Consider the following 131,803-nt stretch of genomic DNA (forward strand, 5'->3'; position numbering starts at 1 on the left):
ACTTGTTCTGCTACTGTTTGTGAGTGTGTGTGTATGTGTGTGTGTGTGTGTGTGTGTGTGTGTGTGTGTGTGTGTGAGGACACGAGGACACAGCGCTTCACTTTGACCAGCTGAGTTTATTTACAGAAACACGATGCAGATGTACAGAATTACTCCAAAACTACAGCACGTCCTCTTACAAAAGAACAGGTTAGAAACACACACTCGCCCTTACACACACACACACACACACACACACACACACACAGAGCACAGTCATCCATACACACGCACACACACACACACACACTCATATGCCTGCGCCCACACACACACACACACACACACACACACAGGTCACCTTCAGCACGGTACACACTGGGCATGCAGCAGTAGAGTCCAGTTACTACAGTACAACATCCATGGCAGTAGAGAAGCACGAGGCCGCCGCTAGGCCCCGCCCACACCTGTACCTGCACCTGCATACACCTGACACGTGTCCCAGCATGCACCGCTTCCACCACGCCGGGGCAGGGCTTCTCAACATGAGGCCTGGGGACCACCGGGGGTCCTCAGCGACATGAGGAACAGTTCACATGCTGGCGAGAGGCGTCCGAAATAAATCTAAATAAAGTTTTCTTGTCTAAAAAAATTATTTAAAAAAATTATTAAAAAAAAAACAAAAAAAAAAAACAAAAAAAAAAACATTAAAGTAACTTTTATTTTGCTAAATTTCATGGGCCTTTTCTTGTAAATGGGGGGTGATGAATTTCAGAAAATAGCATAAAAAAAGACAACATTAATTTGAAATAAGCCACAAAAAGAATTTTAACAAGTTTAAAAACTTGTTAAAAAGCAAAAAATTAATTAATTAAATAAATAAATAAATAAAAACTCAAACAAGTGGCACAGAAACTATAAAATTATTAGTGATATTGTTAATATTCAAACATGTGATACATCAGTGATGCTGCGTCTGATTCCTGATGTTTTAAGAAATGTTGGGAAAACGTTGGGCAGATTTTGTGTCGGCAGTTCTACCAGTTTCATTTCCGTTCAAGCGGCGTGTGACATCATCAAGGTGCGCGGTTTGCGGTGGAACAGGTGCGGCGGCGGCGGCGGTGCAGGTGAGGTGAGCTGGAACTGAGCCACGGCCTGCACGTCCTGCAGGGAAACAGGAAGTTCACCTCAGGCTCCTGCAGGTGAGTCAGCAGCGCATCACCAGGCAGCCTCGTCAGCTAACACTCACATTAGCTTTATTAGCTTCATTAGCTTTAGCATTGTCATGAATGTCAGCAGAGCTTTAATCATGGTCTAAATGCTAACAGCTAGCTCTGTTCCAGGGTGTTAGCAGGCTAGCAGCTAGCGCGCTAACGCCCTGCCTGGGTCTGGTCCTCAGGCAGAGCTGCAGACTGGCCTGGGGTCGGGGGTCGGGGTCTGGGTCGGGGCTCCAGTCTCAGGGTTTGGGTTAAAAGCAGTTTAACAGCAGGCGAGGCGTTAGCGCCCTCTGCTGACACGGCGTTAACAGTGCTAGGCTAACAGCAGGCTAGCGGTTAGCATGCTACGGCCTTGGAACAGAGCTGCATCTGACAGGAAGAACTGTGAGAGCCTCTTTCAAAATGATCCAGTTTAAAGTGTTGAATATTTTATTTTGGAGGAACATATGAGCCGTCGGCAGCTTCAGCCACAGAAAACCCGCTTCAGTCCAACCCTCGTTAGCTCGCTAGCACTGTTAGCATTCCTCCCTGAAACCAATGGGTAGCACCAGCCACAAGCTAGCTTGCAGAGGTGGATGGGGAGCTAGCGCTGCACTACAGCTGTCTGAAGGTTTTCCATGCAAAACAGATGGAAAGCCAAACTGTTCAAATCAAAATTTAAATAAAGTCAAATATATATAACTAAAAATGAATTTAGCTACTTTGGTTTTGGTACATTTTGCTGCTAATGCTTGTTGAGTACATTTTGATTGCAGGAGTTGAACCTTTTTGTCTTTTGTTTTATGACTTCCTCTCCTGGAGGATCGGGGTTCTGTTTACAGCACTGCTAGCCTGTTGTCGGCCTGTTAGCTGGTGGAGAGCGATGACCACAGGTTTCAGTGAGGAATGCTAACAGGTGACGTTCCGGGAGGCTGCGGTTCCTTCGTGGTTCCCTGCAGGACTGTGAGGAAAAGCTCTGGTGGAGAACGTCTTGTTGGCGGCGAGGCTGCAAAGCAGAGATTTCCAACCGGCGCCTTTGAGTCTCTGAGTCCTCGGCATCACGGGAGCGAGGAGTCAAACGGCCGGAGAGCAAATCTCTCCGTGCCGGAAGAGCCCAACACTTTGGGGTCTTCACGGAAAAATTCCCAAATGTCACAAAATTCTGATTTCCTCGGCTCCTCCCGGCCGGAGACTAAACCGAGCAGCTGGTGGGTTGGAAAGCGCTGCCTTGGACTCAAGTCAAGAGAGAAATACTAAACATCTGTTAAAAAGACAGGAACTACATCATAGCATTTGATCATAGGAGGAACGTGAATTCTACTTTAGGATGAGGAGTTCTGTTTCAAGCATAACATCAAAAATTGTTCCAAGTGCTAAAAATGACATCTCAAATATTCCCAGGGAGTCAGCCTGCACCCTGGTGGTCAAATATCTCAACAACTACAAGTTTCAAGTGTGAAAAGGTCAAAGGGGAAGAGTTGCCTTATAAAACACTGACTAGTCTACATAGAAAACAGCCATCCATCCTGCCGGCGCCGCTCGGCGTCCCGGCGTCTGGCGTCCGGCATCCGACATCCAGCCCGGAGGAACGGCCCCTCAACACAGCAGGTGCACGGCGGCAATGTGAGAACCATTTAGACTCAACTGACCCGGAGGAAAAGGTAGAATGAGCAGAAAATTTGAAGTTTGAGTCGACACGGTGACGACGTGTTCGTTCCACTTTTTGTTTATTTATTTTTCGGTCAGTTGAGTCTAAACGGTCCTCAGCCCGGTCCCTCACTGTCGCGTGGCGCGGCTTCAACGAGGCGTCGGCGTTTACCTGAGCCTGCCTGCTGATTGGCCGGGTGTCGGACAGATGTAAACTCGCAAACGTGATGTTTGATTCATTTGGTTGACACTTTGGTCCAGACAGATTGCAGTCAGGACTTCAGCGTCTCGCTTTTGGCTTCTGTGGGAATTGAACCTGCAGCCTTTCTGTCACCAGACGCCCATACTAACCGCTCACCCACAAGCAGAACCAGGGGCCATATTACAGAAACTTCCTATCTTGCAAATCCCACCTTGGTAACCATGGTGATTAGGACTTGATTCGTCACATCAAGTCCACAATTTTGGCACAAAAAAAGATTTTAAAACAAAATATGGCATCTCTACTAAGTCTTTAACGCCGAGTCTGGAAACATCGCACTGCCGAGACGCCCCTTTTTTGGTTTCAGTGGCCGGGTCGAAGGTTTGATCTGTCGTTGCTGGATGCAGAAAGAAAACAAACTGACCAATCAGATGATGCTTTGGGTGGCACGTCCACAGAGCTCTTCTATGTCCTTGAAATCACACACACACACACACACACACACACACACACCCAGAGGATTCACTCTTCCCTCTTCATTGAAACCGTCCAACGAGAAGCTAAATGTTGTTGGTGGAAAAAAATTGCTGCATAATCTGCAAATATTGTAAACTTGTTGGGTGCGAGCAGCTGCTCAGTCACTGTTCCTGTCCCAAATTCAGAGAAGAAAAACATCTTGGACAAGCATCTTAACTTCCCAAAATCTTGAAAAAAAAAAAAAAAAAAAAAACACCCTCTCCTGAGCCGTCCTGAACGTCTAACCTCTTTTCCACCAGGTGGTGTTCGCTAATATCTTTAATCCGCTTGCACACCAAAATGTCAACAGGCCGAACTTATTCTGCCCAAGGCTTCAGGCTGAGCCGGAGTCGCCTTGTTCAAGATTTGTAAACAGCACGTGCTGCTTGTAGTGTCGGTTGCTAGGTAACAGATACAGAGGTTGCTAAGCGATGCTGGGTCAGGGTGTAGGGTTTTCTAACCTGAGAGAAGACAGGACTCTGAAAGTTAAAGCCTCTGCACTCCAAGTCTGTATTTCCCGTATGCACTTTTTTAATCCAATAAAAATCGTTTTGCACAGAAACGTCACACGTTGAGTCTGATGTGTTTTATTTTTCAGTTCGCTGTGAAATTAACAACACGACACGTGTTGTGTTGACGTGACGAGTGGCCTCAGCGCCTCGGCCCTGCACGCCGTCTTCACGCCGTGCTGACGCCGCTCCATCAGGTGACTGAGCTCGTTGAGGAAAAACAGGAAATCCAAGCTGCTCTGAAAACTGAGACGAGGGACAGAGGTGTCGCAGTCGGAGCGTAAACGTGATCGACGCAACGTGAGGTCGTATTTATCTTTAAGTGCGCAGCAATTTCAATTTCGGACAAACAGTATGGACTTGGTGTGCAGAGGTCTTTACTTTGGATTTGCTTCTGGAATGCCGGATTGGGAAAAGTCCTGTCTTCAACTAATTGTCCGTGATCAGTGAAGATCTGAGATGAAGTTTCTGGAAGACGCCCCCTGGTGTGAGTTTGTTCAGCCGATTCCAAAATCCAGTGAGGTTCAGATTCCTGAGTCAGCCTGAGCTAATCTCTAATCTGCTAATCCAAACTGCCGTGACATATTATGCCCCCCCTCCCCCCAACCCAACCCCCGATGCCAAACAACTGTTTCCTGAGCCGGGACGCCGGCGGTGCCGTGACGTCAAGTAAAAATAAAGGGCGGCGGCGTGAGCCTGTAGTGGCAGAGACATTCAGAGAGGCAGCAGCTGCTAAGGGAACGCACATCACACTCTATAAAGTTTAGCATAATAACAAAAATAAGATCAATAATAATAATAATGCGCAATGTGCTCTCTAGCTTGATAAATGCCAGTTTATACATGGTGAGTTACAGTTTGATTCACACGAGGCTAGCACTGGAAGTCTGATTGAACATTAAAAAGCTCTTCATATACAAACGCTATATAGATAATATGATTATCATAAGAATCTGATTTTACAAAGTTCTACATTCTCTCGACGGTAAAAAGCTTCTCGAAGCCCGTGAGACAGACACAAGCGGGTCAAAGTCCTAATATTAAGTCACGGCCACGGTGCCGTCGCCGCTTGTTAGCTCGCGGCTACCAGGACCCATTGCTCTCAATAAGAAATGCTAACAGCGCTAAACGAGTTGGTCTCCGGGTGAGTGAGCGAGCCGGAAGCTGAAAGGGCGACGGAGGCCGAGTCAGAAACACAAAACACAAAGTCAAGTCCTGCATGCATTAAACCAGAGAGGCCAAAATCACTCCATACAGATCAACTAAACACCATTCACAGAAGAGGAAGAAAGAGAAGAATACAGACCTCCAGATTAATAAATCAACATTTTCATGATGTTGCCATCACACTAAAACCTCATATCTCAAACGAAAAAAGTGTAAACTTCGCAGGAATTCACAGAGGAAAACCATCAGTGGCTGTTTCCAGATGTACAGCTGAGCGTTTCACTTCCTGTTTCTATAAGCAAGATGGAAAATTTAACGCAGGGGCCAAAATCTAAACGTAGCGTTCCTCGAAAATTACCAAGCTAATATTTTAGCCCTTTTTCCTATTTACTTATTTAATTCAATTGAAGTTAATTTAATTTAACTGAGTGAGGTTAGGGTTAGTGAGTGTGCTTTTAACTAAAATTTTGGAATAATAATAATAATTTGGAGTAATAATTTATAAGATAAGATTTTGGAATATTGCGCTAAATTTTCCATTTTTTTCCCTAGATTTAGCATTGATTGTACTGTCAGCAGAGTATTTTTGCACACAGAGATATGAGGTTTCACACCGCGAGGGAACACAGGAAGCCGTCATGGCGGATACTGAGCCAGAATCATAATTATAATAATGAGAAGAAGAAGAAGAAGAAGAGGAAGAAGGAGAAGAACAGGATTATTAGTTTAGCGGGGTTGAGTGGCGTGTCCTGAGGCTCTTGGACGCGGCTGCGCTTTATTGCGAGTCATGTACAGCCAATCAGATCGCACTGGGTCAGCTGGCGCCGCCCTGCGCCATTTTGCGTCCCCAGACGGCTGAAGGAGAGCGCAGACTGAGGAGGACCGGGCCGGCAGAGTTAGACCGATATATTGGCTGTATCGCTCACTGAAATCACTTTTACTAAAAATCAGAGCCCGGTCGCAGTTTTTGTCCTTGAGATTTGACTCAAGGTGCATTTTGTTGTGCTTCAGGGTGCTGCGAGAAACACCTCAAATGATTTCCTGAGGAAGAAGGTAAAACACTCGCAAATCGTGGAGCTGACGGGAAGAAACAGTCAGGGGGAGTTTTTTATTCTGCTGCATTGAGCACGACCACGCCCGCTCCAGAGACCCTGTGGCTGCCACGCTAACCCTAACCCCTAGTTTACCCTAAGCCCTAACCCCTGATCCTAAACCCTAATCCTAAAGCCCAAACCCCTAATCCTAAACCCTAACCCTAACCCTAATCCCAAACCCTAAGCCCTAAACCCTAACCCCTGATCCTAAACCCTAACCCTAAACCCTAACCCCTGATCCTAAACCCTAACCCTAACCCTAACCCTAAACCCTGACCCCAAACCCTAAGCCCTAAACCCTAACCCCTGATCCTAAACCCTAACCCTAATCCTAAACCCTAAACCCTAAACCCAAGCCCTAACTCCTAATCCTAAACCTTAAACCCTAAGCCCTAACTCCTAACCGTGAGCCCTAAAACCCAACCCTGGGTAAACTAACAACCGGTTTATTGAATATCTGACACCTGAACAAATTTAACTGATTTCTTTCAAAAACTTGAGGAGAAATCAGTAAATTACCAAAAGGAAAGGAAAGGAAAAGAAAGGAAAGGAAAAAAACCTAAAAATAATAATAATAATAATAATAATAACTACATTAATAACTATGACAATGATTTGCCTAATTTTGAAAAAAATATATAAAATATCAGCAAAAGATTTAAGAGAAAATTAGCAAAAAAAAAAAAATCAGAAAATTAGAAAAAAAATGAAAATAAGTTAACATAATAAATGAAAAAAAAGACAAATAACAGTATAGCTATGATTATTAAAATAATATATTTGAAATCAGATTAACATCAGATTTGTTCTGATGAAGCGCTAAATGTTGTTTTGGTGGGAAACAGCCAGCTGATGGTTTGTTACCCCAGCAGCCACAGGGGGGCAGACGTGGTCGGTTCGAGGAAACGCTGAGCGAGCAGCCGGGCGGTCAGACTGACCCAAGAGGCTCTGCAGAGCGTCCCGTCGCACTCTGCCCTCAGCCTGATGCCTGTCTCACTTTCAGATTTGGCAGGAAGAAAACTCAGATTTGGAAATGAAACTGAAGATATTCAATATTGAAAACCTTTATCAGTCGTTTTGCTGAGAAAGATCAGACGGACTGAGAGAGGAGGGAAACTTTAAAATGTGCTCAGCCAATCAGGGTTCTTACAGGGTTGTTAATGGAAGATCTCAGCTGTAAAGGAGCTGCTGTCCAGGCCTGAGGAAGCAGAGCGACGCAACCAGAGGACAGCGCCGCCTCTGCATCGCCAGCACGTCGTAATTTATTTTATTTTTTGAAATAAGGTTCATCCTCGCTGCCGGGTGAAAACTTCGTCTCCTAAACGCTTTCAGGAAACCTTGAAAATCTGCTCTTGTGGGTTTGGGGATTTAAAAGTATTTCAAAAAGGTCGCAGAAATTAAAACACAGAAGTCACCAAAACTGGAGATACGAGGTTTTCATTCATCAGCAGTGATCTATTATAAATATTCTATATATGTTTCATATGTTAGTACTCTGAGGTGTGCAGCTCTATTATGATATTGCAACACAGACATGAAAGCCTATTGGCCAATCGCAAGGGGGGGCGTGGCTGAAGCAAAGTCCAAACAAGCAGAAAAAGGAAGCTGATTGGTTGGTTGGTTGATTGATTGATTGGTTACGCAGTCAACAATCGGACGCTTTGGAGCGAGGCGTTTGGCCCCACCCCCTTCCAACACCGTGTCAAACTAACAATTTCCGATTGGTAGTCGGTCGGTCGGCCGGCTGTCAATCAATCAGTTGTCAAGGAGATGGCCGCTCAGTCGAAGGCCCGCCCACTCTGCAGTTAGCTAGCTGGAGGGTGGGGGTGAGGGGGTGAGAGAGAGAGAGAGAGAGACACGTCGTCTGTCAAACTGATCATTTACTTTCCCAACATGCAGTTAACAACAACAACAACAACAACAACAACAACAAGTCATTTCATCTGGACGGAGAAAAAGGTGTAAAGTTTCTGTAGGAAACTTTCCTCCTTCATGTTTTTGACAGACCGCCTTCACACACACAGGGGGGCGGAGCCTAACTAAACACTAAAATCAGGACAAATCAACCAGCCACAATCACATCAGGGGGGCGTGGCCATCTCAGTCCTATCACATCTCATGCACATGTACATGCGCTGCCACCGTGCACGCTCGCCCCCCCCTCCCTCTACCATCAGTTAGCTTAGCTTAGCATAGCTACTGCTCGCCACTTCCTGTTTCCACACTGCAGTGACATCACACACACACCTGGGACAGGTGGGAGGAGCTTGGAGGAGGGGCTGAGTCTCGGGTGGGAGGAGCTTGGAGGAGGGGCTGAGTCTCAGGTGGGAGGAGCTAAAAAGTTTCCTACAGAAGCTTTGAAGTCAGACTTCCTGCAGCGTGGCCAGCCTTACTTGCTCAGCGTGGAGGCGGAGCCCGAGCGGTGAAAGTGGACGATCTGCCACTTCCCGTCGCGGCGGTGCCACACCCGGGTCTCCTCCGACTGGGCGGTGCGGGGCGTCCCGTTGGCGTCGATGTACTGCGTCACTCTGATGTAAGCGATGCAGGCGGCCTCTTCCCCCACCAGGTGGATGTGAGGATTCAGGATGGTGGTGTGGACCGGTTTACTGTTCTTAGACCACACTGAGAGAGAGAGAGAGGGGGAGAGAGAGGGGGGGGGGGGGGATGTCTTGATTTGAGGTTCTGTGGCATTTCGGCTCCAGAAGATGGAGAAGTTTCTGCTGCAGACGTTGGAGGGAAACACTTTCAGAAACACAGCTGAACAAACAGTGGCATATTAAAGGAGAACTTCACCCATAATGCATCATGTTTATGTCCAGTGCTCAGTATGCTGCCTTCAGAGGGTTTTACCCACAGTCCTTCATTTTTAAATTCCTGTATTGATGTAGAGGAAATATGCAGATGTTGGTATCTTATGAAGCTGGTGGTTGACAGGGCGGCTAAATATCACACCAAAGTTCAGCTAAATTTCGGTCAGGGGCTGAAACACGTTTAGCTGGCGAGGCGAACCTCAGTGTGGTGAAACAGCTGCCACGCCTCATTTTTCTGTGTTTGTTTGGTAAAATGTTGTGAGATGGGTTTAGCACTGCTGTTCCACAGCGCAACTTAAAGGAATATTACAACATTTAGTAAGGTTGCTAGGCTGCTCTAGGTGGTTGCTAGGTGGTTGCTGTGGTGTTCTGTGGTGTTCTAGGTGGTTGCTGTGGTGTTCTAGGTGGTTGCTAGGTGGTTGCTGTGGTGTTCTAGGTGGTTGCTGTGGTGTTCTAGGTGGTTGCTAGGTGGTTGCTGTGGTGTTCTGTGGTGTTCTAGGTGGTTGCTGTGGTGTTCTAGGTGGTTGCTAGGTGGTTGCTGTGGTGTTCTAGGTGGTTGCTAGGTGGTTGCTGTGGTGTTCTAGGTGGTTGCTAGGTGGTTGCTGTGGTGTTCTAGGTGGTTGCTGTGGTGTTCTAGGTGGTTGCTAGGTGGTTGCTGTGGTGTTCTAGGTGGTTGCTAGGTGGTTGCTGTGGTGTTCTAGGTGGTTGCTGTGGTGTTCTAGGTGGTTGCTAGGTGGTTGCTGTGGTGTTCTAGGTGGTTGCTAGGTGGTTGCTGTGGACTTCTGGACCACTGTCCTACTCTCTACGAGCCGGCAGTGAAGCTGTGGCTTTTGGCTGCAGTGTTGGTTAGAGTGGCAGCAGTGCTGCTGTAAACATGTGAAGGAAAATAAAGGGAATGTGAATCATTTGCAGTTCCTCTTACAGTTTTCAAAGTAGAAGCGGTGGAAGTCAAGGCCTTCGACCAGATTCCCCAACGCCTCGGGCTCGAACGCCGTCACCGCAGGGTCACACATTTTACTGAGAAACACACAAAAGTGTTTTTTTTATTGAGAGTTTTCTGAAAGAACAAGAAATGTTTTAGTGAGAGAACAGACTGGTAAAGACAAGAATCCAGATTTTCTAAAACCGTTGGCTGCCATCAGGTTACAGTGTTTGGAGTCAGCAGCGTATAGAGCCACTGCAGGGAAAGGAGTTATCAAGCTGGAGGAGGAGGGGGGGCAATATTCTGAGAAAAAACTTCCAAGATTAAAGTGGTAAATTTACAAGAGATAACTCTCTAAATTCTTAACTCTCTAAATTCTCAAACAGGTAAAACTGTTTGTCCTCCTCCTGTGGGATCCAGTCTGAAGGAAATCCTGCTGGTCTGAGTCCAGAACCCCAACCTCCTCCTCAGCATCTGGACTCTGAAGAGACGTTGCTGTGACTTGGGCCGATTCAGAAGAAAACAATCTGCTGATTCTGGGCTCAGATCAGCAGGATCTCCTTGTTCCTGAATCCCATGTCAGAGTAGAATCTGCTGAGGGGATCAGCTGCAGGCCTGAGACACGGCCAGCAGGGGGCAGCACAGGTGGAGCCGCCGACACAGAGAGGAGAAGGAAAACTAGTTTTCTTAATTTGTTTTTCTCATAACCCCTCCCAGTATGCCGTCATATTTATCAGCTGACTGACTGATGTTCTGAAAAAAAAAAAAAAAAAAAAAGATGCAAAACCTTGACAGCCTGGAGAGGAGGATAACACCCAGCATGTGTGTGTGTGTGTGTGTGTGTGTGTGTGTGTGTGTGTGTGCATCATACGTGTAGCTCTCGAAGTCTCCGTTGCTGATGGCCTCGATCAGCTGCTCCGTCACCTTGATGATGTCCTGTTTCCTCACTGAGACGGAGAGCAGGGATTAGAGCAGCCGCGCTTTCAACACCGCTCAGTGAAACTTTATTAACACGTTCGACAAGTTTCACCGACGGGAAGTGACGACAAACAGCTGGCGCCCCGGGATGCTCCTCCCACATGGACCACACGGACCACATTAGTCAGACTAGTCAAATTAATCAGATGAATGGGATGAGCCAGATGAATCAGATTAACTGAATTAACCAAAGGAACCAGATTAACCAGATACACCTGATGAGTCAGATTAATCAGATTAATCAGATTAAATCAGATCACAAAATCTTAAATCAGCCCTTCAGGATGAAATGAAGCAAACTGGGCTCAGTGTTTTTGTTGATTTGTGATGGATTACTGATAATCTGTATCGGCCCTGAGAAATCAATGTTGGTTGATCCTGAGGCCAGGGGGTTTGTCATTGGTCACTGTGTGTGTGTGTGTGTGTGTGTGTGTGTGTGTGTGTGTGTGTGCGTGCGTGCGTGCGTGCGTGCGTGCGTGCGTGCGTGCGTGCGTGCGTGCGTGCGTGCGTGCGTGCGTGCGTGCGTGCGTGCGTGCGTGTGTGTGTGTGCTCACCCCTGGTGTCCTCGTCCTCGATGGTGGTGTTGGTGCTCTCAGATGACTCCTACAACAGGAAGGACACCATGAACGCCACACAACAACCACAGCTGAGGCCTTCAGGGCCCTGCGGCGCAGCGGGAAATCCTGAAACGTCACAACTGGCGGCATGTCAGCGTGAGACACAATGTCGGCCAATCACAGCCTCAGTTGGTGTAGCTGCACAGTTTCAATCTTTCGGACTGAATGCGTTGGATTTCAGAGCCTGGATGATACATAACATGAAGTATGACGTGTACATCCTGATGTACATGGAGTGTACATCAGTGTAATGTACATGGAGTGTCATGTAAATAATGTGAAGTGCAGCACTCTGAGCAGGAGGCAGGCGCTCGGCTCCGTCAGCTGCTTTACAGCTTGGTCACATGACCTGTCCTCACCTGCACCATCTACTATCTGTATTTTTCATTTTTCATATTTATTATTTTCATCAGTATATCTTACATTTCTTACATTTCAACACTTAAACATCTCATATTCTCAGGCTACTTTATTGTATATACTTAGCCCTTATTGTCTTTAGTGTATATATTTCGCATATTTAGTCTCTATTGTATATACTTTTAATTTTAATTTTTTTATTTTAATTTTTTGTTTTTATTGATGATGCTGCTGTAACATGTGAATTTCCCAGTCTGGGATCAATAAAGTATACCTATCTATCTATCTATCTATCTATTAACCTTAACTTCATTTCAGTCCAGGATTACCTGTGTGGTCCGCCATGTTTTGCCTGGAGCCTTTTCATGTCCATAAATAATATAATCTGTATGATGTAATAATGTAATAATGATGTATATGACCTGTATATAATACAGTGTATGATCTGGAGATAACTAGATTTGGGCTAGCTGGCCACTCATTGTCTGATGACATCAGAGGGGGCGGGGCTATGAATCTGTGTGTGTGTCATAGCAGGCCAAGCAGCAGGAAGTCCTTGGCCCGAAGGGGGCGTGGCAGGGGGCGGGGCCTACCACAAAAAGTCACATGACTTCCCAAAGGATTAGAGTAACACCACAGGACTTTGACACAAGCTTTGTCCCGGACTGAGGAACAACATATTGACAGTTCATGTTGACCACGCCCACTTCACCACAGGCCACGCCCACTTCATTTTTTTTTTTCAGTTTCTCCATGAAGGGGGTCATGTGGGGTGTCATCTGACTCGGCGTGTAGCTGCTAACATGTTAGTCAATGCATGGCCACACCCACTTATTCTGATGCCACGCCCACTTCCTGTCTATCCCAGATCTCTGGAGCAGAGGTATTAGCTCCACTGACTGTGTTTCTGTTCATCTCACACCATGTTTACATCCAGCGGCCTCGTGTGCTGCTGGTCACAGACAACATGCTCACCTGTGATAACAACTGATGATGATGATGATGATGATGATGATGATGGTCTTACCTTGACTCCGTCTGCCTTCTTGTTGCCGCCGCTCTTTCCTCCTGAACGAGGGACGAGCAGGAAGAGGGAGAGAAGCAGCAGAGTCAGAAAGAAAGGAACGAACGCCCAGAAGAGCAGCGAAGGCATCGCACTGACAGCCTGCCTGTCTGTCTCTCTGCCTGCCTGTCTGTGTCTCTGCCTGCCTGTCTGTCTGTCTGTCTGTTTGCCTGTCTGTCTCTCTGCCTGCCTGTCTGTGTCTCTGCCTGTCTGTCTCTGTCTGTCTGTCTGTCTGTCTTTAGCTCAGTGTTGACAGGATTTTCAAAAATGTGCTAAAACAAGGGAAGAACAAAAGTGAGAAGAGTTCCCGTGGAGGAGAAGAGAGAGAGAGAGAGAAATCCACAAAACACCAAAGAAGGAAAAACAAATAAATCCTTCAGTCCGACTCTGCTGTCGCTCTTCCTTCCTTTCTCTCTTTCTTTCTCTCTCAAACTTTTCCACATACAACTCTCTCTCCCTCTCTCTCCCTCTCCCTTTCTCTCTGTCTCTCTCTCTGTCTATCACGCCTGGTAAATCAACAGGAGAGAGAGAGAGAGAGAGAGAGAGAGAGAGAGAGAGGGAATTCCCAGCATGACATATCGGTCAGAAAGCGGGCGAGCGAGGCAGACACTTGCAGAGTGTGTGTGTGTGTGTGAGAGAGAGAGAGAGAGAGAGAGAGAGGAGGCCAAATTTAGGACCAACTTGAGATAGTTGTGGGGCAGATGGAGTCGACACATTCCTCTGGCACTCCCTGTGTGGGCCAGTGTCTCTCCACCTCTCTCTCTCCCTCTCTCTCTCTCTCTCTCTCTCTCCCTCTCTCTCTCCACCTCTCTCTCTCTCCCTCTCTCTCTACACCTCTCCCTCTCTCTCTCTCTCTCTCTCTCTCTCTCCCTCTCTTTGCTTTCACTTTCCTCTGTTTGATCTCCAGCAGATTCACACCATCCGAGCCTCCGTGGCGTCAAAAAAACATCAAAACACACCAAAATAAATCAAAACTCATCTGAGCACCTCTGACTTCAGTGGAACAACACAACAAACAAACACAAACAAACACAAACAAACAAACAAACACGTCATGTCAAAACCAAAGATTTCCATTTTTCTCTGTCGGTGGTTTCCCCAGCTATCAATAGACTGGTGTGTGTGTGTGTGTGTGTGTGTGTGTGTGTGTGTGTGTGTGTGTGTGTGTGTGTGTGGGATCAAATGCTGCAGCAGCTGACGCGAGAGGCCTTAACACCCCCCAACACACACACACACAGACACACACACACAAACACCTACACACACACACACACACACACACACACACACTCAGTGCAGATGACAGTGTTAACCTGTTAATTGTGTGTAAGCCGGCAGCTGATTGGTCGGTTCCTCTGTTATTCTCTGTTATTAGCTGGTCAAAGGTCAGAGCGGGACAGTGTGTGTGTGAGTGTGTGTGTGTGTGTGTGTGTGTGTGTGTGTGTGTGTGTGAGTGTGTGTGTGTCTGGAATGGCAGCTCACACACTCTGACGCTACATCGAGTGCCTCACTTAAAAAAAAAAAAAAAAAAAAAAAAAAACTCATGCATGCTCCCATAGAAATAGAACTGGGTAGAATAGGCACCATATAGGGAATTCTGGGAATTGTAGGCGGAGCAAAGTACCCCTGACCTCCCCGTGTGACCCCCTGACCCCCACAGTGTGACCCCCTGACCCCCACAGTGTGACCCCCTGACCCCCACAGTGTGACCCCTGACCCCCCCATGTGACCCCTGACCCCCCCACAGTGTGACCCCTGACCCCCAGCGCGAGGCGGGACAGGCAGTCCGAGTCTTACCGGAGAAATTTCTGGTTGCCAGCATGGTGGTCAAAATGGCTCCCTGAGAGAGAGTGAGACAGGGAGAGAGACAGACAGGAAGTGAGACGGACGTCACGCGTGTTGAGGGACAGTGTTTGACCTCTGTTTGACCCCAGCGATTTCCCAGCATACCTTGAGTTTCCGCCGGGCGTTGAACTTCTTCAGACATTCGACCGTCTCCTGTCTGTGCATACAGGAAGCCACGGTGGAGCGATGCTGAGAGACAGACAGACAGAGAGAGAGAGACAGGGTCAGCTCTCACAACAACAACAACAACAACAACAACACTAATAAGAATAATAATAAGGATAATAAGGAGAAGGCAGAACAGAGGGAGCAGGAGCAGGAGCCACTAACAGAAAACAGAAAATCATAAAAGACAAAGTTAAAAGGCTTTCCACACATCTGGAGGAGTTCAGGTGGGAAAGGTCAGAGGTCAGAGTTTGAGATTAGAGGTCAGAGGTCAGGCTGTCTTACAGAGATCCAGGGGTGTTTGAGCGCCTCGGCGGCGGTGATGCGTTTGGCGGGGTTGATGGTCAACATCTTGTTAATGAGATCTTTGGCTTCAGGAGTCACTGTGTCCCATTCTGGAGAGGGAAACTAGGAGAGGAGACAAGGAGAGGAGACGAGGAGAGGAGGAAAGGAGACGAGGATATGAGGAGAGGAGTTCCATGAATACTCCAAAAACCAAATCCTCAGGCCTTTTCTGCCTGGCAACATGTGCATGCAGTTATTCTGAGGACGCTTTGAAAGATCTGGAATCACAAAGTGACTTTTGAGATGAAAATATGTGATTTATTTCCCATGAGTCATCAGTGAATCAGGAGGTGTGAATCACTCCTTCACCGGACCGCCGCCGCTCGCCTGCAGCTGACGGCACATTCCACTGAACCTGCTGCTGGGAGGCAGAGCCTGCAGGTCCGTGTTGAGTCCAGCGGGGGCAGCACTGAGCCCCTGCCGCTCACACTGAGGCTCTGTGCTGCAGAACCACAGGAGAACCAATCATCCGCTTCCTAAATGTTCCACATTTCCTTCCTCTGAGCTCAGAGAAATGTGGATCTGAAGCAGCGGCTGCTCGTTTCCACCAACGCACAGGAAAAATGTATTAAAATTTAAAATATTAACAATATTAACAATATTTAGAAAATCTTTAAAAAAAAAAAAATGTGAGCTTTTGGACCAAAACAGAACTGTATCTAAATTGGAAAATTTTCAAGTTTTTTTTTTTTTTTTTAAAGGGAATATCACTCAAGTTTGAAGGGTAAAAACAGGCACATTATTCCTGAGGCAGATGGCCTGCTGGTGGCGCTAGAGGGAAGCTCATGGCGTCACTGAGGTTTCCACAGCATGACAGTTATAATCTTTAAAAAAAACCTCCTCGCATGTCAGGTGAGGCTCTATAGCAGGGAAACGTGTTCTGAAGAGTATTAATGTCATGTTCAGTGTCCAAAACACCTGAGACTGATGACTGTGAAATAATGATATATACATATATATATATATATATATATATATATATATATATATTATATATGTTATAGAGCTGAGACCGGCTGCAGTCATACTGAGCTCAGCCAAACACAGACGGTTATAAAATGTGTCCAAGACATTTAAAACCCATCGTCATGCTGATTTCATGTTTATGTCTCTGTTCAGTTAGAAAAAGTCATGAAATATGAAGCGTAAAATAAACATGTTCATCATGACGCCGCCCAGCTGAGCTCCATCCAGCTCGACGTGGACCAGCCAACATTAAATTTAGCTTAGCCGCTCAAACCATCATCAGCCAATCAGGTTGAGTCTTAAATTAGCGTGAGCCCGCCCACACAGGGAGGAGGGCGGGGCCTACGAAGCAGCAGCCAATCAGCTGCCAGCGGCTGATTAATACTGAACGGATGTCTCCAACAACAGCTACATCACCGTCGATCTGGAGACGACAGCTCGGCCGGGAGGAGTCACATGACCTCGTGTGGTTACGAGTCATGTGACCTCTGTTGTGTCATGAGACCTACATCATAAGCTCCAGCCTTTATCTGCTGGTAGAGTCGATGCTGATCTTCGTCCCAGAAGGGAGGATAGCCGACCAGCAGGATGTAGAGAATCACACCTGGAGAGCAGAGCACAACAAACGTTGTCACGGCAACGCAAACAGGCCACCGCCTCGACACGGCGCCGGCGGGGGCGTCACGGCTCACAGCCCACAGCTCGGTTCAATACGACACAGAGGTGTTTGAGTTTGGTGCGTTTATGATACAGCTAAAAGTTTGTTTGATTTTTAAAATACTGTTGGAGCTCCAGCTGTGTCTGCGCTCAGAGCAGCTGCTCCTCTGTCTGCCCTGTAGCTTCTGAGGCTCTGGCTGAACTGGGAACAGTGGGAACAGTGGGAACAGTGTACCGGGGCTCGGCCACACTCAGCAGGCTGTGGAAGCTCCACCACAGAGCCGCCTCTCGTATCCGCCACTGGAAATGTTTATACAGAGAATATTTAAAAAAAGAGGCAGTGACGGTATCATGTTGGTTTGTGACGTGCACCGAACCGACAGCCTCGCTCTGAACCGTTCACTATGAGTGTGTGAGCTGGTACACCCCTGGGAGTGGGGCACATGGCACGCCGGCACGCGTGTTCTCATGTCATTAAAGTGGAGCATGCAGAGCAGGAAGGTGCACAGTGTCTGCTCTCACCAAAATGCACTCAAATTTAAATAAAGTTAGGTTCATATTTTTCAAATCCCCTCATCGCTGAGTGCCAGACCTTTTGGCTTTTCCTGAAACAGCAGCCCTGCTGTTCATACTTTAATATCACAGCCCATCACCATAACACAGCAAAACACAATCAGCTAGAATAGAATAGAATAGAATAGAATCTGACCGCAGGCCCAGAGGTCGACTGCCTTGCCGTATGGATCCTTCCTTAAAACCTCTGGAGACAAATAACCTGGAGTCCCTGCAAAACCTGCTCACACACACACACACACACACACAGAGGGAAGTTGTAACTGACACGCTGCAGTTAGTTTGCAAGCTTTTTTAAAATGTAAATCTAATTTTAAGAGCACAATTTCATACAATAAAATTGGACAGAACAAAGGCCAATTTAAAAGAAAAATAAGTGCAAGGAAAACCCCCAAAACGTATCATGTGGCTCCCTAAAATAACACATCTACACAGTCTAAAAAGAAAAATAATTTTTTTTTCAACTAGAGTTACAAAACAGAGAGTAGCAACACAACATAATCTCAACAAGATGATGGCCGACAAAAAATAAATAACTAAACAAATGAAAATAAAATAAATCAGAAGCAGAGAGATAATGAAATCAGAGGAAGGATATGTTGCACAGACCGAACCACGCCTGCTGGTCTCCCTCCACCTCGATGGCCAGGCCGAAGTCGGCCAGCTTGACGGCGGCTCCTTTGGACTTGGAGGCCAGCAGCAGGTTCTCTGGCTGGGAGACACACACTCTGCATCAGCTGCTGTTTCCTTCATTAGCTTAAAGCAAAGCACCTCGTTAAACTAGTGTGTTAAACTAGCGTGTTAAACTAGCGTGTTAAACTAGTGTTTTAAACTAGCGTGTTAAAGCAGCCTGTTGGATTATCTTGTTGATTTAGCTTGTCCTTTGGCTCCAAGCCCGAGGCCGGGCTTCTCTGTCGGAAAGAAAGGAGGTTTGGCCTCTGAGTTTGGAGGTGAGTTTCTTCTCCGAGTGGAGCAGCTCGGAGGTTAAATGGAGCTGGAAGTCAACAGGCAGATCGGGCGGGGGGTCGTGTGGTCGTGGTCGCGGTCACGGTACCGGGTCGTCGAGGTGAAGAAGGCCGAGCCTCAGTGGTCTGACCTCCTCACCGCTCTGGCGCCTCAGGATGGAAACCAGGCTTTCTTTTGTCTTGTGTTGCAGATTTTGGCAAAAGACAGAATAATAAAACGCACTGGACTCTGCAGGGTTTCTGTGTGTAACGATTGTCATCAGATGACCGATTGGCTGAGGAGCTCAAAGTTTCAGCAGCTGAGGTGGTTCAGGCATCCAGTCAGGACGCCTCCTGGTCGCCCCCTGGTGGAGCTGTTCCCACATTCACTTTTACTGGCCATACGGAAACACACCAATTGACCTTTTATCTGGCTCCTGAATGGTTCCTGACTGACCAATCAGTGAATTTTCTCCTGCGTAGCCACTCCCCCCTGTCTGAGGAGTCGGACAATAGAGCCTCCGCCTCCATTCACTTCAATGGAATAAGCATGTTTTTCAGTTGCCTCGTAACGATATTTAATTCATTCAATGGTTATTTTAAACTTGGTCTTAGTGAAAAGGAACATCTCATGACTGGGTTCAATGTGTTTTTTCACTGGAAGAAAAATAGTTTAATCTTCACGGAGCTCCGAGCTGCACCACAGAGAAAACACAACAACAAACCTGTTCCAGAACCTCTTGGCTGTCGAAGGCCATTTCATTCACGTTCAGATGGTTAAAAGGTGTGCTCGGGGTGAACCTGGGTAAAACAGTCTTTAGACTGGAGTGACTGAAATCTCCTGCTGTGATGAAGATGCTCTCAGGATGTTTGTTGAGCTGCTTGCTGATAGCATCATGCAGTTTGTCCATAGCCAGCTTATCATCGGCACGGGGGTGAACGTAGACTGCTGTGATGAAGACTGCCGGAAACCTCTCTCGGTAGATAAAAACGTCTGCATCTGATCATTAAAAACTCCAAATCTGTGCAGCAGTGTCTCTCCAGAACACCAGCTGTTGTTTACACAGACAAACACAGCGCCCCCTCTGGTCTTACTGGAGTCGGATGTCCGATCTGCTCTCTATACGGTGCGGCCCGCTGGCTCCACGGCTCGGCCCGGGATCTTTTGGTGCAGCCGGGTTTCTGTTATCACCATAACAGTCATCCATGTGGTGGTTGGAGATCTATCTGACATTTGTGAGCCATTTTTCCAGAAGTGCTCACAGACAGACTCTACAGGTCAGTCTGTGTGTGGGAGGCAGCGAGCAGCACCTGCCATGCTGAGTTAGCTAACATGTTTATATCCAGTTTGGGGAAATAACACGTTTTACCCCGCCACTGTACTGTCCCAGAGATGTTCCTTTTTACTACGACCAAGGTTAAAATAAGAACTGACTCAATAAGTGTCAATATGAGGCAACAGAAAATCATGTTGTTTTCAATGGGAGTGGATGGAGAGGCGATTCTTCCAACCTAGTAACAGTGGCATGGGGGGCGGGGCTTAGATAAAGGATCAATTAGGAGAATGAATACAAGACGCAGTGCTGTTGCGTAGTGATACAGCAGCAGCTCAAGAAAAGAAAGTAGTTCCACCAGCGAGCCAGAGGGCTGGATAATGAATCCAAAACATTTTTTTTTTCAGCTAAAAATGGTCAAACCTGGGGGATCTGTTACACAGGGGTTTTCAAAGTGGGGTCCAGGGACCCCCAGGGGTCCTTGAGTATCTTACAGATTTTCCTCAGCAAAACGAGGACCAGTTCAAATGTTTGTGAAAGGCATTTCAACACAAGAAATCTGATCCAGCATCACTTGTCTGACCTTAAAATTGATCATTTTAATCATTAGAAATGTAGTTTAAAAGAGAGGCGGTACCTTCAGGTCTCGGTGGACGACGCCCATCTGGTGACAGTGAAGCACCGCCTCCAGAATCTGCTGGATACAGTGACTGCAGGGGAAAACAACATCAACAACAACACTGACAATAAATATATCTGTGAGCCGCAGCTGATGTGACCTGACGGCATATAGATCCACACGGAGCTAGACGGGAACGCCCACAAACGTCACATCCGGTTTTAGCCTGGGTGGAAAACAAAGCCTTAGCGACCATTGAAAACAACGAGCGGACAATAGTCAAGAGCTGCTGTGTGACGTTTTGCTCATCGAATATCGCAAAAAAACCCGAATTAAAGTTCATACGTTTGCGAAACATAAAAACAGAGCCTATTAGAAGGACAAAGTGGTTGCAAGCTATCCGCCTGATGCCAGCCGGCCGGTATCGCGGCTGGCCGGCCACCATATCGCGGCCGGCCGAACACCATATCTACCCACCCGGTCAGGTCGGTAGGAGTAGTAACATGGAAGGGGGCAAGCCAGTAATTTCGCCTAGGGCGGCAACATAGCCACTGAGTCTTAAGAAGAAAAAAACTGACTAAGAGGTGGTCGTTAGCAAACATCTGTATTAGTCAGCTCATGTGTCAAAACAACTAGCCTACCTGTAATTCACTCAAATGAGCTCCATAAACATGATTAATTCATTACTGGCTCTTGCTGTTTGGTATTAAGGTAAGTATAATTGAACATAGCTGTAGAAAATGTAATCGTGTCTCTTACCAGGCGACTCAATCAGGTAGTTGTAAATATCTCCGTACGCGACCGGGGGCAATTGGGTTGGATCGTCTGTCCAGTCCTTAATAACATAGGGACTACAATCAATTCCGATTTTGGCCAGCTTTGTCAGGTATCGTTCTTTGTCGGCTGGGAATAAAGAGTTAATGTAAGCCATTGATATTCATTTGAAAATCTATATTTTACTGGAAAATAGGATTAAAAAATCGCGCTAAATGAATAGGACTCAATGAGAGCAAACCAATGTTTTCCACCCAGGTGACTCCGCCCCCCAGCTATGACGCGCTGATGACACTACGCCGTGTGTATCTATAACAGTAAAGTCAGATGAGAAGCACCGATCAACTCTGTTAGCAAAGAGCAGGAAAAAAGCAACTTTTTAAGTAAAATTAAAAATGACAGAAATGAAAAAAAACATCTATGCAGATGATGTGCGTTAATGTGCTGCAGGTGTGCTCCTCCTACCTGGCGTCAGCTTCACTGTAATATTCTCTGGCTACAATGTCCTCAAACAGCTCTCCACCCGTCACCCTGAGACACACACACACACACACACACACAGGTTAACGTCATGGACACCACACAGAGACACACACACACACACACACACCCCGCGGAGCAGAACTCACAGGTCGAAGATGAGGTAATGGTGAGCCTCCTCGGAGATGCTGTCATGTAGCCTCACTGGCAGGGAGGAAGAGGAGGGAGGAGGAAGACGACAGCCAGCATGAGCCAAAACATCAGCGAGAAATTGAGAAAACACTTACAAGAGAATGACTTAGAAATTGGTTTAAAAAAAAAAAAAAAAAAAAAAAAAACATTATTCTAAAATTTAGAAAGAAAATTTTGAAAATTACCAAACAACTAGGGGAAAAAATCTAGAAAACTGTATTTATAATTATTACGGTATAATGTGCATTATTATTATTGTTATAATTATTGTAATTATTATATTATTATTATATTATTATTGTTATAGTTTTGATTTTTGGCAATTTTTCAGGTCATTATCTCATTTTTGTTGGTTTTTTTTTCTCTTTTAATTTTCAGGATTTTTTGCATCTCTTAATTTCTAGTAAAGTTGTTTTTTGTTTGTTTTTATTTTCAGGTTATTTTCTTGTTCTTGTTTGTTTGTTTGTTTGTTTGTTTGTTTGCTGTCAGGTCCTCTTGTTCATTCGGGGGTCTCTGCTTGTGAAGTTGCTGATGGTGTTTTTGTTGCCATGGTTTTGTTTGTGAGGCTGCGTCTCACAAATGTCACCCTGAAATTCACCAGAAATTAGTGAAGTGAAGAAGAGCACAAGAAAATCATGTGGGAATCAGCTTAAAAAGGAAGAAAGGAAGAAAGAAAGAAAGAAAGAAAGAAAGAGACAGAGAAAGAAAGAGAGTCAGGAAGGAGGACAGAGAGCCCTGAGCCCTGCAGTTTGCTCGGCATGTCCTGCAGCTTCCAGACAGTTTTCTGCATCAGGAGATGAGCCTGAAGCCGTTCCACGTGCTGCCCTGACCTCTGACCCCTGACCCCTGACCTCTGACCCCTGAGCTCCTCAGGGCCTGGAGCTGCTCCACACCAGCGGCTGGAGGAGCAGCTCCGGCCTCATCACCAACTGCATATATTGTATAATAATACATTATATGTAATGCTGGAAGAGAAACTGCCCACACACACACACACACACACTCCAAATCCCACTGCTGCAGTGTGTAGGAGGGCTTCAGCTCTGAGAGAGAAAAACCTGATTATTTTCTCCTGAGTGCTTTCACACAGGTGTGTGTGTGTGCGTCTATGTGTGTGTGTGTGTGTGTGTGTGTGTGTGTGTGAGTGTGTGTTAGTCTATGTGTGTGTGTGTGTGTATGTGTGTGCATCTATGTGTATGTGTGTGAATGTGCGTCTGTGTGTGTGTGCGTGTGTGTGTGTATTTGTGTATGTGTGTGTGTGTGTGTGTGTGTGTGTGTGTGTGTGTGTGTGTGTGTGTAATGGTGTGTGTTTGTGTGTGGGAGGAGATATGATTTTGATGCCTTCACCTAAGGACAGCGTTGCTTAGCAACACACACACACACACACACACACACACACTCACACACACACACACACACACACACACACACACACACACACACACACACATACACACACACACACACACACAGCATGTTACATAACACTCCAAAGTATCTGTTGAGCATCAGAGCCCACCTGCCCACACACACTGCGATTGGCTGCTGGATTGAACTGCTGACTGCTGGTTGGCTGGTTGGATCCATGTGAGATCATCTTTGAATGAGAAAGAGATGTCTGCTTGCCTATCTGTCTGTCTGTCTGTCTGTCTGTCTGTCTGTCTGTCTGTCTGCTTGCCTATCTGTCTGTCTGACTGTCTGTCTGCCTGTCTGTCTGTCTGTCTGTCTGTCTCTCTGTCTGTCTGTCTGTCTGCCTATCTGCCTATCTGTCTGTCTGTCTGTCTGTCTGCCTATCTGCCTGTCTGTCTGTCTGTCTGCCTGCCGGTCTGTCTGTCTGTCTGTCTGTCTGTCTGTCTGTCTGCTTGCCTATCTGTCTGTCTGTCTGTCTGTCTGTCTGTCTCTCTGTCTGCCTATCTGTCTGTCTGACTGTCTGTCTGTCTCTCTGTCTGCCTATCTGTCTGTCTGTCTGCCTGTCTGCCTGCCTGCCTGCCTGCCTGCCTGCCTGCCTGCCTGCCTGCCTGCCTGTCTGCCTGCCTGCCTGCCTGTCTGTCTGTCTGTTAGCATTCCTAATTGAAATAAATGGTAACTGCTAGCCACGAGCTAACTCAATCCATGTCCAGCTGTCTGAAAGCCTTGAACAGAGAAAAGTACTGTTCCTCTGCTGGTATGTGACTGCAGTAGAAGTAGAAGTACTGTTCCTCTGCTGGTATGTGACTGCAGTAGAAGTAGAAGTACTGTTCCTCTGCCGGTATGTGACTGCAGTAGAAGTAGAAGTACTGTTCCTCTGCCGGTATGTGACTGCAGTAGAAGTAGAAGTACTGTTCCTCTGCTGGTATGTGACTGCAGTAGAAGTAGAAGTGCAGTAAAAGCTGTCAGACCTGCTGGTGAACACGCCGACACACAAAAACAAACGGTGGACATGGAATGTGGAATTTTCCAGAAAGACGGAAAGAGCAGCTCCTCTGTTTTCCTCTGGAGGGGAAACATCACATCACAACGAGGAAGATGAAGATGAGGATGAAGATGAAGATGAGGATGAAGATGAAAATGAGGATGAGAATGAAGGTGAAGATGAGGATGAAGATGAAGATGAGGATGAAGATGAAGGTTAGGATGAGGATGAAGATGAAAATGAGGATGAGGATGAAGATACAAGGATACAAGGAAGTTTATTTGTCATTATACAACAGGTTGAATAATGAAATTAAAGTGTGGTTCCCTCTTGATTGATTAATTGATTGTATAGAAAATAAAATTATTAAACATGGAGGAGTGCAGATGGTGCATTCAGTAGTCTCGCCTGAGGGAAGAAGCTGCTCTGTAGTCTGGTTGTACGGCAGCGAATACTTCTGTATCTTTTTCCTGATGGCAGCAGGTGAACAGGCTGTGGCTGGGGTGGGTGTTGTCTTTTAGAAGAATGAAGATGAAGGTGAGGATGATGATGAAGATGAGGATGAGGATGAAGATGAGGATGAAGATAAAGATGAAGATGAGGATGAGAATAAAGATGAGGATGAAGATAAAGATGAGGATGAAGATGAGGATGAGGATGAAGATAAAGATGAGGATGAAGATGAGGATGAGGATGACGATAAAGATGAGGATGAAGATGAGGATGAAGATAAAGATGAAGATGAGGATGAAGATGAGGATGAAGATAAAGAGGAAGATGAGGATGAAGATGAAGGTGAGGATGAGGATGAAGATGAGGATGTGGATGAAGATGAGGATGAATATGAAGATGAGGATGAAGATGAAGGTGAAGGTGAGGATGAGGATGAAGATGAGGATGAAGATGAAGGTGAGGATGAGGATGAGAATAAAGATGAGGATGAAAATGTGGATGAAGGTGAGGATGAGAATAAAGATGAGGATGAGGATGAGGATGAAGATGAGGATGAAGATGAAGATGAGATATTAGATGTTAGATGATAGATATTATTGTTATTGTGTTTGAATTGTTGAGAAAAAGAAGTGCTGGGGCCTCTGGAACATAGACCAGTATGAGAAGCTCTGGGCCAGGCTAACGAGGCTAATGAGGCTAATGAGGCTAATGTGGCTAACAAAGCTAACGAGGCTAACGAGGCTAATGTGGCTAACAAGACTGACGAGGCTAACGAGACTGATGCGATTAACGAGACTAACGTGGCTAACAACGCTAACAAGGCTAATGAGACTAACAAAGCTAATGAGGCTAATGAGGCTAACAAAGCTAATGAGACTAATGTGGCTAACAAAGCTAACGAGGCTAACGTGACTAACAAAGATAATGTGGCTAACAAGGCTAACAGCGTCTGAATGAGTTCAAATCAAACTTGAAAAGTTCTTTTGATGCTGTGAAACACCGCCCACAGCATATCACATAGCATGGTGTGTGTGTGTGTGTGTGTGTGTGTGTGATACACCAGCAGGCTGAGCCGAGGGGTTAAAGTTTTACTGAGAAACCTGGAGGTCCAATAACTTCAGCACACACACACACACACACACACACACACACACACACACACACACACAGCTGTGTTTGAGTGTGTAGGAGGGAGCAGGAGCCTGAAGAGTGGAGGAGGAGACGGAGGAAAATCTCTGCTTTGTCTTTATTCCACCATCGCTCTTCTTCTCTCTCTCTCTCTCTCTCTCTCTCTCTCCCTCTCTCTCTCTCTCTCATTCCGTCTCCTTGGTAATAATATCTCGTTATGAATTAGTAATTGTGGTCTGGTTGCCGTTAGAAACGAGTTGCCAACAGTTCCATAATTTATCATCATCAATTTTTAATCAAATCTCATCGAGCTCCAAACGATGCCTGACCTCTGAGTGTGTGTGTGTGTGTGTGTGTGTGTATGTGTGTGTGTGTGTGTGTGTGTGTGTGTGTGTGTGTTTGATAGAAACAAAGATGGCAGCTGTGTTGATGTGTTGAAACAGGGAGGACACTGCAGTATTTACTGATCTGGCACATTAAAATGTCAGTATTCGTAGTACTATTAGCAGTAGCACAATTAGCAATAATACTGGTAGCAGTAATACTAATAGTAGTACTGTTAGCAGTAGTACTATCAACAGTAGTAGTATTAGCAGCAGTATGGTTAGCAGTAACAGCAGTAGCAGCAGTAGCAATAGTATTTCCAATAGCAATTTTTGCATCTAATGTTAGAAGTAGTACTATTTGCAGTAGTAGTGTTTGCAGTACCACTTCTTGTAGTATTAGTAGTATTTGTACTGGCAGTAGTATTTGCAGTAGTACTAATCTCTAGTATTAGTACTAGTAATATTTGCAGCAGTAGTATTCACGGTAGCAGTATTCTCAGTCGTAGTATTTGCAGTAGTAGTATTCTCAGAAGTAGTTTTAGTAGTAGTAATATTTGCAGTAGTAATATTCTCATTAGTAGTTTTAGTAGTAGTAATATTTGCAGTAGTAATATTCTCAGTCGTAGTATTCTCAGTAGTAGTATTTGCAGCAGCTGTATTCTCAGTAGTAGTATTTGCAGTAGTAGTATTCTCAGTAGTAGTATTTGCAGTACTCACCGATGTTGGGGTGTTTCAGGAGGCGACAGATTCGAGCCTCACGGTCCAACTTCTGGTGATCTGATAAACAACAACAACAACAACCAAGCATGATTATTGATCAGGGAGTTCATGGTATTGATTATTGATCAGGGAGTTCATGGTATTGATTATTGATCAGGGAGTTCATGGTATTGATTATTTCATCTTTAATCTGTGGCAGATTCATGGGAGGAACTGACATTTAATGACAGACAGAAACAGAACCAGGGTTCCTGGGTTAGGGTTAGTTCCCTAAAACAAAACTAAAACCTAAAACTGGGTGTGAAGAAACATTTCAGTTTAACAGAAAGAAAAATAAAATCTAGACTTTAGAAACAAACTAAAACTAACTGAAGTGATGTCGTGCTGTTACAGACTGAACTGAGTGTGTGTGCAGTGTGTTCAGTGCTGCTGGTCTGTGTGTGTGTGTGTGTGTGTGTGTGCGTGTGTGTGATGGTTACTGAGACTGGGGCGTGGACATGACTGGGAGTCTCTGCCTTCACAAAGTGAAGAGCTAATCTGACAAACAGCAGCCAGATTAGAATAAAACAGCTGACTCCCACTGACACTGACAGCAAGAGCAACTCAACTCCAACTGAACATTTTCACAGAACAACAACTCAACTGGGACCTGAGAACCCACTCTGCGACTCAACTGGACTGGAAAATAAAAGTAAAAAAAGAAAGAAAAATAGAAACGAATGAAGAATAAAAGATAATAATAACTCTGCCTGCTCAAATTTAGAGAAGTCAAGAACGCCAAAACATGAGTCAAAGAGGCTGCAGACATTTAAAAAAAAAAAGAAAAAAAGAAAGAAAAATCTATAGCTTTGAAATAGATGTTCAGCTGCAGGAAGTGACTCTACTGCTGCTGGCCGTGTCTCAGGCCTGCAGCTGATCCCCTCAGCAGATTCTACTCTGACATGGGATTCAGGAACAAGGAGATCCTGCTGATCTGAGCCCAGAATCAGCAGATTGTTTTCTTCTGAATCGGCCCAAGTCACAGCAACGTCTCTTCAGAGTCCAGATGCTGAGGAGGAGGTTGGGGTTCTGGACTCAGACCAGCAGGATTTCCTTCTTTATCATAAATTTACCACTCTAATATCAGAGTATCCATTTTTTTCTCAGAAATTTATAGCTTTAAATTATGCACACACACACACACACACACACACACACACACACACACACACACAAACACATACAGTGGCCCTGATTGGCTGTCATAGTCACACTGCACCTTTACTGCGTGGACAAAATCCTCCTCTTGCTGTATATGCTTCCTCTGGGTCTGTTCAGCTGCTCTCAGGACAAATCATATATGCAGATGATACTCAGATCTATTTCTCTGCCAAACCCAATAACCTGAATTGACCATCTGCCCTCCATGACTGCTGAGCTGCCACCAGAGACTCGATGTCCTTTTACTGTGTGACGCACTTGTTGTTACATGTGTTTGTATGAAAAGTGCTGTATGAATAAAGTCTGATTGACTGATTTATTAATTGATTGATAAGCACAATGCAGCGGGGGGGCCCTAGACAGGGCTTACTGGGGCCCCGGCTTAAGACATTGATTCTCTGTGGATGGAAACTGAGCAGAACTCGCTCAGCTGAGAAACCTGAAGCATCAGCAGCAGGGCCAGGCGAGGCGTCTCTGTCGGGTCTCAGAGACAGAAGCCTCAAAAAGCAATAATCCACAATATTTTTGTGTCAACAGCTCTGCTCCTCTGTGAAAGCCTCTCCATATTCTGCTTCAAACGCCCAGAGGAGAAACCCATTTGTCAGCGTTTCCTGGACAGGATGAACGGATGGAGGAAGGACCGCCACACTCCCTCCACAGGAAACCCCCAAGGAGACAGACATGAAGTCACAGAGCTGGACACACATTGACGGACAGGAGATGCCTGGGAAATGTGCAGGAACGACACAGTGACGAGGGGCAACTCCTGAACTCAGCTTCTAATCAACTTTAAATAGACTCAATGCTGTAAATTTTCTTTTGGAAATTTATACTAGGTACCATGTACGAAACAAATAAACTTGAACTTGAACTTGAACTCCAGATTCAGGGCACTGTGTGCAAAATACATCACAAGAACTGGTTACTCAAAATAAGACTGTAAGGAGAGAGAGAACCTCAGGAGCTGAAATCAAAGTTCTGTCAAATGAACTGTAAAAAAAATAAATAAATAAATAAAAAAAAGAGGCAAATGTGATTTTCCAGCTGGGCAGAATGTCAACAACAGCGGAAAAAAAAAAACTGTGATGTTATTAATGTCGTCCCGGCAGAGGGATGTACAGTCACTGAGATGAAATAAAATTGGTTCGATATTAAAATGGAAACCAGTAAACACACACACACACACACACACACACACACACACATACACACATACACACAGTGCTTTCTCTCTGTGTTGTGTTTTCAGGTGAATGAGGCTGCTCAGTCCTGTTTCTTTCAACTTCAGTTCACTTGAAAATTAGCAGCTTCTTGTCTTTTGAGGATTCATACAGTGTTGTCCTCACCCTTCTCTTTTTCTCCACTGGATCTCAGTGATGCTGACTTCACAGTAAGGCTGGCATGATGTGTTTATGTCCAAATTCAATACTATGTCAATGCTTGGGTGCGGATTCAATAGGTATTACTTTTCTACAGTTTTGCGATTTTTGTTGTTTGAATCCTCCTCTAGTTTGTGTCTGTAAAGTTTGATGAGGCTGTGATTCTCCTAGAGGTCACTATAGATCATTTTATATCGGGCTTCTTGTTTTCCTTCTACTGTCAGAGCAGAGGTCAAGGCTGCCTGGGCGCTGTCCAGTGCTGAAACCACCAATCAGGGCTGTGGCGCTGTCCAGTGCTGAAACCACTGATCAGGGCCGCTCGGTCGTGGCACTGTCTAGTGCTGAAACCACTGATCAGGGCCGCTCGGCCGTGACGCTGTCCAGTGCTGAAACCACTGATCAGGGCCGCTTGGTCGTGGTGCTGTCCGGTGCTGAAACCACTGATCAAGGCCGTTCGGTCGTGGCGCTGTCCAGTGCTGAAACCACTGATCAGGGTCGCTCGGCCGTGACGCTGTCCAGTGCTGAAACCACTGATCAGGACAGCTCAGCCGTGGCGCTGTCCAGTGCTGAAAACACTGATCAGGGCAGCTCAGTCGTGGCGCTGTCTAGTTCTGAAACCACTGATCAGGGCCGCTTGGTCGTGGTGCTGTCCGGTGCTGATTGTAGTGAGCCGCTTGACATTGGTTTTCCCCATTGGTCTGGGTCTCAATGTGAGGATGTGGTCAAATTGAATCTCACTTGCCTCTTTTTTTCAGATGTGCCAACACGGACGCATGTGATACAGCACGACATGTGGGGGATTCTCCGCCAATTAAACAACATGCGTAAAGAATAAATCCTTATAAACGTCTCCGGTTGCAAAAGCAGGTGAACTACATGTTGGAGAACGGCATTGCAGAGCCTAGCTCTAGTTCTTGGAGTTCACTGTGCCTTTTAGCTAATAAATCTGTTGGCTCAGACCGCTTTTGCACAGATTTTAGGAAAGTGAATGGGGCCACCAAGCCAGATTGTTATCCTCTTCCTCGCGTGGAGGATTGTATTGATAATGTTGGCAGTGAAAATTATGTAATGAAACTTGATTTGCTGAAGGGTTATTGGCAGGTGCTGTTAACTCCTCGGTCTTAGTCTAGATGAAGTTTTTTTTCTTTTTTTTTTTTTTTTCTTTTACAAATTTGTAGGGCTTACATTTTGATGTTTCTTATGTCTTTTTCTATTTCTTATACTTAAATTATTTTCTTGAAAATCTAAGCAGCTGCAGCTGACCCAGTTTCCCCTCGGTGATCAATAAACTATTTCTGATTCTAACAGGTAAAATCTAACAGGTAAATTTATGAAAAGACCAGCGACCGATAAATGAACACGTTCTGCAAAAAGAACTGGTTTGATAATGAATAATGATTGTGCGGCAGCCAGGAAACACAAGTTGTTCAGTGCCAAACAGAGCAGCAGGTCTGCAAACACATCACAGCTCCCGCCTGAGACAGAAAACATTCATCAGTCAGTTGAAGTGAAAACTGAAAACGCACTAGGTGATCAGACTGGCAGAGTGTTGCTGTTGTGTTGTGTGTGGCGGCTTGTGGTCAGCACCGGCCTCAGACCACACCTGGCACTCGGGTCCAACACCCTGCGGATCAGCTACCGGGCGAGCTCACAGCACCCGGGAGGATGCTGCTGATGAAGCAAATGAGAGGAAGAGGATGCTGTACGCAGGGTTAGGGTTAGATATGTCCCTAATACCTGGCAACATCTGCTGGTGTTTGCCATCTCAACTGGTGAAAGACCTTCAGATGTGTAAAATAAAGTGGATGTCGTACCATAAGACGAAATATGGTCTGGGATTTTGGAGATCATGATATCGTGATGTGGCAGAACAGTTTTCTGTTGTACCTATTCTGTATTTGCCTTCACCTGCCGAGGCATCAACTCCATGCCACCAAGGATCAAAAATCTCATTCTTACATTATTAACACCAAGGTATTTGGTCAAAAATATTGTGATAATCAGTTTTGTCAGCCTAAATCAACCTACATCTGCACAACAGCACAAGCAAGGAAAGTTAAAATGTCTGAACCCTTACACTGTAAAAAAAAAAAAAAAAAGTTTGTCAAAATTATAGAGAAAACCTCAAATAGCAACATGAAAAGACCATAAAATCCAAAATAGTGTATCACAGTGGTAGACACATTAAATGACCCTAAACCAAGAAATAGCACATCACTTTAATTTTTATGTGGAAAATTAACAGCAAAATACCATAATTTTAAGAGCATGCAATTACCCTAGTATTATTCTGTTTAAATTGGAGATTTTGCTCGTGTGCATTTAAATTTATAGTATAAAACCTTTTTCCATTCAGCAAAAACATACCTCAAACTGTAAATATATGCTGTAATATACTGTAAACAGGTTGATATTACAGCTGTTATTTTTTTTTCCACAGTGATATAAAATTCCACAATCTAAGAGCTTGAATCTGACCAAAAGATAATCAGCCATTTAATAACACTGTTCAGGCGTGAATCACTTTGAAGCACACTGGGAAAAATGACAGGATTACAGGAGAAAAAACTGTAGGATTGTTTGGTGTGTCATCTTCTAACTTTCTTTTTCCACCACAGCGCTCGCTGAACAAATGTCGCGTTTGGCTTCGCACCCGAACACACAGATCTGTACTGGCCGCCCAGCACACAGCCTGACGAACTGTCGCTTTTAAAAAAAAATGTTCGCCTTCACTTGGCACAAAGGACTCTTTAAATGAGCTCAGAGCGGCATTGTGGGAAAACCTGGAACATGACAGCCAATCTGCCCAAACTGCAGCAAAAAAAAAAAATAAATAAAAGAAAATAAGAAAAGAAAAACCAGAACGTTTTAAGCGGAGGAAGATGACAGGGCCGTCACCTGACCCCAGCACAGTTTACTGTCACATAGAAATATGTCATTTTTTCATTTATCAGTATTATTGTTATTCATTTTATCATTCTGATCAGTATTTTTAATGGCTATAATGCTCCTTCAGTCCGGGCTGTGCAGCTGCAGCAGGCGTCTCTCCTGTCAGACCAGCAAACAGCATGAAACTGAACTGAAATGAATGAAACAGATAGAGAGATGTAGACCAGGAGACACACACACACACACACACACACATACACTTTTTTTGTCAACTTTGCGGATGGTGTTGCTAAGCAACCAAAGGAAGTCTAAAAACCAGAATAGTGATCTGAAAAAAAAAATCAGCAGAAATGGAAAGAGAGAGAGAAAGATTTCCAGAATAGTCTTTCTCTTGGCTTTATTGTCTTGTATGTGTGTGTGTGTGTGTGTGTGTGTGTGTATGTGTGTGTGGTGTTGGAGGGGTGGGGGGTCAGTTTGATTTGTTAAATGCTGACCGCTGACCTGTGTCGCATGCTCAGGCTCCTCCCACCTGGCTGTGGCTCCGCCCACATGAGCAGATGGTTCTGTCACTTCTTGTCCAGAGCAGCGAGACAGAGGAACCGTCTGCACCTGAACGCCTCGCTGGCACACACGTCTCTTTATCTCGGCGTTTGTTTTGTCAAAACAAAAATTAAAAACTGTTCCTCTGGCTTGCGAAGATGCTTTCTAATATTTGTCCTCAGCTGGAAGGTGAGGACAGAGCAGAGGTTTGACAGCTGGTTAGGACGGCCGCACAGCGCACGTTCAAACTGAACTAATGAATGTCGATGAATGAATGTATTATTTATGTATTTATTTTGCTGCCTTTATGAAGCAGACCACGTAAAGTTACAGAGCGGGGTCGCCGAGCGACAAGGCTCATAGTGCGTAAAAGTGTCCAACGCTCTGCCGCCTCAGTAACTGCAGAGCTCCAAACCTCCTCTGGCATCAACATCAGCACAGAAACTGAGCCGGGAGCTTCATGGCCGAGCGGCTTCCAGCTCTGTGGGACCAGTTTGGGGAAGGAAGGCCCTTTCCTGTCCCAACATGACTGAGCCCCAGTGCACAGAGCAGCTCCATAAAGGCGTGGCCGGCTGAGTTTGGGGTGGAAGAAGTTGAGCGGCCCGCACAGAGCCCCGACCTCAACCCCATCCAACACCTTTGGGATCAACTAGAACGCAGACTGGGAGCCGGGCCCTCTGGTCCAACATCAGAGTCTGAGCTCACAAAGGCTCAAAACTCCCACAGACACTCCAACATCTGGCACAAACTCCCACAGACACTCCAACATCTGGCACAAACTCCCACAGACACAATCCAACATCTGGCACAAACTCCCACAGACACTCCAACATCTGGCAGAAAGCCTCCCAGAAGAGTGGAAGCTGTTCTGCTGCAAAGGGACCAACTCCATATTAAAGGCCCCATGCTGTCCACTTCTCCAGGGTTTTATTTGAACTGTTGATCTCCCTGCATGATGTATTTGTGGTTTTGAACCTGTGGTCTGATAAATATAGTTTCACAGCTCCTCTCTCTTGCTTTTCTCTCAGAGCTCTGGCAGCACGGTTCGTTTAGCCAATCAGAAGAGAGAATCAGCACCTCTCCACTGATTGGCTGACTGTATTCTGAGTGACATATGGTCGGGCCAATCACAAATGATAAAACAGTCGGCGCTGAAATGAGCCGAACAGACGAGCAAATTTGGACAAAACTCCTGCGGGACCATCAGCCGCCGGTCTGTCCCAAGTGTTTCTTTTGGAAAAGTGAGCAGGGAAACATGAGTCTGCTGGCATCGTCTGTGGGGCAGCAACGTTTCTTCAGCATGTGGCTCACCTGTTAGCTTGTCACCTGGGGAGCGAAGGCAGGCCGGCTAGTTTAAGTGGGCGGAGTTGCCTTAGTGTGACATCACAGAAAGAAGGAAGTGCTGTCTGCTCGTCTTAAACGGAGAGTTTGCATTTTCTCTGTTTATCACAGGTTTAATGCATGGGACAGTGTTTATGTGGCCCCGAGAGCTTCCCTATCACCAAAAAACAACGAAAACTGCATTTTTCATGCCATGGGGCCTTTAATGCCTCTGGACTTAGAATGGGAGGTCAGAGGAGCTCCTGCAGGTGGAACGTGGAGGTGGTCCAGGACTTAAATCCATGCAGTGTACCTAATTTTTCTTTTTTTTTTAATAAAGAAATTGAATTTACTACCTGTTAACTGTCATTATGCCACTGTTTACAATGTTGTCTGATAGCGTATTGTGTACCCATTCATACACTTAATCAATAAAAAATAACAATAAAAATCAAAATAAAATAAAATAAAATAAATGGATTGATCAGTTGTACTTTAGCCTCCAGGTTCAGAGAAACTCTTCATGTGTTTTCTTGGCACAGAAGACGATGAAGTCCAATCTCAAGATAATGGGACTAAAAAGAAGCCGTGAGCAGCGGCAGGCGGCGGCTCAGTCGAGCTGTTTGCTTTGCATGTTTGCTCGGTGTAAAACGCAGCGAGGAGGCCGCCAGGCTTCTGTTTGCAGACATTACACAGCACCGAGCCAAAAGAAGCAGCATCTGCACATCTGCAGCCCGATCCGTCCGATCTGCAGCAAACCTGCATCCCAACACGACTCACAGCGCTCCTCACATCTCCTGTCCTTTGACGGGAAAGGATTGGATTTTTTTCCTTGTTAGGAGAAGAACATTTGACCACTGAAGACCGAGGCTGGATTCATTTTGAAACCAGATTATATCCTGGTCTACCATGACAATCTTATTGTGGCAAACTTCAAAACTGGTTTCAAATGAAGAAAAGGATTTAATGTAAACCTCTTTTTAGATTAAATTTAATCCTGTTGCACCAAAACTCCAATTTAAACTAACTGATCTGATCTGATGGGCCCTTCACTTGAAATGACACAAAAATGAGCAAAAAAAATAGTAAAATGTTACAAGAACAATTTCAAGAAAAAAGATCAGGAAACTACTGCTGGACAAATTAGAAAAACAGATTGTCAGAAACACACACATACACACACTACAGTAAATTAGCAAAAAAATTATCGTGAAATTGGCAAAAATTAGTGTCCTTCTACTTTAAGATATTGTCCTTGTACTGTCACAATCTTCTCATTGCTGTGACTTGGGCCGATTCAGAAGAAAACAATCTGCTGATTCTGGGCTCAGATCAGCAGGATCTCCTTGTTCCTGAATCCCATGTCAGAGTAGAATCTGCTGAGGGGATCAGCTGCAGGCCTGAGACACGGCCAGCAGGGGGCAGCACAGGTGGAGAAGGAAAACTACTTTCCCCAGTTTTTTTCTTGTACATTTACGACTTTAATCTCCGAAATTCAGAGTTTTTTTCTCCCCCCTCCCCCGGCTCCGTCACTGCTTCCCTGCAGCAGCAGATCAGCTGACAACACAACAACAACAACACAACAACACAACAACACAACAACACAACAACAACAACACAACAACACAACAACAACATGGCCACAGTAGGATGAAAAAACATGTAAGCAACACAGTGAATGAAGAGAGAGAGAGAGAGAGAAAGAGAGAGAGAGAGAGAGCAGCGGTGGTCGAGCGAGCTACACAGTGAATGAAGAGATGAGAGAGAGAGAGCAGCGGTGGTCGAGCGAGCTACACAGTGAATGAAGAGATGAGAGAGAGAGAGAGAGAGAGAGAGAGAGAGAGAGAGAGCAGCGGTGGTCGAGCGAGCTACACAGTGAATGAAGAGATGAGAGAGAGAGAGAGAGAGAGAGAGCAGCGGTGGTCGAGCGAGCTACACAGTGAATGAAGAGATGAGAGAGAGAGAGCAGCGGTGGTCGAGCGAGCTACACAGTGAATGAGGAGATGAGAGAGAGAGAGCAGCGGTGGTCGAGCGAGCTACACAGTGAATGAAGAGAGAGGGAGAGAGAGAGAGAGCGCAGCAGTGGTCGAGCGAGCTGCACAGCGAATGAAGAGAGAGAGAGAGAGAGCAGCGGTGGTCGAGCGAGCTACACAGTGAATGAAGAGAGAGAGAGAGAGAGCAGCGGTGGTCGAGCGAGCTACACAGTGAATGATCTCTTCATTCACTGTGTAGCTCGCTCGACCAGAGAGAGAAAATTACAAGAAAACCAACTTTTCCAAGTTTTTTTTTCTCGTAAATTTGTGATTTTATAATCTCAGGATTTTCAGGTTTAATCTCATGAATTTATGACTTCAATCTCAGAGAATATCTAAGTTTAAATATTTTTTCTCAGAGAATTTTTTTTCTCACTTTGAGAAACTTTTTTTAGTGATATAAATTACTGCACCAGCCTGCTGCCACCCTGAGTCCCAGTGCTAATATTATTACTAGGAAGTGTTGATATTACACAACAACACAACAACACAACAACACAACAACACAACACAACAACACAACAACACAACACAACAACACAACACAACAACGCAACAACACAACACAACAGCACAACAACACAACACAACACAACAACACAACAACACAACAACACAATTGTTGGATTCTTTCAGGGGTTGACACGACCACAATAGGATGAAAAAAACGTGTGTGCTACACAGTGAATGGAGAGAGGGAGAGGTGCAGTATGTGAAGAGAGAGAGAGAGAGAGAGAGAGAGCAGCGGTGGTCGAGCGAGCTATACACTGAATGAAGAGAGAGAGTGCAGAAGTTACAAAAACAAATGTTTTGATAAGTTTCTGAATCATACAGTACGAACTGAGGTCCACACACACACACACACACACACACACACACACACACACACATACACACAAACACACTCACACACACACACACACACACACATAACCATGACTAAACATCGACAGCTTCAAAGCCAAACTCCTCACCTTCCTGTTTCCTCGCAGAAACAATAAAGTTGTTGTGGTTTGACATTTCAAACCACAACAACTCTCTCTCTCTCTCTCTCTCTCTCTCTCTCTCTCTCTCTCTCTCTCTCTCTGCTGCTGCATGGCCGGGATCCACCAGACCACAGCCTCGTTAAGCCTCGTTAAGCACTGCTAATCATTCCCCCAATCATGGTGTTAATGCTAATTAGGGCCTTCATTAGGTTTCTTAAGGACAACAACCCCCCCACCCTCCACACACACACACACACACACACACACGCACACACACACACACACACACACCGCTCTCCACCGCCCACAGACGTCCCAGCTGCCTTTCTTCCCTCATCAGCTGTTTGCTTTCCCCGTCCGCTGCATGTCGACCGTGACGGTAAAATCAGAGATCATCTATACAATGAGATCTTCCACCTGAGCAGAGTGTCAGCTCCGCCTGCAGGGGGCGCTGCAGAGGCTGAGCAGAGTGTCAGCTCTGTAGATGATAATCCTGCTCCTCCTGCAGGGGGCGCTGCAGAGGCTGAGCAGAGTGTCAGCTCTGTAGATGATAATCCTGCTCCTCCTGCAGGGGGCGCTGCAGAGGCTGGACACAACACTGACCTGCAGGCTGTTTAGTTCAGTGCTGCCCCCGCTGGACACAACACTGACCTGCAGGCTGTGTCTCTGGCTCACAGCAGCAGGTGGACGAGGTTCAGATTTGAATCTCTGTCGGTGAAATGATGTGAATGTGTTTCTTCTTGTCTTGTTTCTGAATCAGCAGCCAGACTGAGCAGCGTTCAGCACGTCACCACAGCACCGAGTCAAACTGTTCACCGTTTCTCTAAATGTCTCAGGGTACAACATCAAGGTCACGGTCACTAAAACAAAACTAAAAACTAAAACTAGGCATGAAAACATTTTAGTTTAACTGAGATAAAAATAAAAACTGGACTAAACTAAAACTAAGTGAAATGATGTTGTGCTCTTACAAAACTGAAGTCAAATAAAGTCAAATAAAAATATACAGAAAGTGTGTTCAGTGCTGCTGGTCAGTGTGTGTGTGTGTGTGTGTGTGTGTGTGTGTGATGGTTACTGAGACTGGGACGTGGACATGACTGGGAGTCTCTGCCTCCACAAAGTGAAGAGCTAATCTGACAAACAGCAGCCAGATTAGAATAAAACAGCTGACAGCAACAACAACTCAACAGAGAACAGAGAACCCAGTCTATTAAAGTTGTAAAATTATGGGAAAAAACCTTGCAAATTCTGAGTTTATTGTCACAAATTTATGAGAAAAAACCTCAGTCGGAGCAGAAGGAGCCTGCAGGCCTGATGCACAGCAGCAGACTCAACACGTGGAGAAGAAATCCAGTTTTTTCTCATAAATTTGTGAGATTATAATCTCATGAATTTGTGAGATTATAATCTCCTTCAGGTCCTCACCTCTGGCTGAGAGCTTCTTGGTGTTGATGATCTTGGCGGCGTACTCCTGACCCGACAGCACCTTGACGCAGCGGCGCACGATGGAAAACGCTCCCCTGGAAACACAGCAGTAGGAACCAATCAGCTTCTGCCAGGTGGAACCCACTGCCCCGCCCCCAACACACACCCACCCACCCACACACACACACACACTGGTTAGGAAGAGGAGGCTTCCTAACCAGCTTCCTCGTTTGGAGTAAAGTCATTCCTGTTTTTTTTTTCCTGAATTATAATCTCATAATAATAATCTCATAATGATCTTGATAATTCAGGGAAACAGCAGAGAATATTTTTTGGCAGGTTGGTGAATGCAGCAGACGCCAGAGCTCGTTCAGAGACGTGATGGCGCTCGGTTCAGCCACCAGAGGGCAGCGCGGCGCACTCTGTGTCGCTGGTGCTGCTGTATGATAACGCAGTAACATGACGTGGCCTACAGGGGGCGCCTGACTGCGTCAGAAGGCAGGCTGGGTGTGGGACGAGTCAAACACACGGAGTTCAAACCCTAACCTTAACCTTCACTTTGACAGAGCCAGGCTAACGACTCCCATAGACCTCAAGTCTTTATGCTAAGCTAACAGGAAATGCTACCCATAGGAGCTGAACCAGTGGACGTCCAGAGGTGGAGATGCTGTCCAACATCTGGTCTCAGTCTGGGGAAGTCGGGAGAAGATAAAGGGGATTTTGACCAAAATGTTGGAATATTCCTTGGATTATTCTTGCTTGTCTCTTTAAATTAGCGCTTTCAAAGTGTCAGCCTTTAGCACCGTTAGCTCTCTTGTCCTCAGACAGCAGCGCTCAGCGAGCAGGACATGAAGACACACGGAGATGCTGAGTTTACGGCTCAGTGTTTGCAACTTGAGCCAAATGTCGGTGAGTTTTGTTGGCGGAGACGCACAGGAAGCTGAGAGCCGACACGAGCTCATCATCCTCGTCTTCCTCCTCCTGCTGGAGAAACACTCGCCTGCTTCCCTGATTTGACGCTTCACTGCTTTGTGAAATATTACACTGCTCTAGAAGAATACTGCAGTAATAACAACAAAAAACACAGTCATTAGATCGAATTTTAACTCTCTCTCTCTCCCTCTCTCTCTCTCTCTCTCTCTCTCTCTCTCTCTCTCTCTCTCTCTCTTTTTCTCTCTCTGTCTCTTATGAAAGCTGTATTCTGCCACCCACCAATACATTATGTAAGGGACTCTTGGCGCTCTGTATGTGTGTGTGTGTGTGTGTGTATAAGTGTGTGTTTCTGTGTGTGTAGGCAGTGAGTGGGATGGGGTCAGAAAGGTGCTTCACTCATCCCTCTATTTCTATCTCTCTCTCTCTCCCTCTCTCTCTCTCTGTCTGTCAGTTCCATGAGGGATCAGAAACCTGTTGGTTTGGATACAGTAACAGGTAGAGCCTATAATATATAATCCATAATCTATAATGAGTCAGAGTTGTGATGTGAGCTGCTGCTGATGGATTTTTTTTAGATCCTGCAGTTTGAAGATGCTTTCATTTTTAACACAGCAGCAACAATATTTAAATCAATTTAAAACAAAAACAAAAATAACATTAATTATAACATGGCCAGTGCATTCCCAAATATTAATACTATTAAAAATAGATGTAAATGTTTAAATAATGACACAAATACATTTTTAAAAAAATATATAAACAGAAACAAAGACATACAAAAAAGATAAAATAATAAAACAACCACAAAAATTTAAATAATAAAAATCTGAAAAATCATTACATAAAAATAATAAAAAAAAAACACATTACTGAGTAAAATAATATAAAATAAAATGTCAACACAAAACTAAAAGGTCATAATATAATAAAAATTACTAGTAATTAATAATGATGTTGATGATAATAATCTGTTTCTATATGTAATATAAAATTTTGCAAAAAATTTAATTAGCAGTTAAATACAAAAATATAGTCATGAAATAAGCAAAAATATTAAAATAAAATAAATGAATCAACAGAAATGTTAAAACAGTCAATAAAATAATAAAAAAAATATTAAAACAAAACTAGAAGGTTGTAATATAATGATAAAATACTACAATATAATAATAATAATAATAATAATAATTGTGCTATTACTTTACAGAAAACTATGCAAAAAATAAAATTATAGAAACAACCAAATAATTACAAAAACACAGTCATAAGATAAGCAGAAAGATAGAATAATAAAATAAATAAATCAACAGAAAAATAAAAAATTCAAAAAATAACCAAATTGAGTAAAAGATCAACTAATAAAATATTAAAACCATAAAATATATTAACAAAATACAACTCAGTGAAGATAATATTAAAAACAACAACGACAATGATGATGATGATGATGGTGATGATGATGGTGATGATGGTGATGATGATGGTGATGATGATGATGCTGGTGTTGGACTTACTTGCCCAGCTCCTCATACAGCTGATACTCTTCGGTGAAACGAGTGCAGATGACCGTTGCCATGGTGACCCGGCGGGGCGAGGGTCAGGAGCCTTCCTGTCCGTCTTCCTCTGAGGATGATGAAGATGACCAGGAGGAAGGTGAGGACTTACCGTGTGTGTGTGTGTGTGTGTGTGTGTGTGTGTGTTGGTCTATGAGTGTGCACGGAGCAGAGGAGAGGAAGACAAGATGGAGGGAAAGTGGCTGGACAGAGGAAGAGGAGGAAGAGGAGGAAGAGGAAGAAGAGGAGGAAGAGAAGATGGAGGGACGAGAGAGCGGCTTCTCTCTCTCTCTGTCTTCATCTGACGGAGAGAGAGAGAGAGACAGACGCTTTCAGTCCCTCTGCCGCCCGCCCACTCCCCCCGCAGCCAATCACAGCACGCACACACACACACACGCACACACACACACACACACACACACACACATACACACACACACACAGTAACCATGGCGACTGCATCCTCTCTCTGAGCTGGAAAGTGAAGCTTCATATGATGCCAGCTCTCTCTCTCTCTCTCTCTCACACACACACACACACACACACACACACACACACACACACACACACAGAGTAAACACAGTGTTAAACAAGTACTCAGTTATTAAATACAACAGTACTACTGTTAAGGCTACCACAACTACTAGTACTACTACGAATATTGACAGTTCCTAGTAATAATATTAGTACTAGGACTCAGGGTGGCAGCAGGCTGGTGCAGTAATTTATATTTAAAAAAAAAGTTTCTCAAACTGAGAAAAAAAAATCTCTGAGAAAAAATATTTAAACTTAGATATTCTCTGAGATTGAAGTCATAAATTCATGAGATTAAACTTGAAAATCCTGAGATTATAAAATCCCAAATTTACGAGAAAAAAAACTTGAAAAGTTGTTGGAAAAGTTGTTTTTCTTGTAATTTTCTCTCTCTGGTCGAGCGACCACCGCTGCTCTCTCTCTCTCTCTCTCTTCATTCACTGTGTAGCTCGCTCGACCACCGCTGCGCTCTCTCTCTCTCTCTCTCCATTCACTGTGTAGCTCGCTCGACCACCGCTGCTCTCTCTCTCTCTCTCTTCATTCACTGTGTAGCTCGCTCGACCACCGCTGCTCTCTCTCTCTCTCTCTTCATTCACTGTGTAGCTCGCGCGACCACCGCTGCGCTCTCTCTCTCTCTCTCTCTCCATTCACTGTGTAGCTCGCTCGACCACTGCTGCGCTCTCTCTCTCTCTCTCCATTCACTGTGTAGCTCGCTCAACCACTGCTGCGCTCTCTCTCTCTCTCCATTCACTGTGCAGCTCGCTCAACCACTGCTGCGATCTCTCTCTCTCCATTCACTGTGTAGCTCGCTCAACCACTGCTGCGCTCTCTCTCTCTCTCCATTCACTGTGTAGCTCGCTCAACCACTGCTGCGCTCTCTCTCTCTCTTTCTCTCCATTCACTGTGTAGCTCGCTCGACCACTACTGCGCTCTCTCTCTCTCTCTCATCTCTTCATTCACTGTGTAGCTTGCTCGACCACCGCTGCGCTCTCTCTCTCTCTCCATTCACTGTGTAGCTCGCTCGACCACTACTGCACTCTCTCTCTCTCTCTCTCTCTTCATTCACTGTGCAGCTCGCTCGACCACTGCTGCGCTCTCTCTCTCTCCATTCACTGTGTAGCTCGCTCGACCACTACTGCGCTCTCTCTCTCTCTCTCTCTCCATTCACTGTGCAGCTTGCTCGACCACTGCTGCACTCTCGCTCTCTCTCCATTCACTGTGTAGCTCGCTCGACCACTACTGCGCTCTCTCTCTCTCTCCATTCACTGTGTAGCTCGCTCGACCACTGCTGCGCTCTCGCTCTCTCTCTCTCTCTTCATTCACTGTGTAGCTCGCTCGACCACTGCTGCGCTGCTCTCTCTCTCTCTCCATTCACTGTGTAGCTCGCTCGACCACTGCTGCGCTCTCTCTCTCTCTCTCTCTTCATTCACTGTGTAGCTCGCTCGACCACCGCTGCTCTCTCTCTTCATTCGCTGTGCAGCTCGCTCGACCACTGCTGCGCTCTCTCTCTCTCCATTCACTGTGTAGCTCGCTCGACCACTGCTGCGCTCTCTCTCTCTCTCTCTTCATTCACTGTGTAGCTCACTCGACCACTGCTGCGCTCTCTCTCTCTCTCTCTCTCTTCATTCACTGTGTAGCTCGCTCGACCACCGCTGCTCTCTCTCTCTCTCTCTTTCTCTCTCTCTCTCTCTCCATTCACTGTGTTGCTCACATGTTTTTTCATCCTACTGTGGCCATGTTGTTGTTGTGTTGTTGTGTTGTTGTTGTTGTGTTGTTGTGTTGTGTTGTGTTGTTGTGTTGTCAGCTGATCTGCTGCTGCAGGGAAGCAGTGACGGAGCCGGGGGAGGGGGGAGAAAAAAAACTCTGAATTTCGGAGATTAAAGTCGTAAATGTACAAGAAAAGAAACTGGGGAAACTAGTTTTTCTTTTCCACCCGTTCTGCCCCCTGCTGGCCGTGTCTCAGGCCTGCAGCTGATCCCGTCAGCAGATTCTACAACAACTAGTTTTAAATGTTTTTCTCATAAATGTTTTTTTTTTCTCCACAAATTTGACTTAAATCTCAGAATCTCAAAGTCTTTTTCTCATAACTGTGCGACTCCTAATCTGGGGGAACGGGGTTAAATAATCCCGTTGTAGTTGCAGAAGAGAGAGAGCAGGAGCAGCAGCAGCCAGAACTTCAGTCTGCCTTCAGCCCTGCAGTACCACTGGTACCACGACTGTGATTACTAATACATGCAGTAATACTCCTGCTACTGCTGTACTCTGATACTGAGGAGGTTTTTATATTTTATGGTTGCTGTGCAGTGACACTGAGCCCATCCTGCTCTCCTGTCTCACTCTCTGCCTGAGGGACAGACGAGCCTGTCTCTCTCTCTCTCTCTCCCTCTGTCTGTCTGTCTCTCTCTCTCTCTCTCTCCCTGTCTGTCTCTCTGTCTATTTTTAGCTGTATTTCTCAGCCCGGGGGATGAGGTACTTTCTCTGTTTCTTTCTTTCTGCCACTCATCTTTTCCGCTCGGCTTCTCCTCTTCCAGCCCGTCTATCAGCCTCTCCTTCTCTCTCTCTCTCTCTCTCTCCCTCTCTCTCCCCACGGACGAGCGAGGAGAGGAGCAGGTCTTTGATTCTGATTGGTCAGCACGTTCCGCTCCAAAGACGCGAAACACACTCTGACTGCACAACAGCCGAGGTAAAAGGAGAAAGAAAGAAAGAAAGAAAGAACAAAAAGGAGAAGGTGCTGTTTTCTGAGTGTGACTCCGCCCCCTGGTCGGTCACCTGCAGAGCGCTGCAGGTTCGCTCACCTGTCGGCTCTCACCTGGCCTCTCCTCAGGCTCCGCCCCCTGCACATGCAATAAAAACTCAACTAAAACCAAACATTCTGACATCATAAAAACTAAATCAGCGAACCCTCTGACAACAAACTGAACTGAAAACAAAAAATGAATGAAAAATACAAAACTGTGATACACACCAGTCAAGACCTTTAGTCTGTGTGTGTGTGTGTGTGTGTGTGTGTGTGTGTGTGTGTGTGTGTGAGAGAGAGAGAGAGAGAGAGACAGTAAAGACAGGGGAGAGTCACGTGACGGGCGTGGCGTGGCGTGGCGTGGCGTGGCGTGGTGGGCGTGGCGTGGCGTGGCGTGGCGTGGCTTGGCGTGGCGTGGCGTGATGGGCGTGGCATGGCGTGGCGTGGCGTGGCGTGACGGGCGTGGCGTGGCGTGGCGTGGCGTGGCGTGGCGTGGCGTGGTGGGCATGACATGGCGTGGCGTGGCGTGGCGTGGCGTGGTGTGGCGTGTGGCGTGGCGTGTGGCGTGGTGTGGTGGTTAATGTTGCAGGTGTGTTGCGTGGCGGGTGAGGCGCGTGGCGCGGCAGCTGTGATGTCATCGCCCTCTTCTGGTTTCTGAGCCGTTTCTTTTGCTACAAGAGAGGAAGTGCCGCCTGTTGCCATGGAAACAGACTCTCACAGGCTCCATATTAAAACGTTTCTCTTACATTTTCAAGTTTTTTTTTTTTTTTTTTTAGCTGTTTTTTGATTTCTGGATAATTTTCACACATTTTTTCTCCTTCATCGTTTTATTTATTTATTTATTTATTTTCCGATATAATTTTAATGAAATATTTGTTAACCCTAAACAAGGTTTGTGTTGGTGTTTCTAAGACTGGATCATGAGTGTGCAGGATCACTAAACGGCCTGGGTCCTGGTGAAGCAGCACTCGTGTGAGCAGCACGCAGACTCGAACACAAACTCAGTCCAGGAAAATGAAACTACATGAGGCTGACTGAACGCTCGCCGCCCAAACGCAGATCTGACTGAAATCTGCAAAGCTCAAAAGTTTTTGTCACCAAATCAAAGCCTGAATTTTCCTGTGGCGTCCCTCGGGGTCTGGGAGTCCTGACGTGGGATTTTCTGAACCCTCCAGGGCTCAAAGACGGTTCCATGTTGCACTAAATCTGTAAAACAAAGGCTACCAACATAAAAATCCCTGCAACAACTTATGACACATAACTGACCATGGGACTGGCTTCATACACTTCCATCATGATGCTGTAACACCTATACACACTGAATAATCAAACACAGTGTTTATTCCAGATTTATGACCAGAGTAACTCACGGAGCTGAGCTGCAGCTCAAATGAAGCGTCAGGGTCAAACTCTCACCTCCTCTGTTTGTTTTCTGCTGTTGACCCTTTTAAAAGGAAGCAGCATCACTAACATGTTCAAGTGTCACTGGGTTTCAATTTCAATTTTTTTTAAAACTGTCAGTTTTGTTTTATAATCCCATTAATTTACGCATTGACACAGTTGGCGATTTTTTCCCCAGCATTCCTTGCGGCTGCAACTGTGTTGCTTTTTGGATGATGGATTTATATTCCTCGTATTTATTTCAGATTATTGTCTGCTCCTCCGTCGTAAAGTATGCAGCTCAGGTGGATTTTTCCTTGTCTGCGATTGGTCGTCTGCAGCAAACTCCGCCCTTTTTATGTGAGCGCGCACAGATCTAGATTGGAAAAGCCCGGGTTCAGTCAGCGAGGTGAAGCTTTATGGGACTGAACATCAGGATTGTGGATGTCTGGTTAAGTGAAGCCACATAACTAAGAGAAACCCCGGGGATGTTAATCCAGCTGCAGGGGACAGGGGACAGGTGAGGCATTTCTGATGAAGCAGGAGGCGTCAGGTCGTCGCTGCCTGCACGCGCTCTGATGCAGGACCACTTCCTGTCCTGAGGACGCCGGCGGAGCCAGGCGGCGCTCACGGCGTCTCCTCACCGCAGAGCGAAATCAACTCAAAGAAACACTTCCACCACAGAACGCCAACTTTGGTTGCATTTCTCCTCTCAGCAGCTCAGTGTGGGAGGACAATGACTAATTATGAAGCGTTATGAAAATCAACCAGGAGATGGGGGTGGCATGTAATGTTAATTTTTAGATGCTTCCAGCCCAATCTGATATTTAGAGAGGCTGTTAACTAAAGTGACAACAAATTTCATCAGTGACTATAACTTTATCACCAGAGGAATTCTTTGCACTACATAATCCACGGCCATGCGAACACTGGCCCCAGAAATAATCTGCTGTGTCATGATAAATGGCGTCTTCCATCAGCAGCAGCGTCCGGGTCGTGTCCACACGAGGACGCAGAGATCTGAAAACGCCGTTTTTGTGAAAGACTGTGTTTCATCCACACTCATGTCTCGCAGACATCTTTGAGAAAGCCGTCCTTCCACAGGTGAAACGCTGCAGCGCGAGCTCAACAGGTTTTTCCTCACAAATCTGCGACTTCAATCTCAGAATTTTTTTCCTCATAAATTTGTGAGTTTTTTTCTCATAAATTTACCACACTAATCTCAGAAAATATCCGTTTTTTTCTCAGTAAATTATGACTTTAATCTCAGGTTTTCTTCTCTGAGTATCAGCCCGGGCTCGATTTCTCTCCCCTCCACTGGCCCTGACATCTGACTGCTGCCACTTTCCTGTTTTCAAGAACGACATTTATGGTTTATCTGGTTTATGGTTTATCATCTCTTTATACTGTGAATTTGGACATTGCCCACATCTATGCACATTGTATACATCAATGCACACTGGTTTTTTGTTTTTTTGCACATTGTTTTTTGCACATTGGGTACTTAGATCTTTAGATCTCAAGGGTCATCTTTTATTCTTTATTTTTTTATTTACTTAATCTTGTACTCTGTGGATACTGCTGAAAACTGTGAATTTCCTTCAGGATGAATAAAGTATCTATCTATCTATCTATCTATCTATCTATCTATCTATCTATCTATCTGTTGGTCGTGGATGCTTCCCACAGGAGTCCATGTAAAAACAGTGTGTGTGTGTGTGTGTGTGTGTGTGTGTGTGTGCACTGTGCTGAACTCACTGGTGTGTTCAAAATGAAGGGAGCATCATTAGCTTCATGCTGCACTTCACTACACAGTGTGTTTAACCAGGGCTCAGCAGGGTGAAGGTGAGGCTGGCGGCGGAGGCAGACACCTGGCTCAGGTGGCGCCGGCTCGGCTCAGCTGATGTGGACGGACGCCATAAAACCAACGTCTTATGCCAGGAGTTCATGTTCGCTACGAGGGGTCAAAGGTCACCTCCCCCCGAGCCCTGCTAACATTGCCGCCTTGCTGCAGGCGGGTGTTAGCTGTGTTCAGTGTTGCAAAGGGGTGGAAAGTTTCTGGTAAATTTCCCGGAAAGTTTCCAAAGATTCCCGCGGGAATTTTCACTCTGGAATATTGGAAATTTTCAGGAGATTTTTGCTTTCACTCTTTTTCCAATTTTTCCGAAAATTCCCGGGAATATTCGGCTCGGGAATTTTGGCAATTTTCGTTTTTTTTTTCTTGTTTTCCATTTGAATGAGGTTTTTAAAAATTTTCCATGGAAATTTATGCTTGGGAAATTTGGAAATTTTCATTTTTGTTGTTGTTAACTTAAGGTGAATGGGGCAAAAATAAACAATAATCAATAAAATAAATGTCAGCATCAATATCACCACTTTTTTTAGTTGCTGAGGGGGACAGACAGTGCTGTGGAAAAGTATTTGCCCCCTTCCTGATTTCTTATTTTTTTGCATATCTGTCACACTTAAATGTTTCAGATCATCAAACAAATTCTGATATTAGACAAAGATAACCCAATTAAATATAAAATACATTTTTTAAATGATGATTTCATTTATTAATGAAATCCCCCATTACATCTGGCATAAAACTGACACAGCATTTCATGAAAAGAACATCATACCAACAGTCAAACATGGCAGTGGTAGTGTGATGGTCTGGGGCTGCTTTGTTGCTTCAGGACCTGGATGACTTGCCATAATTGATGGAACCATGAATTCTGCTCTCTACCAGAAAATCCTGAAGGACAATGTCCGGCCATCAGTTCATGACCTCAAACTCAAGCGCACTTGGGTTAAAAAGCACCATCAAGTCCACCTCTGAATGGCTTAAAAAATAAACAAAATGAAAGTTTTGGAGTGGCCTAGTCAAAGTCCAGACTTTAATCCAGCTGCGATGCTGTGGCATGACCCTAAACAGGCCTTTCATGCTTGAAAACCCTCCAGTTTGGCTGAATTAAAACATTTCTGTAAAGAGGAGTGGGCCAAACTTCCTCCACAGCGATGGAAAAGACTCATTGCCAGTTATGAAAATTCCCGAAAATTCCCTGGAAATTCATTATAATGTAACATGTTTACATGCATATCTGCTTATAACAAACCAAAATGTTTATTATGTATACATGTATATGACCAGGTGAAAGCAGTGAATTTAAATTCCCGAAAATTCCCCGAAAATTCCTGTTTATTCCCATTTATTCCCTTTAATTTCCAAAAATTCCCATGGAAATTTTCCGACTTTGAAAATTCCGGGAATTTTGCAACACTAGCTGTGTTTTAACCGTCTTTCAAAAGGCTCGAGTCCAGGTGACGTCGCTCGTCTTGCTCGAGTCTGTTGAGTCTGCAGTGTTTCTGTGAGGGAGGGCGGTCGCACACCCGCGGCCACGACGCCAAACACCCGTCACACCCTGGAGACGCCAACGTCAAAACACAGGTTGAATTTGACAGATGTGCCTCTGTGCTGAGGCTGAAGGTGTGAGAGCCGTCCTGCAGCTTCTGCTCGCCTCCTTTTCCTCTCAAAAAACAAACAAACAAACAAATAAATGAGTAGTGATTTATTTTTGTTTTAAAATACAAACACTACATTCTGAAATACAAGCCATTTTTCTTTTTCATAGCCAGCGAGGGATAAAGGAATTTTTTTTAATGATTTGATTTTCATTTTCTATTTCTTAAAACAAGAAGTATAATCACTACAAACAAAAAAGGAAACTAAAAAAGGGTTAACTGTTTTAATTGGTGTCTGTGCAGCCTGCACACCTTTCACTGCAAGATCCCCCTTCATCATCATCATCACCATCCTCCTCCTCCTCCTCCTCCTCCTCCCTCATGCTGGTCCCGTCTGGAAAACAACACGTTAACATGATCTCCACATTTCAAACACACACCGGCTGATCCATGCTTATGACACAGTGCAGTGTGTGTGTGTGTGTGTGTGTGTGTCCTGGGATTTGTCAGTGTGGTGAGGTTTGTGTTGACTGAGATTACTTACAAGTAAATAAATAATGCTATTTATTATTTGTTATTATTTATGACTGGCTAAGTGGCCAGAATAAAAATGCCAAACTATAATGATGTAACACGGGACACAGACGTGTGTGTGTGTGTGTGTGTGTGTGTGTGTGTGATGGCCAGGCTGTAGGCTGCAGTGTTTGCCCGCTCTGACTCCACGGTGCGCTGGCGACTGTTTCTCAGCTCTAAATCTCCTCATCCGCTCTCAGGAAATGCCTTTTTTTGTTTCTCTTCTCTACTGATTTTATTTTTTGTTCTTCAAAATAGAAACTGAAAGTCAAGCCAATTTTAGAATTCCTCTCATCCCATTTGGACCATGAAATATACAAACGTATTGTATTTGTTTATTAGTTTAGAATACAGAGACAGTGCACGTTAATAAACATTTCTGTAAACATGCCAGTTTAGCCAAGTTGGCTAATTTTCAGCCGTAGTCTCTATTTCAAAAGTTTTGTATTTTACAAGGAAAATCAAATAACCACTTTTTTTTTTAACACGTTTCTGAAAGGAAAATAATGAGCAGAAGAAAAGGGCCCTTGTTGTTGTTGATGATGATGATGATGATGATGATGATGATGATGATGATGATGATGATGCCTCTGGTTTGGGTTGCAGCTCATTTTGGAATCAAAGTCTGTGTGTGTGTGTGTGTGTGTGTGTGTGTGTGTGTGTGTGTGGCAGAGCCGTCTACATGGACAGAACATGTTGCTGAGTCTCTCAGCAGGAGCAGACAGGTGGAGGTCCTGAACGCCTCACATGCAGCAGGTGCAGCTCTTCGTAAGCTCCGCCCCTCTGGAGCACAGGTGGAAATTTCAAACTCATGACAGTGGACAGAAGGCTGCTGCAGGTTCAAGTCCCCTAGAAGATAATGATTAATGTGTTCATCCATGTTGATGTGTCCTTGAGCAAGGAACTGCAGCCTCTCCCCGCTGCAGGGTGGGGCGCTGACCTCTGACCCCTCGGCTGCAGCAGGTGTGTGGGGATCTCCGGCACAGCCCATCGGGTCTGGGTCGGACAAAAAGATGCAAAGTTCACACAGAACGCAGAAGGAACCAAAGAGTCCTGAGACGACAAAGCAGCTCAAGACTGGGAGCTGGTGGTCTCCTCTGGTCCTGCGGGGTCCTGGTCCGGTCCTGCGGGGTCCTGGTCCGGTCCTGCGGGGTCCTGGTCCGGTCCTGCGGGGTCCTGGTCCAGTTCCAGCAGCTCTGGGCTGAGGTTTCGGGTCTCAGCGATGAGTCGCTTGACACCCACCATCCATTGGCTGACCTCGGTCACATGGTCCACCATCAGAGAGCGGTGGATCTCATCTGCTGAGTCCCAGTGACCAGACTGCAACTCTGGAGAGGGAGAGAGGGAGAGAGAGGGGGAGAGAGAGAGAGAGAGAGAGAGAAAGAGTGAGCTGGGACCACTTAACAATAATTATCAGTAACAGGTTTGTTGTCATTGACCCGGCTGATGTGAACTCTGCTAACATCAATCTGACTTCAACACAAACCCTGATAACTTTATTTGGACAAACAAGTCCGAGGCTCTGGCGCCTCCTGGTGTTCAAAACATGAACTACAGTCGACCATGTGACGGCTTGTCAGTACTGCAGTTATAATAAAATACTGCTAACTAAAGATAATTATCAGCTGCAGATGGTCCCAAGTGATCAGACAGGTCACCTCGGGTCAGGGTGCCCATGCGCCGTCTGACAGGCAGCGAGAGTCTTCCTGACCTCCAGCCGGCCTCCAGGACTCCAACCCTCTTCGCTATGTCGTCACACACCTGACCCTGCAGGCAGAGGTCAAAGGTCACCGGCTCAGTCACACCAGACAAAGCAGCACAAACAGTGTTTTGCATTATTACTATTATTTGTTTTTTTAAACATGGATAGATGATCAGCTGCACATGAAGATGTTGTGATCGTTAGAGCAAGGAAGTCGCTCTTGTGTCCCCCTAGTGGCATGTTGGAGTACTGCAGGGAGTATGTGAGATTTGTTTAAATATTAGTCATGCATAATTCCTAAAATAATCAGCTAATCCGTTTTCTTGTCATTCGTTTACTACTTCATGTTTTTTTTTTTTTTTAAATTAACTATTTTTAAAAATGAAAAGTTTCTGTTTGTTTTTTGTTGTTGTTTTTATTTTGTCATTTTCAGGTAAGTTTCTTGTAATTTTTTGTTTAAATTTTCAAGTCTCATGAAATCTGATGTTGATCCAGAATCAATGATTTGATGTTTAAATTGGTAATTTCAGAGTTTTTTGTCAATTTTTTTGCTAATGTTTTGAAAGAAAGCCAGTGAGTTCATGTGCAGTTTCCTGTTTGCCAGCTGGTCACTTACTGGGACGGCTTGCCGACAGGCTCCGAGTGCCCAGTTCAGCGCAGAGACCACGCCCTCTACATCAGGCTCACTCTCTGATTGGCTGCTGTCTGGCTCTCTCTGAGATGCAATCGGACCTGGTGGTGGAGGGGGCGTGGCCATACCGGGAGGGGGAGGTGCTAAAAGGAGACATTAGAGTACATCAAAATTGATCTGATTTGACTTTCAGATGTTAATATTAACATGAACAGCATAACCAACAACAACAATAAGTATTATTTGTATCATTGCTGTTATAATAACAATGATAATAATTGTTATTCATGTTGTTAATAATAATATTAATAATAAGAATTATTAGTTGTGGTAATAGCAGTAAAAGTATAAAAGTGAAAATAATTTTTTTAGCAGTTTCTGTGAGGCGATACTGGAAGAGCTAAAAACAAAATGGACTAAAGCTAAATGACATGATATAAAAACACATTCAAAATAAATTCTGTGGAACTGGTGGAACAATACATAAAATAAGATTTAAGAAAAACACCATAAAACTGCATTTAAACTGGTAAAAATCAAAGGCGACCTACGTAAAACTGAATCTATAAAAACACATTGTGGAAGCTTTATAATGCTCTCTTAGCATCAGTCCAGTCACTTCCCCCTGCGGGACGAGGCAAGGACGTCCCCTGTCCCCAGTGTGTATTGCCATGGTGACTGAGCTGCTGTTTGTTTACGACAGCGCTGCTGCATTGAGCGGATAATTCAAGGTGTCGGGGGTACGTAACCTGTTATTATACGCCGATGACCCTCACCTATACCTCACTAACCAGCAATCAGGTTTCTGCTCTTCAGATCCCTGCCTCCACGCCTCCCTTCAGAGGAGTGACCTCACACTGCAAATACTGGGGCTTTACGGTCCCTCGTTCCCTTCATCTATTATATACATTCAGTTTTTCTCCCTTAATTGCGAAAATGTGAGCAAGATATGGAGTGCTGGTGCACACTACCATTATCAACGGCTGGGCTTATTAGCTTGCTTAACATGAATATTTTGTAAATATTCATATTAATTGTAAATCTACTAAATGCAACTGTTCTTAATGATATTACTTGAAAAATTGATTAATTGACTTGGAATCCAAACACTCATGAGGAAACTTGGGAGTGAGACATGACAGCATTATTTTATCACTCATTCATACAGGTTTTTTTTAGCATACTGTTTTGTTTCATGGTTTTCCTTGTTATCATAATATCTCAATAAAACTGTCAACATGGCCGCCTTGCAAGAGTCAGAACCAGAAATCCTCTGTTTCCTTTAGTGTTGGAATCATCAGCTGTATGAAATATCATCTCCACCAGGTGGCAGTCTGGAGGGGATTGTGCATTTCATCATGTGTGTCTATCAGGTTGGTATCAGCACTGTATGATGAAGGACCTCTGCTGGTTGTGATGTTTCAAAACCTTTGAACAACCTGTTGTCTGCTGGTCTTTGGCCTCAGTCCGAGTGCTGGAAAACAAAACATTCTCCGGCGCTCGGACTTCAGCCAAAAAACGCCCCTTTTCCCACCCACCAGGAGAGGGTGACCACACAGAGGCACGGCCTGTGTAGGTAATGATGATGACAAATAATGTTGGCATTTCACTGTGAAACTGACAGATCACATGGCTGGAAGTGTTCCCGTCCAGATTTGCACACCAACACACGACAACACGCCACGTGGAGATCTGCACTCCACAAATCAGAGGGTTTCCGGGTGGTTCCCGTTGCCATGACAACAGCTGTGGAGTTTAACTGATGTCACAGCATTGGCAGAAGACTTTGTTTGAATAACTTTATTGAAACCTCCATGGTGACATTAGCAGCAGCTGCTGTTGGTGGATCTCTGTCACGCCGTCACAGCAACAACAAATTCAAACCATCTGCTGCCGATAAAGTTATTTCTTAACGATAAAAACAGGTTAACGTTAAAAGCTAATTAGATGTTAGGTTAATCCTAATGATCTGTGTTGTTGCTGAAGAATGTTGTGGCAAAGCCTCCAGCAACATCTGAGTTTAGTTATTAGAGGTCAGATCAGCTGCTGCTGCTGGACATTTACTGTTACAGTGTGAAGCTGCACAGGCCAAGGAGAACCAGAGAAGAACCTGAGGAGAACCTGAGTAGAGCCTGAGGAGAAGCTGAGGAGAACCTGAGTAGAGCCTGAGGAGAAGCTGAGGAGAGCCTGAGGAGAACCTGAGTAGAGCCTGAGGAGAAGCTGAGGAGAAGCTGAGGAGAACCTGAGTAGAGCCTGAGGAGAAGCTGAGGAGAAGCTAAGGGAGAGACGCTGCACACACTCCCCTCAGCATTATTAACCTCCCTGATTTACTTTATAGGCCTTCAGCAAGAACACATGCACTGCCACAGTTTACACTGGGAGCAGCACACTCACACACACACACACACACACACGGCAGCTGAGAAGCTACAGCAATATTACAGGAATATTACAGGGATATTACAGGCGACAGTGATAAAGTCATGGTAGAGTTTCTGCTCCCGACGTCAACAAACTCTTCTGCGGAGCCGCAACATCAGTTGAATGTTTACAGCCGTTGCCATGGCAACAGGAACCACCCGGGACATACTCTGATTGGCCGTGCACCAGAGTTCAGTGTGTGCGTCTGCAGCCTCCTCGTCTGGTCGGGCTCAGGAGGCTCTGCTGTGTGAGTCGGTTCTGAAGCACGCAGCGCCCTCTAGAGGCACGGCCGCCACCGCAAAACCAGCGTCACCATGGCAACCTCAGCTTAGAGACTTCATTCCACACACTGGCTGAATAACCTGCATGGTGTTCAGTCAGACCAGCTGTCAATCAGACCAGTTGTCATGGCGACGCTGGGGCTCCACTCTGTGATGCTGGTGTTTTTAACAGCGTTAAAAAAAATTATACTGGGCTTCTGCTGCTTCCTCACCTTGGCACCGAGGGGGTGGGGCAGGTCCACACGGAGGCGGAGCCAGAGGGCTGAAGGAGGGTGGGGCAGGGGGCGGAGCTCCTGGACCTGGGAACCAATAGATAACCTTTTCATTATCTTTTCTTTTCTTCATTAATTTCTTATTGCTTTTATCTTGAAGTTGCAGCATCACTTGATTAATTTATTTATTTATAGATTTTTTTTATTATTATTTATGTATGTGTATATCTATGTGTGTGTGTGTGTAAATAAATGACACTGCCTTCCTGCCTCTCATGTCTTGTACCATCCTGATCCTTCATCTTCCTTCTGTTTTCTTGCTGCTGTTCTGTCTTTTATTTTTCTGTCGTATCCTGATTCTTCCTTCATGTTGTTCTGCTCTTCTTTGTCTTTCTGTTGTTATTTTGCTCTCTGGTTCTTCTGCTCTGCTGTCTGTCAAACTTCTGTTTTTTAGGTTGCCTTATAAATAAAGATGATTATTATAAATGTTTGATCAGGTCAAAACGCCATTTGTTTTTACCACCTTGGAAAAAAATAAATAAAACGTCTGAAATAAGGACAAAGTATGGATTTATGTTTTTGGTGGCAGTTTTACCGGCTGCAGGAGGAGCCACCCTCTTGGTGAGGAGGTTCTTCCTCGGTCCGTGGGCCGTCTGGAGGCCGTACGAGAACTGAGGGGGGTCGTTCCAGCCTCGCTCCTGGTTACCTAGGTAACAGACAAACAGGAAGATCTTTACTTGACATCACAGAGCTGATAAGTCAATGTCATCGCACACTCAGCAAACATGCACACACACACACACACACACACACACACACACACACACACACACAGGTGTACTGATCTCACATGACCGATCCATCAGTTATCAGGCCTGGGTGATTCCGTAGTCCCATATTGATAATGTTTCAATAAATTATATCAGTTTTTTGATTGATATGACAGCCCATATGAAAACCTGCCAGACTCCGCCCCTCCGTCTGAAAGACAGCAAAACAAAAGCGAGTGGGCGGGGCCACGTTTCTGATAATATGGTTCCATTTTCCTTTTAGTGAGTTTGTGTTTAATTGAGTCTGACAGAGAGACAGCAAGTTGTAGTGTTTTGCTCTGACTGACCTGCCTTAAAGGAATATTTCACCGTTTTGGTTCAAAATGTACTTCATCTATCTATCTATCTATCTATCTATCTGTCTGTCTGTCTGAGTATAAATCTGTCCATCTATCTGTCCGCCTGTGAGCAGCTGACTCATCCTCCTCTCCGCACCTGAGTCACACCTGTTCAACCTGCAGTCCGTTTGATCGTCGTTACATTTCATGACAGGAACGGGCATCTTCACTCTCACCCGTCAGACAGAATTACAGCCGGAAAACGGGCATTTTGCGGTTCCTTTGCTCCGCAGGGAACACACACAGCTGGCAGGACATGACCTGGGACTTTTCTGACCTGACAGTGTCTCCTGGTCATTTCGGCTTACGGAGGGCCAGGCACAGAGCATTTCACTTCAGCAGAAGCTCTGTTTAAGGGTTTGGTTTGCGTCGCCCTCCGCCTGTGTTCTGGGTTAAGAAGACAGGGGAAATAACAGGAAACCGACTGTGAAGGTTTACATTTTACTGACATAATCGATTCCCGGTGAATCACTTTATGCCGAGTTTACCACACAACAAACGCCCCACATTTCGGTGTACACTGTGCGTCCTACTGCCGAGACAAGCGGAGCCTTAAACTGCCGGCTCTCTAGACGGACTTTGGTTCAGTGTGACGCCTCAACGGAGACCCACCGCGGCCAGCGAGCTAACAGCTCGCCTCACAGGGCAGAGCTTTACCTGGAGAGAAACTTTACCTGGTTTAATGAACATGTCCTCCATCTTGGCTCTGCTGTCTCCGTCCATAAACTGCGGCTGCAGGGACGGAACGGAACGGCCAAGCTAAAGCTACAGGCTAAACTCAGCTGTTTTTCCGGTACACGTGGCCCATGTGACGTATTTCCTGTTCTGAGCGAGTCTCAGTAGTAATCAGATAATAGATGCATTAGAGATATTATTCAAAGAGACATTGTTTCCAAACCTGCAGCTGAATTTTACTGAAATAGTATTTACAATGACTGGAAATAGACTGGAAAAACACTTGGATTGTGTCAAAGAAGTTTATTATTACCAATAAGGTACGAGAGGTTACTTTTAAATTGATCCACAGATGTTATCCGGTAAAGACCTATCTTGTAAAATACAAGAAAAATATTGATACTCTTTGCTCTTTTTGCAGCAACGCAGAGGAAGCAATATGTCATTTATTTTGAGATTGCACCTACCCGCATGTATTTTGGATTAATTTAAATTTCATAAAATACCAAAATTGACCCTTCATGTAAATTGAACTTTCAACATGTTTTATTTGGCCTTTCACAAATTGATAAAATAAATCCAGAAAAAAAAGATATATAATCAACCTTTTAATAATATTTGCCCACTTTCACATTCATTGCACTAAATTTGCACACCAACGTCCAAACATTATTGTTTTTAAAGCACTTTTTTCCAAGTATTTAGGGTAATTTGAAGAACATTATAAATTCTAAAGCGAGTAAAACAAGGAGACTATGTCAAGTATATAATCTTATTTAACTTATATAATTTCTATTTCTATACCTCGAGTTCTTTTATTTTATTTTAATTTCTTTTTATTTTACCCACATTTGTATCTATATATTGGAAATGTAAAATATTTTGTGAAGTGTGGCTATTTTTTTCATTCATTTTTCATTCATTCTTTGTTGTAATATTGTGTATATATATATATATATATATATATATATATATATGTTGTTCAATTGTTCAATTGTTCAAAAAAAAAAAAAAGTAGTAAACACATTATACAAAAAAAAAAGTAGTAAACACATTATGCAGCAAAATAACGAGCGAAGAAGAGTCGATTTCCAGAGCTAAGATGGCATTTTATGGCCATACAAAATTAAGAAATTAATTAATTAATATTATAATGTAATATAATAACCACTTTCAAATGGCACACCGCCTGCAGATGGCGCTGTTCAGTCGCTGTTGAGCTCATGCATGAGGTGAACAACATGGCTGATATGAAGTGAATGAATCCCGGCTTTTAATGATTTACAGTCTGATGAGTTGAACTCTGTTTGTTGCCTGTTTGTATAGTTTTTGTTGTTGTTGTTATTGTTGTTGTTGTTGTTGTTGTTGTTGTTGTTTTGTTTTCCCAAGGACTGAAAAGCCTCCAGGGGCTTGAAAAGAGTCCGGCAGCACATCAGTGGAAATAAGAAAATACACTGTCAGCATGTGTCAGAGCAGGAATTAAAAAACAACAACAAAAAAAACATAAAACAGCACAGCACAGTGACAACACACACACACACACACACACACACACACAGAAGAGTGAGGGAGTGTGAGGAGACGAGAGCCATGTGTGGAGTAATTATGAAAGTGATAATTACAGGCTAATGTGTCATGAAAAATCTTTTTAGGCAATTATGAGCAAATAAACCAACCTGGAGGCGGTTCAGTTGAAAAACACCGAGGACATAAAGGCTGAGCAGAATGTTTTCCACATACACAACTTAATATACAGCTAACAACAACAACAACTTGATTATAATGATAATCATGAATCAATAACAATAATAATGATAATAAAATAATTATACTGCTACTCCTACTACCTCTACTGCTGCTAACAGTGGTGATAATAATAACATCCAGGCTGCAGTCTGAGTAGTGCTGATTTTTTTACAGTGTAGAGGAGGAGGGGGGTGGGAGGGGGTCTACGTCACCAGGAGGAGGAGACGGAGGAGAGAGGGAGTGCATCACTGCCCTCTGTATAACAGGAGGAGAGAGACAGGGAGAGAGAGAGAGAGACAGACAGACAGAGAGAGAGACAGACAGAGAGAGAGACAGCCTGTAATCCTCAGTGTGGCATGGCCCCTGGTGGCTGCCGTAGTTTCTGGTGACAGAATGGGTTTGAAACCCTGTGACGTCCTCAGCTCTGCCGTCCGTCCCAAAGTCATGGCTACAAACCCAAGGTGGCCGTGTGTTTGCTGCCCCCCCTCCTCACCCCCCTGGCTCTGGGACGTCCCGCCTGAGGTTCCTCGCACAGCACAGGAATATGTATCTTCACACCATGACAGGAAGATTGACAAACGGCTGCGAGATGTTTTTTACTGCACCTTCATACAGACATGATTTCTCAGCTACAGGACCAATGCATTTCACCAGTGTGCCATAACCTCAAGAGCAATAAATAGATTTCTGTCTCAGCTGCTAAACACTTTGTATGTCTGTACTCCTGACAGCACGTGGAGCCCCAGTCGCTGCTAATAACTTCTACCATTTGTTATGATATTGTTTACATCTTGTTTTTATAACAAATATTTTAACTTTTTCATGTTTTATATATTTTACTTCTGTATTTGGCACCTAAAGTCGTCCTCTGGTGTAACTTTTTTTTTTTTTTTTCAGTTTGAGTTGGTTTGAGTTTCATGAAGCTTCTCCTCCCTCCTGATTCTCCTGCTTTCATCTGTCCTGTTTTTCTATGTGTGTCTTTATTTCTCTTCATTCAACCTCTTCCTCCTCTTCTTCCTCTTCTTCCTCCGCCAAGTCTTTGCCCTCTAACTCTGTCAACACCATTCAAAATGTTCAGTTTGTTCTGGAATAGATTAAAAAAAGAAAAACAATAAATAGACAAATTAAAGGAAACAGAAGGAAAGACATGCTGGCTTCTTAATGATTTAATTAAGATTAAATTTGTGGTTCTCAGTCTCAGTAATGTTCCTCCTCTGAAATCTTTCCCAGTCCAGTTCCTCCTGACCATTTTTTTTTTTATTATTATTTATAAATTTTTATATTTCTTTTTCTATTTCTAACAATTTAATTATTCTGTTGAGAGTCAAGCCCTCGGTGAGCAATAAAGTATTTCTGATTCTGATTCTGTATATTTATCTGTCTAACCTCAGATTTTTTTAACAGTGTAGAGCCGAGAGGGGGGGGAAACTACGTCAGCAGGAGGAGGAGACGGAGGAGAGGGAGGGAGTGTCGCTGCCTGCATCACTGCACTCTGTATAACAGGAGAGAGAGAGAGGGAGAGAGAGGAAGAGGAGGAGGAGGAGGAAAACAGCATCCATCCACCCCCGATGGACAGATAGAGGAGAGAGAGAGAGGAGAGAGAGAGAGAGAGAGGAGGGGGGGGGCAGAAACACCGGGAGAGAAAACGAAAAGAAAGTGTTGTTGTTGTTACTGTTCATCCACTGTGAAGGAGAGAGAGACAGAGAGAGAGAGAGAGAGAGAGAGAGAAGATGGAGGGATGAGAGACAGACGGAGATAGAGACAGCAGACGGACAGACGGAAGGAGGGAGGTCTATCCTCTGGCAGCTGGGCCTCTAGTTGGTGTGTGTGTGTGTGTGTGTGTGTGTGTGTGCTGGAGGAGAAACAGCTGATTGGAACACACACGTCGGAGGGTGGAGCCATGATGGGCAAGGATTACATGTTAGCCATCATCATTGTTAACTATGAAGGTGGGTAAAACACACACACACACACACACACACACACACACACACAGGTTCTGTGTCATGAAGGATTCTGAGAGAGAGAGAGAAGGACGAGCGGGTGACCTACTGACTGTCTGGAGGTCCAGTGGGGGCTGGGGGCTCCCGGGGGGCCGGCAGGGCCAACTCGAGTGTGAGCACCAGGCTAACACTGGCTTGCTGATGCTGCAGAGCTGGTGGTAAACACATCGTGGTGTGTGTATGAGTGTGTGTGTGTGTGTGTGTGTGTTGGGTGGGGGGTGTTCAGCGGTGGAACAGCCAGGGGCTGGTGTGTGACGGGATGATCCACACTCACCTTCAGCTGCCGCCTGCGACTGCAACACTCCGGCCTCCAGGCTCCACGGCTCCAACACGACATGTTCTCATGTTCAGTAACATGAGAATCAACCACATCACTGCTTTCAGTTAGTGCTCCCAAACTGAAGCTGAGCAACGACCAATCACAGGGGTCGACCCTTTACAACCGGCGACCAGCATGCAACATCACATCTGTTACAGTGTCACATCTGTTACAGCGTCACATCTGTTACAGCATCATATCTGTTACAGTGTCATATCTGTTACAGTGTCACATCTGTTAAAGCGTCACATCTGTTACAGCATCATATCTGTTACAGCGTCATATCTGTTACAGCGTCATATCTGTTACAGCGTCATATCTGTTACAGCGTCACATCTGTTACAATGTCACATCTGTTACAGCGTCACATCTGTTACAGCGTCATATCTGTTACAGCATCATATCTGTTACAGTGTCATATCTGTTACAATGTCACATCTGTTACAGCGTCATATCTGTTAGTGTCACACCTGTTAGTGTCACATCTGTTACAATGTCACATCTGTTACAGCATCACATATGTTACATCGTCACATCTGTTACAATGTCACATCTGTTACGTCACATCTGTTACAATGTCACATCTGTTACAGCATCACATATGTTACACCATCACATCTGTTACAGCATCACATATGTTACAGCATCATATCTGTTACAGTGTCACATCTGTTACAATGTCACATTTGTTAAAACGTTACATCTGTTAAAGTGTCACACCTGTTACGGTGTCACATCTGTTAAAGTGTCACACCTGTTACAGTGTTACATCTGTTAAAATGTCACACCTGTTACAGCGTCACACCTGTTACCGTGTCACATCTATTACAACGTCACATCTGTTACAGTGTCACATCTGTTAAAACGTCACATCTGTTAAAACGTTACATCTGTTAAAGTGTCACACCTGTTACAGCGTCACACCTGTTACAGCGTCACACCTGTCACAATGTTATTTTCTGTCCAGCTGTCAGAAAGCTGTGGCGTCGTTCTGTCCGTCCTGTAGCTCCTCGTTTCTTTTCCGGTTTGTTCGGCTCATCTTCTGTGACGCTTCCTGACGAGGAGTTTAATCGCTAACCTGGTGAAGGTTGTCTTCTGACGAATAATCCAAGTTATAGTTCGATTGGGAAACATGTTTGGTATTAGCAACATGGAGTGTGTTGTTTCACTTAGCTGTTGTTAGCTGTTAGCTAGCTAAATGGAAACAGAATCACCTGTAATCAGCTGTTGTAGTACAATCACACAGAGATGGCTCCTGTGATAGATATCATAGCAAATACCTACTCAGCTCTTGACCAATCAGATTGCTTGAACAGAAACATGTTGTATGTGTTTGTACGGGACACGGAATAACCTCACAATTACAGAGTGATTCAGTATTTACAGGACGTTTGGCAACCCTTAATTTGCTTTATATAAGCTCTGCGATTAGCATCTGAATGTCAGGCTCCATGTTCACGCAGCCAGGGGGTACCAGAAAACCAGAACAAGAAAGAACCCATGACTGTCTTACAGAGCTGCAGATCTGACTGGTTTACTGTGGTAACCCCCCACCCTCACCCCCACCCCCCCACCCCCCCACTTATGGCCATACTTTGGTTTCACTCTATTCGCTGATTCAGCATTTGCCCTGCCGAGGGTTATTAATTATTCAGCATGATCTTCCTCTCCTCTCCTATAGAACAGAACAGGATACTGTCTCTTTCTCTCTGTCTCTCTCTCTCTCTGTCTGTCTGTCTCTCTGTCTGTCTGTCTGTCTGTCTGTCTGTCTGTCTCTCTTGGCTTCACTGTAACCCTCTCAGGTATGGCCTGCCCAGTGTGGACAGGTGTGTTCAGTGTGTGTGTCAGAGTCTCAGGTGTGTGAGTGGAGTTGCAGGAGCCACAGCCTCACACAATCATCATCTAAAGACAAATCAAGCAGAAATCTGCTGAGTGTTTCTCAGGCAGCCGTGCACAGCAGCCCGACATTTTCTGATCAGAACGTTTGATCAAATAAAATGCCACAGCTGCAGTCGCCACGGCAACACAGACAAACAGCTGCCACCGACATCCACTGACATCCACCTGCAGCTCGTCTGTACGTGCACAGGACAGAAATACCATGACAAATATCAAATATCATGCATACATGGACTGTACATGTACTGTGTGTGTGTGTGTGTGTGTGTGTGTGTGTGTGTGTGTGTGTGTCTGTGTGTGTGTGTGTGTGTGTGTGTGTATCTGTCATCTGTCTCTGTCTGCCTCTCTCTCCCCACCTTCCTCCCAAGTTCACTCGGATGTTAAAGTCACCTTGTACTGCAGACACAAAACTGCACTGTAAGGGGAGAGAGAGAGAGACAGAGAGAGGGAGAGAGAGAGAGAGAGAGACAGAGAGAGAGAGAGAGAGAGAGAGAGACAGAGATAGAGAGAGACAGAGAGAGAGACAGAGAGAGAGAGAGAGAGACAAAGAGAGAGACCTAGACAGAGAGAGAGACAAAGAGAGAGTGACAGAGAGAGATAGAGCAAGAGAGAGAGAGAGAGAGAGAGAGAGAGAGAGAGAGAGAGAGAGAGAGAGACAGACAGACAGACAGACAGACAGACAGACAGATCCCTGCTGACCAATCAGCTCATTTGCTGCCTTGTCTGCCTGTCAGCTGATTGGACGTGGGCCGGTCACAGGTGTCCCGGCCGCTCACCTCTCCTGTGTGACCTTGCTCAGATGCCAGTGTGTGTGTGTGTGTGTGTGTGTGTGTGTGTGTGTGTGTGTGTGTGTGTGTGTGTGTGTGTGTGTGTGTGTGTGTGTGTGTGTGTGTGTGTGTGTGTGTGTGTGTGCAGATAACATCTGGACGGACCAGAACCTGCTGCTGGACCCGGACCTCCCCTCGGGCTGGAGGACCATCAAAGACTCCACAGGAACCTACTACTGGCACGTTCCCACCGGCGCCACCCAGTGGCAGCACCCGTGCCACAGCAGCCAGCCTGAGCCCCAGAGCCAGCAGGTAGGACCACACACCTGCAGCGCTCAGGCAGGTACAGCCAGACCCCCAACCCTGACCCGGTTCACACCCGTCACACAAGTGAAAGCCAGTCAGTTTTATTTGTACAGCCCAACATCACAAATTACAGCGACGCAGCGTCCTGTGCTGAGCGCCACACACAGGCCAGACGAGGAACAACTCCTCTCAAAAAAACAACAAAAAAGAAACTTTAACACAGAGAAAAAAAACAAGAGGAAACGTCACGGAGACAGAGCAGAAGTTACACTGAAACAGGACGGCAAAATTATAAGGGATTAATTAAATATAATGATATAACATGCAAGTTTTTTTAACCCCTTGCCTCCCATGAGCAAACAGGAGCAGACCTCCTCACACTGCCTGCCCCTCCCCTCAAAACAACAGAAATAGGATGAATCATGTTTACTTCACATTTACATTTCTGATCAGTGTTGACACAATCGGGCCACGCCTTGAGTTGAAATCAATCCTTACCTATCAACAAAATATACACAGGAAATAATCTGCAATTAAATGGTCCATGTCATGGCGTCTTTAAGCTGCACAGCTCTGAGGGAATCTGGCACTTTGTCTTCTTCTGTGGTGATTTCTCCAGGAGGATGCAGTACAGACCTCCAGTGGACAGACAGACAGACCAGCAGGCCCTGAGGACAGGTAACTCTCACACACACACATACACATACACACACACACACACACACACACACACACACACACATTGGTTTCATGGCTGCAGTGTGTTTTGTCTCCTCAGGTCCTCCTGGCATGAAGACTACCTGACGAACCACGACCCCGACTCCAAGGTAACTGAGGAGCATCGCTTGGACCTGAACAGTGTCTTCTGTTCATATATATATAAATACACTCCCCTCCAAAAGTATTGGAACAGTGAGGCCAATTCCTTTATTTTTGCTATAAACTGAAAATATTTGGGTTAGACATCAAAAGATGAATATGAGACAAGAGATCAACATTTCAGCTTTCATTTCCAGGTATTTACATCTGGATCTGATACACAACTTTGAAGATAGCACCTTTTGTTTGAACCCACCTGTTTTTCATGTGAGCAAAAGCATTGGAACATGTGACTGACAGGTGTGTTTGTTACCCAGGTGTGTCCTATTACATTGATCATTCAAACAACAAATAGCGCTGAATGTCTACGCTCAGTTTCAGATCTGGGTTTTGCCTGTGCAGACTGAATTTATAGTGAGAGGTATAACCAACATGAAAACCAGAGAGCTGTCCAAGGGTGACAAACAAGCAATTGTGAAGCTGAGAGAAGATGGAAAATCAATCAGAGCCATTGCACAAACATTGGCCATCGCCAGTACAACCATTTGGAATGTCCTGAAGAAGAAAGAAACCACTGGTGTACTAAGAAACAGACGTCGAACAGGTAGACCAAGGAAAAGAGCAGCAGCTGACGACAGAAACACTGGGAGCTGTAAAGAAAGACCCTAAAACAACTGTTAGTGAAAACAGCAACAACCTCCAGACAGCAGGAGTGAGGGTATCTCAATCTACTGTTCACTGAAGACTTCATGACCAAAAGTACAGAGAGTACACCAGAAGATGCAAGCCACTCGTTAGCAAGAAGAACAGGAAGGCCAGGCTGGAATTTGCCAAAAAGTACAGAGATGAGCCTCAAAAAAGTTTTATGGACTGATGAGACAAAGATTAACCTTTACCAAAGTGATGGAAAGGCTAAAGTTTGGAGAAAGAAAGGATCTGCTTATGATCCCAAACATGTAAGCTCATCTGTGAAACACAGTGGAGGTGATGTCATGGCTTGGGCTTGCATGGCTTCCTCTGGGACGGGCTCATTCATCTTCACTGATGATGCAACACATGATGGCAGCAGCAAAATGAACTCAGAAGTCTACAGAAACAGTTTGTCTGCCAATTTAAAGAAAGATGCAACCAAACTGATTGGGAGATCCTTCATCATGCAGCAAGATAATGACCCAAAACACACTGCCAAAACAACAAAGGAGTTCATCGAGGACAAGAAGTGGAAAGTTTTAGACTGGCCAAGTCAGTCTCCAGACTTAAACCCAATGGAGCATTTTACCTGCTAAAGAGGAGACTGAAGGGAGTAACCCCCCAAAACAAACAACAACTGAAAGAGGCTGTGGTGAAAGCCTGGAAAAGCACCACAAAAGAAGAATGCAAAACTTTGGAGACGTCAGTGGGTCACAGGCTCGATGCAGTTATTGTAAGCAAAGAACTGGCAACTAAGGGCTCTAGTTTCCCGGCGCAGCGCAGGGTGGCGCAGTGAGGCGAACCCCGTGCAGAGCTCGTTTCGAGCAGCGCAACCCGAGGGGCACACAGTTTGGTAGTTTTGCAGACCGAGGTGCGCTGAGATGGGAGTGACGGCGCAGCAGGGGGAGGGGTCAACAGATTCAGGTTGGCACAGTGACGGTTTCGTGCCAAAAGGCTTCGCACATCTGTTCAGTTTAGAGCAAAAATAAAGGAATTAGCCTCACTGTTTTAATACTTTTGGAGGGGACTGTATATCTATATCTATATCTATCTCTATATCTATATAGATAGATATAGAGATAGAGATAGATATAGATAGATAGATAGATAGATAGATAGATAGATAGATATACATACATACATATACATATATATTTATATCTATATCTATATCTCTACATACATATATCTATATCTATCTATCTATCTATCTATCTATATCTATATCTATATAGATATAGATATATATATATGGTTAGAGGGTTAGGGTAAGTGTCTAGGAAGTGAATATAAGTATGTAAAGTCCCAAGTGACCTAAGTCTGTGTGTGTGTGTGTGTGTGTGTGTGTGTGTGTGTGTGTGTGTGTGTGTGTGTGTGTGTGTGTGTCAGTGCTTCACGGTGCGCTCGCTGGGCTGGCTGCAGGTGGAGGAGGAGGAGCTCTCTCCCGGCCGCAGCAGTCTGGCCGTCAGCAACGTCATTCAGCAGCTGTCGCACTCCAGCAGCCCCGAGCAGAAAGACAGGCTGGGGGCCTGGGGGGAGGTGAGACACCTGCCTGTCTGTCCACCTGTCTGTCTTTCTTCCTGTCTGTCCAGGGGTTTCCCTGAAGGTGACCCCATGAGGCCCCGAACCCCCACAGGAAGTGAAAAAACGTTTTGCTTTGTGTTCAGTCTTGAGTTGTTCTGATGTTTATCGTGGACAAACAGATTCAGCTACACAGCGAAATAAAAAATAATCACTCACACGTCTTCTTGAGCTTTGAAAGCTGCTTCTTAATGTTGCTGTGTTGGCTCGTCGGGAGCAGGCGACTTTAGAACGGTGATTAAAGTTGAGCCAAACTCCCACAACTGCTGGCCAATCAGAAACCAGTATTCAGCAGGACCATGGTGTAAACGCATTTTAACAATTCCACGTTTGGTTGAGGGCCCCCTGGAGGACCCTCAAGGACCCCCAGGGGCCCCCAAACCCCAGTCTGACAACCCCTGGTCCAGTCTGTGTGCCTGTGTGTCTGCAGGGGCGGGAGATGATGCTGGTTCTGAAGAAAGACACTCTGACTCTATTGGACCCACTAGACCACACCCCCCTCCACTGTCAGCCAATCATCAACATCCGAGTGTGGGGGGTGGGCTGCAACAACGGCAGGTGAGCCAATCAGGGGGCAGCTCTCTGAACGTGTAGGTGGATCCATGTTTGTGTTGCATTCAGGTCACATGGGAATAACAGTGGCTTTCACACACACACACACACACACACACACACACACACACACACATACACACACGCGTGCGATGCGCCGCTTCATGTCTCTCTCTTGTTGTATGAAAACCTTGTAGCTGCTGAGCAGGTTCGGGTTCGGGTTCGGGTTCGGGTTCGGGTCTGCGGTGTCCTCAGACGGCGGGGAGAGCGCAGACTCCGCCCCTGGGTTGTGGTGCCCGATCTGCACTGAGCATGTGCAGCTGTCAACAGAGATGGGACACGAGCGGGACCTCTTACGCGTTAGCTACTTTCATCATCAACTCTGGAAAAAAAAAAAAAAAACGTTCGCCCTGCCTCCTTGGCTAAGCTAACTGCCAGCAGTGAGGTGTCATTTCCTAACATGCCGAAGGAATGAACACCACTGCCATCCTAGGAAAAAAAATTGGCACCTCCAATTGGCCCTGACCGCTCCCCGTCCAACAGGAAACAGGCCGGCATGGCGTCGCTCTTCATCCTCCTCCTCCTCCTCCTCAGCCTCGCCCGCGGCTCAAAGCTCCACCCCAGATTTGCTCTCGTTGTAGGAAGAGTTTTGTCCGCTCGCCGTTTCTCCTCGCCACGTTTCCTTTTTTTCCACATCCGTAAACTTCCTAGCTTCCTATTGGCTGTGGTGCGGTTGATCTGGCATGGCGCTGCGCTGTGATTGGCCCGGGAGCTACACACACACACACACACGCACACACACAGACACAGACACCAACACACACTGCTAGTGGCTCACAAGTCATGACAGAGGGGATCAGTATATATATATATATATGTATATATATATATATATATATATATATATATATATATTTATATACACACATATACACACATATACACACACATATATATATCTATATATATCTATCTATCTATCTATCTATATATATATATATATATATAGAGAGAGAGAGAGAGAGAGAGAGAGAGAGAGAGAGATATGTATATATATGTGTGTGTGTGTATATGTAAACCCTATATATATATATATAGAGAGAGAGAGAGAGAGAGAGAGAGAGAGAGAGAGAGAGATATGTATATATATATGTGTGTGTGTGTATATGTAAACCCAATATATATATATATATTTATATATATATATATACAGTACAGGCCAAAAGTTTGGACACACCTTCTCATTCAATGCGTTTTCTTTATTTTCATGACTATTTACATTGTAGATTCTCACTGAAGGCATCAAAACTATGAATGAACACATGTGGAGTTATGTACTTAACAAAAAAAGGTGAAATAACTGAAAACATGTTTTATATTCTAGTTTCTTCAAAATAGCCACCCTTTGCTCTGATTACTGCTTTGCACACTCATGGCATTCTCTCCATGAGCTTCATGAGGTAGTCACCTGAAATGGTTTTCCAACAGTCTTGAAGGAGTTCCCAGAGGTGTTTAGCACTTGTTGGCCCCTTTGCCTTCACTCTGCGGTCCAGCTCACCCCAAACCATCTGGATTGGGTTCAGGTCCGGTGACTGTGGAGGCCAGGTCATCTGCCGCAGCACTCCATCACTCTCCTTCTTGGTCAAATAGCCCTTACACAGCCTGGAGGTGTGTTTGGGCTCATTGTCCTGTTGAAAAATAAATGATGGTCCAACTAAACGCAAACCGGATGGGATGGCATGTCGCTGCAGGATGCTGTGGTAGCCATGCTGGTTCAGTGTGCCTTCAATTTTGAATAAATCCCCAACAGTGTCACCAACAAAACACCCCCACACCATCACACCTCCTCCTCCATGCTTCACAGTGGGAACCAGGCATGTGGAATCCATCCGTTCACCTTTTCTGTGTCTCACAAAGACACGGCGGTTGGAACCAAAGATCTCAAATTTGGACTCATCAGACCAAAGCACAGATTTCCACTGGTCTAATGTCCATTCCTTCTGTTTCTTGGCCCAAACAAATCTCTTCTTCTTGTTGCCTCTCCTTAGCAGTGGTTTCCTAGCAGCTATTTGACCATGAAGGCCTGATTGGCGCAGTCTCCTCTTAACAGTTGTTCTAGAGATGGGTCTGCTGCTAGAACTCTGTGTGGCATTTATCTGCTCTCTGATCTGAGCTGCTGTTAACTTGCCATTTCTGAGGCTGGTGACTCGGATGAACTTGTCCTCAGAAGCAGAGGTGACTCTTGGTCTTCCTTTCCTGGGTCGGTCCTCATGTGTGCCAGTTTCATTGTAGCGCTTGATGGTTTTTGCGACTCCACTTGGGGACACATTTAAAGTTTTTGCAATTTTCCGGACTGACTGACCTTCATTTCTTAAAGTAATGATGGCCACTCGTTTTTCTTTAGTTAGCTGATTGGTTCTTGCCATAATATGAATTTTAACAGTTGTCCAATAGGGCTGTCGGCTGTGTAGAAACCTGACTTCTGCACAACACAACTGATGGTCCCAACCCCATTGATAAAGCAAGAAATTCCACTAATTAACCTTGATAAGGCACACCTGTGAAGTGAAAACCATTTCAGGTGACTACCTCTTGAAGCTCATGGAGAGAATGCCAAGAGTGTGCAAAGCAGTAATCAGAGCAAAGGGTGGCTATTTTGAAGAAACTAGAATATAAAACATGTTTTCAGTTATTTCACCTTTTTTTGTTAAGTACATAACTCCACATGTGTTCATTCATAGTTTTGATTCCTTCAGTGAGAATCTACAATGTAAATAGTCATGAAAATAAAGAAAACACATTGAATGAGAAGGTGTGTCCAAACTTTTGGCCTGTACTGTACATATATATATATATATATATATATATATATATATATATATTTTTTTTTTTTTTTTTTTTTTTTTTTTTTTTTTTTTGAAAATCCTGCTCTTTCTGCCCTTAAATCTTTTTTAAAAGCTTTTTTGTTTAATCTTGGTGGTGCAGTCTGATGAAGCTTGGTGTCGCGCTGTGGGTCCAGCTGACCGGTGAAACTCTGGCTGAGCAACAAAAACATGAACAGCAGGTTGAAATCAGACTGCAGCTTTGATATGAATATAACCTGCAGCGTGAAACTGTTCTCTGTGTCTGTGGATTCAAGGCTTTGGGGTATTTTCTGTCCCTGGTAGCAGCGAGCGGATCTGCAGCTCCTCCCTCAGGATCTTAAACACCAAACCTCCTCAGACTGACCCGTAAGATTTTAAAAATTGCTTTAAAAAAGATTTAATGGATGAAGCACATGATGATGGAAACAGCCAACGAGTGAGACATCTCGCTTCCATCCCATCTCTGCTGACAGCCCCGCACGGCCTTCCAGGAAGCACAGGAACGCAATTTCATGATGAAAATCCAGGAAAAATAAAAGCTTAGTGTTTTAGTTTTTTTTGTTTCAGTCTCAGTTTGTTTGTTTGTTTGTTTGTTTGTTTGTTTGTTTGTGTAGTTTTTTGTCAGACTCCTGGAAGCCTGCGCTGCTCTCTGGGCGCCAGCGTGGCCAAAACAAATGAGATGTGAGGTTTTCATCCAGCAGCACACGCTCTGTCTGGCTCCCATGAAGCTTCATGTTTGCTGTTGCATGATGGGATTTCAAAAGCAACACTGCAAAAAAAATGTCCGCCTGAACAAGCCGCTCAGTCTCGTCTCCGGTGTCGCGCTCGTGATCCCAGCGGCTCACGGGCTTTGCTCCGCCTTGTTTCAACACATTTCTTCTTGTTCCCAGAAACATTCCTGAAAACAAGTGACACTGCACTGGAAACAAGAGGGATTATTTCAGATTATCTCATGCCGCTGGCAGATTATTTTCTTCATGTGGGTAAAAACATAAAAAAAATGTATGACTCAGTGTGACATTTAAATCTGAGCCTCATCCACCTGCTGCTGTGATCCAGACACACAGCCTGCAGGTGAGTGTTGTGTCCAGCGGGGGCAGCACTGAGCTAAACAGCCTGCAGGTCAGTGTTGTGTCCAGCGGGGGCAGCACTGAGCTAAACAGAGCAGAATCTGTGTGGGTCAGTGGGGCTCAATGCTCTAAACTGATCAGTCCATTTGATCCAGATATTGATCAGTAACTGGACTGTTCCTGTCCATATTTCTGCTGCAGACAGGATTATAAACTGAGATTATAATCCATGGCTGTAAAATGCTGTGAGTTTGAGCAGATTAGCACTGGCATTGAGGCTCTGTGCTGCTGACTGGCTGCAGAACCACAGGAGAACCAATCATCTGCTTCCTAAATGGTTCCACCCCCGCAGGTGGAGACACAGATTCTCAGAGGTGGAACATCTCACCGTATAGATGATCTCTGGTCTGAGACTGAACGACTTGTTGAAAAGGAGATTTTTTTTTTTATGTTGGATCTCACCTTTTGGTTGGTTTGTGTTGACTCTGCACTAACACTGTCACTCTCTCTGTTTCTGAAACGCCCCCTCCCCCACCACAGGGACAGGTAAAACACTCTTCCTTTACTCCTTCACAATAAGAGCCACGCAGACAGGCAGCCCAGTTCACACGTCTGACTGACTCAGCCCGGCGGCCATGTTTATGTGTCTTGTTGCCACTGCAAAGAGCTGTGGCCGCCTGTCACTTCCTGATCCGCACGCCCCGCCCGATCACTACTGAGCATGTGCAGCTGTCAGCAAAGATGGGACAGAAGCGAGACGTCTCACTCGTTCATGAACTTTGTAAAAATAACAATGTGTTTTAACACGGTGTCATTCATGAATCTATTTTAAACTGTTCTGGGTCAGTAAGACGATGTATTGGTGCCACTGTCAGCAGAAACAAAAAGTTTGAAAAATTTTATTTTAACTTATTGCTTACATCATGGTCATTTTTTATCATTTTTCAAATTTAAATTCCTTTATTAATCCCACAGGGGAAATTCTGTTGTTACTGCATTAAAGGCAAAGAAAATATCTAAAGGTAGGAGGAAACTCATTTTTAAAATCTGAGTTTTTTTTCTCATAGATTTGTGAGTTTTCTCTTAAAAATGTACCAGTTTAATCTCAGAAAATATCCAAGTTTTTTTTCTTGTAAATTTACAACTTTAATCTCAGAATTCCTGAATTTCTTTCTCACAAATTTGAGGCTTTATAATCTCTGAATTTTTGTGTTTTTTCTCATAACTTTTAATCTTTTTCTCACAAGTTTACGTCTTTAGTCTCAGAGGATATGAGTTTTTTTCTTATAAATTTACCATTAATCTCAGAAATTCAGTTTTTTTTCTTAGAATATTACCCCCCACCCCCACCCCCACCCCCGACGTGTTGTCACCGTAGCAACTAACCACAAACGCGGCGGCTGTGTGTGCGTGGCTCTGCTCACACCCCGACCACCGACAAATCACATCACACTTCTTTTAATTACCACTTTCATTTATTCCTTTAGTGAAAAATGTGTCTCTCAAAACTACATACTGCACCTTTAAATTTATTTATTGGCTCTAAGTGACTTTTAAATGGTTTTCATTATTAATTTCATGTAAAGTTCTTTGTTTTTTTTTGTTTTTTTTTTGTTTTTTTTTAAGTTGATTATTAATATGATTATTATTATTATTATTGTTGGTGGTGGTGGTGGTGGACAGATGGCCGAGAACTGATCTTTTTTTTTACAGGAACTGAATTAAATGGATCCATCAGTCCTACCAGAGGAAGCTTTTACACAGGAAACCTGAAAAACCAAAGCTCTTTAGTTGAAATGAACCGCTCACAAAGCCACTAGCAGCCAGTAATACATTTCAAGTTGCAGTGTGTAGTTTTGACAGATCCATTTTAAACTAAAGCAATGAAAAAAACAGTAAAAGAAAAAAAATATATATTATATTGTTCATGTTTAGTGGGCGGCAAAAACAAACAGCTGTTAAACCCACAGAATGAGACTGAAAAATACATAAGAAGAGGCTCTAATGCCCACCCTCTTCTGTGTGTATGTGTGTGTGTGTGTGTGTGTGTGTGTGTGTGTGTGTGTGTGCGTGCAGGGACTTTGCCTTTGTGGCGGGCGATAAGGACAGCTGTATGTTGAAGTGTCACGTGTTTCGGTGCGACGCCCCGGCCAAAGCCATCGCCACGGCGCTGCACGACATGTGCTCCAAGGTCAGTGTGTCACACACCGGCCTGTGATTGGACGGGGAGGGCGACCACATACACACTGCAGAATAAAGCTTGGATGCACATACATACTGCACCAGGAGCGGAACAAGTTAAGGCCGGGCCGGGGGGCAAGCCGCATGATCGTCCCCCCACCGCCGCCCTCCCGCCCTGAAAAAAAGAAAAGAAAAAGAAAAGAAAGCAATGGACACGCCAGAAAAACACTATAGCCTCCAGTTTCCTTATTCTGCTCGGCTACATCATAAATTAAAGCTTTAAGTTACGTTTCAATTCAGTTTTATTGTAAGTTCCATGCTTTACAACAAACACATGCCCGCAACTGCAGGGCTCGCAAGCATCAACTCCATTTTTCACACCAATTCAAAGCATTTTGGGTTCAGCACCACGGAGAGCGACAAGGACATTTTGGAAGCCACTTCAGCTTCAGAGCAGCTCTGTAGCTAACAAATCCATTTACAATGATATGATTATGATTACAGCTGTCACGGCAGCCCATCAGGTCACGAACAAGAACAAATTCAACTCCACGTAGGGTAGCAGGCCGACTCACCTCTATCACAAAGGGACTCGACTCTGCAAACTCATCTATGTGTTGTATGTCCAGTTTCCTCCGTGGCACGCTGTGATTATATAGGTCGATTAATTTCTCATATTAAATGTTCAACAGAGCATAAAGTTGGCTTAATCCCTTTGTGATTTAGGCTCCCCATGCAGGCTTACAGGTGATGACTCGTCATTATGATGCTTTAATTAATGGGCCCGCCCGCTGCCTGCTGCTCCACGTGCCAAGAGGCGGGGCCCGTAAAGGACGTTTAAATTCTAAATGAAATAACGGTCCGTGACGGCTGGCTCCTGGCGTCCCAGGCCCCGGTGCAGCCGCCTACCCAGCCCCCCGGGACGGCCCGCCTCTGGGCTGCAGCTAATGATTATTTTCATTTCAGACTTTTTTGATGGCTCGCTTAATGCAAGGCGATTCAGCTTCAAGGGGGCCACACACACCACTGTCAGTCATGCCTATAAATAACTGAGTATAGTTTTAATAAATATATTACTACATGGAATAAGCTTGTCACATCACTTCAGGCTGTGCTGTTCAATTCAAGATTTTTTCTCATAAATTCGTGAGTTTTATTTCTAGTAGATTCACAACTTAACTCTGAATATCTGAGTGTTTTTTTTTTCCTTCAGCCGAGCGAGGCGGCTGGTCCCGAGCAGACCAAGTGCAACAAGAGGGGAGAGCTCGAGCCCACCAGTCTGAACTGAGTCAGTGAGGAGGGACGGACAAAATGAACTCATCAGTGTGTGTGTGTGTGTGTGTGTGTGTGTGTGTGTGTGTGTGTGTGTGCAGATGATGTCAGAGAAGGCGCTGATGAGGCCGTCCCGCTCCCTGACCATGGAGAGCATCTCACCTGAAGATCTGCCCAGGCAAGGTAACCCGTCCCGAGGTCTCGTGTCCAACCAGAGTCCCCGGGCTCCCGGGGGGTGGGGTGGGGGGGGTTAGATAGTGGACGTGTAAAAAAAGGAAATGTAGTGAGGAGATCAGCATCCTAGGAAAGGAAAAGTGGCTGTTGGCGGTTAGCTTAGCCAGGGAGCAAAGGCCAGCGTTAGTGTTGTGTTTACAAACAACAACAGCCAATCAGCCGGCCGCCAGCCTCGTCCACCGGGCCGCTGCCTCTCTCAGAGGCTGCTGGGGTTTTTTGTGGTAATTTGTTTGTTTTATTTTGGGTTTTTTTGTCATAATTTTACAGCAGTTCTCTTGTAACTTAATCTTAACACGTTTAATTTAATTAGTTTCCTTGATGTGTCCTTGTTTCCTTGTTGTTTCCTTGCTGTGTCCTTGTTGTGTCCCTGTTGTGTCCTTTTTCCTTGCTGTGTCCTTGTTGTTTCCTTGCTGTGTCCTTGTTGTTTCCTTGCTGTGTCCTTGTTGTGTCCTTGTTTCCTTGTTGTGTCCTTGTTGTGTCCTTGCTGTGTCCTTGTTGTGTCCTTGTTGTTTCCTTGCTGTGTCCTTGTTGTGTCCCTGTTGTGTCCTTTTTCCTTGCTGTGTCCTTGTTGTTTCCTTGCTGTGTCCTTGTTGTTTCCTTGCTGTGTCCTTGTTGTGTCCTTGTTTCCTTGTTGTGTCCTTGTTGTGTCCTTGCTGTGTCCTTGTTGTGTCCTTGTTGTTTCCTTGCTGTGTCCATGTTGTGTCCTTGCTGTGTCCTTGTTGTGTCCTTGTTGTTTCCTTGCTGTGTCCATGTTGTGTCCTTGCTGTGTCATTGTTGTGTCCTTGTTATTCCCCGTCCTGCTCTTGTTGTCTGCTGCAGTGGAGTTCCTGGAGGCTGTGAGGCAGCAGGTGCAGAAGTTTGAGGTCCAGTACATCGGGAACCTGCCGGTGTCCAGAGCAATGGGTAAAGAAGAACGACCTGCACACACACACACACACACACACACACACACACACACACTGACATCAAGATGAGACCAAACTCTGACCTGTGTCTGTCTGCTCACTGACCACATGTTCGAGTTCACGGCATTTTATCATATTAAAAGCTCATGTCCAAATATCACATGCACTTGCATCCAGTCACTTGGAGGCTCTTTTGTTGTGAAACTGAGCCCACTGGTTACACTCCTGAGGCAGGAACAGAGATGGGCTGAAATATCAACAGGCAAAAACCCAGAAAGAAAAAAACAATATTCATCAGTTTAACACACATGACATGGGGCCAAGAAACATTTGGAGATGTGGAAGCACATCTCTGTGACTTAATATCATGTTGTTTCTGAGCTAGTAATTCTGCTGTGTTTCTGCCAGTTCTGAATGCACCTGATACAAAAATAATACAAATCAGAATAATGCATGGAATAAATAAAAATAAATAAAAGTGAAGCTGAAGCACTTAGTTTGTTGTGATGAATGGTATCTCGTGATGTAAAACATACTGACCATCTGTATGTGTGTGTGTGTGTGTGTGTGTGTGTGTGTGTGTGTGTGTGTGTGTGGTCGTGCTGTGCAGGTATGGAGGTGCTGAACAGAGCAATAGAGAGCATCATGAACGCCACAGACAGAGACGACTGGGAACCGACCGTCATTCATGTGTCAGACACCGTCCTGTCGCTGTGGAAAGGAGAGGTACTGCTGTTACACACAAATACAGTACTGTCAGTACTGTTATAGACAAAAAAACAATACTGTCAGTACTGTTATATATTACTGTCAGTACTGTTATAGACAAAAAAACAATACTGTCAGTACTGTCATATATTACTGTCAGTACTCTTATACACAAATATATTAGTGTCAACACTGTTATATATAGGCCTATAGATTTAGACAGATTGTTGTCAGCACTGCTATATTAGTGTCAACGCTTATATATCTCCATATCTATACATCTATCTATATATAAATACATACAGATGTATAATGATATTGATAGGCAAAGATATAGATATAGACATAGATATAACAGTGTTAGTACTGTTATATACATATATTCATATCTATACTGTATTAATAATATACATTTATATTCGTGTCAGCACTGTTATGCATTTATCATTACCATCAATACTGTTACATATTAGTGTCAATACTGTTATAGAAATGTTTGTATCAACAACAAAAATCTCAATAATTTGAATTGAGGAAAAACTAAAGGCAGGATTATGATCAATAGGAAACTGATAAAAATTCAAAATAGCAAAATAAAATAGTAACAAAAAGGGTGAGGTATGAAAAATAAAAACAGTAGATAAACAGATAATAAGTAAATGAAAGCAAGATAAAATAATAAAATAGTAATAAAGAAAGAGGAGAGGTATAGAAGAGAGTAAAACCAAAATCTACATCCATCCATCACTCTCTGTCTCCCTCAGGAAGGGGAGGAGCCTTTCTGGGAGTGTCAGGTTCGTTTCCTGACGTTTCTGGGCGTCGGCCATGACAGCCACACCTTCGCTGTGATCGTGGACGGCGGCACTCAGCGCTTCGAGTGTCACGTGTTCTGGTGCGAGCCGGACGCCGGCGTCATCTCCGAGGCTGTCCAGGCTGCATGCATGGTGAGGAGCAGCCTGTCCGTCCCTCCACGGCAACACATTTCCTGTCCAACATTGTTTTTTTTATATAAATAACAAATAAAATATAATGTAGAATAGAAAGAGAATAATAAAATAAAATAAAATAAATAATATTCTCTCTGTCAGGTTCAGTACCAAAAATGTCTGGTGGCTCAGACTCCTCCTTTGCGGACCAAATCGTGGCGCATGACCCCATCCAAGGTCAAACGGGCAAACTCCATGGATGGCTCCACCTTCCCCCCACTGCCCTCCTGTTACCAAGGCAACAGCACAACCACAGCACTGGCGAGGGTAACCAAGGGCAACAGCAGCAGCAGTGGCAGCAACAACAGCGTGAGGAAGGGGATGCTGGCATTCTTTGAAACTTTCCGCAACAAGCAGACTGCCACCTCCTAGTGACATTGGGCAGGGGGGAGGGGGAGGGTGGTGATGATGATGGTAATGGTGGTGGTCAGAGCCACTCGTATACAGAGTTAACCAGGGATGTGTTGTGGTCGTCTCCAGGAGGAAAATGTGTTCGCTGTGATTCAGAACAAAGTCCATCATACCAACGTGGCGATGCATCGAAGGTCTTAGGCGTTGTTCAGACTGCCCGCCCAAATCCATTTTTTATCATATCCAGATTGTATCCAGATTGATTTTAGACAATCTGGATAGCCAAAAAAAAAAAAAAAACATATGAAATGTGATTTTTGAAATCAGATCCGGACCTTATTTGGAGCCGCTTTGAAATGTGACTGAAGTCAGTCACATTTCAGGCACAGTCGGGCATCTCAGTCCGGACGCTCTGGACACGTCTTTGTTTTCATTACGAGTCAGTGAAAGCTTTCCCCTAATATAGCATTCCAGAGAAAATTGAAGTGTATCTTTAAAAAAATACCTTAATAGCTAACAGAAAATGTTTCTGAAAATCTTTCGTTCAAGATGTAAATTCAGGATTTTATGTTTTACATGTTGTGTCAGGAACAATTCAGGAATAATACTGTAAAATCGATCCAACTGAGGTGGAACCAAGGAGGGATTATTAACTCTTGATTTGCTGTTTCAGGAGTTACGTAAGAAACCCGTTAGAGCCAAGAACCATGGAACCTTTTACTTCAAAATGTCTTCATCCATCTAGAAAACCCCTCCATTTTCTCTAGGTCCATTTCAGAACAGAGCCTTTGTTTCTTAGTCTGGACCGGCACTCACTGACGCCGGCCGCCGGCAGCCAGTCATGCTGCTTGCCCCACCTACTGCTGCCACACCATTGGTGCTCCAGAGGCTGGTTTTCAAAACGTATCACCCAGGATATAACTAATCTGATTGAATTAAATCTGAAAACTGAGATTTGCAAAACAGATTACAAAGTTTCTGATCCTGAATATCTGGACTTTTGAAATCCAGTCCAACCTTTAACCAGATTAAATGTTGTGTTTAGGGTTTTTCCAGTTCACCCAGAGGCTGGACTCTTCAAGGAACAGGAAGCTGCTCACCGACAGATTTAATCCAGTCAGGAGTTTCAGAGAGAAACCAAAACTGAGATGCAGCTGCTGTCACTGTGTCCAGATGGACTTCATGAGGTGGAGAAAAAGTAGATCATTAATGACTTCTCTTTCATTACCAAGTCAGCTCTGATTGGTGGGGGGATTAAAAACGCCGTGACAGATTAGATAATCTGACAGGGTTTTGAGAAACTGATCATCCTGATCAGCTCCTCCCAAACTCCACATTGTTCCACCAAGAAACGACAACCAGAAACAAACAGGCGTCAGTAGAGATGAACAGCTGCTCTTCAGTCTCACATCCAATCAGCATCGTTTCCCAACCCTTACAGCAAAATGGACGAGTGCCACATCCAGATCGCAGCGGCTGCAGGTGTTGAAGGCGTGACAGTACACCGTTATAAACAAACTCATTCATGGCTGCCGACCTGCTGCTGAGCCCGTGACCCGCCGACATTTTGTCCTGTTTCTCTCTGAATGTGGAGACTCAAACCGTCACACCCCTGATGTGTGTTTTCAATAAGTAGTTCAATTTGCTGCCACAAGAGGGAGACAAATCACTCAGAGCTGGAAGTTTCTGTGCTGCAGCTTTAAAGGGATGGAAAAACCCAGCGTGACATTTATTTTCTAATTTAATTTTAATTCATCTTCATCATCCATCAAGTTATCCTTACTAACAACATGCCAGCCACTGTTTTCCTTGCTAACAACATGTAAGTCGACGTTTTTATCTGCTAACAACATGCTAGCTAATGTTTTCCTTGCTAACAACATGGTAGCTAATGTTTTGCTAGCTAACCTTGCTGTACAGCTCACCTGTTGAAAACATGAGCGTTGGAGTCTGGCGGTAGCAGAGCTGTTGTGACTCCATCGCTCATTAAAGCTCCATGTTCTGAGGTCCGTCTTTCCACCGGCGTGGAACTTTTGGCTCACAAATCAGAGCATTTCCGGGTGGCTCCCATTGCTACGGCAACAACTGTAGACATTCAATTGATAGTGTCACGGCGTCGCCAGAAGAGCTGGTTTACGTCAGAGAGAGAACTCTACCATGACTTTCACACTGTCGCCTGGAATATTCCTGTAATATTCCTATAGTTCCTCAGCTTTAGGAGGAGCTGAGTCTGATATGTTGCCGGAGGCTTTGCCAGAACGTTCTTCAACAACAACGCAGATCGTTAGAATTAACCGAGCTCCCATATTAACTTCTGATCATGCTTAAATAACTTTAACTTTCGTTCTTGCTGCGAGCTGCGTCACCGTGACAGCGTCATTGACCGACGTGGTGACATCAGTAAACTCCTCAGCTCACCTGGAAATGTACTGTTACTCTGATTTGCCATGAAACAAAAGGCCTCAAGGCCCATGCCGACTCTGCCCGTTGAGTTTCTATGGTGTGAACACCTCAATGATCCTCCCGAGGCAGAGGAGGGTCCATGCCGGACACTCAGCTCGGCCGCATTTGATTTGATTTTCAATTTAAAACACAAAAATTTACATTGAAATACGAGGCGTTTTTCTCTCCCATGGCCAACAAGGGATGAGCAAAGAAAAAAAAAAAGGCCTGTTTAATTGATGACTCTGCAGTGTGCACTTGTCTCCTGGAGAGGTGACCTTCATCCATACACACACACACAGACACACACACATACACACACACAGACACACACACACACACACACACACACACACACACACACACACAGACACACAGACACACACACACACACACACACAGGCAGCCAGGCAGGAGGTTATAGGTCACAGCTTGTGTCAGCTCTCAGTCCAGCTGTGTGTGTTGTGGCTCTGTAAGCTGAAATTATTTTCAGCGCAAAAATCTGCTCACATTTCCTGCAGAAAAACACTGTGAGCTCAGAGATCTCTGCTTTTGACAGACTGGGTTTCATCACGTCTGAAATCATATCCAGCACACCTCGCCCCATATAACAACAACAACAACAACAACAACAACAACAACAACGATAACAACAATTATGATTTATTTCTATAGCACCTTTCATCCAGGAAGTTTAGCTCAAAGTGCTTTAGAATAAAGTGGGGGAAAAAACAAGAGAATAAAACAGGAAATTTAAAACAAGTGCAAATACTGTAGGAACTCCTTTATTTTGGGAGTTAAAAAAGGCTTCGCTGACGATTCTCTGATTTATGTGACAGGTGGCGCTCTTGCCGCATAGACGACCACATCCAGTCTCTTTTTTTTGTTTGTTTTGTTTTTTTTGTTCTCTAGTGATTTTATTTTTTGTTTCTTCAAAATAGAAACTGAAAATCAAACTTTTTTTTTTTATTTTGCCCATCTCATTTGAACCATGAAATTCAAAAAAGCCTTGTATTTCAAAATGTCATTTTTGTATTTTAAAGTGAAAATCAAATAACCACTGTTTTTTTTTTCTTTTTTTTCTTTTTTTTTTTTTAAGACCCATTTCTGAAAGGAGGCGGGCTCAACTTGTTTTAAAATCAGGGAAATGAAGGAAAGTGCAGGGGCACAGACAACCCACCACCAGCAGGGGGCCACAGCATTAAAATGCTGTTTGTGGGTTCCTGTTTGGTCTGTGGCAGAACACTGGCGGCGCCCCCGCCTGGCCAGAGCCTCCTGGTGCTGAACGCTGGAAGAAAAAAACTCACCCTAACCATCACCACCGCAGACTCCCTGTCATCCAGCCACTGGCAGAAACTCTGCCGGTGTAACAGGCCAGATTAACCCTACGCCACACTATACCCGGGTATGGGTTGACCGGGCCCAAAGTACACTCCGGGGTAGCTTAGCCCAGTTTATACCAAACTATACCCCCCTGAGCCACATTATACCCCCCAGACTCAGACAGGGGGCTAAAGTGGGCTGGTCTGTTTTATACCTCGGGGTATATTCCGGGCTTGTCCAGTTTATACCCCAGGGATTTTAATTTGTCTGGATAATCATTATTTATTTATTTTTGAAATATGAAAATGAAACTAGACCTACATATGTTGTTCTGTTGAATCAACCTCAGTGCACCCAGTTTTTTCAAATGAATACTTTAGCTTAAAAACATCAGAAATTACGGCAGAACCTTTGTTCTATACCCTTGGGTATAGAACAAAGGTATAAACTGGACTATACCCCGGGTATAGTCTGGTCAGGGGGTTCACTTTGGGCTGTTACACCGGGTCTCCAAACGTCCAGACAGTAGAAATGACATGAATCAAACTGTTGATCGACACGTGTCAAGAATCAGTAATTTACCTGCTGCTGAAGTCTAAAGAAACAAACTGAATGGAGCAGCCTGAAGAGTCTCGCCTGCCTGTAATCTGCCCGGCGACAAGGCACCGAGCTGCTCCTATTGGCCAGCGCTCAGTAATGCTGACCACAGAGCGGTGGCTTTGCTTTAAACACTCCCTGAAAGGGCGTCTGGAGTATCACCTGATATTTGATCTGTTCCAAATGTTGTGGGCGGGACATAATGTGGAGGAGCTGTCACTCAAAAGTGCTTGAAGGTGTAAACCAATGGGATTTGAGGTTGGGATTATTCTGAAATCTGGGTGCGTAACGGTCCAGCATGAAGTCCCTCCTGAGACGCTCCAGACAGTCGAGGCATCTGGATATAAACATAGAGGAAAAAAACTCTTTGGTGTTTGCTGATTATTAGGTGCACATTGTGACATAGAAAACTAGCAAACCAGGCAAAAAAATCTATATAATTTCTTTAAAGTTAAAATTACTTTAAAGATGCTGCTATGACAAAAAAAAAAAAAAAAAAAAAAAAAATAGTGCGTCTCCAGCTGGGCGCAGGATGTAGCGTTAGCTTGCTAATGAATGTTTAACTGAAATCAGGATTATGGCACTTAACGAGCAGGATTAACATTATTTGGCATGCAAAAAAAAAAAAAAAAAAAAAAAAACTTGTCTTGTTAGATGAGCCGTCTCCTCCACATCCAGCAGCTGCAGCCTCGGCTTCCTGCACGACCCCGGCCTCCCCCGTGGTCGCCTCCTCCCCCCGGCTGTGGGTTTACCAGCAAACACCACGGCGGCTGCCAGCAGGAACATGGACGCTAATAAACCCGTTAGTGTGACTGAGACTAAAGCGGTTCTCTGGGGAACCTGGGGGACTTGAGCAGCAGCTAATAAGTGACAGACACCTGAACTCCCTGTGGATGATCCAACAGACGGAGCCAGCGCTGACGGGCCTGAACCTCCTCACTCCGCTGCCTTTCACTCACATTCTATTGCTGCTGTTCTAACCCATTGAAACTGAATGGGTAGAGCCAGGTCTCCGCTGCCAGGGTAACAGGTGTACATGTTCAGTGATGTTTTCGATTGATTTCGATGATTTCGATTGATTTCATGCGTTAACTTTACCTTGTCCCTTCCGCTGTTGCCATGGCAACTCTAGCCGGTCAGTTTCTATGTTCCAACCTGGACTCCCGCCGCAGACCCTCACCCTGACTTTAGTGGGATGGGGCAGGAAGTCAGGATCAGCCTGCAGGTGCATAGGTGAACTGTCAGGCAGGTGAAGCGGCTGCTGCATCACACCTGACATTTAAAACAAAAGGTGAAAGTGAGGCTCAGGTCCCAGGAAGAGACACACCTGCTCACATGAGGACTGACGGACTCCATCTTGTTTGGATGCTGAGGCTGAAAACTTGTCCCTTGGTGTTTTTCTAGCTGTGAAACGATGTGTCTCTGCTCCTATCTGTGTACGTTTGGAGAAAAGACTTCAGCACAAAAGAAAACGATGTCATGTACAAAGAAGCTAAATAAACTTTTTACTCTCGGTTATGGTGACTGCATCAACTTATAGCTCAAAGACTGGAGAATGGCTCTGGAAAATTAATAAATGGCTGAAATTATTTGTCCTTTTTCTGGTCATTATTTATCTAGCAAAGAGTAATGTGTACATGTTCAGTCAGGGTCCGTGCTGTGAGTCATCAGCTTTTGATTTCATAAAATATGTTTACATAGAAAGTGAGGTAATTATACCATTTTCTCCTGTCCAGGGTTTTGTTATTGTGTCTGTTTCCTGCTGGTGAAGAAAAAACAGAGCAGACGCCGTTCTGTCATCCTGTCTTTCTTACATTGTTAGTAGAAGAACCAACATTCAGTTTAAATGGAGGTTATAATTTGACTTAATGTGCTTCCTTGTCCTGCGCTGACTGACGTGTTCATGGTCGTACCTGTTCTCCCTCAGTCTCTCCTCTGGCTTTAGCAGGATGTGGAGCGATGCTTTCCTACGTTTTCACACAAGCATCTGTTTGCAGTCTCAGCAGGACACGACAGACTCAACATGCTGTGTGTGTCTCTGCCAAGAGACAGTCAGTTGTACCACATCTGCAGTACCACCAAATGGCCTCTGGGTGGCAGGAAAAAGACCAGCCCTGCGTTCCAGTACCCATACTACTATACTATTTAGTAGGGGAAAAAAGAATAGTATGTCCCAATACATAGTATGTCAGATGCAGTATTCCAAGAGTACCAGGATGTTCTACTACATCTGGTCAGATTTCGCAGTGTGCATGTCAGCATGCTGCTCTGGCCATTCTGACCCACAATCCTTTGCACAGTGGACGTTGCGTCGCACTGACTGAGTTGTGTGTGTACAAGCCACGCCCACATATGGACAAAACAAAACACACATCTCACAAAACTTGCTCAGAGACAGCAGCAGCGACAGGAAGACAGAAGATCAGAAATCAGACAGAGGACAGCGCAGTATGAAACAGCACCGCCATTTTGACAACAACATTCAAATGTGGCGCTACGGACGGAGGAGGAAGTGAGCGAGAGGGTCGGAGGTCAGGTAGGACGGATGTAGTGCATCCCAATAGTATGCATACACATGCATACTGCATACTACACTGCATACTTTGTAAGGGCAGCTGCAGTACATACTAAAAGTGAAAAGTAGAAGTATGTGATTTAGAACACGGGGCAGGTATTGTAATTTCAACCTGTGACAGGTGAGACCCTGAGAACATTACATGTGTAACCTGGTTGAATGAAAACAAAGGCCCGATGTGGACTCTCTGTTTAGGACCTCCCAGAAGCCTCGGGCTGCTATAACAGCTGTTAACAGCAGGATAATGACATGTTAATATTGTTGTTGTTGTTTTATCCTTTATTTACCAGCTGAAGACACATTGAGGTTCAGAATCTCTTTTTAAGTGTGATCTTTTTCCAAAGTTTAAAACAGATTTACATGAAAAACAGGAGCAGCTGATACAGAGTCCGCCTCTGGCTCCTTTATAAGGCTTTAAACTGACCACAGTTCAGTTTGTTTGGGAGCAGCTTGCAGGACCTCACACCTCACCTGCCCACCTGGGCTCATTGCTCAGCTAGTGCCAGTAAAAGTAAGCTTGAAATTGCAAAATAAATTTAATTGTTATCTGTTACATTAACTGAGAAAAAATGTAATTAAATTACAGTTACTAATCAAAATAAAATGCTGGTGATTGCAGGGGTTACATCTGAATGTATTTGTCTAGATAAAGAGCTGATATATAGAATCTAACATTCATGCTGCTGCTTTGTGACTTTTCTCGGTGCAGGAATGTTTCCTGACAGAGTGGGTATTCTAAGAAATAAACTTAGCATTTTCAAGATTAAAGTAATGAGTTTATGAGAAAAAAAATCAAATTCTGAGATTATAAAGTCACGTGCAAGAAAACTCAAATTCTGAGATCAAAGTGGTAAATTTATATGGGAAAAAAAAACAAATTCTGAGATTATAAAGTCAGACATTTATGAGGGAAAAAGAGGAAAATAGTTTTTCTTACACTCTTGGATCTATTAAGAAGGACACCCTGTTGATTTGAGCAGAAGATAACAATCTGGTGATTCTGGGCTAAAATCAGCAGGACCTCCTTGTTCCTAAATCCCATGTCAAAGTGATCAGCTGCAGGCCTGAGACACGGCCAGCAGGGGGCAGCACGTGAGGAGCCTCGGACACAGAGGAGGAGGAAAACTAGTTTTCTGAGTTTTTTTCCTCATATATTTGAAATTCCTAGTTAGAAATTCAGAGTTTTTCTCTGAGTTTTACCCCCCACCCCCCTCCTGTAGTGACCCGGACATGCATGCCACTGTCCGTGGTGGGACAGCGGAGTCTGAAATGATCCAGTGTCTCCTGCGCACTGGCCTGAGGGTGGGAGGGAGGGAGGGTGTGCACAAGTGTTGGGACGCGGCCCTCTGACCTCACCCTGTCCCGCGTGCCTCTGTCAGCTGGCTCCTCGAGCTGAACTAATCAACCGGCCAATCAATCAATCAGAGGGAAGCGGGGCGAAGTGACAGCAGCCGCTTTGGCTTCCGAGGCGATCCGTTCCTGTCGAGCTGAAGGTAAGTCCGTCCCGACAGCGGCGGTGAGTCCGGCTCGGAGGATAAACTCTGACATTACTGAGGCTGAATCTGAGTTAAAATCCCCTCCGCCTCGGCGGCATCACGCGCCGCGGAGAGCATGGATCAGGAGTTTAGTCGCACCGGGAGGCTCTTCTGCTAACTTCGGCTCCTCGGTGACGCACCACACATCTGAACATCTGTGAACATCTGTGACCATCACTTTAGCACAACTCAGTCTCTAACAGCTGGCTCCAGCGGATCATGAGTTTCCTCTGTGCAGAGCCGAGCGCAGCCCGGTGTGTGTGTGTGTGTGTGTGTGTGTGTGTGTGTGTGTGTGTGTGTGTGTGTGTGTGTGTGTGTGTGTGTGTGTGTGTGTCGCCGCTCGGTGGTCTTAGGTCGTGCGGTGCCTCTTCGCAACTTCTGCCGGTAAAAATCTAAAACTGTCCTGTTTTTGAACGGAGCCTGGCGAGCGGCTCCCTCCGTTACACAGCGACTCTCTGAGCGTCTCAGGCTGATTCACCAACTGCGCACTTGGCTCACATTCACATCTGTCAAGTTTTAATAACTCGGTCTCTTCAGTTATGTAACAACAACAACACCATTAATAATGATATCCAGTTATAGTCAGACAGGTGTGTTTGCATTCATGTGATCTGAACTGCTGAGCTGCTGTGTGTGCTGGACACTCACACACACACACACACACACACACACACACACACACACACTCGCAGGCATTTATGTAGGCTATGTATATTGCATAAAGGTTAAATTTTGTTCTTCATTTTTTGATAATGGCTATTTAGTTAGTTATTGTTTCTTCTTAGGGCAGAGAAGTGAATTTTAAATATTAATTTGTGAAGAAATAAAGGCAATTTTGTATGTGGGCAAGGTTTAAAGTGTGTGTGTGTGTGTGTGTGTGTGTGTGTGTGTGTGTGTGTGTGTGTGTGTGTATGTCTTCTCAGGGAAAATGTTCCTGTTAGGGGTTTTGTCTTTCATAATGATACACCATTGTTTCTAAGGGGAAAAAAGTTTATGTTTATATGCTGCTGGCTGACAATCTGCTGACACACACACACACACACACACACACACACACACAGTAAGTGTGGGAGGGTCCTCGGTTGCAGACACAGTCACCACATTATCTTCAGTTCATCTTGATTTAAAATGTGCAGACTCAGAGCTGTGTGTGTGTGTGTGTGTGTGTGTGTGTGTGTGTGTGTGTGTGTGTGTGACTGTTCCCTCTCACACTGTGACCACACATTAGACCGTTCTCTCTGTCTGATTTTGTGAAGAATTTTCAGATTTTCAGGGCTTTTTTTTTTTTTTTTTTTTTTTTTTTACTTTTTTCTGGTCCTTCTCTTGTTTTATTTTGTTTTTATTTCAATTTATTCATTTTACTCTTTTTTTTTGCAAATTTTCAGGTTTGTCTTCTAGATTTTTTTTTTTTTTTTTTTTTGGCTCATGTTCTGGTAATGTTTTATTTATTTTCTTATGGCCTTAAGACACAGAAACCCATCTGAAGACATGCACTCCTCTGACGTCCATCCACCATCACTGATCTGAGCTTTACTTTGAAATATATATATATATTTTTGCAATTTTGGGAGGCGGGGGTAAATTCTATTACTATTTCAAAAATTTTCTCTTGCATGTTTGTCAATCACTTTTTAATCGAATGCATTTGATCAGGTAATTTCCCTGTTAAAAAAAAAAAAAAAAAAAAGATTATTCTAACACTCTCTCCACTCTGATCTGATATTGTTCAAGTGCGACACAAACCAAAACTAACTTTCAGGCGAGGATCTGTGCAGCAAGTCCACCTCATCTTAAATAGTGGCATAATCCTAATCCAGACTGAGGTCAGGACGTCTGCTTGCGTCTGTTTCATCTTGTTTTGATTTGTTGATGACAGTATCCTGAGATTTCCTCGTCTTCCTTTGGTCAACAAAGGTTTGTTTTTGTTTGGTTTTATATGACGGCATGTCAGGGCCGTTGCAGGGCCACGGAGCCTAGATTGAAGTCATCAAATTACGAGAAAAAAAGAAATTCTGAGATTATAAAGTCACACATCTGCAAGAAAAAACTTCTGAGATTAAAGTCGTAAATTTACAAAAAAAAAAAAAAAAAAAAAATAGTGAAAACTAGTTTGTTCTTCTTCATCTCAGAAAAAGTTGCTGACTTTCTTTCCTTGGTGGTTTCGGTCATCAGAGTTAATGAGGCTGATGGTGATTGGTCGACGGCAGGCGTGACATCATCAGTCAGCAGCCGCAGGTCGAGCGGCTGTGTGGCCGAGCTGCTGACCTCAGAGCAGCTGAATGAGGGCCTTGTCCACACACACACAGCTCTGCCTGTGTGTGTGTGTGTGTGTGTGTGTGTGTGTGTGTGTCTGTGTGTGTCTGTGTGTGTGTGTGTGTGTGTGTGTGCTGAGCAGGACATTCCTCAGTGCTGTGCAGTTTGTTTGGCTGCAGTGTGAAAAGCTCAGGCTGTGTTCTCCACTTAAAGGAGAATTCCACTCTGTAATCTAATAATGCATGTCACTGGTTTGCTCGTCGTCATGGTAGTTTAAAGGGATAGTTCACCTATTTAGAAAAATGTAGAAAAAACGCATTTCTGAGTGGAGGGGAGCTTTGCATATAAATATTGGGGGGAAAAAAACCTGAGAATTATCTTAACTAATGTTATGTTAAAACTGTCAGATTGCTGTGATGGCAGATTAGGGCCATTATAGGGGGAAAAAAATACAGGGCCGGGGAAGGGGGTTAAAAACTTGGGTATTCTCTGAGATTTAAGTTATGAATTTAAAAGAAAAAACTCACAAATTGAAGAGGAAAAAAAGTCACATTCTGAGATTTTAAAGTCTCAATTTTGCACGAAAAAAGAAATTCTCAGAGATTAAAGTCGTACATTCACAGAAAAAAACTATCATTTTTAGCATTTTTCGACGTCATGCTGACGAGATTAGAACGTGGCGACAGAGAGGAACTATGATAAACCAGCACATCATCAGCATATCAGGTCAGCCGTTCTTCCACAGTTTCCATGATCAAACATCTGACATCTGGTTCATCTAATTCAGCCAATCAGCGAGCGCCTCTGCCGCCACATTACTTCCTGTTTACACTGAGATGAAAACTGCAGCGTCACCGCAAGATCTGGACCAAAGCAGCAGCTTTATTTCTCCTGCTCAGCCTTTTTATTTACCATTGGGACAGAGAACTAGGGCTCACCTTATGGGCCCTTTTAAGACTAGCAGAAATTCCGAAATTTTATTTTATTTTATTTTATTGGACTGAAGCTGCTGACAGATATTCCAATATGCCGATATCCAGCACCAAAATCTTGCCTCAAATTACAATACAGAAAGCTATTTCTTGGGTAAGATGAGAGTAAGTCTCTATACTTAAATGCTTGTAACAAAATGAAGGATACTGCAAATGCAAAATTAATGCAAGGTCAGGATTATGACTGTTTTTTACATTTTTTTTTTTTATTTAAAGAGCTAGAGAATAAACGTCTTTATATTGGACGGTGAAGACGTGGACCGACCTGAGATTTTGTGAAACTGAGAAATGTCTCACCTTACACTTTGAACATTAATGAATGGATCTACACACACACACACACACACACACACACACACACACACACACGACCTCTCAGCCTGCTCTGTCTTTCACATTTACACTTTATTCAGTCTTTTATTTATTCATTTACATATTCAGGAGGCAGCTGACTGCTGAGGAAATTCTGTTTCTCTTCCATCCGGACGGATCCTGAGCTCCTGATCCTCGTCCGTCTGTCCGTCTCCAGATGAACCCTGACCAGCCTCCTCCTCCTCCGTATGGCCTCCCGCCCCCTGCTGCTCCTGTGGGTCCCTCAGCCCCAGGCTTCCCAGGTACCCAGAAACACCTGGTCTGTCTGCAGGTCATCCAGAGTGTGATTCACACAGTGGATCATGTGGATCTGAAAGTGCAACCTCTATGCCTAGATGAGAGCTTATCTATGCTGCCTTCTCCCCATTGTTCTTTCTTTCTGACCTGAGCCACACACACACACACACACACACACACACACACTGACACACCAAGATACAGTGGAAGGAAAGTTAAAGAAAGGAGAACAACAATAAAACAACCCTGGATTCCTGTCTGTCTCTCTCACTCACTCAGCTTAACCCATTCGATGTGAATCTAACATTAACAGTTTGGTTAAGGTTAGATAAGTGGAACTGCAAACTGTTAGTTACTTCACCTTAACCACACCAGTGATTTGAAAAGGCATTAAGTCAACACTTATCTGTGTTGCGCTCAAGGGCAACTTCACCCAACATGAAGGGCTTTCAACCAGTGGTCTGCACCCCCTGGTGGTCTGTGGAGGTATTGTTGGTGCTTCACATTTACCTGTATTACATATGTAGAAAAGTCAGGTTTGCATCTGTGGGTGATCCGGGTTCAAGTCTGGCCTGGACCCGCTGCTGCATGTCATCCTGTCTCTCTCTCTGTCACAGTCACATGAAGCAGAAACAACCAGGGGAGCAAATCCGACTCCACCACTGGGGGGGTCAAGTCCTCAACTTCTCAAGAAAGGGGGGTACACCAATATTAACCAACGTACAATACAGAATGCACACACTGGTGTGTCGGGAGGCGGTGTGTCGGGAGGCGGTGTGTCCATGTGGTGGTTTGACCATTTGCCCCCCTCCGGATTTGCGCCTATGGAAACAGCAAACAGTCAGCTGATGAGACGCCAGCTGTGTGTCTGCAGGCCGAGTCACGGCAGCACTCACATTCACTCATGGTTTGTCTTTTTGTTTTTGTCCTGCAGGCTTCAGCTCGCAGCCAGCAGCGTTCCCAGCTCAGCCCTACCAGGTAACAACACACACCCACACCCACACACACACACACACACACACATACTGCTGCAGGTATTTCATAATGAACTGAATGTTTCCAGAAACACCTCTCATACTGACCATGTTTCCTGTTCTTTGACTCAGTTTAAACTCTGCTCAAGTCAAGACATCTCTGAATGTAACCGTTTTAATGAGATGGATCATTGTATGATTGTGTTTCTGGTTGTGTGTCTGTTTGTATTTCAGCTCTTATTCATGTTTATGATATTGTTCGTTTTCTTCGTTGTTTTTATTAAACTCCATATGTTTTATTGACTCGGCACCATGTGAGAATGAGGATCCGGCCTGAGTGTTTTGGTGGATGAATGAATGTGTAACTGAACTGTTTTAATCTAGAGACAAACATTACAAATCACCTTAAACTATAAACGGAATCAGAATATTTATTAGATATTCAATATGTATATGAAATAAACTTTAAAATAAATATATCTTTCATAACGACAGCAACCCTGAAAAATCCATTTGATCAAATCAAATCAGGTCCTCCTGCCTTTACAGCTGGAGCAGTGAAGTCACGTTAAGTGGATGCAAATAGTTCAAACACATTCATTATGTCTCGTTTTTAACTAAAAAGGCGTTTTTGTGTTTTTTAGTCAGACATAGATTAAGAGATGTTATTTACCTTATTTACCTTAAATAAATAACATCCCTTAACGTATGTCTGACTAAAAGAAACAAAAACGTCTTTTTAAGTGGATGCAAAATGCTGCAGAGAAACCTCACCACTGCTCATGTTTTAACACAGAAACGAGGGCAAAGTCAGCGTCATAAAATCCTCTAAATATTTCCTGCAAGAGTATTCTGGGTGTACGCAAAAAAAAAAAAAAAAAAAGCCAGAAGAGTGCAGTTGCAATGTGACCACTAGATGGCACATGCCCATAAAATCTAAAACGTGAAAAACAACAACTTATCTCACCACTGACTTAATCTCAAAGATGCTGGAGTTATTTTATTTCCTCACTGAAGGGAACGACTGTAGCTTTCAGTGTTTTGGTGCATTGATTTTTTTTTTCTTTCTTACACATTGCAGTTACCTGTGGCTTTCCTGTGTCCATTACAAGAGAATTGAAAAAAAAAAAAGTTTGTATTATCAGTGGGAGACATGATAAGATGAAACTTTCCTAAAAACAAATAAGAAAAGAAAGAAATATACACTGACTAAATAATACACAGTGAATAAACCAGTTAAAAGTTAAAAGCCATTCAAGTAGAAGAGGAGTTTAAAAAGAATTTGCTGGAGTTTGAAGGAATTAGTAAAAAGGTCCAAGAAAATTACCGGAAAACAACCATATAATTAGTAAAATATTTCTGCAAAATTATTATTATTTATAAATGCATATTTTAAACTGAATGACACTTAAATTACACAAAGATGTTCCCACAAAATTGTAAAAACAAAACAAAACAAAAAAACAAACAAACAAACAAAAAAACAACAACAAACCAATATAGTTTGAAAGCTTGCAGTGATGGAAATGAGTGTGTGTCTGCTGTCTGCAGGGTTTCCCCCCTCAGACCTACCAGGCTCAGGGTTTCCCCGGAGCGACGGACCCTGGCTATCCCTGCTACCAGGGCCCCCCGCCAGGGCCAGGGCCATACCTGGCCCAGCCGGGGTACCAGGGCTACCAGAGCGGCCCCCCGGGGCCCCAGTATGGCTGGGACGGGGCAAAAGGAGGCCCGTCCAAAAACACAGGTGAGTCAGAGGTCCTGAGGCCTTTACACAACAAAACTCAGTTTCCAAGTACTAAATTTCTACGAAAAAATTCACAAATTTATGAGAGAAACTCAAATTGTGAGATTATAAGATTATAACAAATTTTCGAGAAGAAAATCTGAAAAAATATTTTCACTTTCTGTGCGTGACACCACATGTGCTGCCCCCTGCTGGCCGTGTCCCAGGCCTGCAGCTGATCACCTCAGCAGGTTCTACTTTGACATGGGATTTAGGAACAAGGGGACCAGTTGTTCAAAAAATTTAATCTGGATTTAATTTATCCGGATTTGGAAATCCCATTTTTTGCTCTCCAGGATCAGGTAACAGCCAACATGGGGACTCTTTAAGTGTTAATTATTTTGAGACAAAACACAAAATGTTGTTAGAAATTATTTTTGACAGGTTCATCTCTGATGATTGTTTCTTTTAAATTAATATACAGTGATGAAAGACAGGAAAATTGAATATATCATCTGTGTTTGTTATTGAAAGCTGTTTTTCAGGGATTATTTCACGGGGACAAGATCATTTTTATTTCTATTTTCTTTTTACTTTACTATACTGAAAGGTATAGTAGCCTATGTCTACTTTATTTACTTTATCACTGTAAGGGTTAAACAAGTCAAGTACAAAATATAATTAAAAGTATATACACTAAATGATACAAATATTGTATTACTTGACCAATTTTAAAGTTTTACTACATATTCTTCCTGAAATCCACCTTGAAATCCTTCCCTCTGTTGGAATCAGGATAATTCTGTTTTTCTGGATCAAAGTTATCTGAATCCCACTGAAACGTTTTGAACAACACAAACTGAAGATTTGATCCAGAAAAAAACTTAGATTAGATTAGATTACGTGATCTAATCCGATTTCAGAATCTTTCTTTCCCTTTTGAAGAACCCGTTTTCAAGATTTGATCCAATCCGATTACCGAAATCCGATCAGATTACCTTTGAACAACTGGCCCAAGGAGATCCTGCTGATCTGAGCCCAGAATCAGCAGATTGTTTTCTTCTGAATCGGCCCAAGTCACAGCAACGTCTCTTCAGAGTCCAGATGTTCAGAAGCAGATTGTGGTTCTGGACTCAAACCAGCAGGATTTCCTTCAGACTGGATCCCACAGGAGGAGGACAAACTGGTGTCACTGTTTTTTTTCTTGTAAATTTGTGAGTTTTTTTTTTAATACATTTGTTTTTTTCCTCATAAATCTACCACTTTAATCTCAGAGAATGAGTTTTTTTTTTCTTGCAAATTTACAACTTGAATCTCAAAAATTCTCAAAGGTTTTTCTCAGAATATTTCCTCCCCTCTCCTGGCTCTGTAATTTTTCTTTGTAAGACAGGTGAGCAAAATGCCACTGAGTCACATATCCTGTTGAAATCTGTTTCCTACCACCATTTCTGACATAAAATTATTTTTAATAGGCTAAAATGCTTTTTCTAGAGGTTGTACATGCGTCACGCTCAATCTGTAAAAAATGAAAAATAAAACTGATGTCAATTTTTCTGTTGATTGGGAAGTCAAAAAAAGTTTTATTCAAGACATAAAACTATTTTAGTTTAACAGAGTAGCTGTCCTGTTCAGTCTGCGGCCGGAGGAGCAGCCCTTGTCTCCTGTCGCCAGTTTTATTCACTGTTTACGATAACGACATGGTTCTTTGCGTTCTTTACATTAAAAAGGAGAGAATCAGGAAACAGTGTGTGCTGACAGCAGAGTTCCAACGTTAGAACGTGCTGGAAGCCAGGAGGTGAAGGGGTGAAGAACCATGTGTTCAGTGTGTGACCTGTCCTCTGTCCCTCAGTGCTGATGATGGACGGCGGCCAGGCGGCGGGGCGTGGCAGGGGCGGAGTCACAGGGATAGAGGCGTGTCTGGGAGCCTGCTGGGCCGCCCTGTGCTGCTGCTGCCTGTGGGATATGCTCACCTGACAGCCCCGCTTGACCCCGGACCCCATCACCCCCATCACTCCCACGCCACCCTGACCCCAGCGCCCCCACCTGGAGACGCCAGGACCACAACGCCTCCCGCCTCCTGGCTGATGTTTCCTCCTGTAGCGGCCTTTAACTCTGTTCATTTTGCTCTCATGATCAGGGTTCCCACGCCTCCTTACACCTGGACAATGTATAGACCAGTTTTACAGTCATGGAAAACACCTGGAAAATCTGACAAGTGATTAAATGTCCTGGGAATATTAGGCCTTGTTCAGACTGCCGGCCCAAATCCATTTTTTGTCTTGTCCAGTTTGTGTCTGGACTGATTTTTACAAAAGTTTTTCAAACCAGACCCAAACCTCATTAAGAAGAGGTTTGAAATGTGACTCCACTCAGATTTCTGCAGATGTGTCTCAGTCCGAACTGTCAAACTGTCCGATCTGAGGTCTGAACAAGGCCCGGCTGAGTGCCACCAGATCACCCTCAGATGTTTTCCTCAGCTCGAGCCGCCGGCGCCCCGTTTCAGTGCCGCGCTCCGCCCCGCTGTCATCGTGGCATTCTGCAGTCACACGGGTCAAAAACACGCAGAGCTCACACTTTGATCAACACGTTTGTACGCTGTTAGCGAGTTAACTTTTCATTATACATAAATATTTGCAGCTTCCAGATGTGTTACCGTGTGATTTGGAGCAGCAGGCCTTGGAAAATGGTGGAAGAGAAAGGAGTGGGAACCCTGATGATAAAGCCTCCATCTTTTGGTGTTAACTTCCTGCCACTACACGCTGCTGTGTTTACTATTGATTTTTTCGCAACAGCATGAAAAACAGGGGTTTGGACTTTGACAGATTTCCAGATGAGCCAGACCGGTATGAACCAGTTTCCTGACAGTGTTGATGCTCTCGTGCCTTCAGCGTCAGAAAAAAATCAAATCTGTGGGTCGTCTGGGTTGAATCTTTACGTGTGGCTCTGCTGATCAGTTCCGTTATTGATACATAAATGATAAATGTGTTTATCAGTGTTGCTTAAGAGCTTAGATTGTAGCTGTATCCAACCCACATGTGATGCCTAATTTACATTTAGTGCAGTCCAGTAAACATCAGTATTGTTTGTATGTATGTATAATAATTATATCACTGATACCGTCTAAATGTTTGAGACGCTTTTTCACACTGACAAGAATAAAAGTGTTGCGGAAACTCTGATACTGATGAGTCCTGTTTTTATATTTGTCATGAAAATGGCCAAATCTAATGTTCCTTAAAGGTACACTACGTGATTTTACAGTGTTTTAGTTCTGTGTGCTCTCGATGGCACTGAAGCATGGTGAAACACACAGCCGCTGCACACACACACACACACACACACACACACACACATTCAACTGCAAGCTTCATGTCTCAGTCAGAGGTAGGGCTGGACATCGATATCCATACTCATCCATATCATGGGATGAGACTAGATACTGAGTGGGATTTTGGATATCGTCGTGTCATGAACAGCAGGTGTGTTTCCTGGTTTTAAAGCGGGGGTTCTTAACCTTTTTGACCTCGGAGCCCAACTTTTCCAGTACAATGTGGCCCGGGGCCCGTTCAGATATTAACACGTTTAATTGATCTTACTCTTGTATGGATTTGTATTCAACAGCTAAATCAAATCCACTTGCAATTACTAAGATAAAATTTTGTCAGATAAATTACACGAGACAGTGTGATCATCACACAAACATTTATTTTCATTTGTATGTAAATCTACACAAACAACAAGACACCGAACAGGCTAGCAATTCATGGAACAAATGTGCTAAGAACAAATTTAAGAACAAGTTTAAGAACAAATTTAAGAACAAGTTTAAAGGCTGAAGTCACAGCAAAAAGGAGGAACTCTCAAAAAAAAACTGATCAGAAAAATTAGAAATTGGATTAATAAAATTATGTGGTGATAAAATAAATACATTCAAAATACCAAAAGTTTCAAATTAAACAAATAATTAAGACTGAATAGAATTGAAGTAAAGTGCAAATCAAACTATATCTTATAATCTCCAAGTTTAACATTTAAATAAACAAAATAATTTAATTAAAGGCTGGGTGTCCTCTTCTGCTTATTGGAGCGTGATTAACAACCTTCTGACGCATTACTGCCACCAAGTGGTGGGAGGCTGTATAATAACTGAGTGTCTCATGGATAACGGTAAGCAGCCCTCGCGGCCCACAGGTGCAAAACTTCAAGTTTTTCACGGCCCTCTAGGTGGCGCTTGCGGCCCCATGGTTAAGAATCTGTGAGATCCGGGATGTGGTTTTCTGAACTTACTAGAGTGTTCTGATGTCTGCCTGTTTGATCGTTACATCCACATCACTGAAGAGAGGTAATCAGAAACTAGTGAAGATTTTGAGAAAGCACCACCAGTAACCCCCATAATGTCGTCACTGGATTTCTGCTAAAAACATGAGGAAAACAGCAAACCAACCAACAGGGGGCGCCGTCGTTCATGTCACCACCTTCATGCTATGAGAAGACACCAGAGATATTGTGTTTTTGTACTTTACATTACTTTTTATTTTATTTTATTTAGATATTTATTTCTTTTAGTTTCGTCTCCAGTTCTCCAGAGTGGGTTCTCTGGTCCCAGTTGAGTCTCCAGACTGGGTTCTCTGGTCCCAGTCCAGTCTTCAAAGTGGGTTCTCTGGTCCCAGTTGAGTCTCCAGACTGGGTTCTCTGGTCCCAGTCCAGTCTTCAGACTGGGTTCTCTGGTCCCAGTTGAGTTGTTGTTGCTGTCAGTGGTAGTCAATTGTTTTATTCTAATCTGGCTGCTGTTAGCTATTAGCTCTTCACTTTGTGAAGGCAGAGACTCCCAGTCATGTCCACGTCCCAGTCTCAGTAACCATCATGCAGTGGCGGTTCTGCCTATGTTGCTGCCCTAGGCGAAATTACTTCCTTGCGCCCTTCCATGTTACTACTCAGTGAACACATCCTTTGTTTTGGTGCATTTATAGCTTATTGTGGTGCAATAATAATTACAACAACAATAATTATTTCATTTAAGGCACTTTGCTACATGGCTCAATCAAAAACAGTAAATGAATGAAGTGAACAACCACTGGATAAGGCAATGCTATCAACAACAACAAACTAATTGGTAAAATGTAATACTACAATAAAATAATATTAGAATAACTTAAAAAATGAAAGATAAAACAATACAAAATTAAAAGAAAATTATATTGTCTTCTACAGGAAAAGCAAATAATACTATTTGGTGTTTACAGCCTGATAGTTGGTATACACATATTTTAAAGGAGCAAAACTTGTGTTATTGTTGTATTATATTTTGAAAGAGACAAACTGAAAATCTGTCTCTGTCTTTCTTTCTCTGTTTCCGTCAGTGTGTGTGTGTGTGTGTGTGTGTGTGTGTGAGAGAGAGAGAGAGAGAGAGAGAGAGAAAGAGAGAGAGAGAGAGAGAGAGAGAAAGAGAGAGAGAGAGAGAGAGAGAGAGAGAGAGAGTCTGAGAGAGCACTATGTGCTGACGAGCTGTTGATGAGCAGTTGTGGCTCAGTTGTTGAACAGAGTATTGTCCAGAGGTATTTAAGTAATTAAATCCTTGATGTCAGACTTACTTTGTTTTAAGACTGTGTTTTTTTTTTTTTTTTTTTTTTAATCTTGTGTGACCCACAGCACAGGCTATGATTAATGAGAGTGCTACTGCTACTATACAAGTAATACAAGTAATATCACTGATAATAATACCAGAAGCAACATTAACTGCATGTAACAAACAATTGTTGCTGGTCCACTGGAGAAAAAAAGAAACAGAAAATTTGTCCCTTGACTTGGCATCCTTGACATAATTTGGCCCCCAAGGAAAACTAATTGGGGAACCCTGCACTAAGCCCTCGACATTCAGACTTCAGTAGACGCCTTTAAAAACGACTACACAGCCATCCTCACTGCTCAACAGTTTTCACTTTATTGGAGCGATATTTATGTTGCACTCAGAGCAGTGAAAACACAGTGAAAACACAGTGAGAACAGTGAAAACACAGTGAAAACAGTGAAAACACAGGTGCTGATACACTCCGTGTCAGCATGCGGCTTCGTGCTGTCTGGTTATTCCCCTTTCAGTGGTGAGGAGTCACCGGGCCACAACTCCTGAACAAGCTCTGTAGCGTCTTCAAAACTCTGAAATTTTGCCAGAGGAGGTGCCGCTCCCTTACAGAAGCTCAGGCTCTCTCTCAGCTGGGACTCGTCCAGCTGAAGAACCTGGAGAGGAAAACTCGGTATTAGCATAAACACAATTCCACCAGTACAATTTTGAGAATTTCCCTGGTTTGGGATCAATAAAGTATATCTATCTATCTATCTATTTATCTATCTATCTATCTATAGTTGTGAACTGGACTCTGCATCGTTGCATCTCTCACACACTCAATAAGTAGTAAGTTTTGTCCAACAGGATACCTGTGCATCGTCCACATGGAAGGCAACAGCAACATTGTCCCAAACATAGAACGGAGGTCCGTAGACAAAATTAACCTCGAAACCATTCTGATCTGGGTTTTTGGTCAACTCGTAACTGAGAGAGAGAGAGAGAGAGAGAGAGAGAGAGAGAGAGAGAGAGAGAGAGAGAGAGTCCATTTGTTAGACAGTTGGAGAAAACGAGTGTGACCAAAGTGACCAAGTTCTTGTCCTGGGACGTCCAACCCAGGATGTCCCGTCCACATGGAACTCGCCATAGACCGCTGAGACACTCGCCAAGCGTAGAATACGACTTCATTTGATGACCAAGTCTGGACAATGATCTCTGTTCTCACAGAAATGGGGCATACATGCAGTTAGTTAATTATATTCTAATTATTTTGGATCATACTGTTTTTCAAATAAAAGCTGCAGAAACCCGGAAGCTTTGAATGACTCAAAATCTACACCGTATGGGCACCGGGCCACAGCTCCTCATCACTGACTTCAGGTGTTTCCTTCAGTCCCGTCACCACAGGTCTATCCACAATTTTCCTGGAGCGCTTCCGGGGTTGTGGGTGAAACATCCTTGTAACATAATTGCTGATAATGGTTTCCCCAGCAACTCCCACAGGAAAATTGTGGATAACCTCCAGCAGCAGCCATGCAGTCTGCCTTCACCAACATCAGTGACAGAGCGTCTGGTTCTAAAGAGCTCACTGAGTTCAGGTGCTGCTGGAATAGTGATGGAACAGGAAGCCACCGCTGCACCAAGTCAGCTGCTCAACTTTCTGCCCTCCTAGATATTCCACCATCAGCTGGAAGTGGGATTATTGCAAAGTGGAAGCGTTTAGGAACCACAGCGACTTGGCCACCAGGGGGCGGCACCACGTAAAGTTACAGAGCGGGGTCGCTGAGCGCTGAGGCTCACACACACACACACACACACACACACACACAGTGCAGTACCTGTGTGTCTCACACATGGCCTCAGGCCTCCAGATGAAGCGTCCGTCTCTGTAGGCGCAGACGGCGTCAGGGTCGTCCCTCAGCAGAGGAAAGTGGTGGAACAGCTGGTTGTTGGAGCGGCTGTGGACCAACACTGAGTAAACCACTTCCTGTTTGTACAGGACCGTCTCAAACACCCGCAGCACCGGAGCTGAGCCGTCACAGAACTGGAAAGGCAACACACACACACAGACACACACACACACACACACACACACAGACACACACACACACACACACACACATTATACACACATTATACACACAATTATACAAAAATGATCATATATCTTCATCTTCATTCATCTTCACCACAAAATGGCCCCAAGGTTTTAAATAAATACATGAACTGATAAAAGAGCATCACCCAAGAATTCTTCCAAAAAATTAAAATAAAAAGGTAGGATTTCAATTTTTCATATTTTATGATACAGTAACTAGTATTGATTAGCATTGAGTCTTCCAAGTGCAACGACACAATGCAATAAAAACACTTTAAAAGAAATGAATAAAAGCATAATACTCAAAGATAAACTCTAATCAAAAGTTATTTCATATACATTTGTTTTAATGAGACAATCAATAATGTCAGATGGGGTGAGGCTGCTCAGTGTTTTCAAAACAATAAGGGTTTTATAATGACCTTATAATGAGGACTTTATGCACTACAGAATTAAACACACACAAATAAATAAATACCTCCTCTGTATGTACTGTAATATTTCTGTATGTACTGTAATATATCTGTATGTACTCTAATATCCTCTCTTTGTACTATAATATCTATGAACTGAAGTTGAGGACAATAAAACCCAGCCGTTAGCCCTAACCCTAAGCCTAACCCTAACCCAGCCATGTGTCTTTCTCCAGACACACGGCTGACATGTTGGGCTATCCTTCACACACGACTCCAGCGCGGCTCAGAGCAGCAGGTGAGGTACCTGGCTCCCAGGGCTTACCTGCTGGCTGTACGCCGTCAGCAGCTCCCGCAGAGGGAGGGTGAAGCGGTACGAGCCGAACCTGGAGGTCTTCAGGAAGGCAGGTGAGGTGGCGAACTTGGCCAGGGAGTTCTCCTGCCCCTTGGCCTGCTCCTCTGTCCACTCGGGGAAGGCCTCCTTCAGAAGTCGCTCCTCGGCCGAGGAGATCTCCTCAGGTGTCACGGCCAGACTCCACCACACCAGGCTGCCCCTGAACGCTGCCCGGAAGCCCTCGTCTGCCGAGATGCCCTTTAACCCTCTTTTATCTGTGTCATGTTTCAGGTGGGAGACGTGAAGCTCAGGTCGGGGGTATGGTGGGATGTTCTCTTTGTACAGGTACTGGTTCCCGATGCCTGATGATTTAGCTGTCTTCTTTAGATCTGGTAGCTTGAGATGTTGACCTGCACAATAATTCTCCTTTATTTTCCTCCTGTTGTAGCGTGTTTCCATGTCTAGAGTGTCGGGGACATATGTCAGCTTCAGATAAATGACAGTACTTCCTGGATCCGAAGTCTAAAAATCCTTGACCCTTCCTCATTTTATTAAACACGAACTGCCCAGTGAGCTGACGTGTAAAGACTGACTCATCGTTTCCTGTTCCTGTTTTTTTTTTTTTTTTGTATCTCTGCTAGGATTGTGTGTGTGTGTGTGTGTGTGTGTGTGTGTGTGTGTGAACTAACATCAGAAACTACTGTGTCTATCGGACTACATTTTGTTGTTCACAGTTGTGACTGTATGATGAAGAATCTCTGGTGGCTCCTCTCCCTCTCTTCATTCACTGTCTTGCTCGCTCGTTCTTTCGTGATACTGTGGCCGTGTTCGCTCGGATCGTGGGTGAAAAAATGCAGCGCATGCGCAAACACATACACACGCACAGGAAAAAATGTGTCAGAGCAGGGGTTAAAACAGGTCACATGGCCTGATGCTTCACAACTGTAAAAAATGACGAGTAACAGTATATTAGAGGACCTCAGGAAAATATGTCTGGTTTGGGTCGGCAGATATGGAAGATATTCTGGTCAAAGAAAACTCCAGAGAGGATGATCAGGTTTATGGATTTATTTAGAGGAAATATGGCTGGGCAGTCACATCAGGTAATGGGATGGATTTAGGCCTATATGAGTTTGTGTGTCTTTGGGTGCGTGTGTCTGTCTGAGAAAAGACAGACAAAATGGATAAATCAGGATATATATAGATCTAAACACACACACACACACACACACACACACACACACACACACATACACATACATATACAAAGACAAGGCAAGTGATAGTTACAACAAGCATCAGTTAGCAAGAACCAGTATTACCATTATTGGGCACAAAGGGCAAAGTACATCCACATAAAATGGGCAACAACAGAAATACGGTCTCAGTACCACAGAGTCCCTTATGAAACAAAAATATATTGCAGTGTATTGGAAAATATCATGTGATCTATTAGATAATACATTTCCATGTATGGGAACTAGTCTTTATTTTCCAATATATTGAAATATACCGTATTTCACCAATTAATCGCCGGGCCGCAAATAGCCGCCGGGTTCTTATAAACGCCTGGGGTCTGCACGCATTTTACGTATTAAACGCCCACCCGAATAACTGCCGGGGCGATTATTTGCATTATATTGAGGTAACCCAAAATAAGGCTACTCACCTTATTTTTGCAGAAGTAAACAGTTAGCCGCACAATAACTGTGCGGCGCTTCCGTTTTCTGTCAAAATAAGAGCGCTAGCTAACGTTAGAACAAAAGGGTGTACCATAATATTAAATCGACTGACTGAAAATATGCTGGACAGTAGCTGTCATCACGATAATGACCTGGTGCAAAAATAAATAAAGGCCTGCAGCGAATAGCCGCCTGGTTCTTTTAAACGCCCGGGGTACAAGTTGATTTTACATATTAAACGCCCGGGCGATTAATTGGTGAAATACGGAATGTATAGACCATACATGTACATACATACATACATACATGTAAACATTGATACATATAAATAAATATATATTGCAATCAAGACCAAAAACGGCACTATTATTCCATGTATTGCCAAGACATTTTCAAATATAAAAATATATTTCAATATATTGTAATTCCATATATTAAATGTAATATATTCTAATATACTTCCATATATTTCATTTAATATATTGGTAAATACATTTTCTTTCCCTAAGAGGTAGCCACACAGTAAATAAGTGCCAACTCAATATAGTTTAACTGGCTTTGCGCTAGGAAGAGCAAAAGCAACCACCATGCGTGCCTAACGAGGCCAATTAAGAGAAGACCAATCAATTCTGTGACGGTATAAAACAGCAGACACTTTACTAATTTTGAATTTTGCTCATTTTGAAGCAGTTTCTATTGAATCTCATATGACTTGTGGAGACGCGAGCCACAGGTTCCAGACCGCTGGCCTGACGACTGATGGAGAACAGGCAGAGACTCAATCACGAGTCTTACACAAGATAAAATTAAAGTCAGTGTTTTCCTTTCAGAACAGGATACAGAGGACAGGCAGGTAATCAGGCAACAAGGCCAGGAGGTGGCGCTGGAAGGACAAAGACAAACTGGCCCAGAGCAAACACAGAGAGTTCACACACACACACACACACACACACACACACACACACAGGGACAGGAAGTGAGGTTTGTTTGAAATGAGACTGGAGAAAGGATGAGTATGAAAAGCGTATAAAAGCATGAATTAATGAAACAATAAAGACACAAAAACATCGTCTAAGACACTGAGTTGTCACAGCCGGTATGACTGAGGCGCAGTAGCAGATGTGCGCAGTGGTGGACACGCCAGAAAAACACACTACAGCCTGTTTCCTTATTCTGCTCGGCTACATAATAAATTAAAGCTTTAAGTTACATTTCAATTCAATTTTATTGTAAGTTATGTGTTTTACAACAAACACATGCCCGCAACTGCGGGCTCGCAAGCATCAACTCCATTTTTCACCCCAATTCAAAGCATTTTGGGTTCAGCACCACGGAGAGCGACAAGGACATTTTGGAAGCCACTTCAGCTTCAGAGCAGCTCTGTAGCTAACAAATCCATTTACAATGATATGATTATGATTACAGCTGTCACGGGAGCCCATCAGGTCACGAACAAGAACAAATTCAACTCTACGTGGGGTAGCAGGCCGACTCACCTCTATCACAAAGGGACTCGACTCTGCAAACTCATCTACTATGTGTTGTATGTCCAGTTTCCTCGCCAGATCACTTTCAATTGACAACATAGCGAGTCCTCCTGTCTCTCCTGTCATGTTGTGCTTCTCAAGTAGTTTTTAATTATCTTCAATTTAGAGATTGAGCGTTTGGAGGTCGCGACAGTGACCTCCAAGGATTTACAATCAGCATTGTACTACAAAACATGAGCGTAAAGCCTAATTTATGCTGTGTTAGAAAACTGCTAACCTACAGGTCTTGAATGCATTGCGTTCATAGCGTGCTGTGATTATATATATATTTAAGTTGCACTCAGGGCAGTAAAAACAGTGAAAATACAGTGAAAACACAGGTGCTGATACACTCCGTCAGCATTGGGCTTTGTGCTGTCTGGTTATTCCCGTTTCAGTGGTGAGAAGTCATCAGGCCACAACTTATGAACAAGCTCTGTAGCTTCCTCAAAACTCTCAAATTCTGCCAGAGTAGGTTTTCCTCTCTCACAGAAGCTCAGGCTCTCTCTCAGCTGGGACTTGTCCAGCTGAAGAACCTGGAGAGGAAAAGACAAAGTGGGACAGAACTGAGTTCATCTGCTCCTGCAACATGTTAGTTTTGCATTAGTAAGTTTTGTCCAACAGGGTACCTGTCCATCGGCCACATGGAAGGCTACAGCAACATTGTCCCAAACATAGAACGGATGTCTGTAGGCAGGATGAACCTCGAAACCATTCTGATCTGAGTTTTCAGTCAACTTGTACCTGAGAGAGAGAGAGAGAGAGAGAGGGAGCCACAGCTCTTCATCGCTGACTTCAGGTGTTTGATTCAGCCAAAGGTGTGTAACCTCCAGCAGCAGCCATGCAGTCTGCCTTTCCCAACATCAGTGACAGAGCGTCTGGTTCTAAAGAGCTCACTGAGTTCCAGGTGCTGCTGGAATAGTGATGGAACAGGAAGCCACCGCTGCAACAAGTCAGCTGCTCAACTTTCTTCCCTCCTAGATATTCCACCATCAGCTGGAAGTGGGATTATTGCAAAGTGGAAGCGTTTAGGAACCACAGCGACTCGGCCACCAGGGGGCAGCACCATGAAAAGTTGCCGCCTCAAGGCCGGATTATGCTTCCGTGTATGGGGGTTGTGCGAAGCACGCATTTCCTACGCAGCGCGTGTGTGTCCAACATACCTCTGCGAAACACACTGAGCAATTCTCCACCCACCAACGTAGACCCTGTGACGTATGGTCGCTGCTCTTCTGTACGAGTCGTATAGGTGCGGGTACTTGCGCACCTCCTCGGCCAGGCGTTCTTCCGCGAGATCCAGCATTCTCGAATGTTTTCAAACACAACCGACAAGTCGAGACACAACAGTTGTTTTAAAAATGGCGCTGCCGGCCGGCATAACAACAGGATGTGATGCCGGTTGCAACGAAATGCCGGAAATGATGTACTTCGGCGGACCAATCACAGCTCTTGTGAGGCTGCGTAGGGTCCTTGTAGTTACAATTTTTGGGAGGCGCGCGGCAAGGCTCTGCAGCGGTCACACAACTCCCGTGAGCTTCGCACAACCCCCGTACGCTCTTCTTACGCAGAAGCATAATTCAGCCTTCAGTAACTGCAGAGCTCCAAACCTCCTCTGGCATCAACATCAGCACAGAAACTGAACGGGGGGCTTCTGCTGTCAGTTTGGCTCACAAAAGGTTTGCTGTCATGAGTAAGGTTAGGAAAAGATCAAGGTTAGGCTTATGAAATGTTAGCTAATGTTAGCTTGCTAACTTTTACAGAAATACTCAGAAATAACTTCAGTGAGCTCTTACACACACGTGGACACATACACACGTGGATACACACACACACACACACACACACACACACACACACACACACACACACACACACACAATGCAGTACCAGTGTGTCCCACACATGGCCTGAGGCCTCCAGATGAAGCATCCAGATGAATCTCTGTAGGCGCAGATGGCGTCACGGACATCCCTCAGCAGAGGAAAGTGGTGGAACAGCTGGTTGTTGGAGAGGCTGTGGACCAGCACCGAGTACATCACTTCCTGTTTGTACAGGATCGTCTCAAACACCCGCACCGCCGGAGCTGAGCCGCCACAGAACTGGAACATGGGACAAACACACACACACACACACACACACACACACAGAGTAGGAACAAAGACTGACCGGTAGATTGAGAGCTTTGCCTTCTGGCTCAGCTCTCTTTTCGTCACAATGGTGCGGTACAGCAAAAGCAGTACCAAGTTCCAATGATCCCTCACTCATGAACAAGACCCTGAGATACTTTAACTCCTTCACTTGGGGTAAGAACTCATTCCCGACCTGCAGTGGACACACCCACCGAACTGCAACCTCTCTCCTCCATGACTACGCCTCGATATCCTGTCCATGAAAATCACAAACAGGATTGATGACAGGGCGCAGCCCTGGTGGAGGCAAACACCAACAGGAAACAGGTCCAACTTACTGCCGAGGATCTGGACACAGCTCTCGCATTGGGTGTTCAGGGATTGAATGGCCCTGAGTAGTGACCCCCTCACCCCATACTCCCGCAGCACCTGCCACAAAATCCAAGGGAACCCGGTTATACGCCTTCTCCAGATCCACAAAACACATGTAGACCAGATGAACATACTCCCAGGCCCCTTCCAGGATACCTGCGAGAGAGAAGAGTTGGTCCGTTGTTCCACGACCCAGACGAAAACCACATTGTTCCTGTTCAATCTGAAGTTCGACTAGCAGTGGAACCCTCCTCTCCAGCACCTTAGAATAAACTTTCCCTGACAGGCTGAGGAGTGTGATGCCTCTATAATTGGCACACACCCTCTGGTACCCCTTTTTAAACAGAGGAACCACCACCCCTGTCTCCCACTCCTTCGGCACTGCCCCAACCTTACACGCAATGCAAAAGAGGCGTGTCATCCATGACAGCCCCTCAACACCCAGAGCCTTCAGCATTTCTGGACGGATCTCATCAATCCCTGGGGCCTTGCCACTGTGGAGTTGTTTAACTAACTCAGTGATTTCCTCCCTAGAGATTGACGTTGATCCCCCATCATCCTCCAGCTCTGCCTCTGCCCTAGAGGGCGGGTTAGTTGGGTTGAGGAGTTCCTCAAAGTGCTCCTTCCACCGCCCGACGATGTCCTAAGTTGAGGTCAACAGTGTCCTATCCCTGCTGTATACAGCCTGGATGGTCCCCCACCTCTCCCTCCTGAGGTGGTTTTCCAGAAGCACTTTGGTGCCAACCGAAAGTCCCTCTCCATATCTTCTCCAAACCTCTCCCACACAGGCTGCTTTGCCTCCCCCACAGATGAGGCTGCCGCCCTTCTGGCCTGTCGGTACCTTGCAATTGCCTTGGGAGTCCCCCAGGATAACATATCCTAGAAGGTCTCCTTCTTCAGTCGGACGGCTTCCCTGACCACCGGCGTCCACCACAATGTTCAAGGTTACCACCCCTTGAGGCACCCAAAACCCTCAGACCACAGCTCACAATTGCAGCTTCAGCAATGGAAGCTTTGAACATTGCCCACTCTGGTTCAATGTCCCCAGCCTCCACAGGGATGCTGGAGAAGTCCGCTGGAGGTGGCAGTTGAAGGTTTCTCTGACCGAGGACTCCTCCAGACATTCCCAGTTCACCCTCACTATATGTTTGGGCTTACCAGGTCTGTCCAAAGGCTTCCCCTGCCATAGAATCCAACTCACCACCAGATGGTGATCAGCTGACAGCTCTGCCCCTCTCTTCACCCGAGTGTCCGGAACATATGGCCGCAGGTCAGATGATACGATTACAAAATCGATCACTGACCTTTGGCCGAGAGAGCTCTGGTACCACATACACTTGTGAGCATCCCTATGTCCATGTAGAACTCCATTCAGAGTCTGCAAGAAGGCCAAGTACTCTGAGCTGCTGTTCAATGCATAGGCACAGACAACAGTCAGAGTCCCCCCCCCCCCCCCCCCCCCCCCCCCCCACCCCCCACCCCCCACCCCCGCCACCCCCCACAACCCGTAGGCGTAGGGAAGTGACCCTCTCGTCCACCGGGGTGAACTCCAACACAGCAGTGCTCAGCCGGGGAGTTGTGAGTATCCCCACACCCGCCTGGCGCCTCATCCTCCTGGGCAACTCCAGAGAAGAACAGAGTCCAACCCCTATCCAATAGTAAGGATCTAGAGCTATGGCTGTGCGTAGAAGTAACCACAACCAGATACAGCTGGTAGCACTCCACCTCCCGCTCAAGCTCCGGATCCTTCCCCCCAGAGAAGTGACGTTCCGCGTCCCCAGGGTCAGCTTCTGAGGCCTGGGTCTAGTCCGTTGAGGCCCCCAACCTCCACTGCCACCTAACGGGCAGCACACCCGACCCCAGCGGTTAGGGTGGAGAGGTTACCATGTAGCTTATTCGGGCTGAGCCCAGTTGGGCTCCATGGCTTGCCCGGCCACCAGGCGCTCACTGACGGGCCCTCCTTCTGGGCCTGGCTCCAGAAGTGAGCCCCAGGGTTTTTGATACCTTCAGTGAGAATCTACAATGTAAATGGTCATGAAAATAAAGAAAAAAACATTAAATGAGAAGGTGTGTCCAAACTTTTGACTGGTACTAAAGCATCAAAACTATGAATGAACACATATGGAATTATGTAGCAAACAAAAAAGTGTGAAATAACTCAAAACATGTTTAATATTTTAGATTCTTCAAAATAGCCACCCTTTGCTTTGATTACTGCTTTGCACACTCTTGGCATTCTCTGGATGAGCTTCATGAGGTCGTCACCTGAAAGGGTTTCTAACAGCCTTGAAGGAGTTCCCAGAGATGCTCAGCACCTGTTGGCCCCTTTGCCTTCATTCTGCAGTCCATCTCATCCCAAACCATCTCGATTGGGTTTAGGGCCAGGTCATCTGGCGCAGCACTCTATCACTCTCCTTCTTGGTCAAATAGCCCTTACACAGCCTGGAGGTGTGTTTGGGGTCATTGTCCTGTTGAAAAATAAATGATAGTCCAACTAAACGCAAACCGGATGGGATGGCATGTCGCTGCAGGATGCTGTGGTAGCCATGCTGGTTCAGTGTGCCTTCAATTTTGAATAAATCCCCAACAGTGTCACTAGCAAAACACCCCCACACCATCACACCTCCTCCTCCATGCTTCATGGTGGGAACCAGGCATGTGGAATCCATCCGTTCACTTTTTCTGCGTCTCACAAAGACACGGCGGTTGGAACCAAAGATCTCAAATTTGGACTCATCAGACCAAAGAACAGATTTCCACTTTGTTTTGGCCAAGAAACACAAGGAATGTCCTTGTGGGTTTTGTTTTGTTTGTTTTTTGTTTTTTTTTTGGCCCAAACAAATCTCAAAGGCCTGATTGGTGCAGTCTCCTCTGCACAGTTGATGTAGAGATGTGTCTGCCACTAGAACTCTGTGTGGCATTTATCTGGGCCCTTATCTGAGGTGCTGTTAACGTGCCATTTCTGAGGCTGGTGACTCAGATGAACTTATCCTCAGCAGCAGAGGTGACTCTTGGTCTTCCTTTCCTGGGGCGGTCCTCATGTGAGCCAGTTTTGTCGTAGCGCTTGAGGGTTTTTGCGACTGCACTTGGGAACACATTCAAAGTTTTTTCAATTTTCCAGAATGACTGACCTTCAGTTCTTAAAGTAATTATGGACTGTCATTTCTCTTTACTTAGCTGATTGGTTCTTGCCATAATATGAATTCTAACAGTGGTCAAATAGGGCTGTCAGCTGTGTACCAACCTGACTTCTGCACAACACAACTGATGGTCCCAACCCCATTAAGAAGGCAAGAAATTCCACAAATGAACCCTGACAAGGCACACCTGTGAAGTGAAAACCATTTCAGGTGACTACATCATGAAGCTCACTGAGAAAAGGCCAAGGGTTTGCAGTGCTGTCAACAAAGCAAAGGGTAGCTAATTTGAGGAATCTAAAATATAAAACATATTTAGAGTTAATTAACAATTTTTTCTTTGCTACATAATTCCATATATCTTGCTTCACATATTTGATGTCTTCAGTATGTATCTATGATGTAGAAAGTAGTAAAAATAAAGAAAAAACATTGAATGAGAAGGTGTGTCCAAACTTTTGACTGGTAGTGTATATATGAAAATCAGCAAGAATTTAGTAAAAAAAAAAAAAAAAAATTACCAGGTACCTGGCTCCCAGGGCTTACCTGCTGGCTGTACGCCGTCAGCAGCTCCCGCACAGGGAGGGTGAAGCGGTATGATCCCAACCTGGAGGTGTTCAGGAAGGTGGGTGAGGTGGCGAACTTGGCCAGGAAGCTCTCCTGCCCCTGGGCCTGCTCCTCTGTCCGCTTGGGGAAGGCCTCCTGCAAGAGTCGCTCTTCAGCTGAGGAGATCTCCTCGGGTTTCACGGCCAGACTCCACCACACCAGGCTTCGCTGTGGTGCTGGCCGGAGGCCTGCATCTGCTGAGATGCCCTGTAACCCTCTTTTATCTGTGTCATGTTTCAGGTGGGAGACGTGAAGCTCTGGTCGGGGGTATTGTGGGATGTTCTCTTGGTACAGGTACCTGTTCCAGATGCCTTGAGCTCTCTCCTTTAGATCTGGTAGCTTAAGATGTTGACCTGCACAAAAATTCTCCCTCAGGTTTCTTCTGTTGGAGCGTGTTTCCATGTCTAGAGTGTCAGAGACAAATGCCAACTTCAGATAAATGATCTGAATGTGCTGATCTCAGGAGCACAGCAGCAGTAAAACAGTGAAAGTACTTCCTGGATCAGTCCAGGAAGTCCAAAAATCCTTCACCCTCCCTCTCTAACATTCATTAGCCCAGGGGGCTGACGTGTACAGACAGCATTGGAAAACTGCGATTCAACTGTTCCAGTTCCTGTTTTTTTGTTTTGTTTTGTTTTGTTTGTTTGTTTGTTTTTTTTAATGAAGAATCTCTGGTGGCTCCTCTCCCTCTCTTCATTCACTGTCTAGCTCGTTCATTCTTTCTTCATACTGTGGCCGTGTTCGCTTGGATCGCAGGTGGAAAAATGCAGCGCATGTGCAAGCACATACACATGCACAGGAAAAAACTAAACCACTTGTAAAACATGTCAGAGCAATTTTGCTAATTTTGAAGCATGTGCAAGCAAAACAAAAGTGGGTGTTCCAACTTAACAGGGGTCTGGGGGTCGTCCCCCAGAAAATTTTGTAATGAGTAGATACCATTTCCTGTATTCTGGTGCATTTTAACACATGGTTTGATACTTTTATCTAGCTGTGGCAAAAGAAGAAATATGGGTACATTTTGTAATTTCCTTCAGAGGTTGGCCACATCAGATCATGTATTTGAAAATATTAAAAGTACAGAAATTGATACAATGACTAATTTAGAGGATGTCTTCATTTCTATTTATGTCTGCATGCGAATACAAATAGGCAAATTTAAATGCAACACATAGGGCCCTATCTTGTGCCACCCGCTACCCGCTGCCACTACTCGCTACCCGCAAATTGCGGATTTAGGAACTTTCGCTATCCCTTAACGGTATCTTGCGCCCACGTTACCCGCTATCCGTTATGCCGACTCCGTTATTTGCGCCTGGCGGTGAGTCCGTGGGCGTGTTTCATGCGCTATCCCTAAAATTGCTATCTTGCGCACACACTTTAGGGAAAGCGGATAGCGGGTGGTTGGGACCACCCGCAAAGTTTGGGCTGTTACGAGAGAGCGCCCAGGTGGCTTCAATGCGCACCCCGACGGAGCCTCGCCACGCACACGGTCGGACTGATACCGGGACGCCGCCGGAATGGACTGAGTATATTACTCATATAGACTGTTTAGAGGAAAGACTGTTTTAATTGGACACTTACGCCAGCACGTTTTATTGTTTTATCATAAGCCAGCAGCTGTGCTATATTTTTATTTTTAATATTTTATTTGCCCAATCTACCTTGTCAATAAGTTAGTTTACACATAGTTCCACCTCTGCCTCTTGTGTGTGTGTGGTGTGACCCGGGGATTTTACTCAATCAGTACAACCTTGTGACACGTCCACTTGGACACATGTGGCTCCACCTCCCGAATTAACTCGCCTATACTATAATATATAATATGTGTATATATATATAAAGCCAACTTGCTTTAGCCTCAGTAGAACCCCTGAGAAAATCTACCTCCCTCTCTCCATCACGGGTTTAGGATTTAGGATTTAGGATAGCGCAGCCAGCCCTTAAAGGCAATGGCACCTGGCACACTGATTGGTGTAACTGGCGCAATGCCCAAAACAGGCCTATGCATAATATAGCGGGTAGCGGAGGTGTTTTACGGATAACGGGAGGTGCGCAAGATAGCAACTTTTGCAAGGGAACGCTTCTTGCGCAATGCTAAATCTCTAAACAACGGGTTTAGGGACTTTGGCGCAAGATAGGGTCCCTAGAACCTAAAAATCTCAGGGGCGTGTGCTTTGAACCACGCCCACGCACGGGAACCACGCCCATGCGCGTGGGAAGGGAGCCCCCTCAAGCCCCTCCCAAAAAAAAAAAAAAAAAACGAGAAATCCTTGTCCTCAAAAACAGTTTACCCTAAAACTCCACAGTTCAGCACTATAGTTATCAGTTTTTTCACAGGTTTTCAGCAACCATATTCTAACTTATCCAATGTTTCCAATAAAATCTCGGATTTCACTTTACAGTCACTTTAATCAAATCATTTTAATTTGAGAGAGAGCTGAGAACCTTTCATTATGTTGCTAGACAAAAATTCAAACTTACCTCAGTCTGCCTGTCTGTCTGTCTCCTGCTCCGGTTTTGCTGTGCCACCTGCCTTCTCGCTGTCTAATGACATATGCAACATTTCCGCATTGGAGCATATTTCACTTATCTCACTTATTTCTTGTTAACATTTTATAATCAGCTCTTCCTTAAGGTAATAAGCTGTGGGGCTCTTACTTTGTGTTTTGGTGGATTAAAAAATGTTCGGATGTCCGTTAATTTTCTCTTCTTTGCCATGATGGCTGTGGCCACACACACACACACACACACACACACACACACACAGACACGCGCGCACACACACAGTAGTTAGAATGTTAAAACAACAAAGTTGAGCCCACTAATGACCTGTCATTCAATGCTGCAAAAATCACATGATGCTCTCAAAAGCAACAGGCGGACACAATATAGCGTGTAGTGACAGTTGTGTCCAGACCCACCGTGTGTGCTGCTCAGTCTGCTCCCATGTTTCATATCACGTCGTATAACCCTTGGCCTGCCTGAGAACCGACAGAGGGACAGAGCAGTGAAAACCTGGCATACGGAGTTCTATTGCAGTGGAGTGGATTTGAGTGAGCGCAGCGCGGCAGAAGAGGTAGCAGCAAAAACGTGGTATGGAGTTTATTTAACCTTTCTCTGAAAGAGCAAGCGCCACGGAATGGATTTTACTGACTGAAAATGCAGTCGTTTCCAGACGTTAAAAGTGGGTGGGTCCGATATTATTGGGCCAAAAAAAGTGGGTGCGTCTTGTCCCACTCACTTACAACGGCTCCGGCGCCCATGTTTTGAAGCAGTTTCTGATGTATCTCACATGACTTCTGAGGACGTGGGCCACAGAAAGTTCCAGACCGCTGGCGTGACGACTGATGGAGATCAGGCAGAGACGGTTGCGGAACAAGTCACGGCCGGGCCGGGGGGCAAGCCGCATGATCGGCTCCCACCGCCGCCCTCCCTCCCTGAAAAAAGAAAAGAAAAGAAAAGAAAAAGAAAAAACGACACAGTCCTGTGCGCAGCGGTGGACATGCCAGAAAAACGCACTATAGCCTGTTTCCTTATTCTGCTCAGCTACATAATAAATTAAGCTTTAAGTTACGTTTCAATTCAGTTTTATTGTAAGTTCAATGCTTTACAACAAACACATGCCCGCAACTGCAGGGCTCACAAGCATCAACTCCATTTTTCACACCAATTCAAAGCATTTTGTGTTGAACAGCACAGAGCGATAAGGACATTTTGGAAGCCACTTCTGCATCTTTAAATGGGTTCAGTTTAAAAACTGGCAGAGATATATGATGTTGTTGCTTTCCACAATAGGCGAGATTTTTTTTTCTTTTTTCTTTTCTTTTTTTTTCTGTAATCAAAGACCAATAGGCTACTGTTGTAAACTGAAGCAAATGATTTACTACATGGACAGGAGGTGTATGTATTTAGAAATCTAGATGATTAACATCGTGAGATATTCACTACTCTTGCAAAGACAATGCAGTATAGTCACATTTATTATAAAATTCCATGTGAAGTCACACACACAACAGGTAACAGGTGAAATGAGATGAAATGAGAAAAAATACAGCCTTCATTCATGTTACATAATTTATTAACCCTCCTATTATGTTTGGGGTCAATTTGACCCCAGTCAATGTTTAACATCTCTAGGCCTATATAAATGATTAACATATTTTTTTTTTGCTTCATATTTAATGACTTTTCCTAATTTGATGGGTACTACCGCGTACTTAGAAATAATATAAAGCTATTAAAACATCAAAATTAATACTTCTTTCCAATTTTAGGTCAATCAGTGAGATTTTATGGTGATTTGCATATTTTTCCATAGTGGCGTCAACAAATAAACATAAAGTACCTGACACATAAACTTTGGTAACAATTGTAATTATAATAATTCTGTAGAGGTTTAAACTGCTGGGGTCAAATTGAGCCCAAACATAAATGATTTTAGTGAATTTGAACAGAACAGGAGGGTAAAGAAGCATTAGATCAGCTAATTCATAAATTAAAGAATGCATTTGCCTTTTTACTCATCCGAACCTGCTGTATTGTCCGCCAGAGAAAAAGTGTGCCAGAACGGAAAACTACTTCCTAGCATCTGTTTCGGTCGTGTAGCAACCAGCGCCACATAGTGCACGACACGCATGCGTGCGCCCTACCCTGCACGCGCCTGCTGTGTGCGCGCTATGTGTATGCCCCAGTGATGAATCGTCATCATGATGCTTTAATTAATGGGCCCGCCCCCTGCCTGCTGCTCCACGTGCCAAGAGGCGGGGCCGTAAAGTGCGTTTAAATTCTGAATAAAATAACATAGTGACAAAATAATAATAGTGACGGCCGGGCCCCTGGCGCCCGGGTGAGGCCGCCTACCCAGCGCCCCCGGACGGCCGGCCTCTGCTGAGGTGTCGCCTCGGCCCAGCCCTCCTCCTCTGGTCGACACACACACCTGCCGCACCGTCACACCTGTACATTTAGGCTGATTAACCCTCTCGTTCAAACTCTCCCTCAAAGACACCTGCCTCTTTTTTTCTCTTCCTTGTTTCTTTTGTTTTGTTGTCCTGCTTTGTTGAACCGTACGATCGACCCTCAGGCAGAGCCGTATCCAGAAAGAAATGACAGGGAGGGGCACTAAAGATCCCGGGGGGGCAGTGCCCGCGCCGGCTAAAAATTTTTAAGCTTTTGGTAACAATTGGTCTCATGGTTTCACACCAACCCTGAACCTCCGTAGGAGCGTGTTGTTCCTCAGGTTTAGGTTATTTTTTTTCTCTGCTGTTTAAACTGTTCGTATTTCTATTTTTTATATATTCCTTGTTTATAGTGTATATATTGCTTGCTGCTATTTATCATCTGTTTATACTGTAAATTTGCACATTGCCCGCATCTATGCACATTGTATAGGCTACATCGATGCACACTGTTTTTTTTTTGGTTTTTTATCATCTATTTATCAGCTATTTATCATCGCTTTATACTGTAAATTTGCACATTGCCCACATCTATGCACATTACATCGATGCACACTGTTTTTTTGTTTTTTTGCACATTGTTTTTTGCACATTGGGTACTTAGATCTTTAGATCTCGAGTGTTATCTTTTATTCTTTATTTTTTTATTTACTTAATCTTGTACTCTGTGGATACTGCTGAAAACTGTGAATTTCCTTCGGGATGAATTAAGTATCTATCTATCTGGTAATTTGTGATACCTAGAGTACCTAGTTGTATAGAAATATAAAGTGCTTGTTGCATTGCACATTGCCCTACTAAAAAAACAAACAAAAAAAACCTTTTCATGCTTTTCGTTCAGGGCAGGCCCAGCTGATGATCAGGTTGGGCACAGCCCCCTAAAGCCCGCACTTGAACACGGGTCTGCCCTCAGGTCATACAGTTAAAGAAAAATAAGAACAGGGAGAGGGAGAGCAGCACTGAAACCCACAGCTCATTTTCAGATGAGGAAATAAACCATTTAAAAAAAAAAAAAAAAAAAAAGCCAAATGCTGACAGAGAACTGATATTTACTGCTGACTTACTCCAATCAGAAGTTCACCTGAAACATCAAAGTTTTTTACCAGCTTCCTCAAGATAAAAGGAGATTCTGATCAGAGTTCTGATCAACACACACACACACACACACACACACACACACACACACACACACACACACACACACACACACACATCAATAGACACACTGTCATGACCAGAACTGTCTGATTTACTTCCATACTGATGTATTCTATATTATGTATCTACAACTTGTTAATAACACAGGATGTCATTGTACCACTTGTGGCCATAACCCAGTGAACGGCGCCCTCTACAGGAGAGATTCTGTACTTGCAGAGCAAAGCTGCCATGCGTTCTTCCTTCCCCGCAAATCCCAGTGAATCCAGTCTGTGTCTGGTTTAAGCTGCAGAACATTTTATTAGAGCAAACTAGGATGATGATGCAAGATAATCTGTCTGTTAAAACATAAAAAATAAAACACACTTCAACACCGACAGACTGCCACACCGTGCTGCCGTGTTAAAGGGCAGCAGCAGCTTGGTGGTCCCGGAATTCAACCAGCAACCCTCTGAAACTTTATTATGAATGAAATAGAATCAGCTAAACTGAAACAAACATGGGTGGGACAGGTCTTTTCAGCACCAGGCAGTGGAGCTTCTAGAGGAGTTAGTATTTTGATTGCAAAAAAAATATCATTTAGACTTTTTTTTTTTTTTTTCTCGTGCGCCCCCAAATAGATTGCGCCCTGGGCAGTTGCACTGCCCATAGCAGAAACCGTCCCTGCTGCCGAGTCTGCCAGCACAGCGGGATACTGCTGCAACTCTCTCTCACTTGTTTGCGCTGCGCACGCACAGCTGTTTGTCTGTCTGTCACTGAAAGTTTAGCCTCCAAATCCAATCCAGTCTCTCACTCTCTCCACCAATCACATAAAAATGAAACGTCATAATCAATAACAGAACACATAATTCTATTTTTTTTTAATTATTATTATTATTATTATTTTTTTTTTTAAAAATCCCCCACATTACCCGAAGCAGGCCCGAAAATGTCGGATCGGGTCATAATTTTCAGGCCCGATGAGAACCCTACCTCCCAACACATTGCTTCCCGACACAACACCACCGGACACACCGCTTCCCGACACCCCGCTTCCCAACACACTGCCTCCCGACACACCTCACCGGTTACCCAGTTACAAACAGTTACCCTACATATAGCCCATAAAATAAAGTTACAGAAAAAAAAAAAAAAATCAACAAATTATTAGGAATAATGCAACAACAAAATAATTAATTGAGAACCATTTACTCTTCCACCAAGCCATAGCGTAAAATCCAGCAAGGTAGTGGACAGAATGGTTGCCAAGCAACCAGTGCCGGCCCTACCTATGTTGGCGCCCTAGGCGAAATTACAGCCTTGCGCCCCTCCAACACGCCAAAGTGCAACATTATTTAAGCAATAAGCCCCGAGAAGCCGTGGGTTACAGTGATTTTACAACGGCTGAGGGGCGTCCTTATCTAAGGCACGACGCCCAGCGGAGTTGTAAAATCACTGAAACTCACGGCTTCAAGGGGCTTATTGATTTTATAAAACGATTACCCTACATATAGCCCATAAAATAAACACACAAGAAAAACTGAGAACTAGACTATTCATTCTTCCACCAAGCAAGATAGAGTGGACAGAATGGTTGCCAAGTAACACAGACACTAAGATTGCTTTTTCATCTAGTGCCATCATCATGTCACATCAGGTTATTTGGGCTCGTTAATGTTGAATTGGATATTTCCATTAATAGCACAATTGTTAAAATAGTGTTCAATTATGTTTGGACTCCTCTTTTGGTGGTGTGCGTGTAGCGACAGGTGCGCTTTTGCGCAGACGTTTGTGCGTTTGGCGACATGTGCGTTTTTGCGCAGACGTATGCCTATAATGTCGGTTTTAACAAAAACAATAATAATAATAAAAGTATACTGTTAATTTACCATACATCGGCGCTGTCACACTGTGTCCGCTTTGGGTGGAGATAAAAGGCAGGTGGATCAGGAGGCAGCAGGGAGAGGTAGGCTATTTCTCCAGGGAGGCCACTGGACATAGTGGGTTACCCGGCTGCTCATATATGAATCTCCTCAGGCTATCTATGTTTTTTTTTTCGGCAGCATCTTTGTGATTTGGCAGCCAGGTGAGAGACCTGTACTTTTGTTTGTTTGTTTAATAGGTAGGCCTAGCCTAAGTTAGGTTTGATCATTAGACCTTGTTTTGTTTGTTATTTTGGCTGTGTTCACCCTGACATTTGGTTTGCTACCATCTTTTTTCTCTGTAAACTTAAAAATAAACCTTTGTCAGGAAGCGGTGTGTCGGGAGGCGGTGTGTCCGGAGGCGGGAGGTGATCAGGGTTCTAAATTAACTTTTTTGATCACTAGCCAATGTGGCTGGTAACTTTCTAAAGTTACCAGTCAATCAGAATTTCTACTAGCCAAATTTTTTTCCGGCGAAAATAAGAGAGATTATGAGTGCCACTGCATTCATCTGATCACTTTATTAACATTGTTGGCATATAAAATGCACAGAAAATACATACAAAACAAAGTACATGCAGAAAGTGCAAACTTCTGAATCTTCTGAATCAAATGTCTCCAGAGCTCTCTGAACTGATTTCTCCATCTGAATCACAAAGCAAAATGTGGGATTATCACCACACCACCTTAAAAATGCAATCTGACTGGACTGAACCCAGCAGAAGTGCATCTCAACTAGGGCTGCTACTGATGATAATTTTATTGCTAATTACTTGGATTCAGTTAAATGACTACTTACAATTAAAATCTGTAACTGAACATTTCAAAGTTGATGAACATAAATTTTAAGCTGGAATTTGTCACCATAACTTCATGTTTCATCCTTGGAGTGCGGAGGAGTGCAGACGCACCGCTCTTTGCTCTCTGCTTTGCTCTCTGCTTTTCTTTCCCTTACTTACTTTACTTAAGCTTTTAATCATTTTTAATCTTTTCTATCACCACATAACTTTCTGTGGGGCTTTTATTTATTTTTACCATTTTTACCGCTATTGAAGAGTGATTTTGCCACTTTACTCGGTCACAGTCAGACTGCCTGTAGCAACTTAGCCTGGTTTGCTAAGCAGATGGCTACATCCAGCCCTCCAGATGAAAACCAACTCGTTAGGAAAGACAGGATTATTGCCAACCTCAGAGAAGACATCCGAAAGCTCTCAGCGGAACTCAAGTCCCAATCTGAGCTGCTGACAAACACCCTGAACGTGGCTCATGAGCAGTCTCTACAGATCTCATCGTTAAAAGCTGCTCTTCAGGACACACTGGCCTGGGATCCTGCCTCTTCTCTTCTGGAGCCCAGCAGCTCAACGCCCCGTTGTAAACTGCAATGGTCGGAGGTGGTGTTAAGGGGCAAAAAAAGGACTTCACTCGGTCTCTCATCCCACCTCAGCCTCTCCAACAGATTTGAGCCTCTGTCATCACGGCTCGAAGCGCCGGACTCCGACTAGCTCAAGGATGATGCAGCCCGTCCCACGTCTCCCCAGTCCGGGAGTCTTCCTCTGCCGGCAGCCCCCCTCCCGGCTGACAGCCGGCAGGCCCCCTGTGTTTTTTAAGAAAGAATTTTGAGGAAAAAATGAATTTAATCCATTTTGGAATAAGGCTGTAACATAACAAAATGTGGAAAAAGTGAAGTGCTGTGAATACTTTCTGGATGCACTGTAGCTTGTAGTTTTAAAAAAAGGAGATCTGCAGTCTGCTGTTGTTTTAATTTAATATGTTATTGTTACTGTTATTATTTATTATTATTATTATTATTTTGGCATTCATGCACAGATTTGTAAAATGCCAGTCAAAGGCACTTGTATGGTAACACTGATAATTACTTTTGTGTGATCATTTTTATGATTTTTTACTTTGCAATGTCCGTCAACATTTTATTTAGCTGTTAATATTCTTTTTTATCGATAGTTGTGACACACCTTGTATTGTCACTTTAGATATGAACACTACAAACTGATCACTGATACATTTAGGAGATGTCACTTTACACGTCCTTGTGATGAATTAATTACAGGGACAGTATGAAGAGCTGCACGGCCGAGTGCAATGACAGCTGGTCCAAATGTAAAAAAAAAAAAAAAACAAACAAACATGTTTTAGCAGTAAATTATTTGTGCTTTAATTCTTGTCATGTCCAGTGAGGTTTAAACAGTCAACATGTCAAGTGTTCTCGGAGGTTTAGAATGAGAATGCAGCAGATTCCATTTCCATGGTTTTGACCCCAAAACATTTATTTTCAAACGTGTTTGGAGCAGAACTTTCAAAAGTAAACACACACAACCTGTCCAGCACACAGCTGTGGCCTCACACTCTGCCCAGATCAAGACACAGAAACCTGGACTGAAAAATGGAGCAAAAAACAGAAGAAGTGAAGAACGAGAGGAAAGCTCAGTTTGTGGCTGAGCAGGAGGGAAGCCGGACGGCACAGCAGCCAGACCGCGAGCGAGGCGACGCCGGGAGGGGACCGGCAGAGAGCGAGCAGCACCGGAGGAGAGCCGGAGATCTGATCGTCAGGATCCACGACTCACCCTGGTTCCGCATCTTCATCATGGCGGCCATCGTCCTCGACGCTGTGGTTCGTGCCACGCATTCCTACAAGTTTCTGCGTGAATATCTGCACGAGCTCTTCGTGTTTGAGACCGCCTTGCTCACCGGGATTTACACCTTGGAGTTCCTGATCAAAGTGTGGGCTGAAGGCTTCCGGTATCTGAAGAGTAAGTCCGGCGTGTTTGACGCTCTGGTCCTGGGTGCCGTCTACCTGTCTGCGTTCAGACCAGATGAAGCGGCTCCTCTGACCGTGGAGCTGCGAGCCGCGCGCCTCCTCAAGATCATCTCCTTCATCCCGGTGCTCCGGGACACCGCCGAGTGTTTCTTCCTCGTCATGAAGAAATCACTCTATGCCTTCTTCCTGCTGCTGGTGTTCGTCTTCTTCTTTGGCGTCTGTGGATTTTACTGTTTCGGCGGCCCAGACAGTCCGGATCCTCTGCACTGGGAAGACAAGTCCAGCTCTTTCTTCTCCGTTGCGGTGTTTGTGACCTTGGACGGCTGGAACCGACATCCAGGACGTGCTGGACAACGCGGGGATGAAATCGAGCCGCATCTTCACCATCCTCTGCATCGTGCTCGGCTACTTCATCCTGTACAATTCGTGCATTGCGGAGATGAGCGCGTACATGACGGACATCACGAAAAAGCAAGAGGCGACTCGGAGGAAGATGGAGGAGGAGGCCCGGGCTCTGAAGAGGCGAGCCAGGAGGCCAGAGGGCGAGGAAGAAATCCGTCAGGTCAGAGGGGATTTCCAAAGCCTGAAGGAGCAGTTTAAAACCCGTCCTCGGAGCAAAAAGGTGAGAGTGTCTTCATATCAAAACTGAACTGCTATTTTTATTATTCCTGTCCCGCTGCCATTGACTTTTTTTCTCTGTCCCATCCCAATTATGTGAGCAGTGAAATATTATTATGATTATTATTATTATTTGTAATAATTCCAACACTGACACAGACATGTACATCACGCTGTAGAGCAAGTTGTGCTTTTCTGTTAGAAGACTGCTCTTTGTTTTGTGTATCATTTGCACACACACACAAGGTGAGAGAGGAGCCGTGCTCCAGTGTCAACTTTGCCAAGCTCTACCTCACCGCCCAGCGACACCTGGACCACAAAACGCAGGAGATGAGCAGGTGTTACGATGAGATGGCAGAGGTGCTGCAGGAGCTGAAGGAGGACGAGCAGCTGCACGAGCCGTGAGCACGACGCCACAGATACTCTGCAGCGAGACTGAATCACACACACAATCACACACTGTCAATAAAAATGCTCTGATTATTGATTTCCTTGTTGACAGACAACTTTTTCATTGGGAAAAGGGTCCTAAAAAAACCCAAATAACAAAGTTTGTGTTTCCCTAAAGTTCTGGGGAGGAAACGAGAAATATCCCAAAGAAATGATGCTTGTTTTTACTTGAAGCTGTAGAAAAAATCCAGGAATGAAGAAATGAGTAAAGGTTGAACCGTGTTCAGAAACCTGAAAAGCTAACCCTTATTGAATGGATCTTTGTGGATAATAGGAAAATTAAATGAATAACTCATAAATAAATATAATGTGTGTCCATGTGTATGGACTGACTTTCTACAGCCCACCTGGCCTACAGTTCAAAACATCGAAATGCAGAATGTGTGTTTTCCTTTGATCGTCTGTAGCTGTCAGTGTGTGTTCTGCGCTCGCAGTGTGACATCAGAAGGTGAGGTTTGAAATCAGACCAGTCGGAGACGTGTTCTCAGTTTGAAGGCAAAGTCTTGTTTTGGCCTGAATTGTTTTCGCTTTCCTTCTTTTAATTCAGTAGAGCTGTAATGAAATGACATGTACACAGAATGGAATTGTTGGTTACAATGTGTTTTTAACTGTAAATATTTCAACTTTTTTATCGAATAATAAATGAACCGAGTAATGAATTAAATGAATATGAATCGACAATGCAATTAGGTAGTGCTGCTGTTCACTGAGCTGAAGCCTCGTCACAGGACGAGTTACAACAGAAACCAAACATTCCCAAAATGAAGCACATGTTGCTTCTAATGTGCACCGATAATGTAAATCACTTGAGTGAAAAACAAGACACAGCACTGCCTCCTGATGGCTTTAGCAGCAGCTCACAACCACTTAGCCTAAGTGCTAACATAATACACAGTGGCCTAGCCTGATGCTAACAAGCAGCCCATCTGATTGGTGATAATTAACAACACACACATGTTTTAAACACAGCAACTTAACAGTTGGGCTCTGACAAAGGCCAAATAATCAAGTCCCACCAACACAGGCAATAAGCATAAAGGAGGCCTTCCAGGCGGATGTTGGCCCAGATTTCCCCGCAGAGAGGAGCCGCTCACGTCGGTGCAGCCAGAGAATTTCTAATATAGTAGACGTTAGTTAATATAATATAGTTAATATAATATAGTTAATATAGTAGTCGTAGACGGGCTCTGGTGCAGCACGCCGCAAACAGGAAGCAGCCAAAGGGCAGGAAACTGTGCTGGGTGAGTATATAAAGGAGAAACCATAGGGGGCGCTGTTTAGCGACTACTGTTTGAAGAGCTTGTCAGTCTGCTAAATTGTCTCTATTGGCACTACTAGATCTTATTTATTTATTTATTTTTTTTTTTTTGACAAGAGCAAGAGCGATGTGGTTTCTAACTTTGGGAAATGTAAACTTGGAGCTTCCTGGTGAAAGTGTGAACTGTCAGAGGCCCAGCTGGTGGACCGTTTCCTCCTGAGGGTAGCACGTCCCCGTCCCGCTCCTGCAAACACACTCCCGTCCCGTCCTGATTCCACGACACAGCACAAAAAAATTCCCGTTCCATCTCGGTCCGTTCAAGTCGCCGTGTTGAGGCAGTGCAGTGACTGTGATGCGGTGTCCTCGACATCCCCCTTTTTTTTTTTTCACCATTAAATTTAATTTGCGCTCCACCTGACTGTTTTTGGTCAGTAAGTTGACCCACCAAGAGCCACCAGAGCAGACAGGATTTAAAAAATGACTATAATTATGTTAAAAATAAACAAAACCACATTTATTCATATCAGAACTGTATCTTCATTTCAAAACTGAACTGCTATTTTTATTATTCCTGTCCCGCTGCCATTGACTTTTTTTCCTGTCCCATCCCAATTATGTGAGCAGTGAAATATTATGATTATTATTATTATTATTATTTGTAATAATTCCAACACTGACACAGACATTTACATCACGCTGTAGAGCAAGTTGTGCTTTTCTGTTAGAAGATTGCTCTTTGTTTTGTGTATCATTTGCACACACACACACACACACACACACACACACACACGCCAGCCTGAACTAACTGATCTGCTGCAGTGAAATAATGAACACAAACACACAGCAGAAACAAATTAGTCTTCTATTAATTGTTCTCAGCTGTTTGGAGTTGAAGTTTAATAGCGATTTAGATTCCCAAACACACGGCACACACACACGTTTAGGAGAGTGTGTGTGTGTGTGCCGATGGGTTTTCGATAACGTTCGCCGCAGTGTGTGTCTGTTTTGGTTCCTGTTTATTGGACTGAACTTGTTTTCCACCGTCCGTCCTCATGTGGACGGACGGTGGAAAACAACGTCCCATCTAAACGTTTAACTTTCCACATGAGATCCGCTTCTCACGTGTGAAATAATCACACAGGGTCGCAGATCACATGTTGAAAACCAAACATGACATCACACCACATGTGTAAGTGTCGCAGTGAGGGATGAGCCGGATGAATGAATGAATGAATGAATATGAATGAATGAATGAATGAATGAATGTGTTTATTTTCGATCACAGCAGCACAACAAATTAGAGAATTAAAGAAAATTAATATGGCTGGTCGAAAACTCTTGTAATCAATTTCATTTCTGTTTCATCCCGAAATCCTTTATAACGATAAGCAAACAAAACACGGATAAGATATTAATGTACATACATGCATAACTGTGTACCTGAGTGCACATATATACATATAGTACATGCCAGCTGTCATACAAAAAGCATACATACCGACATACATACTCTTTTTTTTTTTTTTTTGTTACGCAACCAGTATCCAAAACACTCACTAAACAAAAGGCCAAAATCTCACTTTTTCAAAGAATAAATTATAAGGCATCTGTAATTTTTTATGATTTTGATCATATGCTGTTATCAGCATTTTCTATTTTGTATTTATCAAATATCTTATTTTTAAACATTGTTTTTAAATGGGCAACATTTTTGCTCTCTTTGATATTATCGGGTAAGCCGTTCCAAAGCTTCACTCCACAAACAGAAATGCACATTCTTTTCAGTGTGGTACGAGCAAACGGCTGTTTTAACTTCCCTCTCCCTCTTAAGCTACAGCCTCCCTCTCTTTCTCCAAACATAGGGTTAGTTAGAGTATGATCCGAGCTCGTGATGAATGAAACTCCACATTGGGCAGCTGACTGTGTCCACGGTGTGTGAAAGGCCAGTCACACACAGCGGCCCTCCCCTACACACACACACACACACACACACACACACACACACACACACACACACACATTTGAATTCATTTATTGGATTTTCAGGAAAAACATACATCATCAAAACCCAATAGTAGCAAGAGTCAATATACAGCAATACAAGATCTTGACCACAGAGTGAACTACAGGCTGGGGCAGATAGAGACCATGGACGCTATGGATAAAGGTGACAGCGTCTTTTCCATATGTAATAACTGCCAATGATGGCAGACACAGAGCAGTATTTAGCCAACTGTTTTGCAACTTTTCTTGCCAGTCCAGCGAGTTGGAGTCCTCGCACACACACATCCTGTGAACATGCCCCAGGCTACCAAAGATCAAAATTATAATTTTACAATTATACCCACATGCAGAGATGGCATTTGCAAGTGTTTGGTATTTAGACCATTTGTAACTGAAGCATGTGTCCATGTACATATCAAAGGAACAACCAATCTGTATAATTGTGACAGACTTGTTGGATTCATTGATCAAAACAATATCTGGAGTATTTGGACAATATAACAATATAATATAATAACAATAAAATAAAATAATATAATAACAATATTGTTAAATATGTTATCAGATTGAAATGAGGCAAACCAGTCACTTTTAACGGTTTTGTTCACACACACACACACACACACACACACACACACACACACACACACACAGTGACAGCCTCTCTGTCAAAGTACATTATTATTTGTATTTTATTTTGGGTGCATGCACTGAGAGTCTGACACTTTCTCACTGTAGTTCATAAAACATAACTAGAGTAGGAGTATAGATATTACACATTAAGCTTTACACACACACATATATATATATACACACTCTCTCTCTGTAGTACTTCATAATTACTGCATGTGTTGTATTCATTGATGCGCTGAAGAATATTCATGTTCTGTGTTTATAAAAAACTTGTTCTGTAAATAGCTCAAGGGTCAAGGTTCAAGGTTCAAGGTGGTCTTTATTATCCCCAGCGGGGCAAGTAGTTTGGCAGTCAGAGAACCACAATGACAACAACAAAAAGCAATTTCAAAACAATTCAGGACAATTTAATAAATAAGTAAAATAAGTTTGTTTACTATTATGATCAAAAACACTGATCATCTGAAGCTCAGTTCTGAGGCTGTTCTGTAAATGGTTTTCTAATAAACAATAAATATAGCAACTTCTGATCAACCAAATTCAATTTCAGGCTTAAAATAACATACCAGTTTAAGCCCCAGCCATTTCCAGTCAAACCCCGCCCACTTGTGGTTTAAGCCCCGCCCACTCCGAGTACGGATACAGACACAGAAACACCATCAGTAACACACACACAGAAATGGCATCAAAGTGTTGACCACAGTGGTAGGTGTGTGTGTGTGTGTGTGTGTTGTCTTTTAGGTTACTTCCTACAACTGAAGTGTTTTTATAATCTTTTGTAAGGGATTTATTTTATTTATTATAATTGGGGAAATGTGAAAAGTGAGAAGAGCGAGACGAGCGCCTCAGCCGTGACAGACCGACCCGACCGTGATTCTGATGCTTGAATCTGATTGGGCCAAAAAGTGATCGGGGGGGTCATGGTGTCCGGGGGCAGGAGGCGCGGAGGAGCAGGAGTCTGTGCTGCACAGAACACAAACTCTAAACTAAACGCAGCGCTGTTTTCCATCAGAGAGCCTTTGGCTGGAAACACTGCACGTTCGATTTAGAGCCATTTATCAAGCAAAGGGCAGCTCGTGCTCCGCTGTTCTGCAGAGCGCTTGTAAAATTATTTTAACAATTGCACTATTAATGGACCCCTCCTTGAACTGCCACCTTATCGTGGTGGAGGGGTTTGTGTGCCCGCATGATCCTGGGAGCTATGTTGCCGGGGGCATTTTGCCCCTGTTAGGGTCTCCCATGGCAAACAGGTCCTAGGTGATGAGCCAGACTAAGCGCAGTTCAAAAACCCTTATGAAGAGAAGACAATCAAGGACCGTGGCGTCGCCCGGTACGGCGGAGCCGGGGCCCCACCCTGGAGCCAGGCCTGGGGTTGGGGCTCGTGAGCGAGCGCCTGGTGGCCGGGCCTTTGCCCACGGGGCCCGGCCGGGCCCAGCCCGAACTGGTGACGTGGGTCCAACCCTCTGCGGGCTCACCACCCACAAGGGTAGCCGTAAGGGGCTGGTGCCATGTGGATTGGGTGGCAGTCGAAGGCGAGGGCCTCGGCGACCCGATCCCCGGATGCAACGGCTGGCGATGGGGACATGGAATGTCACCTCGCTGGGGGGGAAGGAGCCTGAGCTTGTGCAGGAGGTTGAGAGGTACCGGCTAGAAATAGTCGGGCTCACCTCCACGCACAGCTCGGGCTCTGGAACCCAGCTCCTCGAGAGGGGCTGGACCCTCCACTACGCTGGAGTCGCCCGCGGTGAGAGGCGGCGGGCAGGTGTGGGCTTGCTTATAGCCCCCCAGCTCAGCCGCCATGTGTTGGGGTTCACCCCGGTGAACGAGAGGGTCGCCTCTCTGCGCCTTCGGGTTGGAGAGAGGGCTCTCACTGTTATCTGTGCCTATGGGCCGAATGGCAGTGCAGAGTACCCGGCCTTCTTGGAGTCCCTGGGAGGGGTACTGGATAGTGCTCCGACTGGGGACTCCATCGTTCTACTGGGGGACTTCAACGCTCACGTGGGCGACGACAGTGATACCTGGAGTGGGGTGATTGGGAGGAACGGCCTCCCCGATCTGAACCCGAGTGGTGTTTTGTTATTGGACTTCTGTGCTAGTCACAGTTTGTCCATAACAAACACCATGTTCGAGCATAGGGGTGTCCATAAGTGCACGTGGCACCAGGACACCCTAGGCCGGAGGTCGATGATCGACTTTGTTGTCGTCTCATCTGATCTCTGGCCGTATGTCTTGGACACTCGGGTGAAGAGAGGGGCTGAGCTGTCAACCGATCACCACCTGGTGGTGAGTTGGATCCACTGGAGGAGGGGGAAGCTGGACAGACCTGGCAGGCCCAAACGTACTGTGAGGGTCTGTTGGGAGCGCCTGGCTGAACCCTCTGTTAGAGGGGTCTTCAACTCCCACCTCCGGGAGAGCTTCTCCCAGCTCCCGAGGGAGGCGGGGGACATTGAGTCCGAATGGACCATGTTCTCGTCCTCCATTGTCAATGCGGCTGTTCGAAGCTGTGGCCGCAAGGTCTCTGGTGCCTGTCGTGGCGGCAATCCCAGAACCCGGTGGTGGACACCGGAAGTAAGGGATGCCGTCAAGCTGAAGAAGGGGTCCTACCGGTCCATGTTGGCCTGTGGGACTCCCGAGGCAGCTGACGGGTACCGGCAGGCCAGGCGTGCTGCAGCTCGGGCAGTGGCAGAGGCAAAAACTCGGAGCTGGGAGGAGTTCGGGGAGGCCATGGAGGAGGATTATCGGTCGGCCTCGAAGAAATTCTGACAAACTGTCCGGCGCCTCAGGAGGGGGAAGCAGTACTCTGCCGAAACTGTTTACAGTGCAGGTGGGGACCTGCTGACGTCGACTGGGGATATTGTCGGGCGGTGGAAGGAATACTTCGAGGGCCTCCCCAATCCCATCGTCACGTCCTCCGTTAAGGAGGCAGAGGCTGAGGACCCAGAGGTAGACTCGTCCATCACCCAAGCTGAGGTCACTGAGGTGGTTTGTAAGCTCCTCAGTGGCAGGGCGGCGGGGGTGGATGAGATCCGCCCTGAGTATCCGGGAGTATGGGGTCCGAGGCCCTTTGCTAAGGCCTGTTCGGTCCCTGTACGACCGGAGCAGGAGCTTGGTTCACATTGCCAGCAATAAGTCGGACCTGTTCCCAGTGCATGTTGGACTCCGGCAGGGCTGCCCTTTATCACCGGTTCTGTTCATAATCTTTATGGACAGAATTTCTAGGCGCAGCCGGGGGCCGGAGGGAGTCCTGTTTGGGAGCCACAGGATTTCATCGCTGCTTTTTGCAGATGATGTTGTCCTGTTGGCCCCATCGATGCAGGACCTTCAGCAGGCACTGGGGCGGTTCGCAGCCGAGTGTGAAGCGGTGGGGATGAGAATCAGCACCTCCAAATCCGAGGCCATGGTTCTCGACCGGAAAAAGGTGGCATGCCCTCTCCAGGTTGGTGGAGAAGTCCTGCCTTAAGTGGAGGAGTTCAAGTATCTCGGGGTCTTGTTCACGAGTGAGGGAAGGATGGAGCGTGAGATTGACAGGCGGATCGGTGCAGCCTCCGCAGTGATGCGGTCGGTGTACCGGTCCGTCGTGGTGAAGAAGGAGCTGAGCCGAAAGGTGAAGCTCTCGATTTACCAGTCAATCTACGTTCCTACCCTCACCTATGGTCATGAGCTTTGGGTAATGACCGAAAGGACAAGATCGCGGATACAAGCGGCTGAAATGAGTTTCCTTCGCAGGGTGGCCGGGCGCTCCCTTAGAGATAGGGTGAGGAGCTCAGTCACTCGGGAGGAGCTCGGAGTAGAGCCGCTGCTCCTCCGCATCGAGAGGAACCAGTTGAGGTGGCTCGGGCATCTGTTTCGGATGCCCCCTGGACGCCTCCCTGGGAAGGTGTTCCGGGCATGCCCCACCGGGAGGAGGCCCCGGGGAAGACCCAGGACACGCTGGAGGGACTATGTCTCTCGGCTGGCCTGGGAACGCCTTGGGGTTCCCCCCGAGGAGCTGGCGGAAGTGTCTGGGGAGAGGGAAGTCTGGGCGTCCCTGCTTAGACTGCTGCCCCCGCGACCCGGTCCCAGATAAGCGGTAGAAGATGGATGGATGGATGGCACTATTAATGGAAATATCCAATTCAACATTAACGAGCCCAAATAGCCTGATGTGACATGATGATGGCACTAGATGAAAAAGCAATCTTAGCGTCTGTGTTGCTTGGCAACCATTCTGTCCACTCTATCTTGCTTGGTGGAAGAATGAATAGTCTAGTTCTCATTTTTCCTTGTGTATTTATTTCATGGGCTATATGTAGGGTGACCGTTTTATAAAACCAATAAGCCCCTTGAAGCCGTGAGTTTCAGTGATTTTACAACTCCGCTGGGCATCGTGCCTTAGATAAGGACACCTCTCAGCCGTTGTAAAATTACTGTAACCCACGGCTTCTCGGGGCTTATTGCTTAAATAATGTTGCACTTTGGCGTGGTGGAGGGGCGCAAGGGAGTAATTCGCCTAGGGCGCCAACATAGGTAGGGCCGGCACTGGTTGCTTGGCAACCATTCTGTCCACTCCCTTGCTGGATATTAATTATTTTGTTGTTGCATTATTCCTAATAAATTGATGATTTTTTTCTTGTAACTTTCTTTTATTTGAAGCTTTCTAGCGTAGTTTCGGGAGCAGGACCACACCACAACCACACCTCTTCCGGCATTGCATAAATTCTCCTAACCCCTTCCTCCCCTGTCACTCTCGTACTCTGCACCCTCCCTCCCACCCTGTGTTCTCTCCCTTCTCCTCTCCTGTCTTTGTAGGGTCCTAAGGGGGGTTCGTCGTACTCGGAGCTACGGCGGATTCCCTAAGAAGCTTCCCCACACGCAGCCGCACTACAAGACTATCAATCAAGTTCAATTCACTTCACAATAAATCGTTCAAACGTACCTTGTTGTTGGTGTGGTCCTTGCTCGTGAAGGGCTATATGTAGGGTAACTGTTTTATGAAAGCAATA

General features: G+C 44.7%; 6 protein-coding genes and 1 long non-coding RNA gene across 14 annotated transcripts; 3 read left to right on the forward strand and 4 right to left on the reverse strand.

Annotated features, from left to right (window-relative positions):
• Nucleotides 1-8,699: 8,699 nt before the first annotated feature.
• On the reverse strand, nucleotides 8,700-41,225 carry camk2a (calcium/calmodulin-dependent protein kinase II alpha). 7 transcript variants are annotated; one of them, XM_030068457.1, is made up of 19 exons: nucleotides 41,133-41,225; nucleotides 38,686-38,780; nucleotides 26,911-26,970; nucleotides 21,852-21,906; nucleotides 21,688-21,753; nucleotides 20,467-20,539; nucleotides 18,221-18,323; nucleotides 17,748-17,831; nucleotides 16,891-16,985; nucleotides 15,356-15,478; nucleotides 15,011-15,094; nucleotides 14,858-14,900; nucleotides 12,986-13,065; nucleotides 12,559-12,586; nucleotides 11,662-11,666; nucleotides 11,575-11,623; nucleotides 10,914-10,989; nucleotides 10,043-10,137; nucleotides 8,700-8,932 (listed from the first exon to the last, which is right to left on the reverse strand). In XM_030068457.1, exons 1-19 carry the CDS (start codon nucleotides 41,192-41,194, stop codon nucleotides 8,700-8,702), a joined length of 1,509 nt encoding a protein of 502 aa, XP_029924317.1. In that variant the 5' UTR covers nucleotides 41,195-41,225. The 7 variants fall into 7 exon arrangements, with proteins under 7 accessions (XP_029924317.1, XP_029924321.1, XP_029924320.1 ...); XM_030068461.1 differs by lacking the exons at nucleotides 11,662-11,666; nucleotides 12,559-12,586 and having other exon boundaries at nucleotides 13,025-13,062; XM_030068460.1 differs by lacking the exons at nucleotides 11,662-11,666; nucleotides 12,559-12,586 and having other exon boundaries at nucleotides 12,983-13,062.
• Nucleotides 37,852-56,624, forward strand: LOC115371268 (uncharacterized). The gene is made up of 3 exons (XR_003929349.1): nucleotides 37,852-37,970; nucleotides 52,786-52,789; nucleotides 56,614-56,624. It is a non-coding gene; the product is annotated as an uncharacterized LOC115371268 (long non-coding RNA).
• Nucleotides 50,156-57,085, reverse strand: sra1 (steroid receptor RNA activator 1). Its single transcript, XM_030068488.1, has 6 exons — nucleotides 56,932-57,085; nucleotides 55,685-55,795; nucleotides 55,090-55,176; nucleotides 52,161-52,318; nucleotides 51,501-51,609; nucleotides 50,156-51,170 (listed from the first exon to the last, which is right to left on the reverse strand). Exons 1-6 carry the CDS (start codon nucleotides 56,978-56,980, stop codon nucleotides 50,914-50,916), a joined length of 771 nt encoding a protein of 256 aa, XP_029924348.1. The 5' UTR covers nucleotides 56,981-57,085; the 3' UTR covers nucleotides 50,156-50,913.
• A 3,324-nt stretch (nucleotides 57,086-60,409) lies between these two features.
• apbb3 (amyloid beta (A4) precursor protein-binding, family B, member 3) lies at nucleotides 60,410-78,481 on the forward strand. The gene is made up of 13 exons (XM_030068510.1): nucleotides 60,410-60,627; nucleotides 63,815-63,978; nucleotides 64,592-64,650; nucleotides 64,751-64,799; nucleotides 66,871-67,020; nucleotides 67,493-67,620; nucleotides 72,089-72,094; nucleotides 73,625-73,739; nucleotides 75,103-75,184; nucleotides 76,055-76,138; nucleotides 76,751-76,866; nucleotides 77,613-77,792; nucleotides 77,937-78,481. The coding sequence occupies exons 1-13, from the start codon at nucleotides 60,579-60,581 to the stop codon at nucleotides 78,204-78,206; spliced, it is 1,452 nt and encodes a 483-aa protein (XP_029924370.1). The 5' UTR covers nucleotides 60,410-60,578; the 3' UTR covers nucleotides 78,207-78,481.
• Nucleotides 78,482-86,491: 8,010 nt separating this feature from the next.
• LOC115371259 (cysteine-rich and transmembrane domain-containing protein 1-like) lies at nucleotides 86,492-96,387 on the forward strand. Of its 2 annotated transcripts, none has more exons than XM_030068501.1 (5): nucleotides 86,492-86,615; nucleotides 90,344-90,516; nucleotides 91,446-91,489; nucleotides 93,037-93,229; nucleotides 95,058-96,387. In XM_030068501.1, the coding sequence occupies exons 2-5, from the start codon at nucleotides 90,432-90,434 to the stop codon at nucleotides 95,180-95,182; spliced, it is 447 nt and encodes a 148-aa protein (XP_029924361.1). In that variant the 5' UTR covers nucleotides 86,492-86,615; nucleotides 90,344-90,431; the 3' UTR covers nucleotides 95,183-96,387. The 2 variants fall into 2 exon arrangements, with proteins under 2 accessions (XP_029924361.1, XP_029924362.1); XM_030068502.1 differs by lacking the exon at nucleotides 86,492-86,615 and adding an exon at nucleotides 86,999-87,041.
• A 2,858-nt stretch (nucleotides 96,388-99,245) lies between these two features.
• Nucleotides 99,246-102,078, reverse strand: LOC115371246 (uncharacterized). Its single transcript, XM_030068481.1, has 4 exons — nucleotides 101,605-102,078; nucleotides 100,607-100,812; nucleotides 99,641-99,755; nucleotides 99,246-99,442 (listed from the first exon to the last, which is right to left on the reverse strand). The coding sequence occupies exons 1-4, from the start codon at nucleotides 102,070-102,072 to the stop codon at nucleotides 99,290-99,292; spliced, it is 942 nt and encodes a 313-aa protein (XP_029924341.1). The 5' UTR covers nucleotides 102,073-102,078; the 3' UTR covers nucleotides 99,246-99,289.
• A 4,410-nt stretch (nucleotides 102,079-106,488) lies between these two features.
• Nucleotides 106,489-111,467, reverse strand: LOC115371033 (uncharacterized). Its single transcript, XM_030068149.1, has 3 exons — nucleotides 111,006-111,467; nucleotides 106,722-106,920; nucleotides 106,489-106,502 (listed from the first exon to the last, which is right to left on the reverse strand). The coding sequence occupies exons 1-3, from the start codon at nucleotides 111,465-111,467 to the stop codon at nucleotides 106,489-106,491; spliced, it is 675 nt and encodes a 224-aa protein (XP_029924009.1).
• Between the last annotated feature and the right edge of the window lie 20,336 nt (nucleotides 111,468-131,803).

Source organism: Myripristis murdjan, chromosome 14 (genome assembly GCF_902150065.1).
Source record: "Myripristis murdjan chromosome 14, fMyrMur1.1, whole genome shotgun sequence".
In the NCBI taxonomy this organism is placed as follows: Eukaryota; Metazoa; Chordata; class Actinopteri; order Holocentriformes; family Holocentridae; genus Myripristis; species Myripristis murdjan.

Coding starts and splice junctions, on each gene's coding strand:
- camk2a (XM_030068457.1), bottom strand. CDS start 41,194: ATGGCAACGGTCATCTGCACTCGTTTCACCGAAGAGTATCAGCTGTAT. Junction 38,781..41,132: donor CTGTATGAGGAGCTGGGCAA/GTAAGTCCAACA, acceptor CTGTGTTTCCAG/GGGAGCGTTTTCCATCGTGC. Junction 14,901..15,010: donor ACGCCCGGCGGAAACTCAAG/GTATGCTGGGAA, acceptor ACTCTCTCTCAG/GGAGCCATTTTGACCACCAT.
- apbb3 (XM_030068510.1), top strand. CDS start 60,579: ATGATGGGCAAGGATTACATGTTAGCCATCATCATTGTTAACTATGAA. Junction 64,651..64,750: donor CCAGCAGGCCCTGAGGACAG/GTAACTCTCACA, acceptor TTGTCTCCTCAG/GTCCTCCTGGCATGAAGACT. Junction 77,793..77,936: donor CTGTCCAGGCTGCATGCATG/GTGAGGAGCAGC, acceptor TCTCTCTGTCAG/GTTCAGTACCAAAAATGTCT.
- LOC115371246 (XM_030068481.1), bottom strand. CDS start 102,072: ATGGAAACACGCTACAACAGGAGGAAAATAAAGGAGAATTATTGTGCA. Junction 100,813..101,604: donor TGACGGCGTACAGCCAGCAG/GTAAGCCCTGGG, acceptor TTGCCTTTCCAG/TTCTGTGACGGCTCAGCTCC. Junction 99,756..100,606: donor GCCATGTGTGAGACACACAG/GTACTGCACTGT, acceptor TCTCTCTCTCAG/TTACGAGTTGACCAAAAACC.
- LOC115371259 (XM_030068501.1), top strand. CDS start 90,432: ATGAACCCTGACCAGCCTCCTCCTCCTCCGTATGGCCTCCCGCCCCCT. Junction 90,517..91,445: donor CTCAGCCCCAGGCTTCCCAG/GTACCCAGAAAC, acceptor TTTGTCCTGCAG/GCTTCAGCTCGCAGCCAGCA. Junction 93,230..95,057: donor AGGCCCGTCCAAAAACACAG/GTGAGTCAGAGG, acceptor TCTGTCCCTCAG/TGCTGATGATGGACGGCGGC.
- sra1 (XM_030068488.1), bottom strand. CDS start 56,980: ATGGACGGAGACAGCAGAGCCAAGATGGAGGACATGTTCATTAAACCA. Junction 55,177..55,684: donor GGTGGCTCCTCCTGCAGCCG/GTAAAACTGCCA, acceptor ATTGGTTCCCAG/GTCCAGGAGCTCCGCCCCCT. Junction 51,610..52,160: donor CCTGTCGGCAAGCCGTCCCA/GTAAGTGACCAG, acceptor CTCTGCCTGCAG/GGTCAGGTGTGTGACGACAT.
- LOC115371033 (XM_030068149.1), bottom strand. CDS start 111,467: ATGGAAACACGCTCCAACAGAAGAAACCTGAGGGAGAATTTTTGTGCA. Junction 106,921..111,005: donor TGACGGCGTACAGCCAGCAG/GTAAGCCCTGGG, acceptor CCCATGTTCCAG/TTCTGTGGCGGCTCAGCTCC.